Source organism: Mchenga conophoros, linkage group LG3 (genome assembly GCF_057382185.1).
Source record: "Mchenga conophoros isolate Kocher_MC1m ecotype Shallow Benthic linkage group LG3, M_conophoros_male_GT1.1, whole genome shotgun sequence".
Classification (NCBI taxonomy): Eukaryota; Metazoa; Chordata; class Actinopteri; order Cichliformes; family Cichlidae; genus Mchenga; species Mchenga conophoros.
Window position 1 is genome coordinate 15,589,108 of NC_140528.1, and position 137,773 is coordinate 15,726,880.

Below are 137,773 nucleotides of genomic sequence, written 5' to 3' on the forward strand. Positions count from 1 at the left end.
GTGGAACCATTGGCCATTTGCCATAGTGTAGCTGAGTCAAAACAGCCCAAGTGCTGAGAGGGAAAACATGATGATTTATGTAAAGTCATAACTGGCTGCAGCAGCTGAGCTTTGACCTGTGAGCTGCAGCTTAAGCTTCTTTTATGGTTCAGTGTTTAATGTTTAAACTGTTTATGGCTGCACACACGCCCGCAGTCAGGTTGTATACATATTGAAATATTATATAGAGTGTGGCAGCTGACCTTTGACCTGCGAGCTTCAGACTCATTGCTGGTGTGAGGTGTTTAATACTATTGAAGCTTGCAGACACACCCACATCCTCTGATTTGTTCTCAGGGTTGTTCAGTGTGTTGGAGTTGGAGCAGAAACCTGCTGCAGGTTAATTATTGATCAAACAATATCACACAAGGTGCAGCAGCTGATCTTTGACCTTTGAGCTTCAGACTCTTTGCTGGTGTGAAGTGTTTAATGTGACTTCAGCCTGCAGACACAGAGGACTGATGAAGCAGAAGATTGTCTCTGTTTCTACACAGACCTGGTCCAGACAGCAGAGCTGCAGAGGGAAGACGTTCATGGGAAGAAGCTGAGTAAGTGCAACGTCCTCTTTGACTCCTGGATCAGGAAGTGAAGCCGGTGAATATTTGGTGTTTAAATAAGGTTTCTGTCTTTGACTCAGTCTGCTGTCACTTTGTTTCAGAGAGAAAAAGAGATTTCAGATTAACTGCATTATATGCTGAGTAACTAAATGCTGCTAGTCTGTGGTGTCACTCCCAGCAGCATCACGTCATTTCTTTACTCTGACCTTTAACATCAGTTCACTTAGCTAGCAGAGCAGCTAGAGTTAGAGTATGAACTCTGTGTCAGCAGTCAGCTTGGTCCTGGTGGTCACCTGGTTTCATGTTTGCTGATGATCCAGATGTGTCCACATAATTATTTATTTCTGTAAATGTAAAGACTTTACAGATAAACAACAGCAGCCCTCTGGCTGGACTCTAACCTGTGAGTTTCCTGTGACTGAAACCACAACCTGACATTTTCCTTCTGAAGCAGCTGAATGGATGTTTGAGTTTACCTGCATACATGGTGCAAATAAAACCGCTTTGGATGGTTTGGAGGCGGAGCCCAAAGCAGGACAGGATTCTAATGTGATTGGTCACTTTGATGAGGTGGCTGGAACTCAGGTGGTCGAGCAGGTCATCTGCTAACCAGAAGGTTGGTGGTTTAATGCCAGTCTGCATGATGTCCTTGGGCAAGATACTAACCCCATGTTGCTCTCCGATGCAGACGCAGGTTCTGCAGCCTCTGCAGCCTCTGCACTGCTGTGCCATCAGTCTGTTGGACAGTATTTGATAACTTTCAGGGGAAAATGAAGGAACATGAACAACTGGTCAGAAACACTTATACTTTATACATCATGCTTTTCTTATGCAACATCCACACGTGAATCATGAAACTTTAATATTTAAAGGATCGTAGCTCTGATAATAAATTATCTGACTCTTGTTTTAATGGTAATAGTCAAAGTGTGATCGGTGAATTGTGAGCAGCAGAAAGGATGAAAGCACTAATGCTGGCACAAGGGGCCACAAGCCAGTGTACTCCAAGTGCCAGCCTGGGTAAATGGGGAGTGTTGCATTAGTAAGGGCCTTCTGAACTAAAGCTTTACCAAATAAAATGCGTGGATCATAATGAATAAGACTGTCATGCTATTGATGGCTGAAAGAAAAGGAAGAGGAGGAAGGAGGCATGTTAGGAGTAGGGATGGGTATCGTTTAGGTTTTATCCGATACCGGTGCCCAACCGGTACTTTTGAAACGGTGCCTGTGTTTAATCGGTGCTCGAATCAGTGCTTAAAGAATGGAGAACACAAACTTTGTCCAAAAACCTCTCATGTTTTTATTTTTAGCAGTCTCTTTTTTTCTGCAAAATGATAACCAAGTTAGCCTTTTCTGTTGATACAAGATACCTCCTTTGGTTGGAACCGGTGCTTAAAGAATGGAGAACACAAACTTTGTCCTGAAACCGCTCATGTTTAGTTGTTTTTTTTGGAAAAAGATAACAATGTTAGCTTTTTTTGCAGCTATAGGGCATATATGGTTTCACTCTATCAAACAAGAAGACAGCCGCATGTAACTACGACGGTGTTTGCTTGTTCACCTTGCGTTAATGTAATAACGTAGTTAGCCTACTCAGTGTAAATTACACACGAACAACATTAAGCTACTCACGCAGAGAAGAACGGCTGCTGCTGCCATCATCATCCGTCAACATTTCTGCAGCACTGGCAGGGCTAGGAGCCAGGACTCTCCTCTTCAGGTTCTTGGGGGATGTTGCTAACTCCGGGTCTGATAACAGGCACCACACCCGCAGTAGATGTGCTCGGTGTGAGGTCTCGCAGCAAGCTATCAGATACGGTGCATTTCTCGGCTTTTACAAAATGCTATACGTCGCCGGCTGTTTCATGGTAAATGGACTGATTCTTATATAGCGCTTTTCTACTCTCCCGGAGTACTCAAAGCGCTCTATAAAACATGTCACATTCACCCAATCACACCCATTCTCACAAGAACTTTATCTGTATTCAGTGTTTTCTAAGTGCATTCACACTCCGATGGATCCATCAGAGAGCAAGTTGGGGTTAGTATCTTGCCTAAGATACTTGACACACAGGTTGGAGGAGCCTGGGATCGAACCATCAACCTTCCAATCAGTAGGTGACCAGCTCTACCTCCTGCATCTGAACAAAGCAGAAGTGCACACCAAACTCAATGGATAGTCAAATGTAGAATCACAGAACAGAACTGCAGGCTGAGTTTGGATGTTTGTCTTTCACACCTCTCTGTGGCTCACACACACAGTGACGTCAGACACAGTCACACACACTGTTTCATCTGCTTTGTGCACAAATTCATTACTTTCTTCCTTCAATGATCTACATACTACGTGCTGCCCAGTAAATACTTTGCAATGTATTCAGTGGGCAGATATTGATTATATTGTTAAACAGGAGCCTGTTTAACAATATAATCAAGGAAATACGTTGCCAAAACAATAATATATGAGTTGAGAAAAAGGACAATTATTAATTTTGTCAACACAAAAACATTAGCTAAAGCAACTTATCTCCTAAACTTGAAATTATAAGTTATCCATCAGAACCTAAAAACATAAACGTAAAACGTAAAAAAACGGTTGCTTTGAGTTTTTAAGTTTTAGCAACGTTTTTTTTTTTTACAGTGTGTAGCATAAACATCAGGTCTGTTCTGAAAACTGGCTTTATTTTTTCAAAGTAAGGGAATATCTGTGGTCTGATACCGCGGGCTCATGGGCTAAGGACTTGGATTGACAAGTCAAGCGCAGATGATTGTGTTGTTTCTTATAAAGGCTTGTGTGTGTGTGCCTTCCTGTGTGTGTCCTTGTGTCAGTGGAACTGAATCAGTGTGTTAGAGAAAGTGCTCCTCTGCTGTGCCGTCATCGTGTGGATGCTTCTTTTAAAGTTGGAACTCATGTTTTGATGATATGCTTCATTTCATTGAACCTTTATTTCTAACCATGAAGTCCCTTTGAGGTTACAGCCTCTTGGTTAGGTTTAGGCTGTTATTGTGCTTCAGGCTGAAATATGAGGAGTAAGGAGGGTTAGCCCTCATGACCCTCACCATAACACATACGTCACAGGACAGTGTTTACCACAGAAACTCCATGAAATGATCAATGAGAACTTTAGAAACCCGTCAGTGTGATGCTTCCAGTACAACAGCACCTCTGAGTGTGTGTGTTTGCCTCTCAGACTAACTCCACCCTGACATCGAGAAGATGGAGGAAGAGGATGGAGCAGGATCTGCAGCATCCAGCTGTGTGTCTGTGAGGAGTGACCGGTCCAAAGAACAACCTCCATGGTTCAGTAATGAACCTGCAGCAACAATGTAAGAGAGCTGCTGACTCATTTATTCAGTGTAAATAATGATTTTTGATGCAATGGGAGAAGAAAAATGACAAAAACAGTTTTAAAAATAAGGATTAAAATATTACAAACTATGTTTGTGAGTTTCCTGATGTAGCACAAAAATATATGAACATAACTGTATATAGGACAGATATTTTACGGTTCTTTTAGGCAGCACCAAAAAACAAAAAGACTATTTTTAAGCTGTCTGAGGTAGTGAGTCAACATGTCACACTGGGTCAAAGGTCAGGGAGTAAAAGTGTGTTTTAAAGGAGGTTTAAAAGCAGCGAGTGAAGGAGCCTGTCGAGGTAAATCGTTCCATAACTGATCAAATTCAGTTGGTGGACCTCTGTGTGAAATCAAGCATCTGGTTCACAGAGAGGATAACCCTCACATGGGCTGTACAACATTATATAGGGAGACAAAAACAGAGATTATCGTAGCCATCGCTCTCTCGCATGGACGTGGCAGTCTTGCTGTCTGCTGCGAATCCTCCCCGTACCTCCGTGACCTCGTCTGGTATCTGCTCCCTCCTCTGTAAGAGACAGTAAAGGAAAACACGTCTCTGCCTAGTCCTGAAAATCTAATCTTATCATCCATTGTTCTTCTAGGGCCTCTTCTTCTTGTGGCCTCAGCTAACTGCTAATATTTAAATGGCTAACATTAACATGTGTGCCAGCCAGGTTCACATTTATGATGAACTATGATTAATTAACTGATGTTGAAACTGGAGCTTTACTGACCTCTGAAATTCCTCCTAAAGTGTTATTCAGTGTTGTGACAGTCAGCTGCTTCAGCTGATGCTGGGATGGGCTGTGGCAAAGAGAACAGAGAAAATCAAAATCAGTTTTTCTCTGAATTAAAAGCAAGGAAACAACAATATATTCTACATGGTGAAACTGATGGTTTCTGGTGTTTTTGGTCTGTTTTTCTGTATTCATGCAGATAAAGTGTAAACTCAGATGAATTATACCATCAAATGTTAAAGGAAAATATCAGGATGAGTGTCTGTGAGCTGAGAAGGATATGAAGCGAGCAGTTTATCCCAGAGCTGAAGCTGCTCTGTGTGCAGAGATGAGCTCAGATTCCTGCTGTGATTGATCAACAGTCACAGAAATGTAGACTTGTAGTTATTACTGCAGTATGGTCACAGCAGATACTGATAAACATGTATTATGAGGATGGATGATCAAGTTTCTCACTCTCTCCTTTAAATCTCAGTTTTTTCTTCTTCACAGTTTATCTGTTAATTTATTAATGAATAACACTGAAAGAGTTCCTGTTATATTTCCCCTTGAACATCAGCTTATTAGGGCGGCATTAGGAAATAGCCCCCCTCCAAAGAATGAATAAATGAATGATGATAATAATAAAATGATTCAAAAGCAGAACTCAGAGTGGTAGAATGGTCAAACATGGATCCACGGGTGGTTCAACTGCATTTGGTGACGTGACTAAAGCAAATCTTTCAAATAATCCCACCATCAACGGGATGTTGTCTCCTTTACTACGGTTACTTTACTTGGTCACCGTGTGAATTTCTTTGAAATGAACCAAATTCTTTTATTTGTTGGTTGTTGCATATTTAACCTCTACAGTCAGCAAAGGAGGCGATGAGGCCTCAACAATGTTGGGTTGTAGCTGTGCTTCAGGTTAGAGTGAGTGTCCATGGAATAAATGTAAGTCAGTGAACTGGAAACATGACTGTGTTCAAACTTTGTTTTCCTTTTTATAATGAGTCTAATCAAAGGTGGACAGAAGTATCTCCACTGTGACTTTTCTGTGTCACCATCAGAGCTTCTGCACAGTGTGGAGAAAGATCCAGAAGCAGAGCTGGACTGCAGACAGCCAGTCAGAGCAGCTGTGTACAAAGTAAGACTGAACATCTGTCTGCTGATGGACTCATTTCTGAAAACTGGACTTGTTGTGTTGTTCAGACATTGAAGAGTTTTCTTTCTCTTTAGTCTCATTGTTTTTCTTTCTTTCAGCAGATGTTGGTCTGCAGGAGGTTTTAGATGAACATAAGATCAGTCTGAGGAGGAGATGTGAACGTGTGACTGAAGGAAGTGATGAAACAGGAAGTAGAACCCTCCTCAACACCATCTACACTGAGCTCTACATCACAGAGGGACAGAGTGAAGAGGTTCATACCCAACATGAGGCGAGGCAGCTGGAGACAGCTTCCAAGATGGACGCCCTCCATGACGCTCCAATCAGGTGCCAGGACATCTTTAAAGCCTTACCTGACCAACAGAGACCCATCAGAGTGGTTCTGACCAACGGCGTGGCTGGTGTTGGAAAAACCTTCTCAGTGCAGAAGTTCACTCTGGACTGGGCAGAGGGCTTGGAGAACCAACATGTCAGTGTGGTGGTTCTGCTTTCATTCAGGGAGCTGAACCTGATCAGAGATGAGCAGTACAGTCTTCTGGAGCTGCTCCATGTTTTCCATCCAACATTACAGAAGGTCACAGCAGAGAAGCTGGCTGTCTCTCAGCTTTTGTTCATCTTTGATGGCCTGGATGAAAGCAGACTTTCATTGGATTTCACCAACAGGAAGCTGCTGTCTGATGTCACACATAAGTCATCAGTCAGCCAGCTGCTGACAAACCTCATCCAGGGGAATCTGCTTCCCTCGGCTCTCGTCTGGATAACTTCCCGACCTGCAGCAGCCAATCAGATCCCTCCTACATGTGTTGACAGGCTAACAGAAGTACGAGGCTTCACTGACGCCCAGAAGGAGGAGTACTTCAGGAGGAGATTCAGTGATGAAGAGCTGTCCAGCAGAATCATCTCCCACATGAAGACATCCAGGAGCCTCCACATCATGTGTAGTATCCCAGTCTTCTGCTGGATCACTGCTACAGTTCTGGAGCACATGTTGACTACAGAGCAGAGAGGAGAGCTGCCCAAGACCCTGACTGACATGTACTCACACTTCCTGCTGGTTCAGACAAAGAGGAAGAAGAACAAGTACCATGAGGGACATGAGACGAGTCCACAGGAGCTGATGGAGGCTGACAGGGAAGTTCTTCTGAAGCTGGGGAGGCTGGCGTTTGAACATCTGGAGAAAGGAAACATCATGTTCTACCAAGAAGACCTGGAGCAGTGTGGTCTGGATGTGACAGAGGCCTCGGTGTACTCAGGAGTTTGTACAGAGATCTTCAAAAGAGAGTGTGTGATCTTCCAGAAACCAGTCTACTGCTTTGTTCATCTGAGCATTCAGGAGTTTCTGGCTGCAGTCTACATGTTCCACTGTCACACCAACAGGAAGACAAAGGTGGTGGAGGACTTCCTTGAACCAAAATCTTTGACCAAGAGGATTTCCAGTGTTTCTGATAACACAGATCTCCAATCACTTGATGTATTTCTGAGGAGAGCCATGGAGAAATCCCTCCAGAGTAAAAATGGCCACCTGGACCTGTTTGTTCGCTTCCTTCATGGCCTCTGTCTGGAGTCCAACCAGAGACTCTTAGTAGGTCTGCTGTGTCAGACAGAGATCAGTCCAGGAACCATCCAGAGAGTCATCAACAACCTGAAGAAGATGAACTTTGATAAAATCTCTCCTGACAGAAGCATCAACATCTTCCACTGTCTGATGGAGATGAACGACCTCTCAGTACATCAGGAGATCCAAGAGTTCCTGAAGTCAGAGAACAGATCAAAGAAGGAACTCTCTGACATCCAGTGCTCAGCTCTGGCCTTCATGCTGCAGATGTCAGAGGAGGTTCTGGATGAGTTGGACCTGCAGAAGTACAACACATCAGTGCAGGGACGACAGAGACTGATTCCAGCTGTGAGGAACTGCAGAAAGGCTGGGTGAGTCCAGATGTGATCATTAACATCATTAATCAGTGTAGGTTGGTAGTTTAATGTTGAAAATAAAATCAGATTGTAACCACAAAGTGTTTGTGTCCGTACGCTGCAACCTTCCACACCATTCCTTTATTGTACAGACTCAGCAGCAGCTCCATGGATCCCAAATCCAAGAGTGGAGAACAGATTTGAAGTGTGTCACATCCATGCAGTCACAGCTGTTTCCACCATGTTTCCACTGATATTAATCCTGTTCAATGACACGTTTCATATCAGTGAATATGTTCTTTAGGACTTCCACTGACATGTTTAAGTGTCCTGCTGGAAATCACTCAAATCATCCATGAAATCCATGAAAAATCATTTTAGTGTTTCTAACTTCACCCTCTGTCCTCTCTCTCTCTCCATCCTCCTCACTGCTTCTTTCACTGATAATCACACAAACATCGTATTCAGCTACAAAATAACACAATAATATCATCTGATGATCATTATTATAAGAGCAGGATCCATATTTGATATCAGAGTAACACACTGCTTGGTTATGTGCAGTCATCATCAGTGACTGTGGGTCAAACAGAAGCTCTCTGATTGGTTGCTGACCTTGGTCACCTGTCCACTCTCTTTTTTTTTTTTCTTTTTTTTTTTTTGTCTCGTTTGGATCTATAGCCATCAGAATTGTTGTCTTGAGGCCAAGAAAGATGCCAAGCTGATTTATTTTACCAAGTGGATCATCATGGCCTTGCCATATTGGTCCATTTGATTGACCTTTATTATAATTATGAATTTATTTTATTTTCAGTTGCTATCTTTCTTGTCTAATATGTCTCAGTCTCAGGTTCTCAGTCATCCAGGTCTTTGCAAGCTCCTTTGACTTTGTCTAATAAACTTACGTCTTTCATTCTTTATACAGATTGAGTCTCTGTGGTTTATCAGAGATCAGCTGTGATTATCTGGCAGCAGCACTGAAGTTCAACCCCTCCCATCTGAGAGAGCTGGACCTGTACGACAACAAGGAGTGAAGCATCTGTGTGGTTTCCTGGAGAGTCCAGGATGTGGACTTGAAACTCTGAGGTCAGTCAGCATGTTTTAGTTGTGCTGAGATGAATATGATGTGAAAGTTGTGCTGACACTAAACTGCAGACATCAGGCTGATATTATACTGATCCACACTGAGGATCTTCATGGTAAAGTCTGTTTTCTTCTTCTCTGGTTTAGTCCATTGACTGCAGCAGAACAATGTTCACATTTCAAACCTTCAAAGAAGAAGAAAAATCCTCCACTGGATAATTCACTGTGAAACTCTCCAACTCTTCATTCCACCTTAAAGTCTGTCTGACACTGAAATCCAAAGCAAAATGTGCGTTTGCTTTACAGACAGCAGTCCAACACAAACATACACACATCATCCAAAACACAGTCCAACATCCAAATCTCCTCCACTGCCAGCATGAATGATGGGAAAGAGAAGGAGGAACACTCTGACATTCAGGGTTAGAATGAGTTTCATGAAGCAGACTGTGAAGATCAAAGCTGCATTAGAAAGCTTACATGAATGAATGAGTGGACAGAAGTGGACAGAGATCATCTGAAGCACTTCAAAGGCTTTAAATCAGCACATTTCTCTTTATTCTTTATCAACTCTGTTAGTTTCTCTCAGTTTTCTGTGGAATGAAGCTAACAGCAGGCTAATAAGATGCTGACCAATAGGTTTCTATTAAAGGTTGTAATTTGTATATGAAAAAGTGCTTTGGCTCAGCAGGGATCAGCTTACAGGTAGAATACAGCTGCTGGATGGGATTAGCATGTCATAGCTATCTACCAAACTGCTAACTGGGGGATTTCAGGCCATCTATGGATCATTTTTGCTAACTGTTTATTCAGCTTAGGCTCACAGGGCTGCAGCCTGTGCCCTAGCTGTCATAGGCAAGAGGCGTGGTCCACCTGCACAGGTGAGCAGTCCATCACAGGGCCAACAGAGAGACACAGAGAAGCACTCTCTCACATCCACACCTACAGCCAATTTAGAAGCATCAATGAACCTAAGCAGCATTTCATTGGACTGTGGGAGAACATCCAACCTCCACAGAAAGGCCAACAAGCTTCAACCTACGACCTTCTTGCTTTAAGGCACTAGTGCGAACCACTTTTCCACATTTCAGCCCAAATCCTAAATCTTCCTCTTTCTGACTCCAGGCCAGGTCCACTAACACTTTCTCATCAGACACTGCCACCTAGTGGAGGAAGTCTTAGTTCCATTTGAAGCTTCAGATTACAGTTAGTTCCTTTACAAAGAGGTGGAGGTGGTGGGGCCACAGCACCATCATCACTGACTTCTAGGGATGGGTATCGTTTAGGTTTTATCCGATACCGGTGCCAACCCGGTACTTTTGAAACGGTGCCGGTGCTTAAACGGTGCTCAAACCGGTGCTTAAAGAATGGGGAAAAAAGACAAACTCTGTCCAAAAACCTCTCATGTTTAGCTGTTTTCCACTTTTTCTTTTGTCATTTTAGCCTTTTTGGCCAGGGTGAAGGGAGTATCTGTCATCAAAGAAGAAGACAGCTGCATGTAACTACGACGATGTTTGCTAGTTCACCTTACATGCATTAATTTAATAACGTGGTTAGCCTACTCAACGTAAATTACACACAAACAACATTAAGCTACTCACGCAGAGAAGAACGGCTGCTGCTGCCATCATCATCCGTCATCATTTCTGCTCCACTGGCAGGGCTAGGGGCCAGGACTCTCCTCTTCGGGTTCTTGGGGGATGTTGCTAACTCAGATAACTGTCAGATAACAGGCACCACACCCGCAGTAGATGCGCTCGGTCTTGCAGCAAGCTATCAAATACGGTGCATTTCTCGGCTTTTAAAAAAACCCTATGCGTCACCAGGTGTTTCATCAGATTTGAGGTGTTACCTCCTTTGCACAGTATCACCTTAAAGCACTTGTTGCAGGCTGCTGAGTTTGCATCTCTTGCTGTGAAGTACAGCCAGACTTTGACCGCTTCGTCTTGGGCATTTTTAATCTGTAGCTCTGCTCTAAAAGAACGTACGTACCTGGGCATACCTGTTTTCAAAGTAATCACCATTTTTCCCAGAAAGAAATGTAAGTAGAAATCGATGATCTATGTGAGAACATGAGCCTTTAAAAAGTCCCAGTGGGTGCAGTCAAAGCAGTCCCTCAGTCCCAGTATAGAGTCTTTGGTCCAGACTGGAACAACTGTGTGCCCAGTTTGAGCTCTCTTCAGTCCTGTGACCTGACAGACCCAGAGGGGCCATGACATCACATTTAGAAGCTCCCCTAATGGACCCACAACACATGTCCAACATTTAGTCTGTCTTGTTGGACCAACTGGAAGAAATGATTCAAGGACTTAGTCACAGAACAGAGATTCAAATCTCCAAAATCCAACTGGCTGCATCAGGACATATAGTCTGAAACTCTGCACAGTTTCCTGTTTGAAGCTGCTTCCTGTTGGCTTCAGCTGTTTGGAGTTTCCATTTTCTAAACTTCTACATTCTGAACCTTCTTCAGCTCTGAACAGATGATGAAACACTGAATGATTTCAAGCTCACACTTTGTCTAATAAACTTACATCTTTCATTCTTTATACAGATTAAGTTTCTGTGGTTTGTCAGAGATCAGCTGTGATTATCTGGCAACAGCACTGAAGTCCAACCCCTCCCATCTGAGAGAGCTGGTCCTGTTGGGAAACAACCTGAAGGATCCAGATGTGAAGCAGCTGTCTGATCTTCAGCAGAGTCCAGACTACAGACTGGAGACTCTGCTGTAAGTAGAGTGATGGAGTGAGTGGGTGGTGCTGACAGCTGATGAAGAGTCTCTGGAAACACTAGTTTATCTCCTCTGCTCTTCCTTCTTCTCTCTGCAGGTGGAGGTGATGATGGTAAACAGGACGGTGTGTGTGCTGAGAGAGGAGGAACTGTGTCCTGATGATCCAGAGAGGTTGAAGCAGCAGCAGCTTGTGTGTAGAGACGCTCTGACTGGGCCATGTTACTGGGAGGTGGAGAGGAGAGCTTCATCCAGCAGTGACTGACAGAGGAATGAGAAGAAGTGCAGATGACTGTCAGTGCTGCAGAGTGAACTGCTCTGAGAACAGCTCCACTGTCAGACACAATGTAGAGTCCAGCATCATCCCTGTGTGTCCCTCTGGATCTGACAGAGGATCATCAGTGTATCTGGACTGCTCTGCTGCTGCTCTGTCCTTCTACAGTCTCTGCACAGTCTCTGTCTGACTCTGGCTTCAGACCCTCCTAGATCAAACTCACCTGGAAAGACTTTCAAACATCACTCAATAGATTTGAATACAGAATATATTAAATATATACTGTAGATGTACTGTAGAGTTGCAGTTTGTCACTTGTAAATACAGTCTGTGAGCAGCTGTGAGCTGAAAGATCTTTCTAGAAACACGAAATGTTTTCACTCTTCTGTTGCTTTTTCATATATTTCCACAACATTAATATTGATCCCACCTGTCTCACCTGTTTCATGCTTTTATACATAATAACAGGACACGTGTGATCTGAGTGCTTCTGTGGTTGCTGTGCTGCACGTCTTCATTTAGATAACAGAGACATCTAGTGGTTCAGAGGGAGAACTGCAGGAGGTGGAGCTGTGTTTTAGCATGGAAAACTTTTTATCTTTTAGGCGCAGATACAAATATGACAAGTATCAGTGTGAGATACAAAAGGTCACATCAGTCAGCAGAGGGAACAGTGATCACACAGCAATGTAAGAATAGAAACATAACAGTGAATCTGGACATGTATACAGATGGAAGCAAACAAACAGGATGTAACACTACATTAAAGCCACAAATGGGAAGAAAACAAAGCCAAAGGAAAATATATTTGATCTCAGGAATCCAAATCAGATGCTTTAGAGCAGGGGTCGGCAACCCTGGAGGAGCAGAGACCCGAGGCGGTCGCCGGTTCGAGTGTCAGGTGACCTGAACTTCAGGTAAGAAGTTATGACCTGCAGTCTATCTGCGTCAGATATAAACCAAGTTTAGGTGGAGTTTATTTTCCTTGTGCTGACTCTTTACAGTCAGTTACAATAACTCGTACTGCGTACTAGCTAGCATGACGGAGTTTCTATACAGCTGGGTGGTGCTATGATGTTACTGATAGTGAACTTTTTTTTTTTAGTAGAGTTTCCAACCGTCCTGTAAAAAACAGAATCATCTCGTATTCAGAGAAAATATTACGCGTTTCGTGTTGAGCTGAGAAGGAACACAGTTTGTCCCGGTGTTCTGTCAAAATGTCCTACCGTAGCGTAAATTTATGGTCTTGTCTTTCAATCCGTGCACCTTATCAGAATATGTTACCTTACGTGGTTAATGGCTCCGTCGTATAGGTGGACGTTCAGATAGCCAAAACACTTCAAAACTTTGAGTTATTTTGCTAGGACATTAATAACATGCTTCCTGCTTGGATTTATATAGGTAACATGTTCAGATGGCCAAATCACACTATTAAAACATGCTTCCTGCATACAATCATCTAATGTTGACAAAGAATGCAAAGAGACATGGAGGGGAAAAGGCAGCTGTTTTTATTTGAAGTTGTTCCTTACATTTTTTGCATTTATATTCTTTGTTGCTCTCTTTATATTTTTTACATGCAAAATGTTCCCATCTTTGGCAAGATTCACACTGCACCTGGAAAGGAAAAATAAAACACTCATATTCTGTTTAGTGAATACTATTACTCAACATTTTAATCATGATTGGCAAGTAATGATACTAAGACTTATGTGTTTCTTTTCTTTTGTTTTGCTTTACCATTTCAATCATGCTGCGGTCAGCGTTAGCATCTAACATGGAGCAAACAGTGCAGTTTTCCTCAGCGTTCCCTGAAACACATTCATAGTTAGGTTTTAATCAAACATTATTTATTGAATAATTAAAAAATAATAGTACATTTTTTCCCAAATATACTTCATGGAAAATTAGTCTAAATTAGACTTTGAGAAGGGTCTTATCTGAAAGTGTTTGAAGAGCACTATTTGTACTGTGCTGTTTGAAAAGCACTATTTAAATTGGAAGTACGCACTCTAACGTGATAAGGACTTTACTGGACTTACCTCGATTTTCAAATAAGTGCAAGCTATCTGCATTCGCTCCAGCACAACTGCCTCTGTAGTGGTTGACACCTCACTGACCTCTCCAAGATCAAGGTAGTGTTCTGCAAACTGTGAGATTGATCATAATTAGAATGTAAAGTCTTAATTAGGTAAAGGATAGGATAATTATAAGCCACAAGGCTTCAGCCTATTCCTTTTTCAGTTACTGTATGATTAAGTACTTCTATGTAAAATGATCATCTTTGTTGTTGTTGACCGAAATAACTTTCACTTCACTTAAATTCACTTAAAGTCTTAATTCTAGCTAACAAGAAATGGAATCATTTGAATACGGGTTACCTTTAACAGTAAAACTCCACAACTGCTGGAATCCTGTTGCTTGTTGTGTTGCATAGTCTGTAACTGCCACTCCATGGTGTCTTCATGCCCTCTCATCCTCAGAAAATTCCTAGTTGAACAAAAATGTTTGTAATGAAACAGTATTTTTTTTTTTATTATCTAAGAATAATACCTCAGTATCATACATACCTCCAGTTGCGCAGAATTTTCCTGTCATAAACACCTTCATTCCCATGGGGTCTATGAGCAGTATTTTCTGTGCAGAAATGTTGACAATCTAAAGAAAAAGTTAAATTAAAAATTACAATTGTTTGTGCCACTGAAAACTTATTTAAAAATAACACTTTGTGCAAGAAACTGCTTCACAACAAATTACGCAAATTAATAACAAAATGAACACATACCACAAGAATCCAGTGTGTACCAAAGTTCACAGGGCACAGCCACGTCTTCAACTGGGAACTTCATCTGTGGGATTGGAAGTGCAGAGTAATTTGGATTTACTTAGGTACCATGCGTCTCAGGGTGTTTTCAAATATAGTCTTCTTTAAAGGAACCGAACTCTTTCCTCAGCAACAGAAAGGAGTCAACTGTTTGGACCACTTCTGAGCTTTCAACATACCAGTTGAGGCATCTGAACTGCCCAGAAAACAACGAGCTTGCAACTACTGAACAGAGCAGGTGTGCAGCATTCTGCACAAGTATACAAAAATGTTATAGAACAGTAAATAGGTTTTTTTTTTTTAATTTCAAAATTAGTAGGTAAATGACATTTCTTACTTACCTTTCGTCTCTCAATAACACGGTGCAGATATGCATCAATGACCTGTTTTGAAAAATCTGAGTTTATACAACAACAGCAACAATTTTTGAAGTAACTGCTTGAGTGCTGTACACAAAAACATCTAAAGGAATAGAATTGCTGATAAAGGTTCTTTCTGCATATACTGGAACTGGGTATTATGATGTCACAACATCTGTGTTGTGGTTGATAACATTTTTTCCTGTTGAAGTGAATGGGTGAAACCTTATCAGAGTTTTGCAATATAACCCCCCCCCCCCCCCACCTACCCGCACATTTTAAACTATTAATGGTCTCTGCACTGCAAATGCTTCAGAAGGAGCAGAACCTCGAAATCAGAATCAATAATAATAAGTTCTCTTACCTCATCAGAAACCACCGTGACCCCTGCAGTGTTCGAAAAGAGGAATCAAATAACTTTTATGTTCCAACAACTGACTCCAGGCGCCCAGTATCCTTTGCACGCCATAGCCTCTTTACTAAAAGAAAAATATGATAAGTTAGCTCAGGCATGCATGAGATTTCTAGTGGATACGCTTGGTAAAGGCCGACGGGCCACAACAGGAAAAAGTCAATACAATAGGCATGCATTTACACGCAGAGAAATAGGAAAGGTACAGCGGGTGGGCAAAATAGAAAATTACTGACAGGCAGATCCATTTCCAGACTTCCACAAGCTCAGTGCACGTTGCATGTTTCTTTATATCCAATATGAGTTGAAGACTGCAAAATGCAAACAAAGTCATGCAACAGTCAATCAAGTTGCAACGCCAAACTGGCAACAAATGACCAATGGGTCAAAAAGAGTTGTTCACTATGCCACCTTCCTTTTCTAAGCTTTGTTTCCGGGAGGGAAGTTCTTGTTCATGTGTTTCTGGTCCTGGAACACAATTAAACTCCTTGTGGGAGCAACAACTTTTGTCAGCCGTTTTGGGTGCATAATGAATAACAGAGGGTCTGGTATCCTCTGGACTTTGCTGGCACTGAGGGTTAGCAGTAGGATGGCAGGGGATCATCTTCAGGTCTGTGGTGCTTCCTTTTGTAAGTCTTGGGACTTTGCCATATTTTCCTCTACAGTTTTTTTTAACTTGCTCTTGTAGAAGATACAAAGTCACCGTAACTCGACTCCTCAGGGAGAATGATGGAGGACAGCTAAAATTTTCACATTTTAAATCACAATTAAAATCATAATGGCAAATAATGCATTTGAAACATGAACTGAAAATCCGAACTATAATAACTCATGTTTAAAAGTAAATATACTATTATAAAGCTTTGATCACAGAAAGCCACAAAGATTGACTCCTATCATTTTGTGTATAGTCACTTTTTACTCTTGATACACTTCCATAGGTGAACACATACTGAAAGGTCTCCTCAACATTTATTACTTTACATAAAGATACAAACATAAAGTAGTAACTAGTCACTTACTTTATCTTTAAAATGTGTCTTGCGTATAGAAGTTAAGCAGAGAAGATTAAAGCTGCAGCTAATATCAGTATGCACACTTTCCAATTAAGATTACATTTAATTCATGCATTATCACAGTTTTTGCATAAATAGAATTCCTTAATAACACTTACTGGGACTTCAACAGGAAGAATACGTAGCTCAGGTGGTGGAGCAGGTCAGCCACTAAACAGAAGGTCGGTGGTTTGATCCCAGGCTGCCTCCTGGCTGCATGCCAAATGTCCTTGGGCAAGATACTAACCCCGTGTCTGCCTACTGGTGGTGGTCAGAGGGCACGGTGGCGCCACTGTCCGGCAGCCTCGCCTCTGTCAGTGCGCCCCAGGGCGGCTGTGGCTACACTGTAGCTGCCATCACCAGTGTGTGAATGTGTGTGTGAATGGGTGAATGACTGAATGTAGTGTAAAGCGCTTTGGGGTCCTTAGGGACTGAGTAAAGCGCTATACAAATGCAGGCCATTTACCATTTCTCTCCCATACATTAAACGGAATGGTGTGTATTTGGTTGTGGTGTGGACCTTGGACCTCAAAGAAAACAGTGTAGCATCCAGATACACATCCCAGTCATTCTGTTGACTGTTGACTAATTTTCTCAGGGCTCTACATGTGGACATTAAAAAAAAAAAAAAACACAATAGTGACAGTGTCTTAAAAGCATCCATCGTAGTGTGAATGTGAGTGAATGTTAGAAGCACTAAAAACCTTAAAGAAAGCGCTTGTGTGAATGGGTTCGATTGGGTGAATGCACAAGTTGTACAAAGTGCTTTGAGTGCTCAATGAGAGTAGAAAAGCACCATATAAGAACCAGTCCATTTACCATCTGAGCCTTCGTAGAAAGTAAAGCTGGCTCAGACCCTTTTTGTAGGCAGCGTCCATGTTGGCAGACCACTCCAACTTGTGATCCAGATGAACTCCCAGATACTTAAAGGATGTGACTATTTCAACATCATTCCCACCAGTGCAGACAGAGGAGGGATCTGTTTCTGCCAAAGTCCACCACCAGCACCTTTGTTTTGGCCACATTCAGTTTCAGGTGATTCTCCTCACACCACCTCATGAACCGACCAATCACTCCTCTGTATTCCTCTTCACTTCCCATTCCCTCTTTAATCCAGGATCTCAACCAGTTTGTTATGTTCTCACATTTTTAGGTTCTGGTGCCTTCAGGACTGCTTCAACTTTGTCCTCGGTTTTGTGGAGCCCATGTCTGTCGATCTTGTGTCCACAATACTCAATGGCATCCTTGAAGAACTCACATTTGTTTTTGTTTGCTCTCAATCGATGTTTTTCTAGCCTGGCCAGGGGCCCGTTCTTCGTACCTCGCTAAGTAAGTTAGCTGGATTAGATTGTTGACGATTTCGCGTGATCCTGGATCGTTCGGTTCCCCGAAGCTCATCCGGGACTTGCTGTCATAGCAACAGAGCCTTAAGCGTAAACCTGCTCGGGAGCAGGTTTACTTTATGTAAACAGGATTAGATCGCGGGCACGCAGGTATGTCCGCTTCATTTATACGAAAGCAACAGCGATATTCCACCACTGTTTCACCATAAATAAATAATATCAATGTAACTGAAGATAATGCAGCACTTGATCCTTTTATTGATTTCACACAGATACATACAGGTCATTTCCTAAAAAAGGGAAATGTACTATTAACATTCTATTACATGTATGTGATTATTACAGATGTAATTCATATTTCAGAGTAGTAATTGTAAATTACTTCGTGTAATCAAGATGAGAGACCACGGCTATAAAAGCGAAGGTGGATTTGGGAAGCCTGTCGCAGCCATGTCCTGTCCGTATACGCGAGCAGCCCATTGCGGAAGGTGCAAGATTGATAAGGAGAGTTTTCAGAATTCAGCGTATATTGCGGGACAGACAGGATCCTTTAGCTCAGCGCGACAGTGTGCTCAGAGAGATATCGATTTTCCCGTGAGGGTATTATTTAGGCCTACTTAACCAACTTGTTGACGAGGGGGTGCAGGACCACCACCTGTCTTTGTTTGCTCTGCCCTTTTCTTGGTTGCTGTTATAAACAAACAAACAGATTATTCCAGGGTCTCTTTCCAAGAGACGAAAAGCAATATAAGTGATAAATATTACCATTCTGTAGAATATTCTTATATTTCACTTTTACTTGTTCCCATGTTCTAGTGGGTCCTGTTGTGGCTCTAATGTGAAAGGGGATATAATATAACATATTATAATATAATATAATGTAATATAATATTGGATAATATAGTGTGATATGATAAATCTACCCTACCGCCTACTGGTGTTGGCCAGAGGGGCCGATGGCGCAATATGGCAGCCTGGCTTCTGTCAGTCTGCCCCAGGGCAGCTGTGGCTACAACCGTAGCTGCCTCCACCAGTGTGTGAATGTGAGAGTGACTGAATAGTGGCATTGTCATGCGCTTTGGGTGCCTTGAAAAGCGCTATATCAATCCACTCCATTATTATTGTTATTATTAAATTACTTACGAGTTTAATTTGTCAGCAACTTTCTGCCAGCCCTCTCTCCTTGCTTTTGCAGCCTTTGCAGTGTTCCCTTGCGTTCTGATTAAACTCTGAAACTCCTGAAATCCCTCACTCAGGAGTTCTTGCTCTGCTGCCGAAAAATACCGAGCGCGCTCCTTCGACATTTTCGCCGACCAATCAGAGGGTTGCCGATCAATGTTTCCACTATCGATGCGTAGCCCCTTTTACGACACCCAGTGATCTCACATTACTTCATCCAGCTGTACTAATCGTCAACAGCAGGTGTGTTCGGAGAACCGGATTAGCGAGCTCACGGTTAGCGCGATGATTTGGTCTTGGATGTGTCATTTGATGTTGGATGTAATAAGCCACGTACGAAGAACGGGCCCCAGGACTGCTGTTAGGTTAGCCAGATGAGTCTCCTCATCAACACCAGTGACAATTATGTCATCCAGAAAACACTGTGTTCCTGGAATGCCTTGTAGGACCTGATCCATGGCACGTTGCCATACTGCTGGGACACTGGCGATACCAAATACCAGTCTGTTGTACTGATATAGGCCTTTGTGAGTGTTTATCTCCAGATATTTCCTGGATGTCTCTTCTACTTCCAACTGGAGATAAGCCTGGGCAAGGTCAATTTTTGAAAAGTGTTTGCCACCTGCGACTGCTGTGAATATGACTTCTATCTGTGGAAGTGGGTACTGATCTATGCGGAGAACTGGGTTCACTGAAACCTTAAAATCACCACAGATCTGCACTCTGTCACTTGCTTTCTTGCTTACTGACACTATTGGTGTAGCCCAATCTGACCATTCCACCTTGGTGAGTATTCCTTCCTCTTCCAAGCGTTGGAGCTCTGCTTCGACTTTGGGGCGTAAAGCATAAGGTACAGGACGTGCCTTGTGTAATCTTGGTTTTGCATTGTCCTCCAGTATGATCTGTGCTTTAATATTTTTCAGGGTGCTGATTCCATCTTTGAACACCTGGGCATGGTTATTAAGTATCTGTTTCAGTCTTTCATCCACAGAATGTGCACTCAGGCCTCGTTCCAGTCTCATTGACTTTATTTCTTTCCAGTTGAGGTGGATGTGTTTCAACCAGTCACGCCCAAATAATGGCACACCTCCATTTTTTCAGAACATAAAGTTCCAGGTTGCGTTTCTTTTTCTCATATTCCACATTCACTTTTAGTTTTCCCAGAGGAGTTATTCTTTCACCTGTGTATGTTTTCAGTTTCACTGAGGTGTGTTTCAGTTTCAGATTGGGGAATTTGTCTCTGTAATCTTCATATAAGATCAGTGAGAGGGCAGACCCAGTGTCCAGTTCCATCTGTAACTCAACCTCTTTTATTTTTGGTGTGAGCCATATTGCATCATTGTCTTTCTCTTGCATTGTGTACAGCTCCAGGCATGCCAAATCCTCCTAAGAATCATTTGAGTCTTTCTCAGTTACTTCATGCAGCTTTCCTTCTGTTTTCCACATTTAGTTTTTCTTTTAGGCTGCGCAACAAGTTGTATGCTTTCACTCCCATCACACTCAGTAACACAGCAACTTTCCTCTCATCCTCTATTTTGTTAGCCAGAAAATATTGTTCAGCTCTCTCCACATATGTTGTTCAATCCTCTGTGCCATTATCAAAAACGTCCATTTGTCCAACGCCACCTGACATTTTCTCAGTATTTTCACAAGTATCCTTAACTTAATAGAACTGATGTTACTCACGTCCTCTCTGCAGCGCACTAGCCAGGCGAGTGAGTTAGTATCCACACGGATGAATAGTTGTTTTTGCCGTAACCTTTTCCGTGTCTTTTGGCCACTTTCACAAGGATTTCTCCCTCCTGTCGTCCAGTGCACATCGGAGATCCGTTTTAATCCTCGTCACCAGTTTGTTATGTTCTCTCTTATAACTTAACTGGTAAAGTAACAACACATGTTTGGTTGTTAGTAACTTACTTTATTAACCATGTTGTGGAAAGGCACAGGCATATCAATGCGCACAAACGCCACACTTTACACAGAAAGTAGTACCACAAAAATATAAACTGATTTTACTAAATACATAACAGTTTATTTTTAAGGAGGTCAAAGTCAACAGCTTTCAGGCCATTTTTAGTGTATTGGATCAAATGTTTCTTTTTCATGTAGTGAGGTTTATTTCTCCAGATAAAATTAAAGTTTATTTGATTAATAGCTCTTGTTCATTTATCTGGAATGACATTAGTGTGCGTTGGATTGATACATCTTGGTAAACTTTCCATTTCTGTTAGATAAATTCTCCCTAAATTGATAAATTGCTCTAAAGCTGTCATGTTGTGATGTGTGCAGGCAGGCAGAAGTGGTGGATCCAAAATGCAGAACTCTTGGAGACGGGATTTAAACTGAAAACGCAGCTTTATTGCTGGACAAACTCTTCATAAAATAAAACTCACAAAAAGCAATGCAAAAACAAGACGCTGAGGACCGGACATAACAAACACACAGCAAGTTGAGGGTACGACGCGACAGAGAGCACAGGAAAACACTGGGCCTATATACACAGGGAAGTAATCAGGGAAAGAAACAGGAGGGAGACACAGCTGGGAGGGTTTGGGCTAACGAGACATGGGGAGCAAAGCAAGACACACTGACATGACACAACCCTTCACAATAAAACAGGAAACAAGAAACAGACGCAGACTTGACACTGAACCTATACTAAACACGAGACACAACCTAAGAAGTAATCCCTCACTAAGAATAACAGAAACATAGAATACCAATAAACCAAGCATAACAAAAGCATCGGGATACAAACCATAATACAATGTGAGCAGGGCAGACGGAACAATTGACGGAAAAAGTGTGGACTTTATACCAGTTTTTAAATTGTGTTGATGGGCCACGTAAAACCAGAGTTATGATAAAAAATATCTGCAATGTTTGGTTTTCTTCCTGAATACTATCGTTGTTTATATTTACTGCGGGAAACGGTAAAAACGGCATTTTATAGGGAAACACTCGCTCGAAAACACTCTCCGCCTGTGAGCAAAAACAAAACCAAAAGTCCCCACCCTTTCCTATTGGTGGAAAAATGTACCATGTCGACCAATCAAAACATGGCATTAGTTGTTGAGGGAGGGGGTAAGTTTTAGGAGTAAAAAACAATGAGGTGCGTCAGAACAATGAGGCGACTGCTGAATGTTACAGGTGTTACAGCAGTGATACATCTCCTGTTGTCAGGCCTGCAGGTATCAGGCTGTTGTTCTCCTTTATCTCATAGTGGACAGAAATTCTTTTTTTGCAGTGGCACAAATAATTTGTGTGGCATCAAATTTGATACAGAACAGTTGATTGTTAAATTGAGTTAGGGCACTAGAAATCGGGCCACCATCTGGGACGGATACTGGTTAATTGATCGCAAAAAAGTTGGACTTTATCCGCTAGGCAGTTAATATTAAATTTGTCAAAATTGTGTAGGTGCTAAGCTGTCAGGCCTGAGTGTGCTTGTGGTTCCTGGTCCTAAATCTAGTCGTCCAAAAGTTCTAAACGACTTCAACAACAACAACAACAATCTTTATTTATAGAGCACATTTAAAAGCCTTGGGCATACCAAAGTGCTTTACATAAAACAATAAAAAATAAAACAGTTCACACATTAACATCAAATTCATAAAAGTAACGGATTATGTTCACAGATAAAAGCCACCAATAAGAGTAAACTGCAGCACATAGGTTATAGCAAGGTAAGACTGTACCACCATGATAAAAGACACCAATAATGGAAAGATAGCAGAGAATTTAATACAATAGGTCACTGCAAACAAGCCAGCATTTAACTGGTAGAAAAGGCAAGTTTAAAAAGATATGTTTTTAGCCGTGATTTAAAAGAATGAATAGAATCAGACGCCCGGATGCCAATCGGGAGATTGTTCCACAGCTCCGGTGCAACTAGAGCAAACGATCGATCACCTCTAGATTTCAGTCGAGATCTGGGCTGAACCAACAGTAACTGTGAGGATGACCTTAAAGCCCTAGCAGGAGCATATGGGTTTAAAAGTTCCTTAAGATAGCTTGGTGCAGTGTTATTGGTAATTTTAAAAGTAAACAACAAAATTTTAAATTGAATACGATATTTGACAGGCAACCAGTGCAGATCAGCAAGGACAGGAGTAATGTGGGCAAACTTCTTGGTTTTAGTTAGAATGCGTGCTGCAGCATTCTGAACTGTCTGTAATCTATGTAAAAGGGTAGAGTGGAGACCACAATAAAGTGAATTACAGTAATCTAGCCTTGACGTTACAAAGGCGTGGATGAGCTTTTCTAGGTCTTTATACGGGATATAGTGCCTGGCCTTAGAAATAAGGCGAAGCTGGTAAAAACTGGATCTGACAACAGCAGACACTTGTTTATCAAGTGTTTATCAGGCCTGCTGCCCTCACCTCAGTCTTTGAAAAAATCATCAGAAATGTGATTATGGAAGACACTGAACTTCAACTTGATTCAATGCAGATTGCACATAAGCCCAATAGAGGAGTGGAGGATGCGCTTTTGATTCTACTTAACCTGATTGTCAAACACGTAGAGAGTAAAGGACTTCAGTTCATCGATTTCTCTTCTGCTTTCAATAACACAGCCCCAGATTTGAATCAAAAGACTTTTAGAACAGTTTGAAATCCGGACAAACCTGAGCAAGTGCAGTCATATAAATATCTTGGGGTCATTGAGTCTGTTTTATCATGAGAATGATGCAGGACAAAGTCTTATAAAAGCAGCTTTGTCCCTGCTACCATCACTAAACTTAATAACTAATAACTGTTTTCCTGATTTGATTCATCTCGTGTAATTTCCAAATATGTGTCTGTCAGGTTTAAATCGATGTGTGTGTTTGTGAAGGGATGACAAATGCTATTATTTTTCTGTAAAGCAAAATTACCTAAAAGTAAAGTAACCTTGATATGTCAGGATGTAGATGTCCCACCCAAAAATGTCATCCAGCCCTGAAACATCGGTACTGTTCAAGGCACCATTGCTGTCCACACGTCCATCAGAGTGTTAGAGGTGGCTGCCACGGATGCTGCAGTCTGCTCTCTGTTTCCATGAAACAACCACACTTGAAATGATCATTAAAGCTACCTGTACTAAAGGAAGCTGAGAACATGGAAGACGTGGGACTGACTATGGCTGTGTCCCAATTCAGGGTCTGCACGCTTGAAGTACACGCACTACGCGTACTACGTACGGTGCGTACTATAAGTACGAGAAGTGCAGAAGTGAGAGGCTTGTGAAATGGGACGGTATACGCTTCGTCGCGCTGTTCAGGTTGCCTAGCAACCATGATACTAACTGCGAGACACGTTACATACAGCTTTATTTGACAGAAATGAAGGAGAAAAATGTTTTGTTGGTCATTCATTTTTGTCATGACATCACTTTGATTAGTTGAGTATCTGGGGCTGAGACCACGGGACTGTAAAATGTGATTGTTGGGCTTCATTTCTGTGCTGAACAGTCATTTAAGATTAGTTAGTAAATAACAATTAGTTAATGTTGTTCATGAGACTAAAGTCATCTCACTGTGGTAATGTAAATATAATATGGCCAATATTATAGTATTGTCAGATTATTATGATATATATATATATATATATATATATATATATATATATATATATATCCAGTCCAGTCCGAACGACATTCCAATGTCGTTCGGACTGGAGAAGTGTAGTCGGATGGTAACAAAGAGAGGGAAGGTAGTCAGAACTGAGGGGATTGAACTACCAGAAGGCAACATTGCAGACATAGAGGACAGTTACAAGTACCTGGGGATCCTGCAGGCGAATGGGAACCATGAAGAGGCCGCTAGAAAAGCTGCAACCACCAAGTACCTGCAGAGGGTCAGGCAAGTCCTGAGGAGTCAGCTGAATGGTAAGAACAAGATCCGGGCCATCAACACGTACGCCCTGCCCGTGATCAGGTACCCTGCTGGGGTAATAGGCTGGCCAAGGGAGGAGATAGAAGCCACTGACACAAAGACAAGAAAGCTCCTTACCATGCATGGAGGGTTTCACCCCAAGTCCAGCACCCTGAAGCTGTACGCTAAGCGGAAGGAAGGGGGCCGGGGACTGGTGAGTGTCAGCACCACAGTCCAGGATGAGACAACGAACATCCAAGAATACATTGGGAAGATGGCCCCAACTGACCGAGTGCTCAGTGAATACCTCAGGCAGCAGAAACCCAAGAAAGAGGAGGGAGATGAGGAACCATCATGGAAGAACAGGTCCCTGCACGGTATGTACCACCGGCAGATAGAGGAGGTGGCTGATATCCAGAAATCCTACCAGTGGCTGGACAAAGCTGGACTGAAAGACAGCACAGAGGCACTAATCATGGCAGCACAAGAACAAGCTCTGAGTACAAGATCCATAGAGGCTGGGGTCTATCACACCAGGCAAGACCCCAGGTGCAGGCTGTGTAAAGATGCCCCAGAGACAATCCAGCACATAACAGCAGGGTGCAAGATGCTAGCAGGCAAGCAATACATGGAACGCCATAACCAGGTGGCCGGCATAGTGTACAGGAACATCTGTGCCGAGTATAACCTGGAAGTCCCGAGGTCAAAATGGGAGATGCCCCCAAGGGTGGTGGAGAATGACCGAGCTAAGATCCTGTGGGACTTCCAGATACAGACGGACAAAATGGTGGTGGCTAACCAACCGGATATAGTGGTGGTAGACAAACAGAAGAAGACGGCCGTAGTGATCGATGTAGCGGTTCCGAATGACAGAAATATCAGGAAGAAGGAACACGAGAAGCTGGAGAAATACCAAGGGCTCAGAGAAGAGCTCGAGAGGATGTGGAGGGTGAAAGTAACGGTGGTCCCCGTGGTAATCGGAGCACTAGGTGCGGTGACTCCCAAGCTAGGCAAGTGGCTCCAGCAGATCCCGGGAATAACATCGGAGATCTCTGTCCAGAAGAGCGCAGTCCTGGGAACAGCTAAGATACTGCGCAGGACCCTCAAGCTCCCAGGCCTCTGGTAGAGGACCCGAGCTTGAAGGATAAACCGCCGCAGGGGCGTGCTGGATGTTTTTATATATATATATATATATATATATATATATATATATATATATATATATATATATATATATATATATATATATATATATATATATATATACATATATATATATATATATATATAATTGACTTTAATTATTAAACATTTGCATATAAATAAGTGACGTCATATTCAGTACTTTTGACAGTTCACTCTACATTTAATTTGTTTTTGATTGAAATTGAATATTACTTAAACTCTCTTAAATTAACTTCCAATAAAAAAGGTTTATCATTGATTGAAATTCATTCAGAAATGTTTAACGAATGAGCTGTCACAACTTTCAAGTACAAAGTTGTTATGAAGTCTGTCACATTCCCCCCCTTTTTCTTTCTTTTTTCTTTTTTATCCTTTATTTATTTATCCTTCTTATTTCACTGTACTGTATATTGGTACTCTTATTTGCCTTATATGTCTACTGTACAAACTGAACTGGAATGACTGACTGTTCGCTTTATAATTTCAATAAAGTTTGGGAAGAAAAAACAAACCTCTTCGGCCGCTCCCTTCTCATCATGTTTCTAGGATGGAGCCGTTTGGAATAATGCCGCCCTCTGCTGGACAGATATCGTATTGTCCCTGAGTCCTTCTGATCCTCAGCACTTTCTATCAGGAGACAACGCACCCAGGTCCCATTTGACGTTGTTCACTTGGTGTTCTGAAGCCCAGTACGGACCTTAACACGGGCTCCATGTGGACATATTAGATTAACTGTTTTTTAAGACCAGTTTCTTAAATTACATGACGGTGTGATTTTTATTTTGTGCTTTTAGTGCAGAGAGAGTCTCTGTGGAGGTTGGATGTTCTCCCCGTGTTTGTGTGGGTCCTCTCAGGGGACTCTGGCTTCCTCCCACAGTTCACAGACATTCAGGTAGTGGGGTTAGGTTAACTGGTGAATAAGTGTGAGCGTGAACGGTCGTCTGTCTCCTCACCCTGTGTTAGCTGGGATCCACTCCAGCTCGTACATGCCCGTCAGGCACCATCCTCATACCTGTTCTGGTAAATCCAGTCCTGGAAGACACAGCTCACCTGGAATCTGTGTTCATGTTATAAAATGTTACATTTCATTAGAAGTTGGTTGTATTCCAGTTTTATGTTGCAGTTTTCACTTTTGAAAGGGAAGGTTAGTCCAGCTCAGTCAGATGCTGAATGCTCTCTTTCAGTACGTTGTTGTATTAAACGATGACTCAGCAGACGACACATTGTAGCCATGTTAAAAATCATGCAACAGACCCTTGGTCACGATGTCATTGTGGGGATGTCTAAAGGCTGGGTTCCTTCTAATAACCGTAACAAGTGTTTATGGCGCTCCTTGAGATGCTGGGTAAAAGTTCAGCCTCTGCAACCTCGACGTGTTTGAAGTTATCGACAGGCTGCGAGGTCCACTTCAAAGGTGTTCTATGTTAGATGTTGGTCAGGTTAATCAAAATGGAAACTGTTGAACGTTTCAGAAGTTTACACATTAACCAACATGGTCCAGCACTAAACATCGTAAAGCCTTTAGTTTATGGAGAGAGGATGCTGCCATCAAATTCAAAATGGGCTAATATTTTTCTTTAAATGTTTCATTTTCTCACTTTGTTTAAAATACTGGTTTATAGGATTTGCAAATGATTGCATTCTGTTCTTAATCATATTTAACACAGCGGATCAAATGTAGGGAAGTGGGTGTTATATTCAGATTGTGGGATACATTTAGGAAATGTAAAACTTTTGATGTTAATGTTGTTTATTTGCAGGGTTTAAAAATAAATGTGTTTATTGTTTGAAACTCATACTTGGCCTTCTACTCTTCATGGCTGCTTAACGAAGCTAACAGGGTGGACAGTCTGAGGAGCTGGGAAAGAAAAGCGTCTGAACTGCTTTAAGTTTCTTGAAGATGTTTTATTCAAGAAGTTTCTTCAGTTTTTGTTTTTTAATAAACACCATATACACATTTAAGTTCAGGTTTTAGCAGATATAACACGTTACAGTTAGCACGTAAGAGATTTGGGAGGAAATTCTTTACAAAAACATAATTCACAAGACACTTATTTGTGACATACGTATCTATTGACATATAAAAGACAATTGAACAAAGGCTAACTAACATCTGGGCAATAAAACAGAATGGAATAGAGAATATTAGTATTTATACATATATAAAACTCTCTGTGACGACCTTTACCATGTTTTTGCAGGTGGAATGAGAGACATGAATGAAGTGCAATATGCAGTAAATGGAACAATGTGCATTGATGTTACAGATCGTGAAAAGTAGTGAAGTGAATTTGTTCATAACAAGCAAAAATCAAATATGTTTGAAACTGACCACTAAATGCTAACCAGAGGTGTCAAAAGTGCACATTCTTACTAAAGTTTAGATACCTCGGGGGTCTGACCGTTGTTGTAGCACTAATAAAGTGCCAACGTAATCAGTGTAAGCAAACTAGATGATTCCTACAATTATATAATTATTAACAGCAAATTTAGACATGAAAGACTCTGTACCAACCTTTACGATCCACTTGCAAGGTTTCCACAGTCGATGATCCATGCAGGAACGTATTTCCACCTACCATGGAGGTCACGTGTTTCCGGTTACTGTGGAGCTCCCCAGTGGCTGCAGCCAGACCCTTCTAGGTTAGTGTGGAGGTCGCAATATTAGCACCATTAGCAGGGCACTGTGTGTTGCAAATGTTGGTAAATCAGTTTGTGCACATAACTGAAATGTTCCCCTCTCGATGTTTAGCACTTTGACAAAGGAGCAAAGAGAAATTCCCACGTCTTCCACACAGTGTTCTCTGTGTGAACACAGACAGTGTTTCTTGTACCCAGTTTGTAGGAGCTGGGATTGGACTCCACCACAGCAGCCTCTGTGTGGGATAGATGCAGTGCTCTGTAGTATAAAGCACTCTGTCAGGAAGCTGGACTCTCCAAACCAGCAGTCATCGTCTAACATCTGCCTTCTTCAGCTGTAACCGTGTGTTTCTCTTGTAAACTTGGCTCTGATCATATGTGCTGTAATATTCCAGCTTTGCTTCCCGATCGTGCTGCACAGTCTGCACATGCTGGCCGGCTCCCCCAAGCTGAGAGCAGTGGGACTGCGCCTCATGACCGCTCTGTGGAAAAAACAGGTTTGCAATAATAACGCATTACTATAAATGTCATATTCATGTGTTCAAAGCTTCTGTTTGTCTTTGATTGTGTGCTGCTTTGGTCATGTCTGTAAGGACCGGGTCTACCCAGAGCTGCAGCGTCTAATGAGCCAGCAGGACAGCAGGGTGGTGCTGGGGAGGGGCGCCCAGTGGGAGCAGATCCTGGCCAGGGCCGCCTGTGTCAGGGACATCTGCAGAGAGAGGTGGGTCCTCCCATACTTACAGAAACAGTGGGCACTTCCTACATTCACTGGTTCATTCATTCAGTGGACTTTGCATGCACAGTGCAGACAGTGTGAGCTTCCAACACCAGGATTCTTCATCTTCCCTTCTAATGAGTAATAATCACTGACTGGACTCTTCATAGATGTTTCTGCTCAGCAAGCTGATGAAAGTTCAGAAACATAGAAATATTTGTTTTTTCAGTCACATCACATCAACTTTGCTTGTTAAGATAAATGAATGCACTTTGTAGCTTTGCAGTGAATGAAGCCTCAGCTCGACGCTCCACTGAGTCCCTGTTTCTCCAAAAATCAGCAGGAGTCCAGTTTTAAATATTTCCGTACAAATGTCCAGAGCAGCTACACGTGCCTGAATCCAGAAGGATCAAAGTCTTACAAAGTTCAGTTCAAACAGAGAGACTGAGAGGCAGCTAACTTCCTGTCTCTGCCAGACTATCAAAATAAAAGCATACATTTGAAGCAAAAGAAATCCAACTATGTCAGTCTGTAAGCATTGCTTCCCATATAATACAACTCTAAGCAAGTGAGCCATAACTTTATAGTTTTAACCTTTAACCCAAAAACTATGTTGATCATATAAACTCCACAAACTGCATCCAGGCTCCTGCACACGTCCTTTACATGTTAGCTGTTAGCTAATGCTTGTCAGTTTTTGTGAACTGGCCTTTATGTGTGTTGATGAAATAAAACGATGATTTTATTTGATTATTTCCTTTGTTCTAACCAGCTGGTGCACACTGTCCATCCTCCCGGGGCCTGTTACACCTGCTAACATGTACATGCAGCTTTTTTAGCAGCATTAGTGAAAACCTGGGAAACCCTCTGGATGGATGCTACAGTACAAATTTAGCAAATCATTGAGCTGTTTTGTTGTTTTCACAAATGCTTACGTTTGCTTTTATTGTAAAACATTTGCCTCCATAAGAGTTTGCAATGATAAGAAGCTGTGTTTGGCATTTACTTACTTACACGTGTCCTGGCACTTTTAATGCTTTTTTCTTAAATAAAAATGGTAACAAAATTAGAAGAAACACATTTCCCACTTTGTTCACGCTGATGTGTGTGTTAACCAGGCCTTACCAGCATGCAGGGGACATGGTGGCTGCCATTTCACTCACTTTAAAACAGTGCAACAGACCAGACCTGGCAACCCCGGCTGCTCTCGTCCTGCAGGGACTACAGGAGCTGTGTCGAGCAGAGGTACCTCGCCTGTCTCCATTTGTCTCTTTAAATTCAGGAATCATCATTTTTCTGGATCATAACTTTTGAATCTTTTCCAAAGTTCTGGTCTTAAAACAAATCTTTCTTTCTCAGGTGGTGGATATTATCTCAGCATGGAGAACTGTTTGGTCTGAGCTCAGCTGTCACTCACAGCCAGAGGTGGTTCAAGCCATCGCTGAGCTTTTGGCTCTGGTGCCTCAGCTCACAGTTAAATCAGAGCAGTACGAGGTGCGTCGTAACGTTCATGTTGCTCTGTGTTGAGGAGCTAACAGAGCGACACAGGAACTCCACCAGGTTGTGTTTTTCTCTGTGGTTCTGTCTGTAAACAGGACTCTCACCAGCTGTTTGTATATTCTAACCTCACTGTAGAGTCACATCTCTACATCACTGTGTTTGGTAGCTAAAGTTAGCACATCAATGTAAAGTTGGGTAGAAGCACAAAGTACAGACGTGTGAGGGTCCAGTCCTCAGAGTCCTGCTGTGGTCGGACTTCACAGTAACTAATAAATGGATCAGCGAGTGTGAGCATCTTTTTAAAAACAGAAGGTTTGGTCATTTGTTGCTCTGGAGGATTCAACACAGTGCAGCAGTGGCCGTCCCAGCAGATGAATCCGAGACCATGCAGTGCTGCTTGTTGGAAAGCTTTCCTCCTCTCTAACAATGATATGGCAGTACAGCTTAGGTTTGCAAAGTTGCATCTAAACAAACACAAGACCAAAGGCCAAAACCAAACATGGCGTATTAGCACAGGACGCCTGATAGGGATGCTTTTGGGTTGCAGCCACAGGACCTGCGCAGCACCTTGCAGTCACTGAGTCAGACACAAATTTCTCTGTTGTGTGAACTTAAGCTTAGTGAAAATCGGTGAATGTAAATTGAAACCAACGGCTAAACCTCCTTAGGAAACTCAACTCCTTTGGAGTCAGCACACCCATCATGATGACTTTTTACTACGCCTTCCTGGAAAGCATCATGACCTTCTCCATCACCTGCTGGTCCCACTCTCTCAGCCTTCATACAGGAACAGACTGCAGCATCAGTGTGCTCTAAAATCATTGGCCTGCCTGTCAGAACTCTGGCAGGTTTTCATCAACAGGCCCTTAGACAGGCAGCCAAAATCATCAACGACCCCTCTCACATTCTTCACCCTGCATTTCAATGGCTCCCCTCTGGGCGACGCCTCCGCTGCATTTCCTGCAGGACTGAGAGGAGGAGGAGCGCCACCTTTGTCCCCAAAGCAGCTCTGCTTTTTAACTCCAGCTGATAAGAACATTTCCCACACCAGAAACATAAACTACACTCTTATACTACCAACACTTTACTCACTTTTAGTCACTTACAGTTATTTATTCACCTTCAGTCACTTTAATTTTAAAACTGTGTAATTTTAAAACTGTATATTCTGTGTATTTATTATCTCACTTTTATTGTGCTTATCTTCAACGTCATGCTGCTCTGTTGTATGTTAATTGGCCCTTGGGGATAAATAAAGTCTCTCTGATTCTGATCTTGTTTTTTTTTTTTATATTGGTAGTTTGATAGGTTTCGTATTTGTTTTCTTTTACATCATATTAAAATGTATAAATATATAGATTTAAATATATTTGTGTATTCATGTCTGGATTGTGTTTGGTTTTCTTTTATTTATTTCTGCAGTGGTTGTTGTGTATTACTATTTAGATTGTCTTTTTCCATTATTGTAATTGTGTAAAGTTTGATTTGAATGAAAGTTACACTCAAATGCTTTCAGTGTTGCTGTGTTGAGTGTTTTCATGTTTAATGTTTGTATGGAAGACACAGAAAGACATTCAGCTAAAGAAATCTGTGCTAGAGTGACTTTAAAAAATAAATAAACAGAATGTAAATAATGATGTTTAGTATTTGAGATGGAAACTGTTTCTACAGGATCCTGATGGACACTCAAAGGTTTATAAAATGTTCTCATTAGTTGTTTGCAGCAGAAAATCAACCGATGTGAACCAAAACAACAAAAGTGTGTGAGACTACAGATTCTAGAATCAGAACTGCTGATTTCATTACTCTGAACTTTTAAAGGCAGGTTTTGTATCTGAGAGCAGGGACACTTGCTGTGTTCAGTGTGACTCGTCTCTGCAGAAGGTCAGGGCTCTGATAGTTGCAGTTAGCGGGTGACTTACTGGGCAGGTGGATCCTGAGTGTCTGTTGGAGTCAGGGTTCATTATGGTCCTGGTTGCTACTGGAAATAAAGAAACAAAAGGAGGGTGTGATGTTCAGGAAGTACAGACTGTAGCTCAGCAGGTAGAATTACTAACTGGAAGGTTGGAGGTTTGATCCCTGGCTGCTCCAGTCTGCACGCCACGGTATCCTTGGGCAAGATGTGGAACCCCGACTTCCTCTCCGATGCATCCATCATAGTGTCATTGTTAGAAAAAGAAGTGCTTGTGTGAATGAAGCACGCTGTATAAAATGCTTTGACTGCTCATACAGAAAAGCAGCTCATAAGAACCGGTTCATTTTCCAGATAATTCCACTATTAAGACAACAGACATTTGGGAGGATTTCTCTGAGAGTAACACTGAAAGTCTTGCTGCTCCTCCACAAAATGAACTTCAGATTAAAGACACAGCTCAGCTAAACACAACTCAAACTAATCTACACTATTTTTCTTTATTACGCAGCGTTTTTATAACTATTTCCAGATGTTTCTAAAGATGAAAACAGAATTAAACTCCAGCCTGATGCGTTTCTGAGGTTCCTGACTCTGACCGTCCCTCAAACGCCTCTCTGGGCGTTTCCTTCCGTCGCTTTTACTTTCGCTTTCGTGAATGTTGTGGCGCAGTTGATCGTCTCGAAGTTAAGGTAACGTTAGCAGTCTGTACTGTTTTCCTGGCTGACATCAGCTGTGTGCAGCTTAGTTTCAGCATAAATCTGCTTCGTTTTATGTGAGATCAGAGTCTGGGAACGAGACAGAAACAGTTGATGATCAGCAGCTGAACTCGATGTTACTGTGGATCCACTGACTGATGTCTGTAGGCAGCTTCTCCCGCCTCCATCAGTCTGTTGTGGAAGCCCATCATTATCATGGCATTTGATGGCTCACCTGGTCTTGCTCCACAATCGGTGTCCCCCTTATTCTCATGCAAAGCTCTGTAGTGCCTAAGCATGGATGAGGTGTTGTTGTTATATCCCAGCTCCCTGGCACATAGCAAACACTTCACCTTGTACAAAAGTAACGACAGCTCAACATAAATTGTATTGCACCATCAGTATCATGAAAATACATCTTCTGTAGAAATTTACATACCTTGTTGGGAGGAATAAGATCAAAATGTTCCCACACAGGGGAGGACATCCTCCTCTTCTTAGCTGGCTCCATTCTCTCCTGACTTTCTCTCTTCACTCTCATAAACCTCCAAACTGTCTCCAAACTCTCACTAACCGCAACTCTCCATCAAACACCTACATTTTTGAATGAAGTCTGAGGGGTTTATATCGCTGTCATATCTCGCGGCAAAGTTCGAACCACTTCATGAACCAGTCACGTGGTACAGCCGGGCTTCGGACGTCATCATTTTCAGCTCCTCCCATAAATGAAGCAAGCCTCGATACGCGCTTCGCGGAAACGCCCCCTCCATTACTCGACACACGCTCCGAAGCCTCGATACAGAACGTCCCATCACTAGCTGTAGCATTTGTAGCTGAGGGCTTCAGCTTCCGGGTAACAAGGAAATTACGTCATTCACGTAAATGACTGATTGACAGCACTAACTCTTAATTTTGAGTTAGTTTTTTCAAAATTCCAAGTTAATAAATCGAAATTACGAGAAAATAAGTCGAAATTTCGAGTTCTGGATCCTTCTTTTTTTAGTGACGCAAACGGGCTTCCAGTGTGTGGATGTTGTTTAACTGCTGACAGTGAGACAGGGCTGTCCTAAGAGTCGCTGCCAACACTTCATCTATAAAATGCATTTCTCTGCTCGTTCGCTATAGTCTGCTGTCGTATTTGTATGCAGGTTATTTTCAGTTTAACTGGTGATGTTCATTCGTGTATTGTAGGTGAATGCGTTGATGATTGATCATAAATTAATAAACTGGCCGTTTTTGTTCAATAATTCCTGTTTCATGTTCAAACCGTCAGACAGAAACTCTGCGTTTGTTTTTATGTTCTTCAGCCTGTTGTTCTTGAGGTAATCTGTGATGCGTTCAATGACCCTCCACATGCTCTGAGGCTCATTTGAAGAGAAACAGAACTTCATCTTTAGAGCATAAGTGGGTTTTTGCCCTCTTTATGCCCGCGGTCAGGCTCTGTTTATTGTAGTATAACACTCATAGGACACAGTGACCCGCTGCACACACACTGCACACACACTGCACACAATGACAGCTGCAGAGTTTGTGTCTGATGTATTAAGTATGAAACACTGTTGGGTTAAAATCTGGTCAGAATGAATCCAGGTGCAGGTGTGTCAGTTTAGGACCACTGGACTAACATCCAAGTGCTCACAATATAAAGTGTATTCTGTAGTAACATCCTGGTGTTGCAGCAACAGTCCCACATGGAAACGTCAACACTCAAACTCAAAATCTCTTTTTGTCAACAATAAAATGACAGCAGACCAATTTGATCAAAGTTGGTAAAAAGCTTCAGAAATTAGTAAAATATTAAAAAGTGTCTTGATGCTCAATCATCCAGTAAATCCCCAAAGAGTTGATTCTGTTCATCTGGACGTTTTCAGCAGCATGGATCAGTGTGAGGACAGAGAGGAGGGAGTCCCTCCCTCTAAAAGCACTCTGTGTGGGGAACATGAGAGCCAGACCAAAGCTCAGAGGTGAGATGACCATCTCTAACTGTCCATGACTCTTCTCCATGTCACAGCTCAGCACTCACATCACTGCTCCATCATTATTCACACTCATACCTCTGTGTGTGTTGTTTTAAAGCCCAGAGCTGTGGGGCGTACCAGGCTCAGCTGGACATAACCCTGAAACTAATCCAGAGCCTGGACCTGAACCCAGCTGTGTTTCCTTAAAGAGCAACAGGTCAAAGGATATTGGTGTAAACTTTAACAAAAGTCTGTTATGTGACAAAGAGTAAGTACATTATTTTTATGAGTTTGTTCATCATGTCTTTAATTTAATATTTCCAGTTTTTCCTTCCTGTCTCATGAAGCTGTTACATTTATTGTTTTTCTTTTAGGATCAATAAGAGGCCAGAATCTCCTGGACCTGAACCCAGCTGTGTTTCCTTAAAGAGCAACGTGTCGAAGGATTTTTATATAAACTTTAAAGGATGTTCTTCTGTTGCTGAGAGGTAATGTGTGTCTAGATGTTGTTCCTGACTCTGTATTTCTAAATAAATCCTCATGTTTAATATCAGCTCAGCTCTTTTTCACACATTTCTATGTTGGTATGTGAAGCGGTGTGTGTTGGAGTGTTTCCACAAACACAGCAGTCAGAGTGGAAAGAGTGGATGTTGTAGGAGGTGTTTGTGTAGTGAAGAGGCTGAGTGTCTGTAGGACTCCAGCTGCTCCAGCAGGTGTCTCCTTTGTGCTTTGCTTCAAACACAGTGTAGGGAGGAGCTTCCACTCAGGTGTTTCAGGTGTTGCTGGATGGAGGAGGACAAATAGTTTTTCCCTTCAGTGACACTTCAGCAGCTCAATGTTCTGGGGAGATGTTTGTCTTTATGAAGGTTTATGGATTCTTGTTCTTACTTTGGTTAAACTGAGCAATACATTTTCCATCTAACATTTAAAGTAAATTTCCAGGTGAATAAAAGATCTGCAGCTGCAGCCTCTGTGATGTTTCACAGTCTGAAAGTAACAAATTCAACCAGAGTTCAAACAAAGGCTTAATATACGTGTGTGTTTGATATAATGCCAACAAGTACAAATAGGTGTTCTTACAGGTCTTAATCACAGAGCTCTGATAAGTCTGGTGACTTTCACAGGCAGCAATTTTGCTGCCTTTTATTTTATATTGGCCTTTTTAAAGCCCTTCAAAGTCTCCCACATTCATACAGAGCTTTTAACACCAAACTCCTTTACAGTCCTTCTCCTCTCACACACGATCACACGACTGATTTGTCTGCAGCAGCTGTGTTACTGCTAGTATTTTATTATGTGTGTAATCTCCTCATATTGTTCCTGTGGTTTAGTTTGACTTCCTTCTGCAAACTCAGCTGCTCTGTTGCTGATACACGTCTCCATGAATATGATTGATCAGATGCTGCCAACACCATGTGTTTCATGTGAGCGCTCAGCTGAAACCCTGGGTTGACTTATCGAGTTAATAACAAGCTTCACATGACTGTGAATGCTAAAGTGAATCCAGATAAAGGAAAGAGACCCTGCTAATGTTGGACTCACTTCTTAGTGTAGATCCCAGGAGGAAGTTCAACATAGCCATTCTTTGTGCTAGCTCGACCAAACCTGAGACCACAGTGCAGGGTAATGATTATCATCTGTCTCTGTCAAGGACATTTAAAATCCACAAATAACAAACATAATTATATTTGATCATTGAAAATATGTTTTCACTTAAAAAAGCATGAGCACACTGGTGGATTACAGAAACATGAAAACTCGTTAACAGTAAAGTTAATTTAGGCGTAAACAAAGAGGCAAACATACTTAAGTAGAAGGACTGATGTTTGTGTTAAAATACCCTCTTAAAGATGAAATACTGATTCAACTTTCTCCAAAAGTTGATTCTGTTCATCTGGACGTAGCGTTTTGTGGGAGAAACATTTCGTCTCTCATCCAGGTGACTTCTTCAGTCTCAGCTGACTGCAGGTTTCAATCTTATAAACAGGACATTTGCATAATGACTGAAACCAGCCCACTGAAGGAACAAAGGGCTGGGAGGTCAGTTCCTTAATCTTAATTATGCAATTCTCATGACCATTGACCAAAACCCACTGATCAATGGTCATGAGTACCATTCAAAGAGATTTGGGGAATGGCTGCAATCACAGCATTGTAAGATGGTGACAGATGTACCCTTAGGCCCCCTCCTCCATTCAGAGATGGTCTTTCCCTTTTCACCTAAATGGCGTCTGTTAGGTTTGTAGCTTGAACCCATCCGCTGGAACGTTGAAGACAATATAATTACACTGCTAAGCAAGACACAAATAGGCAAAGTTCTTCATGTTACTCGTGCACGGGAGAGACCGGACAGAGCGCCGTTCCTTCGCTTGACCCCAGTAGCTCTCGTCCGTTCTCCCATACACTATCCTTTTATTGAGGTTACATGAATATACATAGGTTCATTAACATACGACGTCTACATACAAACAAAGAGTACCTTGCCTGTGTGTGTGTGTGTGTGTGTGTGTGTGTGTGTGTGTGTGTGTGTGTGTGTGTGTGTGTGGGGACTGCTGATCAAAGGGTCAAACATTCTTGGTCAGGAAGAGGGTAGCCTCCCCCTCACCCCAGATGGTTCATCCTAGATAACACGGTGAGGAAGTCCTGCAGTTCATCTAAACAAAGAGCACTTAGACTAGAACAGACGCAACTACGTTAATCCTACCATAAAATAATAAGACACGGTATGACCTCTCATGCTCCCAACGTGCTGTCTAATACACACAAAGTTTGCAGACTATCAAGGATCAAAACCTCTACCAATCTACAACTAATTACAAAACTCTAAGCATATATAAGTAAATATTTCTAAGCATAAATGACAATCAACAATACAAATCTAACATTTCCCCCCTTTTTGACCTTTATGCCTGAAAAGTTCCCAGGTATGAATACGTCATGTCTGACAGTTTCAATGCAAACCTTTTTATACTCAGCATATGTCAAATCACCCTAAATTACTGAAAAGGTACACAGTTCAACAAATGTATTAGCAGTTATCCCATTCCTCATTGAGCTCATCTCATGGCAAACTGCATCTTACGAGCAACCAAAGAAATTGTTAATTTAATAGTGAAACTAAAAAAGTAACATTTTGAAAAACATCTCAACTTGGTGGTGCTTCCTCCGGGTGTGCACATCACATGTCTTTCTGCAGAGTGGTTTAAGCTCTGCAGGGCGTCATGAATGTCTCTTCCAGTTGTTTCCATCACTGTCCATAGGACCAGAGTCCAAATGTATGTAGAATAGACATTCAAACATACCAGTTGGTTTTGTGGTTCGTCAACATGGGTCTCAGCTATTTCCAAGCTGCAGACCTCTCAGCACTCTAGTTTTATGGCCTCTTACCAGCCCCCATCACCTGACTTCAGACCTTCGTCTTGTGAGGGGGATATTTATGACTCCTTAATTGTCCACGCTCTGCAGAAAAAGCTCTCTGTGGAAAGGGTGCTGGGTTCCGTCATCTTACTGCTGTTATGATCCCAGCAGCCTTCAGAGTGTCATCGTATGCACAGTATAGTGGCACAGCATTAGGTGATGTTCATAGGAAACTGCTGTCATCACCACCATAGCTTCTGGTTCCTGTGCTTTCACAGAATCATGATGTCATCCTCGAACTCCTTCTGCGCTGTCGATGGAGCTTGGCACGCTCCCCTCATCCCACGAGTTTTCATGTTCCAACGCTGCTGAAGGTTTAAGGCAGAGCACGTCGTACACCTTAGTCGTCTTCCTCAGCGTCAATATTGAATCTTTCATTGTATTTAAAATCTTGCTGTGGGAAGTCTCCTCTTGATTTCCTGGAAGCTTAGTAGCACAGCTCTCTGTGTGATGTCTGCTGTGCTGAAGATGATCTCTGATCCTCCTGAAGCCTCTCTCCCATCTTGTGGACGATCCTCTCCTCTATTTTGCAGGCAGTTTCATGGTCCTTGCTGTGGCTCCAAGGTCTGATTTCATGATGGGCCCCAATCAGCTTGATCTTTGACCTCAACCACTGCCTGGTCCTGTCAGCTATGCGCTTCTCACTGGGCCTCTGAAGATTTCTCAGGAGATTACTGCTGCACCTGTATTTCCTTGCTAGGAAGACAAACTATTTGGAGAGTATGTCAACAATCATCAAACCACATTCTTTAGTTCAGTGAACTTCACTTATAGGCCATCAAAGCCTCATCTGAACATGGGTGCACCACTTGCATAGGTTTAATATTTGTAAATAAAACGGCTAATCACACAAATCACTGCAACAATAATAAAAAACATTGTTTAATGTTAATCCTTGGACCCCTCCTCTTGACGCATGGACACACCCATGCGTCAACTCACCAAACCTGGATTCCAGTCTTAAAGAAAAAGATTAGCTAGATCATATCCCAGGCAACATCAGGGCATCTCCTCCCCTGGAGCAGCACCACCCTGGACCCATAATCCTGCAATGAAAATGTTAGTGTGCTGTGCATATTAAGTTTGCTTAACACCTGGCTCTCCCAGGAGCCTGCATACACACCATCATGGCCTGGAAAACAAAATCTGGAAGTAAAATCAAACTCCATACCTTTAAACAATTGTATCATAAGGACAAGAAGCATTCAACATCAGCAAGACAAGTGTCATGTGCGGGTTTTCTCAAATCAGCAAACTACAATTATTTTCATAAGTCACCTCAGACATGGATCATCCCATGTACTCAGGCAACATTAATGTAATCGGTGACTGCTCTTAAGCAAAGTCACTCCACTTATATATTACTATGGGCTCAAAAGTGGCCAGCTAATGAGCCCATATCAAACTATCCCAGAAACACTGTATCTCTTATTTGTTTTACTCATGTCACTTGTCCGTTTCAGCTGAATCTTCCACAGCATTCTCAAAGAAACTAACATTAGCAATACACATTGACTGTAGTCAGACAGAGGTCAGACACAGGTCAACAGGTTCCAGAGGTGCCATAAAAACACCATAAAGTCAACCCTAGCTGTGGAAGAAGTAACACCAGTTCTCAACACAGGAAATTTCACACATGTTATTCACATTATCAAAGTAACCTTCACATTTTCCCATCAACACAATGCAACAGCATCACCACTCATAACCTGTAAACACAGTTTTCCTCACACATAAACCCAGAAATCCTGTAGTAGGAAAAAACATCAACCAGTTGTCCTGGTATAAATCGCATCATCAATTCACATGAAGAACTGGCATGCTGTAAGAAAAGAAAATGCAAATATTAGCGCTTGCGCAGGCGTATGCATACTTTGTCACAGATATCTCTGTGAGCAACTCAAGCCTATGAATAACACACCTGATAAATGCACAAACACAGAAAATGGCATTTAAAAGGTTAAATCATCATGCAACCTCGAGTGTTGCTGTCATCTTTCTGCTCCTGTAAAAGGAAACACATGGGTTCATCTGCACCTTTGTCAGGTGGGGGTTAGCTTCACACAATCATGTTCAGTCAGTCAGTCAGATATTTTAAAATTCTTACTCATTCACTCAGTGGTTCCTTCTTTTGCTAATTGTGGAAATTATCATCGCATTCGTTTCCACGCTCAGCAAAACGACGTTATTTCAAAAAGAAAAATAATTTAGACTGGATTTCCTCGTTGAATCCTTTTTGGGGGGGACTCTCATTTCCTAATTGTCCCAAATAAGTGGCTTTCTCCTGAACCCATTTTAAATGTGGAGAAACTCACTTGCAACAATTTTCTTGACAACGTGTAACGCTTTTAATTCCCGACTTGCAGATCTGCTCAAAGAAAAGAAATTCACAAGCAAAAATCAGTGCTTGTTCAAAAATGAAAAATAAAAAATAACAGAGATTATCAAACCAAACTCTCAGTGCACTGTGAAAGTATCAAAATAAAAAGGCCTTGTTAAGTCATGACACAAGCTCCTCATCTCAGGAGGGTAAATCATACCATTAGCATGGTTTATCATACCATCATACTAATCGGCAGGCTCAACTTCACAACAAAAGAAAAATCATCAGCTAGATTCACTCCAAATCAACCATCAGCTGCACAACACACAACATAACCCTAATGTCATATTAGCTATGAGTTTAATCACCCGGTCTGTGCTCTTCACTCATTTAAGCCACAGATCTATTTTATTCAATTTTTCCTTTTTCCCTTCATCATAAAACATGTGACATGCTGTCATGCACTTCACAAAACAGTCTGTTCTGACGTATTCAGAGTTGTGTATCTAAATACAGGATTCACTCGCACATCAAAGCAGGAAACTCAGTGTTTTAGAGTCTCTACTCAACACACAACAAACTCCAACACATCTCATTCACTCGTGCTAGAATTCAATCACCTTTCATTAATCTAAAACCGATCAACTAATTTGCATATCAGCTATTAACCCACTAAGTTGACAGGACGACAGAAAAGCATGTTCAAAATAGTATCACAAAAGACAATTTCCCTCATACAGTAAATTACTTATGCTGCCTCAATCAAGCAGGAAGCTTCTCCCAATTTACCATTTTAACACTAAATTTATTGTCTGATCACTGATTTATCAAACCAGGATTTTTTTTTTTTTTCCCACAAAAGTTAAATTGTTGTCCTGCAACTTGTAGAGTCAATTTTTTTCTTTAGGATAAATTCAGTATTTGATAACAAGTGTCTGCTAAATTGACACTATTGTAACACTGATGAAAGATAACAAGCTAATTTTCATTACATGTGTTTGTGTTATTAGGCAGGTCTAATGCATGTCTGTGGAGCTGCATCTCCAGCAGAGCATGTTCTTAAAGCTGCCTTTCCTACACATTTCTCTGCTATTATTTAATCATTTCTTAACTAATGTGCTATGAGTCTTCATGAGTCATTTTGTGTTTGGAATTGTTAGTAGGGTTAATGCATGTTCTGCTTGTGTGTGTGTGATTTTGTATATGTTTCTATTTTCGCAATGTTTCAGACTCCGTCTCAATTTTCCAACTTAAGCAGTCAGTTTTCTTTTCCCCAGGTTTGCTAACCCAAATTTTGATTTCCCACATTAAATAATTCCTATGTGTTCTCACCTAGTCTTCTCACTCTGTTGTCCTCTCACTCTTTTGTCCTCTCCCTCTTCAACAGTCCCGGCAGTTCTCCTTCAGCTTTGTCCTGTCTAGTAGCTGAAGTGCTGCTGCTGCCTTCTTGGGCGACTTCTTAGCAGCTGCTGCCGGTTTCTTGGCTTTGGCTGCGGCGGGCTTCTTGGCTTTGCTCTCAGTAGCCTTGTTCATCTTGAAGGATCCGGAGGTCCTGGTGCCCTTGGTCTGCACCAGAGTGCCCTTCGCCACCAGGCTCTTGATGGCGGTCTTGACACGGGCCTTGTTCTTGTCCACATCGTAGCCTCCGGCAGCCAGAGCCTTCTTGAGAGCGGCCACAGACAGGCCGTTGCGCTCCTTGGAAGCGGCCACGGCTTTCACAATCAGCTCGCCCATGCTGAGGCCGACCTTCTTGGGCTTGGAAGTCATCGTCTTCTTCTTCTTGGCCTGAACCTCGGCGCAGGGCGTGTTTATGATGGAGCCTTTCCCACCACAGCGCTGGCACGTTGAACGCATCATGAAGGGTCCATTTCTTTCATGTCGCTAGCCGCATGTGGCTTGCCCGAGTCACTCAGTCCTTTTTGAGCATTTCAACATGCTGCCGCCGCAGACCCTGGCCTCAGATCCAGCAAGTTTAGCGCGCTGATCTCCAAAAAAAGTCCCGAAGGCCAGAAAGACGTCAAATAAGTGTCTCGTGCTGAGAACTCAAACAAAAACTCCTCTTCACGCTGCCATCTTGCTCGCCCCTCCGTGAAATTCAACCAATCAGACAGGAAGATGGGTTTGCTTTCTTCTTCTGCTGCTGTTTATCCACATTGCTGCTGCTTTGCTGGGACTTTTTGTGCTCAGGACTTGCTGCTGTCTCTTTATCATGGAGCTGCATTCCTTATCTTCAGGGAGGAGTGAGCTCGCTTGTGAGGTTGAGAAACACATGGCACTGTAAATAAGTCAGCCAGAAACTTGGCCTGCATGTTTCCAATGATGTTAAACTATAACTTTCTTCCGACCGCTGCATGTGGAAAATTGATTCAGGTCTGCTTTTCACCTGAAAGTGACAAACTAAGACATTTCATTATTATCATCACTGCTTAATCAACACACATCTCTCTCTGTGTGTGTTTTTGTGAACAGTCTTTTCTTAAAAGCAGAAAATGAAATTGTAGTTGTTTTTGGCTGATCAACACAAAACCTTTTTCCTATGATTTTTCTTTTTCACTCTTTTTTTTTTCGTTACAATAGCTGGTGACCTGCAGAATCACCGCTCTCACTCACAATCAAAGGCAATTACTTTTACACAGCGCACAAAAACACTGTGATGTCAGACACATTCACACTCACTTTTTCATCTGCATAAATAAACCATATGGCTGGAGATATGTGCCATGGTGATCCATAAGCATGATCACCAGTTTATTTAATTATTTTTAATCCAACAAAACAAATAAACAAAAACATGATGCTGATGCTACACACACACACGAGTCAAGGTGCAGAAAAACTGCTCATGGAAACGCTGCACACTCTCTGTTTCCCTCTCTTTGAGTAGTTCTCAGACAGCTCTTGATCTGATAATGTGTAGCTTGCTCATCAGCTCAAAAAACAAAAACAAAACTGCAACGCGACATCACACAGTAGTTGCTCTGCCCACAGTGGCAAAGTCTTACACTTACATATTCAACACAGCTTCTCCATCATGTATTTTTAGATGTTTCATACAGGGTTCAGCATATTAGTTGTTTTCACAGGTGTGCTCTATATCTCAACAATGGCTCATAACAAGACGACACTCTTTCACACAGGTCAAGTGCCTCTATGCACTTCATTAGTTTAAATATTTACCTATATCACTTCTCCTCACATGTCATTGTACTGAATTTAAGCAACCACAAGTTTAATGTAGGTTACTTTTAACAACTATCCACCTCAATGGTTTGGCACACAGGCTGTTAACATTTTGTGTCAGGAAGGGGTGGGGGGAAAGCCACCCACCAGAGCACAGCTGCTGATGTGGGCTGGCCTTTTCCACACACTCTTCAAGGCTGGTGTGTTTTCTGAAAACTTCTAACATTTGAATCTCTTCCATTTATAAGCCTGCGATTAACCGCACGGCTCAGGTCCGCGTGAAACCCGCGCGACCGCATTCGCGTGCACCCACGCAGCTGTGGAGCCTTCGCTCTCTCTCTTTTATACATAAATACTTTGTGCTGCCAGGAGCAAAGTCCAGCACAAACGTCTTTCTCCCTCTAACTCACTCTTGGTTGCTTAGAAACCCATGATAACAACAACAGTCGGTGTTACAGACCACGTGTTCTGCTCCGCACACACTCACACAACAACAACAACAACAAAAACGACGACGACGACAACAATGACAACAACACAAAATAGGCCTACTCCGGACTCACACCGGACCGCTCGGGACCCTGACCCAGTTGTGGGACGCTCACCCACTCGCGCGACAAAACCCAATGAAGGGACGCTCGGGACACACACCCAGGGCGATTTCAAAACCGGACACTCACCGGACGCTTGGGACCCTTGGGCGATTTAACCAAAACCTCTTTTTCGGGACACAAACCCAGTTATCGCTCCACAAAGCAGCGAACTTCTCAACGCCTCACACAGTGGCGGAGACTGCACAACGACACAGTTATAGAGTCGGCCTCTTTAAACTTACTTGGCGTTGCTTAGCGTGTAATATCAGCCTGAATCCCGCCGATCGCCATTCATCGAGGAGAAAGACAGACAGCGAATCCACAGGAACTTCCTGGCTGACGTCAGTCTTTCAGCGTGCCTCCCCCCCCTCGGTGAATGCGATCCCAGGGATCCGGCATCGAAGGACCAATTAATGTTAGGTTTGTAGCTTGAACCCATCCGCTGGAACGTTGAAGACAATATAATTACACTGCTAAGCAAGACACAAATAGGCAAAGTTCTTCATGTTACTCGTGCACGGGAGAGACCGGACAGAGCGCCGTTCCTTCGCTTGACCCCAGTAGCTCTCGTCCGTTCTCCCATACACTATCCTTTTATTGAGGTTACATGAATATACATAGGTTCATTAACATACGACGTCTACATACAAACAAAGAGTACCTTGCCTGTGTGTGTGTGTGTGTGTGTGTGTGTGTGTGTGTGTGTGTGTGTGTGTGTGTGTGTGTGTGTGGGGACTGCTGATCAAAGGGTCAAACATTCTTGGTCAGGAAGAGGGTAGCCTCCCCCTCACCCCAGATGGTTCATCCTAGATAACACGGTGAGGAAGTCCTGCAGTTCATCTAAACAAAGAGCACTTAGACTAGAACAGACGCAACTACGTTAATCCTACCATAAAATAATAAGACACGGTATGACCTCTCATGCTCCCAACGTGCTGTCTAATACACACAAAGTTTGCAGACTATCAAGGATCAAAACCTCTACCAATCTACAACTAATTACAAAACTCTAAGCATATATAAGTAAATATTTCTAAGCATAAATGACAATCAACAATACAAATCTAACAGCGTCCTTGACTCCGCACTCAAACCAGCGTTCCTCCCTGTCCAGGATGTTACATCCTCATCATTGAAAGAGTGTCCACTGGCCTGTAGGTGTAAATAGACTGCAGAGTCCTGGCCTGACGAGGTGGCTCTTCTGTGTTGTAGCCAGAGGTTGTTTGTTTTCCTCGATGTATAAATCCTGGCAATCGTCCTGCACTTAACAGCGTACACTATGTTACTCTGTTTGTGTCGGGGGACCCGATCCTTGGGGTGGACCAGTTTTTGGTGCAGCGTGTTTTGGGGTTTAAAAGCCACAGAGACCCGGTGTTTAGAAAAAATGCGTCTCAACTGCTCCGACACTCCTGACACATACGGGATAGCTACAGGTTTTCTCTTAGGCAGCGGTTGTCCTTCTCACCTGGATCGGCTGGAGCTTTCTTTAGGTGCCTTTGCAGCTTTGACAAAAGTCCAGCTGGGATACATTTACGCTACGTTCAGATGAACAGAATCAACTTTTGGAGATTTACTTTCCTGGATGATTGAGAATGCATCAAGACGTTCCTCCTAAAGTGTTATTCAGTGTTGTGACAGTCAGCTGCTTCAGCTGCTGCTGGGATGGGCTGTGGCAAAGAGAACAGAGAAAATCCAAATCAGAGTTTTTCTCTGAATTAAAAGCAAGGAAACAACAATATATTCTACATGGTGAAACTGATGGTTTATGGTGTTTTGCTCTGTTTTTCTGTATTTATGCAGATAAAGTGTAAACTCAGATGAATTATACCATCAAATGTTAAAGGAAAATATCAGGATGAGTGTCTGTGAGCTGAGAAGGACGTGAAGCGAGCAGTTTATCCCAGAGCTGAAGCTGCTCTGTGTGCAGAGATGAGCTCAGATTCCTGCTGTGATTGATCAACAGTCACAGAAATGTAGACTTGTAGTTATTACTGCAGTATGGTCACAGCAGATACTGATAAACATGTATTATGAGGATGGATGATCAAGTTTCTCACTCTCTCCTTTAAATCTCAGTTTTTTCTTCTTCACAGTTTATCTGTTAATTTATTAATGAATAACACTGAAAGAGTTTCTGTTATATTTCCCCTTGAACATCAGCTTCTTAGGGCGGCATTAGGAAATAGCCCCCCTCCAAAGAATGAATAAATGAATGATGATAATAATAAAATGATTAAAAAGCAGAGCTCAGAGTGGTAGAATGGTCAAACATGGATCCACGGGTGGTTCAACTGCATTTGGTGACCTGACTAAAGCAAATCTTTCAAATAATCCCACCATCAACGGGATGTTGTCTCCTTTACTACGGTTACTTTACTTGGTCACAGTGTGAATTTCTTTGAAATGAACCAAATTCTTTCATTTGTTGGTTGTTGCATATTTAACCTCTACAGTCAGGAAAGGAGGAGATGAGGTCTCAACAATGTTGGGTTGTAGCTGTGGTTCAGGTTAGAGTGAGTGTCCATGGAATAAATGTAAGTCAGTGAACTGGAAACATGACTGTGTTCAAACTTTGTTTTCCTTTTTATAATGAGTCTAATCAAAGGTGGACAGAAGTATCTCCACTTTGACTTTTCTGTGTCACCATCAGAGCTTCTGCACAGTGTGGAGAAAGATCCAGAAGCAGAGCTGGACTGCAGACAGCCAGTCAGAGCAGCTGTGTACAAAGTAAGACTGAACATCTGTCTGCTGATGGACTCATTTCTGAAAACTGGACTTGTTGTGTTGTTCAGACATTGAAGAGTTTTCTTTCTCTTTAGTCTCATTGTTTTTCTTTCTTTCAGCAGATGTTGGTCTGCAGGAGGTTTTAGATGAACATAAGATCAGTCTGAGGAGGAGATGTGAACGTGTGACTGAAGGAAGTGATGAAACAGGAAGTAGAACCCTCCTCAACACTATCTACACTGAGCTCTACATCACAGAGGGACAGAGTGAAGAGGTTCATACCCAACATGAGGTGAGGCAGCTGGAGACAGCTTCCAAGATGGACGCCCTCCATGACGCTCCAATCAGGTGCCAGGACATCTTTAAAGCCTTACCTGACCAACAGAGACCCATCAGAGTGGTTCTGACCAACGGCGTGGCTGGTGTTGGAAAAACCTTCTCAGTGCAGAAGTTCACTCTGGACTGGGCAGAGGGCTTGGAGAACCAACATGTCAGTGTGGTGGTTCTGCTTTCATTCAGGGAGCTGAACCTGATCAGAGATGAGCAGTACAGTCTTCTGGAGCTGCTCCATGTTTTCCATCCAACATTACAGAAGGTCACAGCAGAGAAGCTGGCTGTCTCTCAGGTTTTGTTCATCTTTGACGGCCTGGATGAAAGCAGACTTTCATTGGATTTCACCAACAGGAAGCTGCTGTCTGATGTCACACAAAAGTCATCAGTCAGCCAGCTGCTGACAAACCTCATCCAGGGGAATCTGCTTCCCTCGGCTCTCGTCTGGATAACTTCCCGACCTGCAGCAGCCAATCAGATCCCTCCTACATGTGTTGACAGGCTAACAGAAGTACGAGGCTTCACTGACGCCCAGAAGGAGGAGTACTTCAGGAGGAGATTCAGTGATGAAGAGCTGTCCAGCAGAATCATCTCCCACATGAAGACATCCAGGAGCCTCCACATCATGTGTAGTATCCCAGTCTTCTGCTGGGTCACTGCTACAGTTCTGGAGCACATGTTGACTACAGAGCAGAGAGGAGAGCTGCCCAAGACCCTGACTGACATGTACTCACACTTCCTGCTGGTTCAGACAAAGAGGAAGAAGAACAAGTACCATGAGGGACGTGAGACGAGTCCACAGGAGCTGACGGAGGCTGACAGGGAAGTTCTTCTGAAGCTGGGGAGGCTGGCGTTTGAACATCTGGAGAAAGGAAACATCATGTTCTACCAAGAAGACCTGGAGCAGTGTGGTCTGGATGTGACAGAGGCCTCGGTGTACTCAGGAGTTTGTACAGAGATCTTCAAAAGAGAGTGTGAGATCTTCCAGAAACCAGTCTACTGCTTTGTTCATCTGAGCATTCAGGAGTTTCTGGCTGCTGTCTACATGTTCCACTGTCACACCAGCAGGAAGACAGAGGTGCTGAAGATGTTTCTAAAATCAGAATCTTTCACCAAGATGATTTTCAATCTTTTTGATAACAAAGATCTCCAATCACTTGATGTATTTCTGAGGAGAGTCATGGAGAAATCCCTCCAGAGTAAAAATGGCCACCTGGACCTCTTTGTTCGCTTCCTTCATGGCCTCTGTCTGGAGTCCAACCAGAGACTCTTAGTAGGTCTGCTGGGTCAGACAGAGATCAGTCATGGAACCATCCAGAGAGTCATCAACAACCTGAAGAAGATGAACAGTGATGAAATCTCTCCTGACAGAAGCATCAACATCTTCCACTGTCTGATGGAGATGAACGACCTCTCAGTACATCAGGAGATCCAAGAGTTCCTGAAGTCAGAGAACAGATCAAAGAAGGAACTCTCTGAGATCCAGTGCTCAGCTCTGGCCTTCATGCTGCAGATGTCAGAGGAGGTTCTGGATGAGTTGAACCTTCAGAAGTACAACACATCAGAGCAGGGACGACTGAGACTGATTCCAGCTGTGAGGAACTGCAGAAAGGCTGGGTGAGTCCAGATGTGATCATTAACATCATTGATCAGTGTAGGTTAGTAGTTTAATGTTGAAAATAAAATCAGATTGTAACCACAAAGTGTTTGTGTCCGTACGCTGCAACCTTCCACACCATTCCTTTATTGTACAGACTCAGCAGCAGCTCCATGGATCCCAAATCCAAGAGTGGAGAACAGATTTGAAGTGTGTCACATCCATGCAGTCACAGCTGTTTCCACCATGTTTCCACTGATATTAATCCTGTTCAATGACACGTTTCATATCAGTGAATATGTTCTTTAGGACGTCCACTGACATGTTTAAGTGTCCTGCTGGAAATCACTCAAATCATCCATGAAATCCATGAAAAATCATTTTAGTGTTTCTAACTTCACCCTCTGTCCTCTCTCTCTCTCCATCCTCCTCACTGCTTCTTTCACTGATAATCACACAAACATCGTATTCAGCTACAAAATAACACAATAACATCATCTGATGATCATTATTATAAGAGCAGGATCCATATTTGATATCAGAGTAACACACTGCTTGGTTATGTGCAGTCATCATCAGTGACTGTGGGTCAAACAGAAGCTCTCTGATTGGTTGCTGACCTTGGTCACCTGTCCACTCTCACCTGTTTGTGTTTGCTCTCTCTTTGCTGTCTCCATCCTCTCTCTCCTTTCTCTCCCTCTCTGTCTTTGTACGTCACTCAGGTCCAATGGAAACAGTGACATTTACAAACCATTCAAAGACAAACTGATCCATGTCAGGTTATAACAATATTCAAAGTGAATACAGGCTGCTGCTGTACACAGACAGGTAACATCATTTTGACTTGCTGTCACCTGGATCTGGACTCATAAACACTGAAGCCCTGAACAGGAATACAAATCATTTTCTGCCAACTAGCGACACACCAGCAGATAATGGCTCAGAAAGCTAAAATGAGCCAATCATTTCTGTGTTTAGTTCCCCTGAAATCAGATCTGATATCAGCAGCTCTGAGTTCATTCATCATTATTGTCCAGTGATGAGATTTCTGCTCCGTTTGGTAACAGTCAGCAGGTTTTTCCTGCGTGTGGACGTGAACAGTCGTACCTGACAGCAGGTAGCAAACAGCGATCATCTTTCCAGCTGGAACTCTTCACTGAGCTGAACTCATTCAAAATGTTCTGGAGTCAAAACAGGAAACAGTCCAAATGTGTGTCTTCACCCTGACTCTGGATCAGATCTCAGTGACAGACCGTGGACATTATGGAAGCCTAAATGTGACACCATCTTCCTCCGTCCATCTGCAGATTAAAGCCAAACAAAGATTCTCATTAAAAGTCTGCAGGTCTGAGAGAGACTCAATCGTTGTGTCATGTCAAACACAGTAAGAGGAGCTGAAGCACAGATGTGAAGAGCAGATTCATCAGATTATGACCTCACTCTGTTTTGTCTTCATATACATTCAGTCTGTGTTTATAATGCAGATTTTCTGCTTTTATAATAACACATTTTATATTTTCTATCATCACAGACTGACTCACTGTGGACTCTCAGAGTCTCACTGTGAAGTTGTGGCCTCAGCTCTGAAGTCCAACCCCTCCCATCTGACAGAGCTGGACATGAGTAACAACTACAAGCTGCAGGATTCAGCAGTGAAGCTTCTGTGTGCTGGACTGGAGAGTCCAAACTGTCGACTGGAGACTCTGAGGTGAGTTCACTGACTGCGGCTGTTGTTGTTTTTCTATATTTCAGGTCTTTGATTGATGTTTGAAACTTTCTTTAGTTCCTAAATGTTCAGGATGTGTCTGAAGACAAATGTGAAGAAGTTTGAGTGCTTTCAGAAATGTTGTCTTTCCAAACGACTGAACAACAGTTTTTCCTTTTGGCTCCAAACAGAAGTGACAGACTTGAGCAGGGTTCATTTAAAGGCTGACAGAAGTGGAGTGGTGACGGGGAGATGTTTGACAGGACAGTGTTTCAGCCTCCACAGGTTCATGTTGTGCTCCATCAGTCAGTGAAGATGAAGTCAGTTCTGATGAGGCTGTAGAGTGTGTGAGGGATGTGAATGAGGATGATGAAGATCTGATGATAGCAGATAAAAACAGGATGCAGAGACTTTGAGCCATACAGGGCACACAGTGTGTGTACAGAACAGCTGAAATCATTATGGAGGCCTCACTGGAATATGGAAGCATCACAGTACAGCTTCAGTGAAGCATTAAAGTCTCTGATATGAGATGAGAAATGAAGCAGGCAGAGCTTTTTCATGAGTGGAAATCCACGATGACTGTGAGCTGCTGCTACAGCCTTCAGATTAGCCAGCAGCTCATCCTGCTCAACATGGACCTTTGGTCAGAGTGTGTGCTGGATAATCCGGCCCAGGATTAGGCCAAACTGACATGGGATGAAATTTCTGTCACATAATTGAGCTCAGTGTAGTTTCATTTCTGCACAATTTAACAACAACCGAAACTTTGTTCTGTCTTTTCTATGTTATACTGTAGACTTTCTTTGGTACTTTGTCCAAAAGAAGCAGCTTTTACTTTGAAGGGGAGGCGTCTCAGTTTCCTCTTCAGGTTGGATGATGGAAGCAAATTAGTGTGTGATGTTCTTTCAGTGTTGCACTTTGTAGACGCTCCCTGAGCACTGGTCTCACAGCCAGCTGCACATAGAGACCAGTGTTGTTAGTCCAGGTCAGAAGATGACTTGTTGGAATGAAAATGAGCTTGTAGTTTGTCTGCTTTAATAATGTGACTGGAAAAAGGTGTTGGACTTCAAATATGTCCATTTCTTTCACACTTCACCTTTAAAAGTGAAGCCTTGTGGTTCCTGGAAGGAAAAACAGGACTTTTTCAAGTCTTTGTCCTGTTTTTATGAGAAATGTACGACTTTAATGTGAAACGTTCAGAGTTTTTTTCTCTTGTTGTGTTTGTTTGAAGATGCTTCCTGTTGGCTTCAGCTGTTTGGAGTTTCCATTTTCTAAACTTCTACATTCTGAACCTTCTTCAGCTCTGAACAGATGATGAAACACTGAATGATTTCAAGCTCACACTTTGTCTAATAAACTTACATCTTTCATTCTTTATACAGATTGTGGGGCTGTGATTTGTCAAAGATCAGCTGTGATTATCTGGCAGCAGCACTGAAGCCCAACCCCTCCCATCTGAGACGTCTGGACCTGAGTAACAACAACAAGCTGCAGGATTCAGGAGTGAAGCATCTGTGTGGTTTCCTGGAGAGTCCAGGATGTGGACTTGAAACTCTGAGGTCAGTCAGCATGTTTTAGTTGTGCTGAGATGAATATGATGTGAAAGTTGTGCTGACACTAAACTGCAGACATCAGGCTGATATTATACTGATCCACACTGAGGATCTTCATGGTAAAGTCTGTTTTCTTCTTCTCTGGTTTAGTCCATTGACTGCAGCAGAACAATGTTCACATTTCAAACAGTGATACTCAACGTATGGCCCGCGGCCCACACGCGGCCTGCCCACCTTTCCTTATTCAGAGAGAGGGGACCCTGATTAACTGTGTAGTGTTCTTCCTCACAGTTCTAAGTATCAGACACAACAATGAATAATCCACAGCTGACTGTCTTTAGCAGGTCAAAGGTCACGGCACACAGCAGACAGTGGGAAATATTATAATTCTGATCATTTATCAGCACATATCCATATGTATAAAAACAAAGCTGACACTGTGAGACTTGATCAGAGGTGTGATCATCACAGCAGAGGCCTTTGTGTCAAAGTCACTGAGGATCAAACAGAAACACATGAAGCAGATTTTCCTGTTCTGGCTTTTTATAGCAGATAACCTTCAAAATATTCTGCAGTCCATCAAAAACTGAAGCAAACCATGAATCAACATGTGAACATGAGCTGATGCTGCTGAAGGGAAGCAAAGTTACAGAGGTTTGATTACAGACACAGCTGAGAGTTTGTAATCTGTCATCATTTTAAAAGGTTTAAATTTCTTCAGTATTGAACAGCAGAAATGAGGCTTTGTTTTCGGAGGCCGACAGCAGTGAACACAACAGCAGACTGGTGCGTAATAAGCAGTGAATAATGCAGGAAACAGATCTTTGAAGGTAAACTGTTCTTGAAGTACACTGAGAGAGAGAGAGCTGTGCAGGAAGTAAAGGTCAAAGTCAGAGAGAATTCATGACGATGTTCATCAAACGTAAAGCGTAGTTTGGATCTTCTTCTGCTGCTGGTTCACTCAGTTTTGGTTGGAGACAGATGAAACCTGCAGCTTCAGGATCTGTGAGCTGTCCACTTTCAGCCCCGACGGCGTGTCCGTGTACGTGCCGTCGAGTGAACGATCCACGCTCTGTGTTTCCATCTTTGTGTGTTTAGCTGCTCTCATTTACTGTTTTAGCTGTTCGGTTGTTGTTGAAATAATTTTGGGAGCTTTAACCTGAGATTCTGGCAAAATACATTTATATTAAAAATCGATTCAGGATTGAATGAATCAACATCGCTTTATTCAAATTAAAACCATTTAAATAGGAAAATCCATTTTTTTACACCCGCCTCTAATGCTGGGTAATGTCAGCTGGTCCATGTGCAGCTGGCTGTGAGGCTCAGGGAGCGTCTACAAAGTGCAACACTGAAAGAACATCATCCATAAATATTGAGTAATAACTGGACTCTCATACAGCGAGACTCAAATGCCTTTAAACATCAGCTTATCCTGCTGATCCAAGTCCAACACTGAGTTTGTAAAAACATGTTTGTCAATCATTTTGTTTGGTTTCTGAGGAAAATGATTCAGTAACTTGCTGCTAACACACAATATTTCATCATATTTCCTCATAACCCTCTTTTGTCTGACCATTTGAATCCCATTTGAATTTGCAACAAAGTAGAGTTGGGCGAGAGAACGATAACGATATGTATTGCGAAATAACTTTTTCTCGATACAAAAGTTAAACTATTGCGATAGACCTCATCTCTCTTGTCCACTTAAAAAAAAAAAAGAACAGCCAATCCAAAATAAGTAGCACAGAGCCGAACCAATCACAGCCGCAGCGTCACTTCACGTGACTTGTTACGTACAGCACAAGTGCTAAGCCGTACATGTGTATTTGTTTGGGAAGCAGCCAGCTGCCGTGCCGCCCGGGTAATGGAAGAAATGAGTGTGCTGAGAGTGTGACCGAAGGTTACCGAAGAGAAAACAGATGATGGTTCGAATGCCGGAGAGATTGTCATACGGAAGAGCCATAGAAGTTCCGTAGTGTGAAGGTATTTCGGCTATTTCAAGTCTGACAAAAAACAGAGTAGCGCGCACTGTAAATTTGTTTCGAACGCAAGTCTGGAAATACAATAAACCGGTGCATGCTCAATCTCCGACTGAGAGCGCTAATTCGTCATTCGGCTTTTGTCAGACTAAAGTAACTGTTAAAACTGTTTGAAAAGCTCAGCTATACAACAAGGAGAGATTGAAAATTTCCTTTTAGTTCTCAGTTTATATGATATTGACGAAAGTTAGTCAATTTTGTCTGTTCTTCTGTAAAACAAACTAAGATTTATTTTTAGAATTAATATTTTGTTTCTAAGTGGAATTGACAATTTAGTAGTCTGTTTTGTTTGTTCTATTTTGAAACTTAAACGCTTTAGCGGCTGCCTTTTGTGTAGTTTGCAATATTTGCCTTTATTTATCTGAAAAAGTCTCATGTTCCTTAAGTACATCTACCCCGTTGAACTTATTTTGGGAAATAAATATGCAAACCAAAACAAGCTGCTGATTATTTCACATTTTACTTGTGAGCAATGGCACATTTAAATCTTACAAATATAATTATTTGGCTTATATCGTGATATATATCGTTGTCGCCTGAAATGAAATAAAAAAACATATCGCGATACAAAAAAATCTTATATCGCCCAGCTCTACAATAAAGGATCCACAGAGTTTGGTGACAATAATGACAGTAGATGTTTGTGTGAAAGTGCTGGAAGCAAATTAGCGTGTGATGTTCTTTCAGTGTTGCACTTTGTAGACGCTCCCTGAGCACTGGTCTCACAGCCAGCTGCACATAGAGACCAGTGGTGTTAGTCCAAGTCAGAAGATGACTTGTTGGAATGAAAATGAGCTTGTAGTTTGTCTGCTTTAATAATGTGACTGGAAAAAGGTGTTGGACTTCAAATATGTCCATTTCTTTCACACTTCACCTTTAAAAGTGAAGCCTTGTGGTTCCTGGAAGGAAAAACAGGACTTTTTCAAGTCTTTGTCCTGTTTTTATGAGAAATGTACGACTTTAATGTGAAACATTCAGAGTTTTTTCTCTTGTTGTGTTTGTTTGAAGCTGCTTCCTGTTGGCTTCAGCTGTTTGGAGTTTCCATTTTCTAAACTTCTACATTCTGAACCTTCTTCAGCTCTGAACAGATGATGAAACACTGAATGATTTCAAGCTCACACTTTGTCTAATAAACTTACATCTTTCATTCTTTATACAGATTGTGGGGCTGTGGTTTGTCAGAGATCAGCTGTGATTATCTGGCAGCAGCACTGAAGTCCAACCCCTCCCATCTGAGACAGCTGGACCTGACCTACAACAAGCTGCAGGATTCAGGAGTGAAGCATCTGTGTGGTTTCCTGGAGAGTCCAGGATGTGGACTTGAAACTCTGAGGTCAGTCAGCATGTTTTAGTTGTGCTGAGATGAATATGATGTGAAAGTTGTGCTGACACTAAACTGCAGACATCAGGCTGATATTATACTGATCCACACTGAGGATCTTCATGGTAAAGTCTGTTTTCTTCTTCTCTGGTTTAGTCCATTGACTGCAGCAGAACAATGTTCACATTTCAAACAGTGAGACTCAACGTATGGCCCGCGGCCCACACGCGGCCTGCCCACCTTTCCTGATTCAGAGAGAGGGGACCCTGATTAACTGTGTAGTGTTCTTCCTCACAGTTCTAAGTATCAGACACAACAATGAATAATCCACAGCTGACTGTCTTTAGCAGGTCAAAGGTCACGGCACACAGCAGACAGTGGGAAATATTATAACTCTGATCATTTATCAGCACATATCCATATGTATAAAAACAAAGCTGACACTGTGAGACTTGATCAGAGGTGTGATCATCACAGCAGAGGCCTTTGTGTCAAAGTCACTGAGGATCAAACAGAAACACATGAAGCAGATTTTCCTGTTCTGGCTTTTTATAGCAGATAACCTTCAAAATATTCTGCAGTCCATCAAAAACTGAAGCAAACCATGAATCAACATGTGAACATGAGCTGATGCTGCTGAAGTGAAGCAAAGTTACAGAGGTTTGATTACAGACACAGCTGAGAGTTTGTAATCTGTCATCATTTTAAAAGGTTTAAATTTCTTCAGTATTGAACAGCAGAAATGAGGCTTTGTTTTCGGAGGCCGACAGCAGTGAACACAACAGCAGACTGGTGCGTAATAAGCAGTGAATAATGCAGGAAACAGATTTTTGAAGGTAAACTGTTCTTGAAGTACACTGAGAGAGAGAGAGCTGTGCAGGAAGTAAAGGTCAAAGTCAGAGAGAATTCATGACGATGTTCATCAAACGTAAAGCGTAGTTTGGATCTTCTTCTGCTGCTGGTTCACTCAGTTTTGGTTGGAGACAGATGAAACCTGCAGCTTCAGGATCTGTGAGCTGTCCACTTTCAGCCCCGACGGCGTGTCCGTGTACGTGCCGTCGAGTGAACGATCCACACTCTGTGTTTCCATCTTTGTGTGTTTAGCTGCTCTCATTTACTGTTTTATCTGTTCGGTTGTTGTTGAAATACTTTTGGGAGCTTTAACCTGAGATTCTGGCAAAATACATTTATATTAAAAATCGATTCAGGATTGAATGAATCAACATCGCTTTATTCAAATTAAAACCATTTAAATAGGAAAATCCATTTTTTTACACCCGCCTCTAATGCTGGGTAATGTCAGCTGGTCCATGTGCAGCTGGCTGTGAGGCTCAGGGAGCGTCTACAAAGTGCAACACTGAAAGAACATCATCCATAAATATTGAGTAATAACCGGACTCTCATACAGCGAGACTCAAATGCCTTTAAACATCAGCTTATCCTGCTGATCCAAGTCCAACACTGAGTTTGTAAAAACATGTTTATCAATCATTTTGTTTGGTTTCTGAGGAAAATGATTCAGTAACTTGCTGCTAATACACAACATTTCATCATATTTCCTCATAACCCTCTTTTGTCTGACCATTTGATCCCATTTGAATTTGCAATAAAGGATCCACAGAGTTTGGTGACAATAATGACAGTAGATGTTTGTGTGAAAGTGCTGGAAGCAAATGAGTGTGTGATGTTGTTTCAGTGTTGCACTTTGTAGACGCTCCCTGAGCACTGGTCTCACAGCCAGCTGCACATAGAGACCAGTGTTGTTAGTCCAGGTCAGAAGATGACTTGTTGGAATGAAAATGAGCTTGTAGTTTGTCTGCTTTAATAATGTGACTGGAAAAAGGTGTTGGATGTCAAATATGTCCATTTCTTTCACACTTCACCTTTAAAAGTGAAGCCTTGTGGTTCCTGGAAGGAAAAACACGACTTTTTCAAGTCTTTGTCCTGTTTTTATGAGAAATGTACGACTTTAATGTGAAACATTCAGAGTTTTTTCTCTTGTTGTGTTTGTTTGAAGCTGCTTCCTGTTGGCTTCAGCTGTTTGGAGTTTCCATTTTCTAAACTTCTACATTCTGAACCTTCTTCAGCTCTGAACAGATGATGAAACACTGAATGATTTCAAGCTCACACTTTTTCTAATAAACTTACATCTTTCATTCTTTACACAGATTGGAGAGCTGTGGTTTGTCAAAGATCAGCTGTGATTATCTGGCAGCAGCACTGAAGTCCAACCCCTCCCATCTGAGACAGCTGGACCTGTACGGAAACAACCTGAAGGATCCAGATGTGAAGCAGCTGTCTGATCTTCAGCAGAGTCCAGACTACAGACTGGAGACTCTGAGGTCTGTACAGTGATGGAGTGAGTGGGTGGTGCTGTCAGCAGTATTGTACTAAACACAGTCAGTATGAAACAAAGATCCAGTGTTTCCTGTAAAGCTGCAGCTTCTCAGTGAAGCTGTGAGAGGAGAATGGTGACAGGCTTCAGGATTGGACACAAACACTTCCTGTTTCTGCCTTTTTGTCACCTATATGGTCACCATGGTAACGGCTGACACGCTCTGATCAAACACTGTCAACAGCCAATCAGCTCTCTGAACAAAGCAGCACGCGGACCAATGACTGCATTCATTTCCAAGTTTAAAGCAGTGAAGAACACAGTCTGTAGGTGAGGAAGAATTTAGTGAGAGCAGATGTTTGGATGGAATTCCTCCAGTTAACAGCTGGAACCGTCCATCTGGATTGTTGGGCTTGTTGTTGGGGTTCCTACAGAGCTCAGAGTGGACACACCAAGGTTCTTCTAATGAATGAAAGTCCAAACTCAAACTAGGAGGGAAAAACATTTTCATCAACTTCAATAAAAATCCAAAGGTTAGAAAAAGTGAAGCAACAATGAGTCCTAGTACAGTCCCAGCACTGAAGTCCCTGCTGCTCTTTATACTGGATGTGCTGCATCACTGACTGACAGCTGATGAAGAGTCTCTGGAAACACTCGTTTATCTCCTCTGCTCTTCCTTCTTCTCTCTGCAGGTGGAGCTGATGATGGTAAACAGGACGGTGTGTGTGCTGAGAGAGGAGGAGCTGTGTCCTGATGATCCAGAGAGGTTGAAGCAGCAGCAGCTTGTGTGTAGAGACGCTCTGACTGGGCCATGTTACTGGGAGGTGGAGAGGAGAGCTTCATCCAGCAGTGACTGACAGAGGAATGAGAAGAAGTGCAGATGACTGTCAGTGCTGCAGAGTGAACTGCTCTGAGAACAGCTCCACTGTCAGACACAATGTAGAGTCCAGCATCATCCCTGTGTGTCCCTCTGGATCTGACAGAGGATCATCAGTGTATCTGGACTGCTCTGCTGCTGCTCTGTCCTTCTACAGTCTCTGCACAGTCTCTGTCTGACTCTGGCTTCAGACCCTCCTGGATCAAACTCACCTGGAAAGACTTTCAAACATCACTCAATAGATTTGAATACAGAATATATTTGATATATACTGTAGATGTACTGTAGAGTTGCAGTTTGTCACTTGTAAATACAGTCTGTGAGCAGCTGTGAGCTGAAAGATCTTTCTAGAAACACGAAATGTTTTCACTCTTTTGTTTCTTTTTCATATATTTCCACAACATTAATATTGATCCCACCTGTCTCACCTGTTTCATGCTTTTATACATAATAACAGGACACATGTGATCTGAGCGCTGCTGTGGTTGCTGTGCTACACGTCTTCATTTAGATAACAGAGACATCTAGTGGTTCAGAGGGAGAACTGCAGGAGGTGGAGCTGTGTTTTAGCATGGAAAACTTTTTATCTTTTAGGCGCAGATACAAATATGACAAGTATCAGTGTAAGATACAAAAGGTCACATCAGTCAGCAGAGGGAACAGTGATCACACAGCAATGTAAGAATAGAAACATAACAGTGAATCTGGACATGTATACAGAGGGAAGCAAACAAACAGGATGTAACACTACATTAAAGCCACAAATGGGAAGAAAACAAAGCCAAAGGAAAATATATTTGATCTCACCAAGTTTAGGTGGAGTTTATTTTCCTTGTGCTGACTTTTTACAGTCAGTTATAATAACTCCCACTCAGAGGAGACCAGAGATTACATTAACATGTGTATCTCTGTAGTAACAAACATGACATATTGGCCCAGTTTATTTTTCTTATCATTGTTGTGAGGAGACCATAAATAGCATTTGTATTTTCTGTTGTACAGTTCATTTGCTGTTATGGATAAAAAGTCTTTCTTTGTTTCAAAATAGCTGATAACTATTCGCTGATAGCTGCAAACATCTGCAAACAAATATAATCCTATGAAGTGGTTCTATAAAGTGTGTAATTTATTGCTAATGCAATCATATGGCACATTGACTTCTGAGGAAATTTTAGATGCACTCATCATCAGAAAGGTTGCCGACCTAAACCAGGGGGTTTAGAGCATCATAGAGTTTTTGTGGTTTGTTTTCTTTAAGTCATTTCACAGATTTTGTCTATAATTTCAATTCCTTGAATAAAACAACAAATTTAGGGGATTATTTTGTAATCCGACTTTATGTATGAAAGATTTGACTAAACATAAAACAATCTTCCAACTCAGTCGTCATTCTTATCTTGTGAAATCAAACCAAATGTTCTGTTGTCTCTAAATCAGGGATTGATGAAATCTTTGGTTGCATCCATTTATGAACATGTTCTCATTCATATTAAATCGTAGTCTAAGTCCTTCTTTAGAGGGATAAATGTCATTCATTATCTTCAAATGTGTTTCTGTTGTTTTGGGGGGAAGTTTGAAGTCCATTGTTCAAAGTCTGTTAATGAAACTTTATGAAGTTTATGTAGGATGTTTTTCCTATTTTGTATTTGTTTGAATTATGATGTATTTCTGACTCTTGCTGCCATGATGCCAGGTCTCTCTTGAAAACAACATTTTTAATCTCAATTAAATTTTCACCTGGAGAAATAAAGATGATAATAATAATTTTGTCTTCAGGGAATCATTTCTCTGTAAAACAGCTTCTTCTGAAACTCTTGTTACATTTCTTGTTTATTGTTTGCTGGTTTTAGAAAAATGTCATCGTCTCTGTGTGAACTTAAACTCTACATGTGGTGTCAGCTATAAACGAGCTCTAGAGTCTAATAACGATGCTTTTATTATTGTCTGGTATCCAACCTAACCCTGGGCCTCTGGCTGAATGTGAAACACCAGCAGATGTTAAAAACTGTCTGGGTTACACGTGCATCACGTCGTGTGCTTCCTAACATGGATATGATTGGAATCTGGGCCTGTTCAAGCGGTGCTGGTATCATTGTTGTTTCTGAGACTTTCCACATCTTTACTGGATAAAAACGTAGCAACTGATGGATTTAACATTTAGCACTCAGACTGTCCCAGAAAAGGCGGAGGTCTGGAAGTTTATGTGAAGGTCTGTCTTGCTGCTCAAGTCTTGTTCTCTCCATCTGCACCTCAGCCATTTGAAATCTTGGCCTTAACTATTGATCTGTTTGGAAATCAGACTGTTGTTGGCTGCTATCAGCCTCCACCTGCTTCCCCCAGCACATCACCGTCTCTGGTTCAACTTTTATCTGAGCTGCATTTTAATGACGTCTTTCAGATGGATGATTTTCATTGGGACTGGCTTTCTTCTGTGTCTGATGAGTTTAAGGCACGCTGCTTGTTTTTAAAACTGACTCAAATTATTTAAAGCCTCACACGCCTTGATCCTAAACACCCAGATAAATCTGCTCTTATTGACCTTTTTTAACTAATATGCTGCGTAAGTTTTCCACATCTGCAGTTTTTGCCAACGACCTGAGTGATCACTGCATAGTTGGTGCTGTGAGAAACACTAAAATCTCACGCTCCGAGCCCGCATCAGTTTGAACTGGGGTCGTATTAAACAGGCTGACAATGTCAGTTTGGGAACATTTACAGGAGAGTTGTGTCTACTTTGTGGACAGACACGCCCCTTTTTGCCAGGTCAGGGTGAAAGGTCAAGATCCAATGTAACTATTTTTTACTTTAACGACTGACAGTCCAAACGACCGTAGGAGGTTTTGGCAAACTATAAAGTGTCTCTGCCAGCTGTGACTTCTCAGAGCTTCCTCCTCACTTAAATATCGACTCCACTCCTGTGTCACACAAAACTGAAATGTTGCTTTAACAAACACTTTGTTGCTTCTTGTTCTTTGTTCAGCACAGTATCTGATGGTAAACCTCTTGCACACAACTCTGCTCGTAGTTCCTGCTTACTGATAGCTTTTCCTTCACACCTGTCACAGTAGAAGAGGTTTGTAAGGCTTTGAACAGCCCCAACACCAGAAACTCGTCCTCACAATCGTTCTCCTTCCTTCTTGCACTTGGCTGCAAATATCATAGCTGAGCCAGTGTCTTATATTTTTAATCTTTCTCTACAACAGAAGGCTTTACCACAGATGTGGAAGTGAGCCTCTGTACTCCCCCACTGAAAGCTGGTGATTCTTCAACAGTTAGTAATTACAGGCCAATTTCCAAACTCTGTGTCTTATCTAAGGTTCTTCAAAGGCTGGTAAATAATCAACTTCAAAGTTATCTGGATGAAAATAGGATTTTATCTCCCTTCCAGTCTGGTTTTAGGAAACTGCACAGTACTGGTACTGCTTGGATAAAAGTTCTCAAAGACGTCTATGAAGCGCTGGATGCAAAGAACTACTGTGCAGCTCTTTTTATTGATCTATCAAAGTCTTTGACACTGTTGACCACAACAAAAAATCTTCTGGCACAACTTCACCTACTTCCAAGCTGCGTGGAGAGGATGAGGATCTAACAGCACAGGAACTCCAGCAACACTCAGCAGCAGCTGCTCCCAGTCCCTTGGTTTATGAGCTGAGCTGCTGACCACAGCATTTTATGTCATAGATTACTGGAAATAGGCCTTTCAGACCGAGCAGCTGGCTGCTTCTCTGATGTTCTTTTGGACATCAGCAGTGTGTTCAGCTCAATGGTCTCTCTTCCAGCTTTTTAAATGTGACTAAACGAGTGCACAGGGTTCTGTCCTGGGCTACTTATGTCAACGGTGTGGCACAAAATCTAGATGCATCTGTTCATTTTATACCATCAACATAGTTTTCAAACCATTACAGCAGCTGTTGATAGTATTCAGTCTCAGCTGGCTCAGACTGGCTTTAAATGTAGAAAAAACCAAAGTCATGTTGTTCACAAACAGAAAGAGGGTCCGGCTTTATTTCCTTCTCCTGTATCTGCTCAAAGTATTTCTATTGAAACTGTGGCCTCGTACACATACCTCGGTATTGTGGTTGATGACAGTCGTTCCTATAAGCCACACATTGAACATCTAATAAAGACACTGAGGCTGAAGTTGGGCTTCTCTTCCAGGAACAGATCATGTTTCACAGGAAAAAGCTTGTTGCTGCCACCTTTTTTTTTACCTGCCCTGGATTACAGTGACATGATTTATATGAATGACTCTGCTCGCTCTCTTCATCTGTTGGATTTTGTCCATCATGGGGCATTAAGATTTATAACTGTCTGTAAACCTTTAACACATCACTGTACTCTGTGTTCTCTGGTTAACTGGTCCTCATTGGTCTTACACAGGATGGTCCATTAGTATCATTTTATCCATCAATCTGTTTCTGGGTTACTGCCTCCTATTCATCAGAGTACATGTTAGGCAAACAGTTTAGTCACAGCCTGCAGTCTCAGGACATCATTACATCCACTGTTCCATCAGTTCATGCAGAGCTTGGGAAGAAGGCGTTCTCCTTTTCTGCTCCGTCTTCATGGAAAACATAACCGAAGGATTTAAGGCTCTCAGTTGATTTCACTTGCAGACTTCAAAAGACGTACACATGTTTTTGTGAAAGCATCTCTGGGAACTTGTTCTCGTTTTTAATGTGACTGAGTACATTACACAAACTTTTCTTTTATTGTTGTAATTTTAATATGTTTGTCTGGAACAGGTCTCTCTTGTAAATGAGACACTGAGTCTCAATGAGCCGACCTGTATAAATAAAGCTTCACTTACAAAGTCCTTTGTTTAAAAGTTCCTTCAGCTGCCAGTGGGACGTGCTGTGGCTCTATCGGTTGCTGAGCCTTTATATTGTTAGTTAGAAACTACAAATATAATGGCTCACTGTATTTCAGAATCAGAGAAACTTTATTAATCCAGGAGGGAAACTGAGTTGTCATAGCAGCAAATATACAAGAAACAACAAGCACTCATATAAAGTGAGTGTAGAAACAGTTATGATAGATAAATATTCAGATAAATAATATCAATATATAATATAAATAATCTATAATCCAGTTTTGAGTTCCCTCCCCAGACGCCTTAACGCCCACTCAGATCCTGGGCCATCTGACCTCAGGAAATCACATGATAGGGTGGGGCCAGGTTTCACAATGAGCTCACCCGAAACCCTGGCTGATTAGGACCCCCACCCGCTTTCACACCTTGGCTCATATGATTACATAGAGGATCATCAGGGGGTCCTTTGTCCCTCTTTGGGGGGAAACTCCCACTGGGTTTAAATCTGGGACTCCCCACCAACTGACCTTAGAACTGAAGAAGCTTCTCAGATGAGAGGTGAAACGTCTTCAAGCAACTCAAAGAAGTCCAGACGCTTTTCTTTGCAAGCTCCTTAGTCTACAATGACCTGGATGACTGAGAACCGTCACAGACAACTCAGTCCCATATTTTAGGTTATTCTGAATAAATCGTTCATGCCCTCTCTTTGGAAAGAAGCTGTTGTGGTTCCTGGTCCTAAATCTAGTCGTCCAAAAGTTCTAAACGACTTCAGGCCTGCTGCCCTCACCTCAGTCTTTGAAAAAATCATCAGAAATGTGATTATGGAAGACACTGAACTTCAGCTTGATTCAATGCAGATTGCACATAAGCCCAATAGAGGAGTGGAGGACGCGCTTTTGATTCTACTTCACCTGATTGTCAAACACGTAGAGAGTAAAGGACTTCAGTTCATCGATCTCTCTGCTGGTTTCAATAACACAGCCCCAGATTTGAATCAAAGACTTTTAGAACAGTTTGAAATCCGGACAAACCTGAGCAAGTGCAGTCATATAAATATCTTGATGACAAATGCTATTATTTTTCTGTAAAGCAAATTTACCTAAAAGTAAAGTAACCTTGATATGTCAGGATGTAGATGCCCCACCCAAAAACGTCATCCAGCCCTGAAACATCGGTACTGCTCAAAGCAGCATTGCTGTCCACACGTCCATCAGAGTGTTTCTTTGGACTTCATGGTGTTGCTGCTCCCAGTATTCTCTGAGACAACCTCTGAGGCCGTCACAGAGCAGCTGTATTTGTACTGACATTACATTACACACAGGTGCACTCTATTTAGTCATTAGCACTCATCAGGCAATGTCTATGGGCAACTGACTGCACTCAGACCAAAGGGGGCTGAATAATAATGCACATAACAATTCTCTTCACTCTGCTGACAAGAGATTCAACCCCCACTATGAGCACCTTCTAAAGAGCACCATTGAGAGTATCCTCACCAACTGCATCACTGTGTGGTATGACTCCTGCACTGGGTCCTGCAGGAAAAATATGACAACGGGTAGTCTACTGATCTACTGCGCCTGCCTCATTCGAAAGGTCCTCTTCATTACAGGTGACTCCACTCATCTCTTCAACAGCGTCTTCAGTTTGCTGCCATCAGGAAGGATACTGAAGAGACCTTTTGACCTTTACATTTTCGTTAATATCTTTAAAACAGAAGCAGCACAAACGACAATTTTAGCAGCACAAACAAGCACAAACGTAGCACAGTTGATTGACACCAGTTTTGTTTGATTTAATTAATGTGGGGGGGCTGGTTGACCTCTGGGGACCTATAGAAATTTTCTTGAATATCTTTAAAATGATAGCAGCACAAACAAAAATTTTTGCAGCACAAACGTAGCATAAACCTCAAGTCACTACTGCGCAGACTCTGGCTCCAAATTTGCAAGATGGCAGCCTCCACAAGCGGGATATTTTGGCTTCATTTTTGCACAATGGGAGGAGGTGGTGTCGCCTCGTCCATCTTTTCTATAGTCAATGATTTACTCCAATAATAACCCCGTCACGGCGAAACATGAAGCACAATCTAACTGGAGAACCGGGGACCCTCTCCCCCGACGTGTTTTTCTCCCTAATTCAAAGCTTTCTTTTAATGACATCGTTAACATTTCTCAACAAAAACACATGAACGTGTCACTGATAATTCAACAATAAAATCGCTTCATGTTGTGGCCATCACACAGTGTTTTCCAAGTTGATTCACGATCTGAAAGTGCGCAGATTTAACGTACATAAACCCTATTCTCGCAATTTACTCAATATTTACAACTGTAATCTCTTAATTGATTTTTTTTTCTAAATATGGTGTAATACTGCCTATTATTATATTATTTATTTCTTTGGTCACAAATTATTTTTGTAATCATTTCACCAAAACAGACCTGAAATAATCCCTACATGTTCCATTTTCATTTGCAGAAATGACAAAGCCAAAAACCAAACCATGCCCTTCCTGTCAGGCTGCAAACACCTGCAACAGGAAGACATGCAGTGGATGCCTGGGCAGCCTGAACGTAAAGGAGGGATTGGAAAAAACCCCAGAACAGTTTAAAAACAGCAACTGGGCTGCCTCTGTTAAAAACAACAGAAATGCGAGCAGGGTGGTTAATTCAGCCCAGTTGTCAGTAAGTTTAAAAGTTCTGATCTAATAAGTGGTTGGTCTGCTAGACAATTCTTTATTAATCACAGTTGTCAATGTTTTCTTGTATATCATGAAGTAAGAAACTAACAAGACATGTATATACACATAAAATATTAATTTATAAAAGAGCATAAATAAAAAAGTTATTCACATCAGAATAACATCATCACACTAAAGACATCAAACTAGAAAAAACTTCAACTATTTTAATTTAAGCTACTTCTGATTTTTAATTTAATCAGCTATTAATTGAGAGACAAAACATTTCAAGATGGATTTGATCATACATTTACAGGTTTGGTCACCATAAATACTTTTTAACTATCTACAACAATAAAACACCAAAGATGTGAAACTTAAAGGTTTGTTATACATCCGTTTGCTTAAATGAAAGACTGGCTGCATGTTTTTGTTTGTTGTTCTTGCAGGTTTCAAAACTACACGCCCTGGGCTAACAGCCAATTCTGTTTCTTGGACAGTTTGACCGTGATCACTCAGATCGAACCAGCGGAAGGTGCTGCACGTGACATCCTCATGAAGATGAGGAAGCTTTATGAACACCTTCTGAGAAGTAAGATATGCTTTGTCCATTATCTGTAACCAGGTGTCCTTATCAGGTAGCCTATCCTAGCTGTCTTTGGTGATACTCATGGTACACCCTAGATAAGTTCACCACGAGGTACATAGAGACAAACAAGATGGTGAAGAGGAGGATAGTTCAGAGTCACCAGCTATTCTATTCAACTCTACTCTATTCTGTTCTATTCTATTACACTCTACTCTGTTCTGTTCTATTCTATTCTATTATTCAGCCAAGGTTCAGACCAGTAACCTTCTTGCTGTGAGGTGACAGCTGCCCTACATGTCCTGTGGCTAACATGAAAATAGTGTTATATCTGCCTTATTACCTCCCCATGTGGCGTTCACATCACAAAAGCTAGCCATCGTGAACCTCTGGTGTTACCTGACTTAACAATTTTGTATATGTGTGTGTGTGTGCGTGTGTGTGTGTGTGTGTGTGTGTGTGTGTGTGTATGTGTGTGTGTGTGTGTGTGTGTATTATGGTGAATATTTAATGAATATATCATGAATATTTACTATTTAAAATTTTGAAAAATTACAAGTTTCACCTCCTGCTAAAAGTTCTCCACCAGCAGCTGGACCATCCTCTGCTGACAGTGTGGATGCTGGACCAGTCCCAGACCCAGAGGCTCTAAACCAGGAATTTATTCTTCATTTAGAGCCTGAACCAACATCTTCATCTGTCAGCCTCCTGCATCCTCCTCTTCATCTCTGCTTCCTCCTGCATCCTCCTCTTCATCTCTGCTTCCTCCTTCATCCTCCTCTTCATCTCTGCTTCCTCCTGCATCCTCCTCTTTGTCTCTGCTTCCTCCTGCATCCTCCTCTTCGTCTCTGCTTCCTCCTGCATCCTCCTCTTCGTCTCTGCTTCCTCCTGCATCCTCCTCTTCATCTCTGCTTCCTCCTGCATCCTCCTCTTCATCTCTATTTCCTCCTGCATCCTCCTCTTCATCTCTGCTTCCTCCTGCATCCTCCTCTTCATCTCTGCTTCCTCCTGCATCCTCCTCTTCATCTCTATTTCCTCCTGCATCCTCCTCTTCATCTCTGCTTCCTCCTGCATCCTCCTCTTCATCTCTGCTTCCTCCTGCATCCTCCTCTTCGTCTCTGCTTCCTCCTTCATCCTCTTCGTCTGTTCTTCCTCCTGCATCCTCCTCTTCATCTCTGCTTCCTCCTGCATCCTCCTCTTCATCTCTGCTTCCTCCTGCATCCTCCTCTTCATCTCTGCTTCCTCCTGCATCCTCTTCGTCTGTTCTTCCTCCTGCATCCTCCTCTTCATCTCTGCTTCCTCCTGCATCCTCCTCTTCATCTCTGCTTCCTCCTGCATCCTCCTCTTCGTCTGTTCTTCCTCCTGCATCCTCCTCTTCATCTCTGCTTCCTCCTGTATCCTCCTCTTCGTCTGTTCTTCCTCCTGCATCCTCCTCTTCATCTCTGCTTCCTCCTGCATCCTCCTCTTCATCTCTGCTTCCTCCTGCATCCTCCTCTTCATCTCTGCTTCCTCCTGCATCCTCCTCTTCATCTCTGCTTCCTCCTGCATCCTCCTCTTCGTCTCTGCTTCCTCCTGCATCCTCCTCTTCATCTCTGCTTCCTCCTGCATCCTCTTTGTCTGTTCTTCCTCCTGCATCCTCCTCTTCATCTCTGCTTCCTCCTGCATCCTCTTCTTCATCTCTGCTTCCTCCTGCATCCTCCTCTTCATCTCTGCTTACACCTGCATCCTCCTCTTCATCTCTGCTTCCTCCTGCATCCTCTTCGTCTGTTCTTCCTCCTGCATCCTCCTCTTCATCTCTGCTTCCTCCTGTATCTTCCTCTTCATCTCTGCTTCCTCCTGCATCCTCCTCTTCATCTCTGCTTCCTCCTGCATCCTCCTCTTCATCTCTGCTTCCTCCTGCATCCTCCTCTTCATCTCTGCTTCCTCCTGCATCCTCCTCTTCGTCTGTTCTTCCTCCTGCATCCTCTTTGTCTGTTCTTCCTCCTGCATCCTCCTCTTCATCTCTGCTTCCTCCTGCATCCTCTTCTTCATCTCTGCTTCCTCCTGCATCCTCCTCTTCATCTCTGCTTACACCTGCATCCTCCTCTTCATCTCTGCTTCCTCCTGCATCCTCCTCTTCATCTCTGCTTCCTCCTTCATCCTCCTCTTCATCTCTGCTTCCTCCTGCATCCTCTTTGTCTGTTCTTCCTCCTGCATCCTCCTCTTCATCTCTGCTTCCTCCTGTTTCTTCCTCTTCATCTCTGCTTCCTCCTGCATCCTCCTCTTCATCTCTGCTTCCTCCTGCATCCTCCTCCTCATCTCTGCTTCCTCCTGCATCCTCCTCTTCATCTCTGCTTCCTCCTGCATCCTCTTTGTCTGTTCTTCCTCCTGCATCCTCCTCTTCGTCTCTGCTTCCTCCTGCATCCTCCTCTTCGTCTCTGCTTCCTCCTGCATCCTCCTCTTCATCTCTGCTTCCTCCTGCATCCTCCTCTTCATCTCTGCTTCCTCCTGCATCCTCCTCTTCGTCTCTGCTTCCTCCTGCATCCTCCTCTTCGTCTCTGCTTCCTCCTGCATCCTCCTCTTCGTCTCTGCTTCCTCCTGCATCCTCCTCTTCGTCTCTGCTTCCTCCTGCATCCTCTTTGTCTGTTCTTCCTCCTGTATCCTCCTCTTCGTCTGTTCTTCCTCCTGCATCCTCCTCTTCATCTCTGCTTCCTCCTGCATCCTCCTCTTCATCTCTGCTTCCTCCTGCATCTTCCTCTCCATCTCCACTTCCTGCATCTCCCTCAATTTCTACGGCGTACACCTCGGATGTCCCAACCAAAAAAAGGAAAAGGAAAGGTTAGTCGTTATGTTATTGTAAATGTACGAAACACATGACAGGTTCGTTAAGTTTGATAAGATTTCTTTTTTCATTTTGTTTCATTCTTTCATTTCCTCCAGTTTTACAGACCTCATGTAAATATTTCCTTTGTTATTTTTCAGAATGCTGAAAACACCGTACACAGAAGATTTTCAAATATGAAGAGATAGTAGACAGGAGAGTTGTAAATGTAAGTAATTTAGCCTGCTGCTGTGCAGATTTGTTTGCATCTTTGGACTTCCCGGATTTGAACTGTGCCTGACTGACTATCCATAAGCTTTTGTATTTGATGAATCTACACTAATTCAGCCACTGAGTCTGGATTTCGCTCCAAATAGGACATTAAATAGGAACATACCACCTGATACGACCTGGTCGTGCTGCCTTCCTGATGTTTACGTTCTTTAAAGTCCTCCTGACATCATGCTCAGAAGGAGTGATTGATGTGGAGGTGCTCCTTCCCATTCAGTAACATCTGCTTCTGTTAGTTTTGCTTGTGAGCCACAATGTAAGCAGTGTTGCTTTGCTGACATGCACTCGATGCTGGCAGTACAAGCATTGTAGTGGTTCTTATGTTTTTGTAAACTAATTGTATAATATATTGAGCCATTCAATAGTACACAAATGTTTGTAGGCTCCTTTTTGTATGCAACTTGCATGTCTTTCTTAACTAAATGTTTGTTTATATCATGTTTTTCAGGAAAAAGAAGAAGTTAAAGTCAAGTGGAAGCCCTGCTCAACATGGTATGTAGTAACAACTTTGTTGGACGGGAACAGACATTCATACTGTTGATAAATAGTTATCACCTCAATTTGAATTCATGTATTTGGACTAAAGTAAATTGGGAGCTTTTAGCTGTCAAGCTGCTCTTCTGTGAGGAGCTTGATAGCTGTCCACCTCCAAAGTTTTGGAGGTGGACATGGTCAACACTTTTAAGAGTAGGCATAAGACTTTACTTCTTAATAGAGCTTATAGTTAGGGCTGGTTCAGGTCAGCCCTTAGTTATGCTGTCATAGGACCAGACTGCTGGGGGTTAGTGTCCCCCCCTCTGTCTGTCTCTTTCAGGTTATGCAGGCTCAGTATTGGTTGAAGATGCAGTCACGTCTCCTTTTACTAAAAACTCTCCCCCTCTCCCTCACCACCATCTGTAAACACACATGTCTCAGTAATGCAGTTCATGCATGTTACTAACTAAACTTCTTCCCTGGAGTTTCTGTGCTCTCTCATCCAGCAGGTTCTGAAGGATCGTGGCTGCTGCTGTGGTCCTGCTTGACGTCTGCTTCATATATTATTACTCTCTGACTTGATTTGATTCATTTATATTACAATGAAGGTGTATAAAGCATGGCATGAATATAGAACATATTTCGTCCTAAAAAATTGTCATATGTCACAACCTAAATGATCCTATTTTGTGTGTGTGGTAGTTGTTTGTTGTGTTTTTCTCCTGACAGTGGCAAAGTGTGGGATGACACATGGGAACCTGCGCAGTTTTACACACAGTAAACCAGGCACCACAGGTGGCAGAGATCGCACAGTTCACAGTTTGTAGTTCAGCATAAAAGTTCAAAATAAAATATTTACTGTACAATTCTAACCAGTGTCAGTCTCTGTTTCACTCTCTAACTGTGGCTTAAGTACATAAAACACTCATGAATCTGATCAATCAATAATATCTTCCCAGCACTCGATATCTCATAGTTTTACATATCAGCCAACATTATTGTCTACATGCTCATAAATATAGAAGTGACTTGGCTATTGTAACATATTGCAAGTTAAAGCAATACTGCACTGCACGTAAAGTAAGTAACATCTCGTATGAGGTGATTAGGGTCAGCAGTGCTGTGTATGGGAGCCTAAAGCAAAGCTAACTGCACCAGTACCAGCTTCAGAACATGTTGTATATTATACGTTTCTACCTGTTTGTAATATGTCATCTGTCATGTTTAGATGCAGTGTGTCAGGGTTCCTGGGTCGTTGACCCAGTGATTTCAGTTTGTTCATGTTCAGTTTAGTTCGCCACATTAATGTTCTCACTTCCTGTTTTTTCCCGTGTCAGCTTGTCTCCCGTGTCATTAGTCAGATTATGTTCAGCCCTGTACTCACCTGTTTCCAATCATTGTCATCATTCAACCTGTGTATTTAAGTTCCTCGGTTTCACCAGTTCTCTGTCGTGTCATTGATGTTGATGTTCATGTCGTCCCTCCGTCTGTATGTTCAGTTAATCAGCCAGCCATTCTTCCAGTCTTTCAGCCAGTCACTCCATCGTTCCTGCTTTGTTCATTCACCCTCCAATAAATCCTCTTCATTTCTGCACCGTGAGTCCAGCGTTTGGGTCATATCTTCCACGCCTCCACACACAACCTCTGACACAGTGACAATTGCACATTTGGAGTCGTGGTCATATGTGGTTTTTATATACAGGGTATTATTTTTTTCTTTTAATTGTCATTTTTTTCTATTATTCTTGTTTGTTTGCACATCATTATTGTGTGCATATTGCATATGTAACATTACTTTTATTGTTAATATTATTAATAGATACCAAAGATACAATTTGATTAAGGGTTTTCCTGTCAAAATGTCAATAAAAATGCAATTACACGCGTAAACAATAGGATCAAAATACACTTTTAAAAAGTCTGTTGATCAAATACTGATTTTCAAAACATTCTAGAGGAAAATAGAGATAAAATAATCTGAATACTCACAGTGATCTTGGATGATGATGGAGGCTTGAATGGATTATTCTGTTTCAGTCAATAGTGATAGGTTTTGTATTGTTGATTGTCATTTATGCTTAGAAACATTTACTCATATATGCTTAGAAGTGTATAATCATTTGTAGATTGAAAGAATGTTTCATCTTAAAGGAGGTCTGTATTAACTCTGTGTAGAAGGAAGTGAATTCATTCCTCTAGAGTGTCCTTGGTATAAATCACATACTCCCTAGGAGAGTTTATCTTTGATTTATGGTATAGCAAGCATACGTATATCTGTTTAAGTATAAGAGCCTTTTGTTTAGATAAATCTGCTAGACTTCTAGGCACCAGCTTTAGGGAGTCTTCACAGGGTCACATCTTGACCTCACACAGATCTCTCTCACACACACACACACGCATCCACCACACACACACAGGCAAGGTACTCTATGTGTGAATGTAGACGTCATATGTTAATGAACTTATGCATATTCATGTAACCTCAATAAAAGAACAGTGGTACGGGAGAATGGACAAGAGCAACTGGGGCCAGACGAGAGAACGGCGTCTGTCCGGTTTCCTCCCGTGCACGAGAAACATGAAGAACGTTGCCTACTTCGTGTCTTGCTTTGCGGTGTAATTATATTGTCTTCAACGTTCCAGCGGATAGGTACAAGCTACAAACCTATCAAATAGGTTCATATCTATGACAGTAATTTGATACGTTTAACAGGTTGGTTCAGGCCTGGCAATACAGCAAATATTCACAAACTTTTGTTTTTGAGGAATGTTGATCTTTTTTGGGATGAAGCTATCTCAACATGACACAGCCCTTTAACCTCATCTGTATGTCTATCATGTGGCTGTGGTACTGGGTTTTGGTTTGATGCATATGCAGGTTACAGCTGGGGAATGGCAGTATGTTGTGGATTGATTTGACATGTTCAACCACTGTTACACCAAACTCTCTCACTTATAACATGATCAAGGCCTCTTACCCAGTGTCATGGATTTTCTGTAGTTTTGGGGACACAGGGCCAAAGTCTGAGGCAGTAAGTCAGATCGAAGAAGGCCACGATTCTTTTTTTTTTTTTTTTTTTTTTTTTTTTTTTTTAAATGACATCAGAAACAGCAGTATGCGACATTACGTGATGGCAGAGCTTCAGTTCATCCTTTGTCATTTTTTTTTTTTTTTTTTTAAATAAATAGGACAGGGGGAATGAATGAGAGAGAGAGGGGGAGAGAAAGAAAGAAAACCCAAGGGGAGAAGAGACGGTGAGAAGGGGGGGGAAGAGAGACAAAAAAAAAAAAAACTCCTGGGTCACCTGTATGGAGAAAAAACAAACAAACAAACAAACAAACAAACAAACAAACAAACAGAGGAGACAGCAAACAACAAAGAGCAACATAATAATAGAGAAAACAAAGCACCATCACAATAAACTAGCTAGTCATAGATATCAGTATTTACTAAGTAATAAACGATATTGTGCAGCACGCAAGATAGACAGCGCACAGTGTGCTTTGAGGCAGCAGCCAAGAAAGCTTTAGTCCGCGTCTGTGAATACCCATGTGTGCATACCTGTGTGGATCAGCATGCTTGCATTCCAAAGGTTTCTCCATGTAATGATCTGCTAGGGAGTGTGGGGGGGCCACAGCCCCGTCCTCCAGGGTGTGAAGCGGGTATGGAGGAGATCAAAACTCCAGACATCCAGAGGCCCCCAGAACACAAGAGACCAAGGAAGACCAACAGAGGGGCAGCCGCGCCACTGTTCCAGTAAGAGCTGAGGAGAGTCCCAGATGAGGGCTCACTCAGCAGCCGCGGAGCAGAAGCCAGGGGGGTTGCAGTGACGCGCCCGTGAGCTCCGCCGGCCCCCAGCTGCGCCTGAGTGACCGAGCCCTAGGCCGAGAGGCCGGGGGCACCCCACCTCCAAAGGGGCCCGAGCGAGCCCCAGGCCCCAGGCCCCGACAAGCGGCCGCCAAGGAGTGAGCCGGTGTGTACCCGGACGCCCACCCCCAGACACAAAGAACCACCAACACACCGACACCTGAGGGAGTCCGCCACCGGCAGGGGAAGTGGTGGTGGGTGGAGATAGGCCTCCAAACCTTGGAGGGCCTGAGGTGTCCCCAGAGAGGTGGCGTCTGATACCCAACCTGACATATAGACACAGACATACAGGCACACACAGACACAAACATCCATTCCCACCCTCATGCTCTCATATGCACTCACTCCACACTCAACCAACGTGGAGACAGACATAAAGAGACGCTGTACACACAATCACACTCCCCAAGCGTACTCTACAAACCGGGTCTAGGTACCCTTGCCCCTGGAGGGGGGAATTGCACCCAGACCCAGGTGGTGTTACCCTTTTCCCTGCGGTGGGGAGAGGCAGACCACCCCGACTCCGCAGCAGCAGGGAGGCCCCACACCCCAGACCGCAGTCGGACGGCCAACTCCTCCTACTAGCCCCCCCGCTCCAGCAGGCCGCAGAGAATGGGGGTGGGAGAAGACTCCAAACCTCCCTCCACCCGCTCATTGTAGTGTTGATGCATATGTGTTCTAAGGTGCAATTAAAACCCAGGAGGGCATGGAGCTACCTGCCAAGGAGCAGCAGGTAAGCGCATGGTCCCTCCTGCTAGCCCTCAATGACTAAGTGTATTTAAAATTGAGAGGTGGGCAACGACGTCAGGGGTGAGGTATACACCCTGATGGTGATTTGGACTCCGTGATTGTGCCCACCCCCAAGATCCTATATGTATGTGTAATGAGAGTGTGAATAATGTGAATGTCTAAGTTGTGGGATAAAATTGAGGCAGAGGCAGCCAGAAGGGGACAGGGGGGGGGGGTAGCCTCCTCTGCACCCTGGTGACATACCCCCACTCCAAGGCCCTGCATGTGTGGGTGGTTGTGGAGGAGCGGGAAGAGGGAGGCAGCTGGAGATGGGGAGGGAAGGAAGGGAGGGGCAGGTAACCCCTCCCTGGGGCCAGCTCCCCCGCTGACCCCAGTAGGCACTCCCACCCTCCGCGACCCGCCAGGGAAGGGGGGCCCAGGCCCATCAGACCGGGGCCCAGTGCAGTAGCGCCCCCCGGCTCCACAGAGCCCTGGACAGTCCACCCAACCCCACCACAGAGAAAACTGCACCCACCCCACCAACCACACATCTTCCAGACTACATAAGACGGTAAACGCCCAGGCTGAGATCTTCCTCCACCTCTCCTGTATCTCCCCCTCCTGCAGAGAGTTCCTGAGAGAAGAAAGCTCCTGCCAGATGTGACCATCCCCCCCACCAGTTGAAGAGCCCCCCAGGCGGCTCGATGCACCGGCGGCACCCTGCTCCAGGGCCGGGCCCCCATGCACCCACCCGCCCACAACCCCGGCAACACACCAACCAGGACCCGAGCCCCCGAGGCCCGGCCCGGGCCCCCGCCCAGAGACGGAGCACCCCCAGAACCTCACGCCCATCCCGGACCCACCCAGGGGCAGCCAGGTTGCCAGGTCAGTAACCCACGTCCGTCAGCACAGACCCTCCCCTAGCCCCGCTGCACGCAGCCGCGAGGAAACAGTCACCTGAGAGCCAACAGAGCCCTCAACCGGACGTGACCGCTACCCCGGGTTGAGCCCCCCAAGGAAGATGCCTCCGGGGAACCCCCCGACGCCCTAAGCCTGTCCCTACCCCCTCACCAATCACAACAGTGAAGGCGGGACCAAACTATGACCCCCCACCCCCACTAGGTGATGGAGCTGATAAAAGGGGCCCAGAGCAATTGATCTGATGTGGTGGCAGAGGCTGTGTCAAGACTAATGTAATCTAATAGATAATTTCTATATTGGTTAGAATTAAGATTATTTTTATTTTTCCAGTTCATGAGGACTGTTTTCTTGGCTATGCATAGGGCAGTGAAGATCATATGGGCTATATTCTTTTCTGAAGTGACATTATCTAAGCTGCCCAACAAACACACTAAGGGGGAAGTTGGAATGTTACATTTCAGACATTTTGATAAGTCTTCACATATCTCGCGCCAAAACTTTTGCACTGGTGGACAGAACCAAAGAGCGTGGATGTAATTGTCTGGTGTATTGCCTTGACAGTGTGAGCAGTTGTTGGAAGATGTAAAGCCCATCTTAAACATCCGATGACCTGTATAGTGCACTCTATGAAGTATTTTGTATTGTATTAATTGCAGACTGGGATTTTTAATTAATTTAAAAGTTTTTAAGCAAATCTGAGACCAGAAGTTTTGGTCTAGGTTGACTGATAAATCTGCTTCCCACTTTGCAGTAGGAAGGGATATTGATTCATCTAATTTAGAAAGTGTTCTGTATATTTTAGATAATAATTTGGGGGATTTAAGAGTAAGAAAATGTGCCGCACTTAGTGGTGTTTGTAATTCAACTTGACTGAGGTTAAATTTCTTTTTTACTATGGATTTAATTTGTTGATATTCTAAAAACCTTGTCTTGTTGATCCCATATTGTTCAACTAGTCTGTCAAATGGAATGAATTCTGTTCCCTCTAATATATGTTCTAAGTATTTAATTCCTTTACAACTCCATTCTGGGAAATTAATCATATTATTGTTTTGTAATATGTCAGGGTTATTCCAGATAGGTGTACGTTTGCATGGGATTAATGAAGACTCCGTTATTTTTAGAAACTCCCACCATGCTGTTAGAGAAAAGCTGATGTTGATACTTTTAAAGCATTCATGTCTTTTGATGTTTGAGCTAATAAATGGTAGGTCTGAAATCTCTAGATCCTTGCATAGTGCCTGTTCAACATCTAGCCAGGGCTCAACTAAGAAGGTATGTTTTAACCATTCTGAGATGAACTGAAGCCTGTTGGCTAAGAAGTATTGGTGAAAATTAGGCAGATCTAATCCTCCTCTATCCTTGGTTCTTTGTAGCGTTTTTAAGCTAATACGCGGGGGTTTATCTTTCCAAAGGAATTTGGAAATATATGAATCCAGAGATCTGAACCAATCTTGTGATGGTTTGTTAGGGATCATCAAAAATAAGTAATTTATTTTTGGCAAGATCATCATTTTTATAGTGGCGACCCTTCCCATGAGTGATATGGGTAAAGATTTCCATCTAGTCAGATCGCCTTCTACTTTCTTTAGAAGTGGGATGTGGTTTAGTTTAGTTAAGTCTGAAAGCTTAGGAGAGACATTAATACCTAAATATTTAATATTTCCGGATTGCAGTGGGGCAGAGGAAGAATTATGGAAGGAGCAGTTAATGGGGAGAACTGTAGATTTTGGCCAGTTAATTGAATAATCTGAAACTCTTGAAAACCAGTTTATTAAAGTAATTACCTCAGAGAGGTTGGTTTGTGTGTTTTGCAGAAAAAGCAACACATCATCCGCATAGAGACTGATTTTATGTTCTATGTTCTTACATTTTATGCCCTTAATTGTTGTAGCCTGTCTAAATGCTGCTGCTAGAGGTTCGATAAAAATTGCAAAAAGTGAGGGGGAGAGTGGGCATCCCTGTCTGGTGCCCCTCAGGAGACAGAAGCTGGAGGATGTCTGGTCATTTGTTCTGATACGAGCCGTTGGGGAATTGTATAATATTCTTATCCAGTTTATGAAAGAGTTTCCAAAACCAAATTTGTGTAAAGTTGCGAATAAAAATTTCCAATTAACTCTGTCAAATGCTTTTTCTGCATCTAGAGATAATATTATGGCTTCGATGTTTTTATCGTATGAGTAGTCTATTAAATTAAGTAATCTACGAGTGTTTGTTGAGGAGTGCCGACCTTTTATGAAACCAGTTTGGTCAGGATGAATTAAGAGGGGGGTCATTTTCTCTAATCTCTTTGAGAGAGCTTTGCAGATTATTTTAAGGTCTACATTTAAAAGAGAAATTGGACGATAGCTTGAGGGAAATAAAGGGTCTTTGCCTGGTTTTAGCAGGAGACTAATGTTGGCAGAATTCATATTTGGTGGTAGTCTGCCCTTTTCCTCGATTTCCTGCAACATGCTGTGGAATACTGGTGCCAAAATTGTCCAGAATTCTTTGTAGAATTCTGCAGGGAAGCCGTCTGGACCTGGAGCCTTATTATTGGGCATACTTATCAGGGCTTCCTGGAGTTCACTTGGCGTCAGTGGCGAATCCAATTCCATTGCTTGACTGTCTAGTAATTTTGGAAGAGTTACGTTGTCAAGAAACAGATCAATTTCAGAAGGCCACGATTCTAAAATGGGAGTTTACTCGTGTCATTGTGTATATCCAGGAATATGTGCCTGAGGATAGTTGTCATGAAGTCAATATTAAATCAAAGTATTCCTTAATGACCACAGCTGGCATGAGTTCTCCAAAGCTGCCTGCTGTCTCAGGATCTGTCTCCAAAAAGAACCAGGGAGCGCTAACATGTTATGTTCTAAACTGATGAAGAAAATGCACATTAAACATAGTATAAACTTACTATGTTAAGTAATGTGAAGAGGATGCCTTTAGCTCCTATTGGGTTGGTTCCTTGATCAGTGCAATACAGAATCATTCATCTGGTTTGATGTAATGTCCTTCAAACACGTCAAAATGAGGCTCTGTAGTCTGTGTGGCCTCCACATGCCTGTATGACCTCACTGCAACACCTGGGCATGCTCCTGATGAAGTGGCAGATGGTCTCCTGATGGATCTCCTCCCAGACTCCAGGACTAAAGCATCTGCCAACTCCTGGACAGTCTGTGGTGCAGTTGGCGGATGTAGTGAGACATGATGTCCCAGATGTCCTCAAATGGATTCAGGTCTGGGGAATGGGTGGGCCAGTCCACAGCATCAATGCCTTCGTCTTGCAGGTGTCACGGCGGGGTGCGCCGATGTGTGAGGAAGCAGGACCCAAAAGCAGATGATGGACGAGGAGTTGTAAGTTGTAACAGAAAAGTGATCCTTTATTAATGACGGCACAGGAAACCAAAGCAAACTGACAAAAACAGTAAGAAACAAAAACACTAAGAGGGACTGAGACCAAAAAACTATAACTATAACTGTGGTGGAAAATAACAGGCAAAGACTATGACTACCGTAGAATAACAGACGAAAACCATGACTGTGACTGAGGTCAAATAAACAGACGAACCGACAATGACAAGCAGAAAACAGAAGGCTTAAATACCCACATGAGGTGATCAGTGGAAGTGGAGACACATGGGGGAACAGCTGACAGACATAACCCTAATGACAGGACCAAGAAAGGAAAGCTAACTATAATGAACAAGGAACACAAGACACTGTCAAAATAAAACAGGAACACTAAAACTAAGCATGGCAACACAAACTTAACAGACCTAAATACATAATGATAAATACCAAAACCCCAAAACATAGAAAACCAAGGAACAATAAACAATAACAACCCAAACTAAAGACAGATAGGAACTGACACAAAAACTAATAACATATCAAAAATGAAACAAATACAAAAGAGAGGCTCAGAGCGCTGGGTCAGAGACCCAGCCTGTGACAGCAGGTACTGCTGACACACTCCAGCCACATGAGGTCTAGCGCTGTCTTGCATTAGGAGGAACCCGGGGCCACCCGCACCAGCATATAGTCTCACAAGGGGTCTGAGGATCTAATTTCAGCACCTAATGGCAGTCAGGCTACCTCTGCCGAGCACATGAGGGCTGTGCGGTCCCCCAAAGAAATGCCACCCACACCATTAGTCACCCACTGCCCAACCATCATGCTGGTGGATGTTTCAGGCAGCAGAAGGTTCTCCAATATGTCTCCAGACTCTGTCACAAGTACTTAGTGTGAACTTGCTTTCATCTGTGAGGAGCACAGGGCGCCAGTGGCAAAGTTGCCAATCTTGGTGTTCTCTGGCAAATGCCAAACATCCTGCACGGTGTTGGGCTGTAAGCACAACCCCCACCTGTGGACCTCGGGCCCTCATACCACCCTCATGGAGTCAGTATCTGACCGTTTCAACAGACGTGCATATTTGTGGCCTGCTGGAGGTCACTTTGCATGGCTCTGGCCTGTCTTTCCTACCCCACAGTACCTTTCCTTATCTTTTGTTTCCTACTCTTTTACTTAGTCTTTGATCACGGTTGTCTTTCTAGATAATTAATGTCATTTGTTCTGGGGCGAGTCACTGGCTCGGGTGCATTCTGGGACTGTCAGTTCACCAGTGTGCTGGCATGCTTCTTAACAAACACACCACTACAGCAAACATCTCAGTTGTACTTGTTGATTTCTTCAACAAAACACTGAACAAAAAATGTCCTTGTGAGTGTGCTGCCTGGTGCTTTTACATTTTGTGGTAATTTGAGCAGCCCAGAAAGCATCCCATGAATTAAATTATGTTATTGTATCTGAACATGTGCACTAGTCATTAAATTAGATGGGAAAGAATGATTCAGGGTAAACAACTGCACCAAGGGAATTACATTTTTCTTCTCAACATGTAAAATGTCTGTTGATAAGCAATTTCTGAAACAGACATTATAAAAATCACATTAAACAGATGTGATTAACTTTTTATTCTAGCAAACATAACATCAATGATGACACAATCAGTCTTCATCAGAAGTGCTCAAATCACTCTCAGCGGCATCGTCTGGAACGTCCTCCTCCTCCTCCGAGTCCATTTCCAGGAGTGGTTGGTGGCTGAGGATTCTCTTGTACACGTCCTTTACTTTGAGCGTTTCAGCTTTCAGTTCACTTTGTTTTTAAACCAGGCTATGGAGTCCTTTCTGTGCATCCTCCGACATGCCAACAAGGGAGGCTGTAAAAACAACAAAACTATTAAATATAAGTAAACAAACAAACAAACAAACCTCATAAACACAAGGAGTTAGGATCATGTGATTAAACTTTTTTTTAAGGGAGAAGGCAGTGTTAGCTAGCAACCCAAATATAGGTAAAAGATCCAGTAAGACTTTAGCATCTGCTATTATTTTCAATCAATTCATCACCAAATGTATAAATAAATAAAAGATGTGCTTGCAGTCTGAGGAGATTGTCCCCAAAACCACAGATCGCATTCGCAACACTGTCCAGTGATGCTGCATCTCCCTGCAAAGGATCATCTCCTCCTCTCTCAGGCGCCTCACAGCCATCACCTTCTCAAAGACCTTTCTCTTTGTCCGGAGGTCAGCAGCAGCTACAGTTTAACAGCATCAGATGGGAAAACATAGCAGCATATTATGATTCAAGAACAAAACATTCAACTGCTGCTCAGATACTGGGAGTTTGTTTAAAAAGGATATTTAGAAATCAAGAGCTTACGTTCACTTGTGCTCTGCCAGGGCCAAACGTCGCTCTGCATGAGGGCATCACTGGATACGATTTGCTTTGTTGGTTCAGCGAGCTTGTTGTAGTCGTCAACAGCAGCCGCCAAGCGTTTCTTCTCATTTAAGATGACCTTGTGAATTCTGTGTCGCCTCTTGTTGCTATCTGTAAATAATCATAAAAAAGGAACGCCTTCACATAATACATATTCATTTTAATCTACACTCATCAATTTGTTTGCTAGAACAAACCACATCCAGCTTAAACAAACCTGGATCTGATTTTATTCTGTTTATAAAGTAGCTGCACAAGCTGTACAAACTGAGCATCAAACGGTCCATTTCAAAGAAACTGTGACACCATTTTGTCTGTAAAGACTTTGTGTTCGCACTCTGATGATGACGACAAGCTCCTCTACTCGTGCCTGCAACGCTCCAAGGCTGCCATCAGTTTGATCCGTTTCTAAGTGAGAGGAATATTAATCAGAACACAGGATGAGTAACAGTCACCAAACTACAGTGGACTCTGTAATCACTGACTTGATGATATTCATTATAAGACAAGGAGTGGCCTTCATGTGCTGCATTATCATGAGATAACAAGTATGTTGGTGTTCAGCTTTATAAAACCAACTAGTACGACATCACTTCAACCCAGGTCCAATCCAATTTGATCAAACGCAACAACTCTGCCATCAATTCTGCTTTTACAAGGCTTATTTTTCATTGTTTGTTGTGTAAAATTATGATATTATTTTATGCCATGTTATACCCCTAATTAAAGATTGTGAATTATTATGTAGTTTTAGTTTGCATTATTCTCCTGAATTAGAAGAAGCTGATAACTATTGCATTAGTTGAACTGATTTGCATTACATTAAATTGCTGACTTGTTGTGAATGAATGATATTGTTTTATGATGCATTATATTGCTGAGTTATAAGAAATACTGTTCGCAGAAGGTTATTGTCTAATTTGTCTGAGTAGAAGAGAACAGAGTGTGCTGGAGTTTTCTGCCCCATTTCAGCAGGAGCAGATAAACAGGGAGCCAAGGTCGTAGCTTAGGCGCTGTGTGAGAGAGAGCATGTGAATGTTTAGGCTTTTTATGATAAGGTGGAGGCACCAGAGGTTATAAAAGTTTGAGCAATGCTCCACCATTTTTGAGATTTTGAGGCTGTCTGCATCAGTGTCCATCTCCCACGTGTGTGATCATTAAATCATCGTTTGACTCAACCCGGCCGGACCAGTGTTGTTATTGTGGTTTTTTCTCTTGTCTCCATCCCCAATATTTTGAACCTTAACAGCTTGGGGGCTCGTCCTGTGGTATTGGGGTGGAATTTAAAAGTTTGGACGGTCCGAGGTTGTCGAACGGACAGGCACGAGCCAGTGGTCTGATGTGAGTGGACAAAAGCCGGCTTATCTAAAGGTAAGGCACTACCTGTTGAATTATTTCCAAAATGTGCCAAATTGGATATGACTAAATTAAAGTCTACTCACTGAAATTACTGGTAGAGTGTCTGTTTTGATTTTGATGAGAATCACCGTGTGTTATGCAGTTAAAGTTGCTTAAGAATGTTTAATGAAGTTGAAGAAATATGAAAGTAATAATGTTGGGTTTGAGTCCCTGGATATTGAGCTGAAGGCTCAGGTAGTTTGGTAGGGAAATTAGGACAGAAACTGTTCCAGAAGTAACAGATACTGTTTAATAGTTTTACAAATTAGGACAGAAACTGTTCCCAGAAGTAACAGAGACTGTTTAATTGGTCGTAAAAAAGTTATCTTTCTTCGGTGGGACCCGTTATGGTAAAATTTTTCAAAATCGGTTAGGTTAAAATTATTATAGGACGGCACTGGAAGATGCTAAGAAGCACATAGCCCGGAGGTTACGCTCCCTCCTGGCCGTGGACGCGCGGTCTTGACCTGTCGGCGAACAGGGGTAGTTCAGTTTTGGTTTAACTGTGGGGTACAGGGCATCCCGAAATAAGCTAGGAGTTACCGAGACTCCTCATCGTTTAAAACGGTGTCATGTGCTTGTTTGGACAAAGTTAAATTGAGTTAGGGATTTAGAAGTTAGGTCAGAAACTGTTCCCAGAAGTAACAGATACTGTTTAATTGATTACAAAAAAGTGAAGCTTTCTTCGGTTGGACCCGTTATGATAAATTTGTCGAAATTGTTTAGGTTCTTTAGAAATCAGGCCATAGGCTGTTCTGGAGGAAACAGATACTGGTTAATTGATTACAAAAAAGTGAAGCTTTCTTCGGTTGGACCCGTTAACTTAAATTTGTCGAAATTTGTTAGGTGCTGAATCTGTCAGGCCTGTCAGTAATTGTAAATATAAGACGTCTTTGTAATATAAAATAGAAGAGTTTTGTCTGAGCTTTGTGTGACCCTGTGTGTGACGACAGCGCACTGCAGCGCTGCGAGCTATTTTTAGACGGTGTGTGAACATGCAAATGAGCTGTGACGCGCACAGAGGACTTTGCTTCCTGTTTAGCGTGTTTTTGAGTTTTATAATTTTGATTTGCAAACAATGATACATGCCTGTAAGTAAAACGCTGATTTTGCTGATTATGATACTACAAATAAGGTGTTGAATGACTAGGGTGTGAATGATGTTGGAGTTTAAAGCGGAAACTCAGAGAGGAGTGTGTTGGGAGACTGGCATGTAGTCTGCAGTGCAAAGGTGGGCGTCTTGCCTGCTAGTCTATTTAACAGTAATGAAAATGATATTAAATAAATCTCTCAGTGTGATGATACAGGTGGCTATGGGGCTGGACCAACTGCCCCCACAAGCACGGCGGCCGAAGCAAAATTATAGTAATGGACACAAAATCAGCAAGAATCAGCAGCTGTGGAAAAGACAGCAGCTAGCAGAGAATTAAAGGAGAAATTAAGAGAAGTTTTACACATAAAATTGCGGCCAACAGACTTGTGGAGGTTGGGAAGGCGCCTGGAGCATCACAACAAGAAGGTGAAACAAAAACACACACAAGCAGAGAAATGTGAGAGAGAGGCACGTGCTAGAGAAATGCCTCGTTTGAGAAAAAACGTTAAATTAGCCCATGTACAAACGCACATACACGCAATGAAGAAACAGCTTACACCCATGAACACGTGAAGATTTTCCAGCAAGTTTAAAGCAGTGAAACTTAACATACACCCGCCGTTACACAATAAAGTTTATCCACTACTAACAAATAAACCCTCTGGGTTGCAGGACAACAACTTAACTTCAAAAAAAAAAAAAAAAAAATCACAACCAGTGATAACACGACAAATTTAGTGGTTAATAAAAGTCAAATTGTGACATGTTTTCTTCTGATTGATTAATACAAGTGATTACTGAATGAAAGAAAATTCCATTTTTGTGCTTTAAACATGATCTTAAGAATTTTAACATGTACCTGTGTTGTCCTGTCAGCTTGGTGGGTTATGAGAGGATTATATGGTGAAAAAAAAAAAAAAACAAAAAAAAGGGGGAGAGAAGGCTGACACAGGGCCTGGTCCCGTTGTTTTTCCCCTCTCTGAGTAACACAGCCAATACAACATGATTTTCCTGTTCGTTTGTTTTTGTTTTGTTTTGTTTTTTCTCTTTATGCTTGATTACAGGCTGCTTTGTCGGCCCGGAAAAGCCGAGGCTGACCCTGGACTCCTGCTCTCCCCTCTACCATCTTTGCTCTCTCCTCTACCATCTTTGATGTGACCCTGACTAAATGCTAAAGCAGCTGAACCCGCAACAACAACTTGAAAATGTCAACAGTGCTGCAGGAAAATGATCTCATGCAGCAGAGACGGAGAGCGGTAATCCAAGGCCCGTTTCACTACACGGGGTGATTTCTGTCAGCGTCTTTTCTTTCTGAGAAGATTGAGAAAGGCCCGGCTCCCACCACCGATTCTGACCACCTTATATAAAGGAACTATTGAGAGCATCCTGAGCAGCTATATCACTGTCTGGTTCGGGAACAGCACCATGCCGGACAGACAAGCACTACAGAGGGTTGCGCAATCAGCTGAGCGCACCATCCGCTCCGAGCACCCTGACCTGCACTCAATCTACAGCAGGCGGTGCTGGACCAAGGCCAGGAAGATGGTGAAGGACCTCAGCCATCCCAACAACAGACTGTTCTCTCTGTTGCTGTGTACGTGACAAATAAACATCTGGATTTGGAAAACGAGGCACTCGCAAAGCCACCAGCATTGTGCCTGATTGGACACACCCCTCTCACACACTCTTTACATTCTTGCCATATGGAAAAAGACAGCTTCAGCTGACAGAGCTGTGACGAGACGCCCATTAAGCCCAGATGAAAAGTGAGGCCGAGCAAAACCATGCTGACCTTAACCACTCTGCATTAAAACTGTGCAGGACAGTGACGGACCAACAATGACCATCGGGCAGCAAAAAGGGCGTGCCAGGGACAGGAGGAGTAACTGAGGTCACCTCAGAATGGACAAAACACCAGGAGAAAATAAGCTGAAGGCACAGGTGTCGGGGCTCGGCCAGGAGCTGACCTCTGAGAAGAGCCGAACAGCAGAGCCGCAAAAGGCCGTGGAGCAAAGCAAGGAAAACATCAATGGACTTAAATCTAATTTCTACGGAAAAGACTCTGAGGTTTCTGCCCTCAATAAGACCTCGAGGCATCAGAGCAGAAACTGAGCATGGCCCAGGAGGAGCTAGCTGAAAATCGAACCCATCAGGCTTGGAGTCCTAGACACCGGATTTGAAATCAGGCCGGAGCATCCTGGAGCTAGATGAGCAGTGTGATTTGTCCGGTCTGCTATGGAGCGAACGTTAGGGGGATGGCTTCCTGTCGCCTCTGCCGTCCTCCGATCGCTCAGCGTCCTGGGCTGCCCAGCTCTGGACTGAACGCTCGGGCCGAGACACCCAAACAACCATGGACTCCATTCCCGTGGAATGGGACCACGACTACGACCTCAGCCGTGGGCTTGAGAGTGCAAGAAGGGATCCCAGAGAGCCTTGAGGCCTGTGTAAAACTAACAGAACAAAGATTGAGGTCTTCCACTGGGGAGGTGGAAGCTGCAGACTCTCCTATACACCTTCTGGATGTCAGCCGTTCCACCTGCAAACAAACGGACAGCAGTCGTACTTCTGCAAGCAACAAACGGACATCCAGACAATTGAGCTGCGTATCAAAACCCTGAAGGAAGACCGAAGCAAAAGGGTCAAGTTAAGGAGGAGCGAAATAAGGAGAAGATGCTGGACACTGGAGAAAAGGACTGCCTCAATTGGGGCCAGAACCAGTATGGACAGAACTCTGAGCAGCAGCACCAATGGATGCAAACAGACTGAAAAGGAGGAGGGCAGGACCCAGGGCACGCTTCAGGCCGTGGTTTACCCAGAACACTACAACAGGAAAGTGATGAACACAAACACCCACACAAACACACACATCTACATGCACCGACTCAGAGTGAAAAGAAACATACATATGAACATATGCACTCGTTGATTGAGGGAGGAATGACACACATACACACACAAATTAAAATGTTGATTCAATGAACTGAGAAGTGATCCACACACACACACACACGCTGATGCAATGAAGAATGCTTTACTAACAAATGCTGCACACAAACATCCAAATACGGAGTTGGTTACAACAGCAAGAACTGATTGATTATTTATTGCTTAAATGTATTTCATGCCACGCAGAGGGCATTTGTGTAGATTTAGAGGACATGGTCTGAAGCACTTTGATAATGAAAACAATGTCTGTGCGTGATGTCTGTTTATGGCTCAAAGCCTCCACTGAATTGTTTACTGTGCTTCACACAGTCTAACAAGGAGCAGTGGTACAGAGCGAAAATGATGAATGAATGGTGTGAGTTTTATTTCGAAGAGATTATGAAAAGGTTGTGTTGATTCAACTTAGTTGTTTACGTTTTTGCCAAGGTAAAGAGTTGGTGTGTAACTAGTGTCCACTATTGAGTCAAGTAAATCCAACATGTTTTGTTGGTGCAAAAAGGAGTTTTGGTTGATCTTTGGGTTTTGTTTGACACTAGGTTGATTCTATCAGTGAGGTTTGGATTGTTCTCTTTCTCTAAGAGAGAGAAAGATGGTTTGAACTTTGGACATGTTTGCAATGGGCCCCAGTATCTGTTATTATATGAGTGTTTAATTGGTTACGTCTGTGTTTGCTTTTGTTACAGTGCACTGAGATAAGAACATCTGAGAGGTGTGATCCACCGGTGGTGATATTTTGGTATTTTGTGAGTTCCTGATTTAATAAATCAGCTCTTTAATCCAGGCCTGAGAGATTGAACTTTAAAGCGCTATAAAATATTCTTATTGAAAACAGTCGCAAAGTATTTTTTCTCCATGATTATAATGAGCTTGGGAGAAAATTGACTTATATGGGACACTGATCCTGAAGCCTAAAAGGATTGCAGCGAGTCAATCCAGTCCAAAGAAGGAAAAACAAACAAGGAGCTGTTTCCTTTAAAATGATGACGTCATCTTGCTGGTGATGGAGCCTCGAATAGGCTGCGCGTGAGACTCCATTATCAGCAACTTTTGGTATGAATGTGTGTGGATGTATGCATATGACTGACGACTAAAAGTCATGGACTGACGACTAAAAGTTTAACTGACTTGATACTGAGACAAAAACGGTGCTGACTTTAGGATTATTGAATGTCCACAGACAATTCACCCAGCCTGTAAAAGATGGGTGGATGTTTTGTTTTGCTTTGTTTTGTCTGCAAGAACAGAAGAATGACAGAGACTAAAGAGCTGTAGCTTCACAGCAGTGTGAACTGCAGACTGAACCCTTTGGTTGCTAATTTTGAGCTACTGATGTTTGCATTAAGGAAATTGTGTTTTAGTAGCTGTGTTTTAATTAAGGTATTACATTATATTGTTGGGAATATTAAATGCTAAAGTGAAGAAAAGGTTTGATCCCACTCATGACTGAGCATGTTATTATTAACCATAGTGGGTCACTATAGAGAGTCAATTAATTTTAGAAAAAAAAAAAAAAAAACAAACAAACAAAAAACCCTCCACCGAGGTCTATGAATAAGAGGGGAATGATAGACAGCCACACTCAAAATGGAGATATGTAATGATAAACACTGGTCCCCGTCTTTTGGGCGCTCTCTTGAAGTAGTCAACAATTTAAAAGTAAGATAAAATAACAGGGGCATGTGCTGAGGGGTGGTGCTGCACAAGAACAAGAGTAAAATAAAGAAAATATTGTTTTTAGAAGTGCAAATTAAAATGTACCATTACACTCAGAGGATCAATATGAAGCTTAATATTTGTTAATTTTGAATGAAGTACATGACTGGTGACTGTTCTGTCCTGAGCTTTTGTTTTTACAGCACCCGCTTGATCACACCAACAGTTTCTCGCCACCGAAGAGGGGTACTTGAAAAAAATAAAGAACGGGGAGGAATATCATCAAAACTGGAAACAGGTAATCCCCAAAGGGGGTGATAATGCCATAACTTTCACTATGGTCAAATTCTCAAAATTTGACCCTCAAAAATTCTTCAAACATTTAGACACAAAGTGGAGATTTAGATAAATATAATGTCGTAAACCACATAAGCATGAAGTATTTGATTCAATAAGATGGTGAAGTAACAAGCAGCAAAAGGTTGATCATGTTAATGGTGTTTATTCAAGGGTGCAGAGGAGATTATTATTATTAAAGACAACAAATGAAATAACGAAAAGTAGAAGTGGAAAAAATTTGCGTTAACGGTAATAAAATCAAAAAAAAAAAGAAATACTAACTAAAATTGTACTGAATGTTCACAAAACTAACTAAAATTAACTAGATTTATAGCAAAATGTGTTTGGTTGCATTGATGTGTGCGTGCCCTGCTATAGTGAAATTAAGGTAGTACGTTAGTCGAGTCGTCTGTGTTGCTGCTCCGTTCACGCGCAGAATCAGGTCAGGCAAAGTCGGGAGACAGCGCCAGAATAGAATTGAGGATGATTTTAATATGACTGTTTTATAGACATAACAAGAGTCTTGTAGTGGAGAGGGACGTAATGTCCTCCTGAGACCCAGAGAATAAGAAAAAACAGGGAGAAAATATTTTCGTTTTTTCTTTTTTCTTTTTTTTCTTTTTTCTTTTAAATGAATCAAGTGTTATTAAAATAACAATCTCATAAGATGAAGATCAGGGACCAACCCAGAAGTCACTGACACTTCACTAACTGTAAACTATTGGTTTAGGAATAAGTGATGGCACTGAACTTTCTATTTCACAAAAGTCAATTTATTTAGGATATCTGAGTAAGTACTGATTTTATTTGGAGACACAAAGGAACATTTGGCACTTCCCTCATCTCACATCTGTTTCATTGTTGTACCCAATCATTCTACAACTGAAATGCCTTGGACTGCTAACCATTTCAGGCAAGTGGAGTGAACCATATTTTGCTAGACTCTCATCAGATGGGGGCTTCCTTTTATTGATCTTTGGAGAGAAGTCTTCATTACTGGTATTATTCAGGTCTTGTTCACATGTTTGTCCCAGGTTTCTCAGCCAAGAGGAGCTTAAACCCCAGATACTGTGAGTTCTTTTCACACGTTGAGATCACTGATAACTCTCAGCAACGACGTGATCTCGTAGAAACAATTAGGTGTTATGGATTCAACTATAATTGCGACACTTATTTTTTTACTTTACTGGAAAACATTTCTGCATTTTACCCATATTTTATTTTTAACTCAAAATCAAAATTCCAGATTCTACTACAGGTTGGTTTTGCACCAGATAGGACGACAGATTTCAGGTGGCCCTGTGTCTTTCTCTATTACATCTGCCACTGCATCTCGATAATCTTTGTGTGGCTTTTAGTGGGTCCTGACCCTCTCATATTTTGAAAAATCTATGTTTGAATCTCCCTTAATAATTGTGTTAAGAATTCTCTCCGCCTTTGTCAAAAGTTGGGTATTAGGAAAAAGTGAAATAAATATAAATATAAAGTCCCAATGTGTAGAGCACACATTAATAAATTAGTCATGTTCCCTGTGAAAGTAAATGAGCCTAATTCTTAAAGACCCCTGAAATTATTTACCAGATGTTTATTTTTTGAATAAAATAAAAATCTGAGTTTAACAAAACATTTTAATTGTAAATATCAAGCTTACCTTTCTTTCTTCCATAAAATGTGCTTGTGGGCACGCCAGCCATTTTGAAAAGGTGGGAAAAACAATTGGCAAGGCCACACCCCCACATATGGGATATAATTTTAAAGGTTCTGTTGTCCTCTCTAAGAAACATCAGGACTTAGAGGAGTGGCAAGTAGAGTATGAGAGCTACAAGCAAAAAACTAAATGTGTACTACAGTGCGCAAAAATGAATTACTGGGTCATCAGGGGGTCTTGAGGGACATTTATAAAACAAAAATCCCACAAACTTTAAAAGTGCACTTGAAAAGCTCACACAAGAAGGTTAACCTAGCTTACCTAGAAGACCTCATCAGGGGGAGCACGCTCCCCCTCGTTGAAGAGCTCACCCACTTAACTCGCATCCCAAGAAAATAGCTAACCCCAGATAAGGCAGCGTGATGTATCCCGAGATAACAGGACTGAGACATCTAAATAAAGGTGTGAAACAATCGCCTTCAAAAGGTTATCAATTGACTTCAACCAAAATTAGGAACACTCGGTGCGGCAAGAGTTAATAGTTATTAGTCTCAACACCCAAGGATAATTAGAAGAGCATGACTGATATGATGCAACTGAGATTTTGTTACACTTAACGTTTGCAAAACACAAATAGAACTAAATTGAAACTAAGGATTTTCAGAAAATAAAAACTAGACTAAACTAGCAAAGAATTGGTAAAAACTAATTACAACTGGCAAAAAATTGAAAATCTGGAGTCGAAACTAAATAAAAGATAAAACCTAATGAAAATGGCGAAACGTTTAAAACTCTGGTGCAGAGATTGGCAAATCTGACCAGGAACGTTATAAAATGGATTGTCAGAACAGTCAGCGTTAAAGCCACTTTTGACAGTCCATACTAGGATGGCATTGGACATCTTGGGGGTGGAAGGGGGGTTGGTGTGACCAAGGTGTGGTTTGGCTTGTCGTATGTATATTTGAGATCATATGGCTCTGGATGGACCAGTTACCAGGGCATGGAAGGAGGACAGACTCATTAAAGGAGGAGAAGGCATTTCCTGGGATTGGAGATCCTCTGGGTGAGTGGTTGATTAAAAGCATGCATAAAATAGAAGTTATCTGTTGTTATTGATTGGTAATAGATTGATAATTGGCCTCATTTACAGCTGTATTGACTTGTTGTGGACATAGTCGACTTCAGGTTTAAACACTCTCATTAACAGGTTGAAAATAGTGATATTAAAGGAAGAGTATGCAGCGCCACCCTGTCAGACGCCAGTGATGGTGGAGCTCACTGATGAATCAGGTGAGCTGGATTCATGGCTGATTCAAAACTAAGATCCCCCTGCTGTGGTCAGTAAGGGGAGAAAAGGGGGAAATAAAATCAAGAATTAAAGAGGCATTTATAAACGTTTAGGTGTCAAGTGAAACGGGACAAAAGGGGGTGTTATACTGTTATTTTCAATGTCAGCATTATTATTGTATGAGAATCATGCAACAAGCATTGCATCGATGATCATTTATTGAAGTTTTTGACCTTATACTAACATCTGTGTTCCTGTGATTGTTATAACCTCTGATGAATCTTCTATTTACAGGTGTTAGGATAATGATATAATTTTTCATTGCAAGTGTAACCATGATCATTTTTATACATATTGCAACTTGTTGCTCATTGTAGAGTTGTGCTCAAGTTAATAAGGGTTAAAAGCTACAGTCAGCGCGAATGTCTGACTGATCTATTGAGGGGAAAGGCTTCGAGCATAGAAGGCCGCACGCGCTTACAAAACACTGATATCATGTTATTTTTTGTGATCTTTTCTTAAATTATGTCTTTAAGGTTAGTTTAAATAGTGGCAGTTAATTAAACGAGATTCATTAAAATATTAAATACCTGAGTCAGAACGTTACACGCGGATCACCTTAAGAGTCTGGGAAACTTTGTAGCTGCCTAACTTTTTTGAATGTTCTAGCTCCGTTGATTTGACACATTGGAATGTGTCAAAAAAGGGGGGGAAGGTTGAGCTTTAACATCAAACAAGGATTATTTGAACATTTTATAACTTCATTTGACACTGGCAGAAAGATCTTAACTCTAAGTTCTTTAATGAGGCCATGGTGGGTCCTGTTGTTATACACGAGTGCATTATATTGAGACTCACCTTCAGCCCATTGCTGCAGCGTGTCGTCATCCACACCCAGCTCATTTCTGCTCGCATTCAGGCTCCACTTGTTCTCTAAAGATCCTTATGATCTAAGAATACATTAATAAATGTCATTCATATGGACATTTTTAGAGTACTGGTGTTTTCCCCCATTACCACACACATTAAAATGGGTGTTGAAAAAAATGACCTTTAGATCTCTCTGGCTCAAAGTGCGGCCCAGTTGTTCCACTTTCCTTTTGTTCCAGCCCAAAGCCAGGAGGCTCAGCATGTCTGTTCGCCCTGCATGCACAAGAGAAAAACAAAATAAATATCCACCCATCCAAATATGTATCCACACACACACACACGTATGAGTATATGGTTATGGCGTTAACATCATTTTAACAAGATTAACGCTGACAGCACTGATATATATGTGTATCTTACATCATTTGTGTGTCTCTGGATGTATTTCACAAACTCAGCAACTCCTCATCTTCTTCAATGAAGACACCTTCAAAGTTCCCCTGCTCTGAAGTGCTGAACGAACACAGTGACAGTTGTTTGAAAAGAAACATCAAAATTCAATTTTTGTACAAATCCATATTTGATTTATGTCCACAATGCATAACGTACCTTGCATTTTATTGAAAGCGATAAAGCTTGTGGTTTCCATCAACTGACACGGCGAGCATGTCTGGAGTGCAGGCAGGGCAGCTAAAGCATGGCTCCTTGCACATCCTGTCCACCTCACACTTTACAGCACTCCACTCCAAGAAACTTTTACTGAAGGCATCAGCTGATATTCGGCCAGTCTTTTAAGTAGAGGACAAACAACGGAATATTCAAGGACAGTCATCATAAACATTGATTTGCACAATTTCCTTAAACTTGACAAATTTAGAAACTCACCCTTCCAAAATGGGCTGTTCGTTCATCCAGCACTTTGACAAACGCCTTAAGTGACATCCCTGCTGCAGCTTCTTAATGTCATAGAAAGACTGAAAGACATCCATTGAAAACAGGGTGCAGAAATTTAAGGTGCCAGGCCAATATCCACCACCCAGGATGTCCTTAACTGAGGGGGACCACATTAGGTCAAAGCTGGTGCAGCTCACCACTGGCAGTGCAAGGTTATAACGGCCTTTAGGAAGGATAAGGAGAAATCCAGTCATGGCTCAACAAACACATTCATTTTTTTCATGTTGTGAAGATTTCATGTTGTTTTCAAAGCGGTCTGGTAAATCCAAATGACCTTTGACAGGTGCCCACATATACTGCGGGCCGAGGGTAATTCAAAACAATGTAGCAATGTACAATTTGCACTAAAACCTGCAAACACATCTATTGTGTATGTACTGTGTGACAAAAGAGCAACTTACCATTTATGGTTACAAGAGCCACAATTGCACTGGGTGAAACCTCAACGTTACCTGCTGGGCAGTCTCACACAGTCTGGCCTTTGCACAGGCAACAGCCGAACTAACAGTAAAACACACAATATATATAAAAAGAATTGGAAATTAAATGATACACAATAAATATACAATAACAGCACACACTCATAGTACATAGCAAGAAATGCATAGGACTTAAAAACCGTACCTATTGGCCTGTGAAACTCTGATGAAGGCTGCAAAAACCCTCCTGTTACTGCCTCTCTGCTGTGCAGGATAAAGCGTGTGTGAACTGCAATATCACAGTCAGCACAAAGGAATGGAAGAGACAGTCAGTCCAGACACCTCACAACTACTTGTTTGCCACACTGACACACACGGTGTGACTGTGGATCCAGAGTAGCTAACATATTTGTAGGAGCCATATGAGTTGTTTCCGTCTGTCTAAGTGAGTTGGTTTAAATGGACTCACTGTATTGGTGCATGGGTGTGGGGCGTGTCTCATGGGTGTGGTATAAGGTAAATGTGGTTGCACTCACTTGTTCACAGCACCTGATGTGATGAGCAGAAGGTAGGGTGAGCACGAGGGAAAACTTTCTGTTGACCGCAACTTGAGCGCAACTTGAGCACAATTTGAATGATTTGATATATTTGACTATAACTTGATGGTGTTTGTATATTTATGCACTAATTGCTGCCATAGACCAGTTTGGAATTTTGATATAGTAGCTGGTGCATTTATTTGTAAGTTGCAGTTATTTGCTTGTGCAGTCTGTGCGTTTGTTTGACAGTTGATGTGCTGATTTATAGTTTGGACAGTTGCATGTGGAAATAAAGAAGCAAATGATACAGAAGTGTTCTGTGCGTTAGTTGTTGCACGTCATCGGTGTCCTCATGTTTAGCCTGCCGCGGCCATTGGTTGGAGTAGCCGCAACAATATTGTCTATAAGACAAGGCCTGGCCTCTTTCCACTTTTGCAAGGACACCATGTTTCTGATCTCCCAGTGAGTAGCAGCTGCCTCAGACGATGTCTCACAAGTCATGGCTGCGTCCTCTTCTCCATCCTCCAACCACTGAAGGAGCTCCTGACGAAGCACCTCAGTTCCACACACTAACAGAAAAAAAAGAAAGAAACTCTTCCACAAAGTGAAAAACACTCTAGGCAGTATGTTTCTTAGGACTGCACAAAAGCCCTGCCTAACTCAACTATAACAACAAATATAAAAGCAAACTTTAAAAAAGGAATCACAAGATATAAAAGAAGGTAAAGTACCTTTTGTTGGGTTGACACTGGCAACATAACTAGGTTCTTCACGTGGCCATTGATGCTGATCTGCAGACACTGGGGGGGAAAAAGAGATCGAAGAATATTTACTTACTGAAATTCTTTGGTGAAAACAAGTTGTGAGATAAAATCAATGGTTGTGAGAATACTGACCACATGGCAACTAGTACTTCGACTGGATGATGGTCTTTGAGGAATAAAATCTCCGTGTCTGTCACGTTTTTTCCAGCGCACTGGTCTTGGTTGAGGTTCACTCTGTGCATCATTCTACGCAATTAACAAGAAAAAATGCAACACCTAAAATACAGTCCATGATTAAAGCAAAGATTATCAAACATCTTAAGTTAACCAACTTAATTTCACATAAACTTACATACACATATATAAAATGTAAAAATATATATATATATATATCAAATAATATAACGTTTACTACGTACAATAAATTAGACAAGTGTGTTCCTTCTTTAACAATTGTTTCCACTACATCACATTAAAAAAATGTTACCTGCATGTCTTGAAGGAGTTTGTCAGCAGCTTGACGCTCTTCCTCCAGCTCGGGATCCTCTGAATCACTCATTTTCAAACTAAAGAAGAAAGAGATTTTTGCAGAACTCAGTGACATAAACACATAACTAACGCAATTCAAATGATTTTCAGTCTTGACACTCTGGTTAATGTTAGCAATTAACGCTAGCATCATCAGTTTGTAAAGAGCTAGCAGAACTCTTAGCGCAAAAACTGCTTTACACACCATGTGAGGCCATTTTGCAACACACAAGTGCTTTAATGTTTGTAATAGATTTAATCCATCGTTGGATGAAATGGCTAATGCTGCAGTAGCCACGTGTAGTCGTTACCGTGCTCTACCCAGCAAGCATGCTGACGGTAGCTGTAGCCATTTTTAAATGACTTAAATCGTTTCCGAGATGAGTCATCTCTGTTTGTTTGAAGCTTTTATGAAAAACAAACTTTGAAACACACATCAAGCTATTATTCTAAATATATGACTACTTTGTAGTCATGTATTTTTTACATACCTGCATTAGAATTAATCAATTCCGCCTCCTTTTTCTTATTCTTATAAACGGGTCTCTCCGTTCTCTCCTTTGCTTACACATGTTGCGTCTGATTGGTTGGAGCCGAGGGCATCCAAAACTAACAGGAATGGTGAATAAAACTATAAATGTGTCTTACGTGTGAAATAAAAATAATAAACCCAACCAAGGATTATGTACATTAAATCTACGCACTCTCAGATCGTGAATCAATTTGGAAAACACTGTGTGATGGCCACAACATGAAGCGATTTTATTGTTGACTTATCAGTGACACTTTCATGTGTTTTTGTTGAGAAATGTTAACGATGTCATTCAAAGAAAGCTTTGGATTAGGGAGAAAAACACGTCGGGGGAGAGGGTCCCCGGTTCTCCAGTTAGATCGTGCTTCACGGCGTCATGTTTCGTCATGTTATTATTGGAGTAAATGGATGGCTGGAGCCTCTGCTCGAAGCGTGTCTTATCGCCGCGAGCGGGTTCATATTGGAATGAATTGACAACCCACAGCGTCTCATAAAAACGTGGAAGGGTACCTTTAGCGTCAGCATGAGAAGTTAAGGGACGTGAAAAATCGTCAGTATTTTACTCGTCGGGAGTGAGAACGGGTTGTTTATATACTTTCCTCAGACAGACACAAACATTTTCACACTTTTTTCTTTTGTTTAAACACTCTTAAAGTTCAAACCTTCGTAGAAACATAAGTCCAGTATTATACAATGAAACCGTGCAAAACGTTTCGTCGGCATTGTTGTGTTTGTCGGGGAGAAAACGTACAAACATACAGTACAGCACTTCAGAGTTACACTGCTAGCGATCGAAGATTTATATAAATTCGACAAACTAAACTCCTTCTGTACTGTACAGCAGCGGTCTCCAAGCTTTTTTGCACCACGGTCCAGTTTGATTTGTCAGACAATATTTTCACGGAGCGGCCTTTAAGGTGTCGCAGATAAATACAACAAAATAAAATGATAGAGACAAAGACAAAAACGGTGGTATTTTGTAAATCACTGTGTGATTGTATAACTTTATTAGCAGCGTCCTCCTGAAATGCACCAACAACATTGAGAGTAACATCCTCCTCTCTGCTTCTTAATGCTCTCTGGTCGCTATGGTAACGGTAAAATAGTTCTTTCAAAATAAGACACATGACCACAACACGGGAAAAGACCCAGGGAACCCGACTTAACGATTAAAAACCCTGAAAACCATACACTTCACACCCGAGCCTCAACTCTCGCGGCGCGGTACCAAACGGGCCCGGGTGTTGGTGACCGCTGCCGTGCAGAAGACAAAGCATTAGATTGATTGACAATGGTCTACAGCAATCAGAACGCACAACACAATGTGCTGTTAAAGAGAAAAAAATCAGCGAAACAGCAAGTCTGCGAAAGGTGAACCGCGTTACAGTGAGGGACCACTGTACAATAATTTCCAGTAGCACTGCTGATATATGAAATGGTGAGTTTTGAGGTTGTCTTCAAACAAGTGCATTGTACTAGAAAAGGGTGTTTGAAGGATTAAAAATGTAAAAAGTAATGACTATTTTATATTTCAGAAAAAAACTTTATGCAGAAAAAGTAGCAAAGAAACAAAAACATAACACATGGACACTTTTGGCCACAAACAAGCTGAAGGGATGGTGATTTTTTTCAATGAACCCAAATTGTTTAAAAAACACTTAGAATCAAATTTATTTATCAGCAGCATCAATAGTAACAAAAATACAATTTAGTTTTCGCTGTCAAAGTCGATTTAACTGAAGTGACGTGTTTCTGGTTACTGTCGAGGTCACGTGTTTCCGGTTAGTGTGGAGGTCGCAATATGGCGCTCCCCTGTGGCTGCAGCCAGATGCTCTTGTGCCATCAATGTTTTTTTATTAGTAAGATTAACATACAAACAAAATGCACCATATATTACACATTCAGAGAATAAACATTCCTTACATATTTGCAACTTTCATACATAGGAAAAAGAAAATATAAAGATGGGGTCACATAATTTAACAGATTATTAACTCACTAAATCAAAATCTTCCACAAAGGAAACAAAAAAGTAGCCTTTTTCTTTTTAACTAAAGTCAAAGATTTAACCAACAGGTTTAAGTCATTTTTCCAGTAAGCTAGTGTTGGTTTGGTCTTAAAAAAAAACGACATTTATGTATAAATTGCTTGCACAAGATTAATAACACATTAACACCATAATTAGCTTTCTTTTCTTTCAAAAACACTCCAAACATTATCATATTTAAGGTAAATTTGAATCCCACTGGAATAAAGCCAGGTATGAAAATCCAACCAAAATATTTGTATAAAATTGCACAAAAAGAATAGATGGTCCAAATCCTCCTCTTCTGTTTCACAAAATACACAATTACCAGTTTCTATTTTGAATCTATCACCAAGGAGTCTATTTGTTGGGTAAATTTTATTCAAGATTTTAAATTGGACTTCTTTCCCTTTAGGAGGGATAGGGAAGGTGATATAATCAGTTCTTATTTTTTCAATTTCTTCCCTTTGGAAATCTTGTAAATATCTAAGTAAATTTGGAGAATAAAGACTCCTTAATGAAGATCTTAGAAACTTATTATTGCATTTAACATCACAAAATCGAATACCATCTATATATAATTGCCTTAACTTGGGGGAGATGTCAGAATATATTATATCATTTACAACTATGTTTTTAAGTGACAATGGAATGGATTTTATGACCCGATTAAATTTACTTTTAGAACATTGGATATTAAACTCTTGGCAAAAATCTTGATGTCCTAGAACATGTCCTTCCTCATCTACAAAATGGGCAATTGCCCAAACACCTTTTGATAACCAATCTTGAATAAAAATAGATTTTCTGTTCATCAGTATATATCTATTGTTCCAAATTGGGCTTTTATGTGGAGTGAAATTATGTTTAAATAACATTTTCCAATAAAGAAGGACCTGTTTATGGAATTCAGAGAGTTTAACAGGTAGCTTAGTAATTTCAAAGTCACACTTTAGGAGAAAATCGATACCCCCCAATGTGTCAAAGACCTTACTTGGTATAAAAAACCAAATGGAGTGTGGATTATTTAGGAAGGATTTTAACCATTTAAGTTTCAAAACACCATTCATTATATCAAAGTAAATTGCGTTTCCACCACCTTCATTGTATGGTTTAACCAAATCATCTTTAGATATATAATGGCACTTATTGCTCCAAATAAAATTAAAATTCAAGCTATTAATTGTTTTAATAACTTTATTTGATATTGATAAAGAGTAAGGTGGATATATAAATCTAGATAAACTATCTATTTTGGTTAATAATATTCTTCCAAAAATGGTGATGTCTCTTTGTAACCACTTATTTAAGATTGTCTTACATTTGTCAACATTATCTGAAATATTTACTTTTTCTAAGACTTTGTGATCTTTTGAAATTATGATGCCCAAATATTCTACCTCCTTCTTCACCTTTATACCGTACAGTAATTGTGAATGACACTCCTTTAATGCCAATAGTTCACATTTATTTAAATTTAACTTTAAGCCTGAAGCCTTGTGCCATCAATGTGGATTGTCCAGACTGAGAGACCTCTTCCCTCTGACCCCTCCCCAAACCCTCAAACTCTCCTACCCACCTCGACATACAAACTCTGTGTGGCTTCACGTGTCCTGTTGATGTTTACATGATCGAAATAACTTGAACACAAACACAAACAAACAAAGAGGAAGACCGCACCGGAAGGAAAAACACTACAAGTCCCAGCATCCTCTGTGTTTAGGGAGCAGTAGTGAAAGTGAAAGCCTCCGTTGAGAGGAGGAGGAAGGTGGAGCTGAGGTAGGTGAGTGTTAACATGAATATGTTTCTTCTTATGACATAAAATAATTCCACACTGTTCGTGTCTGTGGGTGAAATGTGAGGCCGGTCGGCTCCTCTGAGCGCTGGTTTCCTGTAAGTAGAGAGGAAGTGAGTTTAGCTGAGCCTCCGTTTAGTGTGAGAGAGCAGGAGGAGAGTGAGAGCTGTGCTGAGGCAGGGTGAGTGTTAACACCGCTCTGACATTACTGTGTCTCTGTGGCGGGAACGACAGGCTCCGTCAGTGGAGGCAAAAATAATCAGACTTTGGTTTTTCAAAGGAAACAACTTTATGTCGGAAGTTCCCGCACGCTCATTGGATAACGATGTGTCAATCCCGAGCTATTAGCCAATGAGCGTGCGGATTCACAGCAAGCCCCGCCTTTATCACGGGTTTTAAAACTACAATGGCGTCAGAAACTCCGTGAGTGGAGTTCAGGGTGACGTTATGAAACTGTGACGTTTGAGCCACTTCCTGTTCTCAGTCCCAGCGTCCTGATCACCGAGGTTTCTGTTGCTCTGATATCTGATATTGATTATATTGGTAAACAGGCTGTAGCATAAGGCAAGGCAAGGCAAATTTATTTGTATAGCACAATTCAACAACAAGGTGATTCAAAGTGCTTTACAGAGACATTAGAAACAAAAACAGATAAAAAGCATGATTTAAAATTGATTAAAACAAGCAAACAAACAAACTAACTAAACACACACATTCACACCTGTTCGCGCGATCTGAACCCTTATCGTAAGGGGAGCTACCAGTCCTTCTGTGGACGAGCTACTTTCTATTTTAAATTCCCTGAATTTAAAATACTCTCTAGACCCAGTCTAGACCCAGCTGGGGAGCTACCCAGAGCTCTAAACCCACACCTGTTCGCGCGATCTGAACCCTTATCGTAAGGGGAGCTACCAGTCCTTCTGTGGACGAGCTACTTTCTATTTTAAATTCCCTGAATTTAAAATACTCTCTAGACCCAGTCTAGACCCAGCTGGGGAGCTACCCAGAGCTCTAAACCCACTTAACAAACAAACAAACAAACAAACAAACAAACAAACAAAACAGTATATAAAATCAAAACAGATAAAATCAGAACAGTAGATAAAATCAGTAGTTAATGTAAGTTTTGAAATTTAAGCTTAAAAGTGTGGATTTGGTGCTTTATTCAAATGCAGGTGAGAATAGGTGAGTCTTCAACCTGGATTTAAATAAACTGAGTGTTTCAGCTGATCTGAGGCTTTCTGGGAGTTTGTTCCAGATATAAGGAGCATAAAAGCTGAATGCAGCTTCTCCGTGTCTGGTTCTGACTCTGGGAACTGATAAAAGACCGGATCCAGATGACCTGAGGGATCTGGAAGGTTCATACTGGGTCAGGAGGTCACTGATGTATTTTGGTCCTAAACCATTCAGAGCTTTATAGACCAACATTAGAACTTTAAAGTCTATCCTTTGACGGACAGGCAGCCAGTGTAAAGACCTCAGAGCTGGACTGATGTGGTCCACTTTTTTGGTCTTAGTGAGGACTCGAGCAGCAGAGTTCTGAATGAGCTGTAGTTGTCTGACTGATTTTTTAGGTAGACCTGTAAAGATGCTGTTACAGTAATCAAGCCTACTAAAGATGAATGCATGGACTAGTTTTTCCAGGTCCTGTTGAGACATCAGATCTTTTATCCTTGAAATATTCTTGAGGTGATAGTAAGCTGACTTTGTTATTGTCTTAATGTGTTTTTCTAAGTTTAGGTCTGCATCCATCACTACACCCAAATTTCTCGCCTGGTTTGTGGTTTTTAGATGTATAGATTGAAGTTCTCTGGTGACCTGTAATCGTTTTTCTTTGGCGCCAAAGACTATTACCTCAGTTTTGTAAACATCAGGTCTGTTCTGAAAACTGGCTTTATTTTTTCAAAGTAAGGGAATATCTGTGGTCTGATACCGCGGGCTCATGGGCTAAGGACTTGGATTGACAAGTCAAGCGCAGATGATTGTGTTGTTTCTTATAAAGGCTTGTGTGTGTGTGCCTTCCTGTGTGTGTCCTTGTGTCAGTGGAACTGAATCAGTGTGTTAGAGAAAGTGCTCCTCTGCTGTGCCGTCATCGTGTGGATGCTTCTTTTAAAGTTGGAACTCATGTTTTGATGATATGCTTCATTTCATTGAACCTTTATTTCTAACCATGAAGTCCCTTTGAGGTTACAGCCTCTTGGTTAGGTTTAGGCTGTTATTGTGCTTCAGGCTGAAATATGAGGAGTAAGGAGGGTTAGCCCTCATGACCCTCACCATAACACATACGTCACAGGACAGTGTTTACCACAGAAACTCCATGAAATGATCAATGAGAACTTTAGAAACCCGTCAGTGTGATGCTTCCAGTACAACAGCACCTCTGAGTGTATGTGTTTGCCTCTCAGACTAACTCCACCCTGACATCAAGAAGATGGAGGAAGAGGATGGAGCAGGATCTGCAGCATCCAGCTGTGTGTCTGTGAGGAGTGACCGGTCCAAAGAAATACCTCCAGAGTTCAGTAATGAACCTGCAGCAGCAATGTAAGAGAGCTGCTGACTCATTTATTCAGTGTAAATAATGATTTTTGATGCAATGGGAGAAGAAAAATGACAAAAACAGTTTTAAAAATAAGGATTAAAATATTACAAACTATGTTTTTGAGTTTCCTGATGTAGTACAAAAATATATGAACATAACTGTATATAGGACAGATATTTTACGGTTCTTTTAGGCAGCACCAAAAAACAAAAAGACTATTTTTAAGCTGTCTGAGGTAGTGAGTCAACATGTCACACTGGGTCAAAGGTCAGGGAGTAAAAGTGTGTTTTAAAGGAGGTTTAAAAGCAGCGAGTGAAGGAGCCTGTCGAGGTAAATCGTTCCATAACTGATCAAATTCAGTTGGTGGACCTCTGTGTGAAATCAAGCATCTGGTTCACAGAGAGGATAACCCTCACATGGGCTGTACAACATTATATAGGGAGACAAAAACAGAGATTATCGTAGCCATCGCTCTCTCGCATGGACGTGGCAGTCTTGCTGTCTGCTGTGAATCCTCCCCGTACCTCCGTGACCTCGTCTGGTATCTGCTCCCTCCTCTGTAAGAGACAGTAAAGGAAAACACGTCTCTGCCTAGTCTTGAAAATCTAATCTTATCATCCATTGTTCTTCTAGGGCCTCTTCTTCTTGTGGCCTCAGCTAACTGCTAATATTTAAATGGCTAACATTAACATGTGTGCCATTAATGTCACGGTTTGGCATGGCAAACCGTGGGGGGTGTGGGGAAGGAGGACCCAGGCACGGTGCTCTAAGTACAAGCAGTGCGTTTATTTACAGTGTGTGGTACAAAACAACAATAAATCCCCGTGTTTTCCCCAGACTCCCGTGTCGTGTCCTCCTAGTGCTCTCTGCTCCCATGTCTGCACTCCCGGTGCTCGCTGCTCTTCAGGCCTTCCACGCTCCTCCCGCGGGAAACAATAGCGGCAGCTGTCAGGACACTAAACAATGGCAGGCATACACTTCACGACAAAACCTAAACTGGGTAACTAACGTGGAGTCCCAAGCAATGATCCCGCGCCAGTGGGAGCTCCAAGACTCTATTAAGTAGCTCCCCCGACGAGGCCTGATCAGCAACAGGTGTGTGGCTTCGGGTGTGGCCAGTCCCCTAGCAGGGCCACACCCCCCAGGCCTGACGGCACCTATAAACAAGTGCTCAGACACACAGCCACCCACACACACACATATATGTACAAGCATAGAGAAGGGGAAGCAACACCAAAAATACATAATAATATAACAGGTCCATGACTACCCAGGGGTCCTGGGTCGCCCAGTCCTACGACCCTGACAATTAAAGTACCAAAAGGTACTTTTAAAGTACCTTTTGGTACTTTAAAAGTACATTTTTTTTTCAAAAACTTACTCAAGTAAACATAACAGAGTAAATGTAACTCGTTACTACCCACCTCTGGACTTGACTGCAGTAGTTTGTAACCAAAGATCATCACACTGCCCCTCTGATAGTCTCCCCCCAACTACTCTTTCAAGGATTGTCAGGTTGGAGATCGGCCTATAATTAGCTAAGACAGCTGGGTCTAGGGATGCTTTTTAAGTAAAGGTTTAACTACAGCCAGCTAGGGATGGGTACCGTTTAGATTTGAAAACCTGCTAAATCAGAATCAGTTGCTGATGATGGCTTTTTTCTTTTACATTAATCACGTATAGTCTTAACTCAAAGTGAACATAGACTTGATTGAAGTAACTCAGATCAGCCAATTCAAAATGCTAATTCAATCAACTCTGAGTTCATGGCTAGACTCAGTTTGTTGGCCCTGCACCTTAAAACTATTCCCTGTTTGTCCCTCATGTTTTTTGGATATTGTTTTCACATCTTATGTCACGGCTAGCGGGGCGAGCCATGTTGAATTTAATAAAGGACCCAAGATGCCGACACTGCTGTGAAGTGAGTGAGCTTTATTGAAACGGTGAAGTGCAGTGGAGATGGCCTGTGCAGAAGCTAAGATAACCTCTACTGAAAAAACTAAAAAACTAACCTGAAACCTTAAACGGAGACACGGGGAGACAACACAGACGAACCAGCAACAAGCAGGAGAAAACAAAGGGCTCATATACACAAAAGAGCCATCAGGGAATGAGAAAAGGGAGACACAGCAGGATTAATTGGACATAACCAGACAAGGGGAAGCAAAAGTAGACACACTAACATAGGACATGACAAAATAAAACAGGAAGTGAACACAGAGACACAATACTAACACAGTACAGAGGGAACACAGAAACCAAAACCTCAGAACTAGAAAATCTTAATCAGAATGAAACTGTAACAAAAGACAATAACAATCAAAACAAAACTACTGAGTCCACAGACGCGGGACATACATCCGCTCAAACTGTGGTCATAAATATTTTGTACTTGTAAATCAGAGTGTGTAGTTGTGAACTGAGTTTTGTAACATTGTAAAACAAAATATCTGAAAAGTTTATGTTTTTGTGTTCATTGGTTTGTGTGTGTAAAAATGTAAAAATATTGTAATAAATGTAAGAAACATTAGAACTACTTTTGCTGACACAAAGTTTGGCGAGCACTGCAAGTTGGCACTTTAAACCAGTCACTGATATAAAGAGAGCACCTTGTTCCAGGGCATCTGAGCATGGAGGGAAAGCTTTATGCAGGAGATGGTAAGAGCTGTTGGGACTAAAGAAACTGAGCAGAAAACTACAGACATCTGGAAACTGAGTTGTTAATTCTCAGTGGGATCAGCAGGACTAGCAAAGCTTCACCATGACAGTCATCTGATTGACTGAACCCATCCAAACATCACTTCATGGACCTTTAGCTTGTGTCTGTGTGTGGACAGACATAACATGAGCTAATTATTCATTACTCCTCCACAGAGTGGACCAGCAGAGAGCAGAGGTTTCCACTGGTCAGTCTGCACAGCAACATCAAACACACCTGGGCCCTATTTCAGGAAGCCGGTTTAGTGGAAAAACTGAGTAAGTATACCCTGAGTTAACGAAAACTCTGGGTTTTCGGTTTCACAAAGCGAGTTCAGATGAAGCCTCAGTGAGTCACTATGACGACACACTCCGTGAAGCTAACCTGCCCCCTAGCAGGTTTACTACAACTAACCCTGACTGTCTCCGCCCCTTTGTCGGAAACCTGACAGTAGGAAGTGTCGGACATGGCGTGCCACTTCCTTGAAGAGCCAGTAGATCGTGAAGCCCAAATTCTCCGCAGAGCTCACCGCCGGGAGAGAGTGATCAGAGCGCGTTTGGACATTTTATCATTTCCTGATGATTTTCTGTGCGAACGTTACCGTTTCTCAGCACAATCTCTAAGTTATTTGGATAACATCCTCAGGCCATATATTACGCATGTGACACATCGCGGACATGCTCTCAGTTCATTACATATTATTTGTATTGCACTTCGGTTTTTTGCAAACGGGAGCTTTCTGTATAATATTGGTGACGCTGAGCACGTTTCCAAGGCTACCATCTGTCGGGCAGTCAGGAATGTTACAGTTGCACTGAAACGTCTCCTGTACTCGTTTGTGGTGTTCCCCGGTCATAGACCCACAAGATTTATCAAAGAGGGATGCCACAAAATTGCAGGTATCAGGATGACCAAAACTTAATTTATGATGTGGTGATACTTGGACTACTACTTAAATTGTACATTTATTTATTTATTTATTTATTTTGTTATTCTCTTTTTATTAAACAACCTATATAAACACAAATAATCCAAAATAAACATATAATCAAGAACAGACGTAAAAAAAAAAAAAACAGACGGGTGTACCCTCTAGTGTGTATGTACTCGCACACACATATTCACTCACACACCCATATTCTTAAGCATGCATACACATACCTACTTACTAGGGGTGCAACGATACTCGTATCGATATTGAACCGTTCGATACAGTGCTTTCGGTTCGGTAGGCATATGTATCGAACAATACAAAATAAATTTTTAATTTGTTTTATCAACTTTCCTTCTGACGATGCTGTCTGTGTTGAGCGCTCAGTGGATCTGCGCTCGACAGTGCAGCCTAGGCGGAGTAGTCGAACGCAGATTCACTGAGCGCAGGGCAAGCTAGCAGACAGAAGTTAAGCTCTCCTTGCAACATGGCAAATTGAACCTCCCCCATCCTCATTCAGATCTGGCGTTTGGAACTATTTTGGTTTTCATGTGACGTATGACCCTGAAGGTAAGCGCGTCATGGACTAAAGTAAAACAGTATGTTGGATGTGCCACGCAATGCTCAATTACATGGGTGGGAGCTAGTGTGTTAGCGCAGTTAGCTCGTTAAGGTGTTGGCCGTCTAGCCCCATGCACGGGGGATCCGCGGTAGCTCGTTAACGGAGATTTGCCATGTTGTGGCGTTAACGTCATTTCAACGAGATTTACGCTGACAGCACTAGTGGGAACACAACAAATATGACTGTACATTTAAACCGACATCATCCTAGTGCAAAGACAAGTGGAAGCAGACAAAAACAACAAGCACGCATGCTACAAACTTTACCCGAGTCATTTAGACAGCCGTTAGCACATGATTCTTTTTATGGGGACCTGATATGTTTAATATGCTGCTGAGAATATAGCCCAGAAGAAGCGTATAGTATAGCTTTTATTTTGGAAAGAGCCATTTCTCTGTAATAAACTCTCTTTTCCAAAGATGAGTGATTCCTCAATCAGATACAGGGCTCGCAAAATCGCCTGCCCGGGGCTAGCGATTTTTCCAGTCGGGCTACCAAAATCTATCTCTGCCCTGCCCGTCAGGCTATCGTAGGAAGGAAAAATCTATGTCAATGCTTTTGCATTCTTTCGGAAATGTAGCTGGGTAATTATGTCATTGGCATCGGTGAGCCACTGCCAATATGTGACATATTGAAATCGCGTTTGAATTTGCGCTTGTTTTTTGCGCTTGTTTTTTGCTTTCACTTTGCAATTGCGCGAACTGTGTATAGAGAGCGACAGCACTGATTGGTGAGTGATGATAATTTGCGCACCAATTCCTCTGACGTTGTCTTATCAATCGTTAGCTTACTATGCAAACATGACAAGTGAAATCTCCCGCAGCAAGCTTAAACATGTGAGAGGTTGATCGCGCAGAGAATCGCTGAGCGTTATGTGAGTGCGTGTGTAAAAGCTGCAGGATATATATTGTAGCGGGTCAGGGCTGTTCGGGGTTCTGTTTGTACAGTTATGTTTTGTTTATGTTGCCATAGTGACGGGTGACGCCCTCTCGCTGCGACGGTGTGTCCTTCCGGGGTCAGAGGGCACCCTGTGTGTTGTTGTTGTTGCTGTGCTGTTGCCGCGCTGAGCAGTTAGCTAGCGGCAGTGTTCTTCTGCAGATGTCAATAAACGGCTGTGCTCCCTGGCTAGCTCACGGGAAGCAAGACCAAACGATACCTCTGTCTCCTCCTTGTCTGAGCTCGCCACATTGGTGTCAGAAGTGGGATGATGGTGGCACCCCATGTTCTGACCCGAGTGACTTTTCCCCCGCCGGTCGTGACCGGCCGGTGCGCCAAAAGAAGGCACCTGGACATTTGCAGGACTTTGTGTGGGGTAATGGGGTCGTCGGGGACGACTGACCCCTTAGGTGGGGGCTATGTAGCGGGTCAGGGGTGTTCGGGGTTCTGTTTGTACAGTTATGTTTTGTTTATGTTGCCATAGTGACGGGTGACGCCCTCTCGCTGCGACGGTGTGTCCTTCCGGGGTCAGAGGGCGCCCTATGTGTTGTTGTTGTTGTTGCTGTGCTGTTGCCGCGCTGAGCAGTTAGCTAGTGGCAGTGTTCTTCTGCAGATGTCAATAAACTGCTGTGCTCCCTGGCTAGCTCACGGGAAGCAAGACCAAACGATACCTCCGTCTCCTCCTTGTCTGAGCTCGCCACAATATTTTAGTTCTGCTGAGCCAAATAAGACAGGTCATGGTGAAGAAGTGACAGCCAAAGAAAAGCTTACCACAAAACGGAAAAGTTATGACAAATCAGACTATAAGGCAAAAAGAAAGTGCAGCTTTATGGTTTCATGGACAAAAGAATTTCTGTGGCTGCAATATGACAAGCGAAATAACCAGGGCTGCACATAAGTGGTCCGCAGGTGCGCATTCGCTGTCAAAATAAAAAACGGGCACAAGATAAGAAGTTGCAACGCGTGTTTGCATACATAAGATTTTCAGGAGGAGGACAGACATTTGTTTAGAACTCTTAAAGATGTCAAAGAAGCAAGCTCCTTTAAGCAATTACTGTGATGTTCCTCCACCTCCAAAGAAATGTCAGAAGGAGTCCGAACCACAAAAGAAGCATGTATTCTCGGAAAAGTAGTTGCAGGAGGTGAGCTGGCTTCAAACAAATGATGAACGCACAGAGATGTGGTGCGGAATGTGCCGTGAAAATTTAATAAATGACAAATTAAAAAGGCATGAACATTTTTTTTGTATCGAAAAAATATCGAACCGTGACACCAAAGTATCGAACCGAACCGAACCGTGAATTTTGTGTATTGTTGCACCCCTACTACTTACATATGTGTTCACTTGTAGTCTCATACATACTAACATATACATATAAACACATAACGATTCAAAAATGTGGCATATATAGTTACAGAGATTCAAACAAGATCGGGTCTCCTTAACCGGATGTAGTGTTTCCATTTACCCCAAATTTCACTAATTATATCAAACTGGAGTCTTTTAATTAAGGTAATTCTTTCCATTTTAAACATCCCATGTACAGTCTCATGCCAATCACCCAGTGATGGAATTTTCGCACTAAGCCATTTCTTTGTACATTTATTTTCAGGGTTCCCAGGCGTGATTGGCTGTACAGATGGCACTCACATTCCAATCATTGCTCCTTCAGTAAATGAAGGAGACTATGTGAACAGGAAGTCTTTCCACAGCATTAATGTACAGGTACATAGTTCCCTATAGCATTTCAAACTAACAAATTATTTCATTATAGTAATGGATGCTAATTTGTGTTCTCTGCACTGTGAAGATCATATATGATGCTGCCAACATTATCACAAATGTGGAAGCCAAGTGGCCAGGCTCTGTCCATGACTCACAAATATTCCGTGAATGTACACTGAGCACAAAATTTGGACATGGTGAGTTGAGAATACTTTAAAATATATAAAGACCAATTGCTTCAGGGACATTTGAACTGAAGTGTATCCTTCTGTCTTAGGAGAGTTCACTGGCTACTTGCTTGGTGATAGGGGGTATCCATGTTTACCCTATTTGCTTACCCCTTACCCTGACCCTGAACCGGGCCCACAGCAGCGATATAATCTGGCTAATTGCAGGACAAGAGTCAGAATTGAAATGACTATCGGAATGCTTAAGGCCCGGTTCCAGTGCTTGCAAAGACTCAGGGTCACCCCAGAAAGGGCATGTGACATTATTGTGGCATGTGTGATTCTTCACAACATTGCCACAATTAGAGGAGAACACTGTCCTTCTGAACCAAACATCAGCAGTGATCCAAACCATGAACATCCTGACCCTCCCACAGACATACAAGATGGAAGCGCAGTCAGAGACACCATATGTCACAATCATTTCTTTTGACCCATCACCTCAACATGTTGAAAGAAGAATAAACAGATTTTTTGTTCAACTGGCTTTATTGGTCGCCTGTATTTCCTGTACACAAAGTATTAAAAGATGTAAACCTCATAAAGTGTCTCTGTTGCTTCCTCCTCTGTAACAGCTGTTAATGTTTCTTCATTATTTTCCTGTAGTAAAGAAATAGACAACATTGCTGTTCTACTGTAAACTCATATAATCTGTGGAGTATTACTCACAACTGCATGTTGGTCTGGCTCAACAGGAGGCTGCACCAGATGCAGTACACCACCACCATCAACTGATAGAATATGAGGTTTATACAGGTCACTCATAACTTACAAGGGACCAAATGGCAATTAACAAACATACCAATCACCTTACACTTCATTGTCATTATGCTCTCAAAGACAACCAAGACTGAGGGAAGGCAAAATCAGTCGGAAAATAACTTCACTACAAAATAATTCATTATGGTAAAGAGTTTATCAAATGAATGAGTAGCACTGCAAAGGTGACTGTGAAGAAAGGATGTATGCACATCATGTATTATTTTGAATTTACCCCTTATGTCGGCACTTGTGTCTTGCGGGGTTATTGACTCAGAGGATGTCCCCGCAGAGATGCCTTCAGCCACAGGGCGCCCACTGTTTTGGCTGAGGGCCAACTGCTCAGCCTCTGTGAGTGGTGGTGGTGGAGGACCCCCACCTGTTTTTCGGGCCTCCGCTTTTTTTCTGTTGGCTATAACGGGCCACATTTGAGCATACAGAGTAAGCAAATATGTACTTGTAATGTGCTCAGATAATTTCAATAAGTGCTTACAGAAAGAAAATTAATGTAGCCTCTAACTGCAATTGATTTACATGGGACAAACAGACCAAGCACTATGGCTCATAATACAATTACACCTTACCTGTTTGGACTATATTTTTATATTTCATTTTTACTTGCTGCCAGGAACGTTTGGGGCCTGTTGGGTTGCACCTGCGCTCACATCACATCACAAAATAAAATGTATAAAATAACAAATAAAATAACATATGATAAAATAACGTGTTAAATGGGTGGAAATCCCTAGATCAATGTTTATATTAACACTCACGCATTGACTCTGTCGGCTATGTTTTGCCATGCATGCTCCCTTTCTTTTGCAGCTGTGGCTGTGTTACTTTTTTCCGCGGAATTTGCATGTTATCAGCATATGCTGCCATCAGAATTTCGGCCTCAAGCGCTGTAAAATACATTGACCGCGCCTTCTTTCCCTCCGTCTCCATGGTGACTCGCTTGATCTGTGCTCCGCTTATCAGGGCTTTATGTATCCTCGTCCACGCGCTTCACTTGGGGTTAAAGCAACTCCGCGTTGACTGAACTAATTGTTATCAGCCTTTCTGAAACCGAATATTCCGAGTTGGACAGTTCGGGGTTACTCAACCCTGCGTATCGTTTTTCACTCTGAGTTTTCTAAACCGGCTTCCTGAAATAGGGCCCTGGACTCTGTGGTTATGGTTTGTAGTACTACGTTTACATTTGTTCTTTTCAGTCACCTCTATGCTGCACTTTGTAGACCAGAGGATTGTCAGTGTGTCCAACATAAATCAGAGTTTGGGCTCCATGATTTCAGTCAGATTGGTGTGACTGTAGCTCAGGAGGTGAGCTGGGCCCTGTTTCAGGAAGCCGGTTTAGTGGAAAAACTGAGTAAGTATACCCTGAGTTAACGAAAACTCTGGGTTTTCGGTTTCACAAAGCGAGTTCAGCTGCAGCCTGAGTGAGTCACTATGACGACACACGCCGTGAAGCTAACCTGCCCCCTAGCAGGTTTACCACAACTAACCCTGACTGTCTCCGCCCCTTTGTCGGAAACCTGACAGTAGGAAGTCTCAGACATGGCGTGTCCCTTCCTTGAAGAGCCAGTAGATATCGAAGCCCAAATTCTCCGCAGAGCTCTCCGCCGGGAGAGAGTGATTCGAGCGCGTCTGGACATCTTATCATTACCTGATGATTTCCTGTGCGAACGTTACCGTTTCTCAGCACAATCTATAATTTATTTGGATAACATCCTCAGGCCATATATTACGCATGTGACACATCGCGGACATGCTCTCAGTTCTGTACATATTATTTGTATTGCACTTCGGTTTTTTGCAAACGGGAGCTTTCTGTATAATATTGGTGACGCTGAGCACGTTTCCAAGGCTACCGTCTGTCGGGCAGTCAGGAATGTTACAGTTGCACTGAAACGTCTCCTGTACTCGTCTGTGGTGTTCCCCGGTCATAGACCCACAAGATTCATCAAAGAGGGATGCCACAAAATTGCAGGTATCAGGATGACCAAAACTTAATTTATGATGTGGTGATACTTGAACTACTACTTAAATTTTACATTTATTTTCACGGTTCCCAGGCGTGATTGGCTGTATAGATGGTACTCACATTCCAATTATTGCTCCTTCAGTAAATGAAGGAGACTATGTGAACAGGAAGTCTTTCCACAGCATTAATGTACAGGTACATAGTTCCCTGTAGCATTTCAAACTAACAAATTATTTCATCATAGTAATGGATGCTAATTTGTGTTCTCTGCACTGTGAAGATCATATATGATGCTGCCAACATTATCACAAATGTGGAAGCCAAGTGGCCAGGCTCTGTCCATGACTCACAAATATTCCGTGAATGTACACTGAGCACAAAATTTGGACATGGTGAGTTGAAAATACTTTAAAATATATAAAGACCAATTGCTTCAGGGACATTTGAACTGAAGTGTATCCTTCTGTCTTAGGAGAGTTCACTGGCTACTTGCTTGGTGATAGGGGGTATCCATGTTTACCCTATTTGCTTACCCCTTACCCTGACCCTGAACCGGGCCCACAGCAGCGATATAATCTGGCTAATTGCAGGACAAGAGCCAGAATTGAAATGACTATCGGAATGCTTAAGGCCCGGTTCCAGTGCCTGCAAAGACTCAGGGTCACCCCAGAAAGGGCATGTGACATTATTGTGGCATGTGTGATTCTTCACAACATTGCCACAATTAGAGGAGAACACTGTCCTTCTGAACCAAACATCAGCAGTGATCCAAACCATGAACATCCTGACCCTCCCACGGACATACAAGATGGAAGAGCAGTCAGAGACACCATATGTCACAATCATTTCCTTTGACCCATCACCTCAACATGTTGAAAGAAGAATAAACAGATTTTTTGTTCAACTGGCTTTATTGGTCGCCTGTATTTCCTGTACACAAAGTATTAAAAGATGTAAACCTCATAAAGTGTCTCTGTTGCTTCCTCCTCTGTAACAGCTGTCAATGTTTCTTCATTATTTTCCTGTAGTAAAGAAATAGACAACATTGCTGTTCTACTGTAAACTCATATAATCTGTGGAGTATTACTCACAACTGCATGTTGGTCTGGCTCAACAGGAGGCTGCACCAGATGCAGTACACCACCACCATCAACTGATAGAATATGAGGTTTATACAGGTCACTTATAACTTACAAGGGACCAAATGGCAATTAACAAACATACCAATCACCTTACACTTCATTGTCATTATGCTCTCAAAGACAACCAAGACTGAGGGAAGGCAAAATCAGTAGGAAAATAACTTCACTACAAAATAATCCATTATGGTAAAGAGTTTATCAAATGAATGAGCAGCACTGCAAAGGTGACTGTGAAGAAAGGATGTACGCACATCATGTATTATTTTGAATTTACCCCTTATGTAGGCACTTGTGTCTTGCGGGGTTATTGACTCAGAGGATGTCCCCGCAGAGATGCCTTCGGCCACAGGGCGCCCACTGTTTTGGCTGAGGGCCAACTGCTCAGCCTCTGTGAGTGGTGGTGGTGGAGGACCCCCACCTGTTTTTCGGGCCTCCGCTTTTTTTCTGTTGGCTATAACGGGCCACATTTGAGCATACAGAGTAAGCAAATATGTACTTGTAATGTGCTCAGATAATTTCAATAAGTGCTTACAGAAAGAAAATTAATGTAGCCTCTAACTGCAATTGATTTACATGGGACAAACAGACCAAGCACTATGGCTCATAATACAATTACACCTCACCTGTTTGGACTATATTTTTATATTTCATTTTTACTTGCTGCCAGGCACGTTTGGGGCCTGTTGGGTTGCACCTGCGCTCACATCACGTCACAAAATAAAATGTATAAAATAACAAATAAAATAACATATGATAAAATAACGTGTTAAATGGGTGGAAATCCCTAGATCAATGTTTATATTAACACTCACGCATTGACTCTGTCGGCTATGTTTTGCCATGCATGCTCCCTTTCTTTTGCAGCTGTGGCTGTGTTACTTTTTTCCGCGGAATTTGCATGTTATCGGCATATGCTGCCATCAGAATTTCGGCCTCAAGCGCTGTGAAATACATTGACCGCGCCTTCTTTCCCTCCGTCTCCATGGTGACTCGCTTAATCTGTGCTCCGCTTATCAGGGCTTTATGTATCCTCGTCCGCGCGCTTCACTTGGGGTTAAAGCAACTCCGCGTTGACTGAACTAATTGTTATCAGCCTTTCTGAAACGAAATATTCCGAGTTGGACAGTTCGGGGTTACTCAACCGTGAGTGTCGTTTTTCACTCTGAGTTTTCCAAACCGGCTTCCTGAAACAGGGCCCAGGTCAGCTACTAGTCAGAAGGTTTGTGAATCAAACCCTGGCTGGCAAATGTACTGGGTAACGTACTAAACCCAAGCTGCCCTCTGATGCATCCATCAGAGTGTGAAAGAAAGTATTAAAGCATAGAACAATGTTCTTGGTTGAATGAGGCATGTTGTATAAAATGCTTTGTGTGCACAGAGTATCAAAGAGAGCTATATAAGAACCAGCCCATTTACCACTGGGTTTTTCATATAGTCTTCTTGTCCAGCGGCTGGAGGACAACATCACCATGTTTGTGAAGAACGAGCTGAAGAAGATCCAGAAGGTTCTGAGTCCAGATCACCCAGAAACTTTAAAGAGCCAGATGGAGGATGAGGAGATATTTGAAGGTGAGGATGAAGATGAAAGAAAGAGCTGCAGAGAAGCATTTCTGAAGATCACACTCCACTTCTTGAGGAGACTTAAGCAGCATGAGATGGCTGACCATCTGCAGAGCAGTAAGAGAATTTCTCTAAAGACTAAATATTGATCTTTCCTAATAGCTCAAGAAATGGACCAATAGACATTCATCCTTTCAGGGTACTGAAAGGCTATGATATTTATTATATAACAGTTTTTTCTGAATTTCTTACCTTCAGAAATATTTGCTCCACTCTGTAAACGTGAACTTAAAGCCCAACTGAAGAAGAAGTTCCAGTTTGTGTTTGAGGGCATCGCTAAAGCAGGAAGCCCAACCCTTCTGAATCAGATCTACACAGAGCTCTACATCACAGAGGGAGGGACTGCAGAGGTCAATGATGAACATGAGGTCAGACAGATTGAAACAGCATCCAGGAAACCAGACAGACCAGAAACAACAATCAGACAAGAAGACATCTTTAAAGCCTCACCTGGAAGAGACGAACCAATCAGAACAGTGCTGACAAAGGGAGTGGCTGGCATTGGGAAAACAGTCTTAACACAGAAATACAGCCTGGACTGGGCTGAAGACAAAGCCAACCAGCACATCCAGTTCATATTTCCATTCACTTTCAGAGAGCTGAATGTGCTGAAAGAGGAAAAGTTCAGCTTGGTGGAACTTGTTCATCACTTCTTTAATCAAACTAACGAATCAGGAATCTTCAGGCTTGAAGACTTCCAGGTTGTGTTCATACTTGATGGTCTGGATGAGTGTCGACTTAATTTGGACTTCAACAAAACTAAAATCCTGACTGAAACCAGAAAGTCCACCTCATTGGATGAGCTGCTGACAAACCTCATCAGAGGGAACCTGCTCCCTTCTGCTCGCCTTTGGATAACAACACGACCTGCAGCAGCCAATCAGATCCCTCCTCAGTGTGTCGACATGGTGACAGAGGTCAGAGGGTTCACTGACCCACAGAAGGAGGAGTACTTCAGGAAGAGATTCAGAGATGAGAAGCAGGCCAGCAGGATCATCTCCCACATCAAGAAAGCTCGAAGCCTCCACATCATGTGTCACATCCCAGTCTTCTGCTGGATCACTGCTACAGTTCTGGAGGATGTGCTGGAAACCAGAGAGGGAGGAGAGCTGCCCAACACCCTGACTGAAATGTACATCCACTTCCTGGTGGTTCAGGCCAAAGTCAAGAGGATCAAATATGATGGAGGAGCTGAGACAGATCCACTCTGGAGTCCAGAGAGCAGGAAGATGATTGAGTCACTGGGAAAACTGGCTTTTGATCAGCTGCAGAAAGGAAACCTGATCTTCTATGAACCAGACCTGACAGAGTGTGGCATCGATATCAGAGCAGCCTCAGTGTACTCAGGAGTGTTCACACAGATCTTTAAAGAGGAGAAACAACTGTACCAGGACAAGGTGTTCTGCTTTGTTCATCTCAGTGTTCAGGAGTTTCTGGCTGCTCTTCATGTCCACCTGACCTTCATCAACTCTGGACTCAATCTGCTGGAAGTGCAACAAACAACTTGGAAGGTGTTTCAAACAAGAAAATCTTCAAAGAAATACTTCTACCATTGTGCTGTGGACAAGGCCTTACAGAGCCCCAATGGACACCTGGACTTGTTCCTTCGTTTTCTCTTGGGTCTGAAGACTAATCAAACTCGTTTGCAAGGCCTGATGACACAGACAGGAAGTAGCTCACAGACCAATCAAGAAGCAGTTCAGTACATCAAAGAGAAGCTCAGTGAGAATCTGTCTGCAGAGAAAAGCATCAATCTGTTTCACTGTCTGAATGAACTGAATGATCGTTCTCTAGTGGAGGAGATCCAACAGTCCCTGAGATCAGGACGTCTCTCCACAGATAAACTGTCTCCTGCTCAGTGGTCAGCTCTGGTCTTCATCTTACTGTCATCAGAAAAAGATCTGGATGTGTTTGACCTGCAGAAATACTCTGCTTCAGAGGAGGCTCTTCTGAGGCTGCTGCCAGTGGTCAAAGCCTCTAAAAAAGTTCTGTAAGTTATGAAGTTTTTATTGTTTAATTTGGTTGGTATGTTATGGAAAAACACACTGCCATCAACTTCTGTTTTGTTTTTGTCAAAATCACTGTAATATAATCACTGTACCTTTATATACATGCGACTTGTATTAATGCTGCTGCCCTCTTGTGGCTAAAGTGTAATTATGTTATTGTTATTAGGGAGGATTTGAGAGTAACATGCCAAGTGAGTCAGCACCTTCGCTTTAACTTAAAAAAATCCAAATTCTTACGTCATCAGTTATAGTTGCATGTATTCATTATCATAATTTAACCTTTAATATTGATGTCTTAAAATTATTTTGAGTAAAGTAGCAATATATTGCTAATGAATTATCCATTAATTTCCATCCATCCATCCATCTTCATCTGCTTTATCCGAGGCCGGGTCGCGGGGGCAGCAGCCTAAGCAAAGAGGCCCAGACCTCCCTCTCCCCAGCCACCTCCTCCAGCTTATCCGGGGGAACACCAAGGCGTTCCCAGGCCAGCCGAGAGATATAATCTCTCCAGCGTGTCCTGGGTCTGCCCCGGGGCCTCCTCCCGGTGGGACATGCCTGGAACACCTCACCCAGGAGGTGCCCAGGGGGCATCCTTGTCAGATGCCCCCTGGAACACCTCACCCAGGAGGTGCCCAGGGGTCATCCTTGTCAGATGCCCGAAACACCTCAGCTGGCTCCTTTCGATGTGGAGCAGCAGCTGCTCTACTCTGAGCCCCTCCCGGATGGCCGAACTTCTCACCCCATCTCTAAGGGAGAGGCCAGCCACCCTTCGGAGGAAACTCTTTTCTGCCGCTTGTATCCGCGATCTCGTTCTTTCGGTCACTACCCACAGCTCGTGGCCATAGGTGAGGGTAGTATGGTGGCCCCTAGAGACAAAGCACGTACAAACTCCAAAACACTTGCAAACTCCAAAACACGTGCAAACTCCAAAACACATGCAAACTCCAAAACACTTGCAAAATCCAAAACACTTGCAAATTCCAAAACACAACGGAAGTGTTCCAGGACGCTAGGGGCAGTGTTGAGCTCGATTTGCAAAATAAACGGCAAGTTTGTCTGTATGGGACGGTCTAGTTCAAATTCAATTCAATTTTATTTATATAGCGCCAAATCACAACAAAAGTCGCCTCAAGGCGCTTCATAGATACAGAGAAAAACCCAACAATCATATGACCCCCTATGAGCAAGCACTTTGGCAACAGTGGGAAGGAAAAACTCCCTTTTAACAGGAAGAAACCTCCGGCAGAACCAGGCTCAGGGAGGGGCGGCCATCTGCTGCGACCGGTTGGGGTGAGAGAAGGAAGACAGGGTAAAAGACATGCTGTGGAAGAGAGACAGAGATTAATAACAGATATGATTCAATGCAGAGAGGTCTATTAATACATAGTGAGTGAGACAGGTGACTGGAAAGGAAAAACTCAATGCATCATGGGAATCCCCTGGCAGCCTATGTCTATTGCAGCATAACTAAGGGAGGATTCAGGGTCACCTGGTCCAGCCCTAACTATATGCTTTAGCAAAAAGGAAAGTTTTAAGCCTAATCTTAAAAGTAGAGATAGTGTCTGTCTCCTGAATCCAAACTGGAAGCTGGTTCCACAGAAGAGGGGCCTGAAAACTAAAGGCTCTCCCTCCCATTCTACTTTTAAATACTCTAGGAACAACAAGTAGGCCTGCATGGTACTACAAGGTCATTAAGATAAGATGGGGCCTGATTATTTAAGACCTTGTATGTGAGGAGCAGGATTTTGAATTCAATTCTGGATTTAACAGGAAGCCAAAGAAGGGAAGCCAAAACAGGAGAAATATGCTCTCTCTTTCTAGTTTTCTAGTCCCTGTCAGTACTCTTGCTCCAGCATTTTGGATTAGCTGAAGGCTTTTCAGTGAGTTTTTTGGACATCCTGATAATAATGAATTACAGTAGTCCAGCCTGGAAGTAATAAATGCATGAAATAGTTTTTCAGCATCACTCTGAGACAGGATATTTCTAATTTTAGAGATGCTGCGCAGATGGAAGAAAGCAGTCTTACATATTTGTTTAATATGTGTGTTGAAGGACATATCCTGGTCAAAAATGACTCCAAGGTTCCTCACAGCGTTACTGGAGGCCAAGGTAATGCCATCCAGAGTAAGAATCTGGTTAGATACCATATTTCTAAGGTTTTCAGGGCCGAGTACAATAACCTCAGTTTGATCTGAATTAAGAAACAGAAAGTTAGCGGCCATCCAGGTCTGTATGTCTTTAAGACATTCCTGCAGTTTAACTAATTGGTGTGTGTTATCTGGCTTCATGGACAGATAGAGCTGGCTGTCATCTGCATAGCAGTGAAAATGTATGCTATGTCTTCTAATGATGCTGCCTAAGGGAAGCATCATTAGTCTCCGTCTCGCTTCCCAGCTTGCCTAGCAACCATGATACTAACCGCTGGAAACGTGTCATACAACTTTGTTTGACAGAAATGAGGGAGAACATATTTTGTTAATTTGTTTGTTTGTTTCTACAAGAGCTTTGTGTGATTTGATAAGTATCTGAGGCTGAGACCACAGGACAGTAAAACATGATTTTTGGGCTTCATTTCTGTACTGAACAGTCATTTAAGATTAGTTAGTAAATAAGAATTAGCTAATGTTGTTCATGAGACTAAAGTCATATCACTTTGGTAATGTAAATATAATATGGCCAATATTATAGTTATTATATTAATCATTATTAGCTATTACAGCAGTGAACATGAACTCTGTGCCAAATACTGAGCCTCAGTACAGATTCAAGTTGCAGTTATTTATATGTCCTATCACCTTAAATCTTCACTCAAAGACAATTATCTTTGACAGTGCATATATAGGTGTATCATATATAAGAGACAAATGTTGTTACTTCAGTATGTTGGCATTACTAAATTTGGCTCATTGCTTACATATATTTATAAAAAGAAAATGTACAAGCTGTGATAACTGTTTCTGATAAAATGAAGAGTAGACTGATATATTAAATATTCCTTTATTGGGTGAGAAAATCAGACCATGTCATAACTGCTTTAAGTCATACATAAACAGGCTGACTTCTGCTAAATGGGTCAAACTGGGCAGAAAGTATACAAACACATAACATCCTTATAAAATATGATGTAACACTATAGATCAACGTAGCTCAGAATATATAAAGCATATAAACAATTACAGCAATATGATGCAACAAACACAGCAGTGCTACTGATCCAAAATACTCAAAGCTTCATAGAACTGAAACAAACATTAATTTTTAGCTCCATTCTTGTCACGGCTGGCAGAGTGAGCCGTGTGGTGTGGAGGAAAAGGATGACCCAAAATGCAGCAGTGACTGATGATACGAGTGACGTTTAATTACAAAGGTGGCAGTGGCAAAAAACAGGCAACGAAGCGTGAGTAATGACAAACCTAAACTGGGAGAAACTAAAGAGCAAACCTGAAATCTTACAAAACGGAGAGCGGAGCAGAGAGACGCAGACTAAGGAACAGGATACCAAGAAACACAGACGAGCCGACAATGAACACAGACCGACACCCACTAAATATACACACACAAGGTAATCGGGTAATCACACACAGGAGGGAAGAACAGCTGAACCCAATACACATGAGGACCGGAGGAGACAAGCTGAAAACAATGACAACAGACACAGACTTTCAGAACAAAACAGGAAATCTAGAACCCGAACCGGACACAAGGGGGGAGGACACAGAACAACCAGAACAGAGGAAAATAATCACAAAACGCTGGGTCAACGACCCAGGACCATGACAATTCTGCTGCTGACACATACTTTAGGTTTCTGAACATTAAACTTGTTGCTGCCTTTCATAGTGTGTAACTTGAAGGCCCTGAGTACTTTCTCCCACACTGAAAACACTGGGAGGATAAAATTATTTGAACATTACCTAATAAGACTGATTCAGGACAGACAGTTATGTTAAACTTTTCTAGCAGTCCTTCACAAACAGGGAACAGTCTGTCTATTCTCTCCATCTGTCAGCTGCTGCTGGCTCTTCCTCCTCCTCTTCCTCACACGCTGCTGAGTTTGTCCTGGTGGATAATCAGCCTCACAGATGATGTGCAGCAGTGGGTCCCTCAGTCTGTCCTCACTCTGGACACTTGCAGTTGTCACACATGGAAATCAAATGTGTGATAGCTGCAGGATTCAAACACAAGTGTAACTTATAAACACATGTTCATACTTTTATTCCACAATCAGAGAGAAAGAAACAGAGAGAGAGTGCAGGACAGACAGACAGGTGACAGTCTCAGGTGTACACACTGCTACACAACAGCACCAGAGAAGGAGGATTTAGTTTGTGTTATTACGAAACAAGAAGAGTTCCAGATGGTACAGTGGACACATGTGTGACTCCTGTGACTAAAGCATCTTTCTTTCAGCTTAACGAGTGAACCGTCAGCTCGTTCAAACACACGTTAAAGTCCGTTTGGCTCGACACCACCGAACAGAGGCAGCAATATAACATAGCTAACATTAACAGTGCAGTGAATCCTGCTTGTGCTGTGATATTCAGGACTGCAAACCGAGCAGCATCACTGACTTTCAGCTTGTTGTGTTTGTGGATATATGACTGACTTTAATTATCCACAAAATCATCACATTCTCTGTAAGATTCAAGTCAACTATTGAACGGCGTATATTTTGAAGTAAAGGCTTTCAAACCAAGTTAGTACAAACATCGCTAATGTCACATAACTTTCCTGCCATGTGGCCAACAGTAATGTTTTAATGTTCTTCATTATAAAAACATTTGCGCATAAATAAGTGACATAATATTCAGTACTTACTTCTGAAAGTTTACTCTTCGGCAGCTCCGCTTCCGCCGTTTTTTTCGGCAAAATTATCCACACCACCACCGCGCTATGAAATCTGGGATATGTTGGGCCCATCCTTAAAATTCAGGGAAATTAAGGACGCATTTGAGGGCCGCATTTCAAGCAGCCTTTGAATTGGGACAGCCTTTGTCGTGTCACTGTGCCGTAATCGGCCTTAAAATGCGGCCTTTAAGGCTGCAGACCCTGAATTGGGATACAGCCCAAATCCGGTCATTGGTACTTCCTGGCTTGTGTAGTTACTAGGTAACTACTAGGTAGGTTTGCATGTGTTTTGGAGTTTGCATGTGTTTTGGAGTTTGCATGTGTTTTGGAGTTTGCATGTGTTTTGGAGTTTGCAAGTGTTTTGGAGTTTGCAAGTGTTTTGGAGATTGTACGTGCTTTGTCTCTAGGGGCCACCGTAGGGTAGGGACGTAGATCGACCAGTAAATTGAGAGCTTCGCTTTTACACTCAGCTCCCTCTTCACCACGACGGACCGGTGCAGCGTCTGCATTACTGCAGCTGCAGCCCCAATCAGATAATTTCATTTAAAATAATTCATTATTTATTTATGTACAATTCTAATTAGTTAATTACATATTTAATCAATTATTGGTTTGTTTTCTATTTTAATTATTTTACTGACACATTTAATGAATTATTTAATGATGTATTTATTTAATTCACGTTGCTACTCCTGGCCCTGCATCGCTGTTCATAAATACATTTTATTTGTCAGCTTCACCCATCAAAGTCAGGGGGCGGGGTTAATGTTGATCAAGTCAAAACCATTGCTTTGGTCTGGTGGGCGTTCTTTTAGTGGGCTTTTCTCAATACTAAGTAGGCCTACACACCAGGGTTTGGACATGTGTGGACCCAAACTATACTTAAACTTTACCCTTTTTTGTGTGTCACCAAATACACTTTTAATATTTTCTAGACAAGAATGTAGTGGCATAATCTTTAACCTCTTTTGGCTCCAAACAGAAGTGACAGACTTGAGCAGGGTTCATTTAAAGGCTGACAGAAGTGGAGTGGTGACGGGGAGATGTTTGACAGGACAGTGTTTCAGCCTCCACAGGTTCATGTTGTGCTCCATCAGTCAGTGAAGATGAAGTCAGTGCTGATGAGGCTGTAGAGTGTGTGAGGGATGTGAATGAGGATGATGAAGATCTGATGATAGCAGATAAAAACAGGCTGCAGAGACTTTGAGCCATACAGGGCACACAGTGTGTGTACAGAACAGCTGAAATCATTATGGAGGCCTCACTGGGATATGGAAGCATCACTGTACAGCTTCAGTGAAGCTTTAAAGTCTCTGATATGAGATGAGAAATGAAGCAGCCAGAGCTTTTTCATGAGTGGAAATCCACTGTGACTGTGAGCTGCTGCTACAGCCTCCAGATTAGCCAGCAGCTCATCCTGCTCAACATTTCCTCACCAACGTTAATGGAAGTGTGATGTTTTCAGCTGGAGTGATGGTCAGGGTGGCCTCCCTCTCCTCTTCTTCTCCTCTTCCTCTTTCATTTGTAAAGCCACTTCTGCTGCTTTCATTCATTTGGAAGTCCTGTAGCTGAGTTTGGGAGAGACTAACAGCCTCGGCAGCAGAGGGGAGAAAGGCTGTAACACCACCACTTTACTCTGTTCTACCTGTCACATCATTTTATCAGGAAACAAATATGCTCATGTTTTTACTATGTTTGTCTTGAAGATGTAAGAAGATCACATGGTGCTTTTATTATTGTGTTGGTTTGTTTCCTGTCTCTTGGATGGAGCCCAGCTGTGCGTGGCCCCTGGGCCTGTGGTCAGAGTGTGTGCTGGATAATCCGGCCCAGGATGAGGCCAAACTGACATGGGATGAAATGTCTGTCACATAATTGAGCTTAGTGTAGTTTCATTTCTGCACAATTTAAAAACAACCAAAACTTTGTTCTGTCTTTTCTATGTTATACTGTAGACTTTCTTTGATACTGTGTCCAAAAGGAGCAGCTTTTACTTTGAAGGGGAGGCGTCTCTGTTTCCACTTCAGGTTGGATGATGGAAGCAAATGAGTGTGTGATGTTCTTTCAGTGTTGCACTTTGTAGACGCTCCCTGAGCACTGGTCTCACAGCCAGCTGCACATAGAGACCAGTGTTGTTAGTCCAGGTCAGAAGATGACTTGTTGGAATGAAAATGAGCTTGTAGTTTGTCTGCTTTAATAATGTGACTGGAAAAAGGTGTTGGACTTCAAATATGTCCATTTCTTTCACACTTCACCTTTAAAAGTGAAGCCTTGTGGTTCCTGGAAGGAAAAACAGGACTTTTTCAAGTCTTTGTCCTGTTTTTATGATAAATGTATGACTTTAATGTGAAACATTCAGAGTTTTTTCTCTTGTTGTGTTTGTTTGAAGCTGCTTCCTGTTGGCTTCAGCTGTTTGGAGTTTCCATTTTCTAAACTTCTACATTCTGAACCTTCTTCAGCTCTGAACAGATGATGAAACACTGAATGATTTAAGGCTGACACTTTGTCTAATAAACTTACATCTTTCATTCTTTATACAGATTGATCGACTGTGGTTTGTCAAAGATCAGCTGTGATTATCTGGCAGCAGCACTGAAGTCCAACCCCTCCCATCTGAGACAGCTGGACCTGAGCTGCAACAACAACCTGCAGGATTCAGGAGTGAAGCATCTGTGTGGTTTCCTGGAGAGTCCAGGATGTGGACTTGAAACTCTGAGGTCAGTCAGCATGTTTTAGTTGTGCTGAGATGAATATGATGTGAAAGTTGTGCTGACACTAAACTGCAGACATCAGGCTGATATTATACTGATCCACACTGAGGATCTTCATGGTAAAGTCTGTTTTCTTCTTCTCTGGTTTAGTCCATTGACTGCAGCAGAACAATGTTCACATTTCAAACCTTCAAAGAAGAAGAAAAATCCTCCACTGGATAATTCACTGTGAAACTCTCAAACTCTTCATTCCACCTTAAAGTCTGTCTGACACTGAAATCCAAAGCAAAATGTGCGTTTGCTTTACAGACAGCAGTCCAACACAAACATACACACATCATCCAAAACACAGTCCAACATCCAAATCTCCTCCACTGCCAGCATGAATGATGGGAAAGAGAAGGAGGAACACTCTGACATTCAGGGTTAGAATGAGTTTCATGAAGCAGACTGTGAAGATCAAAGCTGCATTAGAAAGCTTACATGAATGAATGAGTGGACAGAAGTGGACAGAGATCATCTGAAGCACTTCAAAGGCTTTAAATCAGCACATTTCTCTTTATTCTTTATCAACTCTGTTAGTTTCTCTCAGTTTTCTGTGGAATGAAGCTAACAGCAGGCTAATAAGATGCTGACCAATAGGTTTCTATTAACCCTTTAAGACCTACCATAGAACCAAGTCCGCCAGAGCTTATAGTATATTTTTACATGCCGTGGAGCCATTTTTGGGAGCATTTCAAGTTGCTATACATCAATACAACCATTATAGCCCAAACTTTAATAATATGTCTGCATTAGGTGCATAGTAATTACATAAATTGCAAAAAAGTGCAATAAACTACAAAAAAATTGAAAATCGTTTTTGTTTTTTTAACATATATTTCTAGTTAGAGAAATTTAAGAGGCTTATCCCTCAAAACTATAAATACAAAAAAGTTGCACAAACTAGTTTCCCACCACAGGAAATTTATTTTAAGTGTCTTCATAGTTTTATTTCTGAAATACACCAATTTTCATACACTGCAGGAAAAACGAAAATAAATATTATACTGCAAATTTGCAAAATAACAGCATATGCATCAAAATAAACTATTTCTAGCAGTGCAATATGAGTCCTAAGCATCCCAGAAACGACACAGAAAGTCATCAACTCAAACATAACTTTTAAAAACACAAGTACAGGTTCATAAGGCCCCGATCGTAAAAAACTACATTTCCGCAAAATGACGTCACTTCTGGTTTCGGGCAGGTCATGGCGGACATGCGAAAGTTCATGCTGATGGACGTAGGAAGTGTTACAAACAGCTGATGGGATCGGCAAAGTGTGTTTCTGGAATATTATGTTTTTGTTGCTGCAAGTGCTTTTTATGCAGTTTTTGCAAAGCTATATGTGGAAGGAAACTGTGACCTAGGACAAGCTGATGGCATAAGATGTAAGTGCATCTCCTCCGGTTTCCTATGCAAAAAAAATTATTGCGCTAGCTTACGTGGTTGCAGAGCTACCGGGATTTAAAAATAGTTACGCAAAATGGAGCGTGTCCGCTCTGACCGGCTTTAATGGTTAAAGGTTGTAATTTGTATATGAAAAAGTGCTTTGGCTCAGCAGGGATCGTCTTAAAGGTAGAATACAGCTGCTGGATGGGATTAGCATGTCATAGCTATCTACCAAACTGCTAACTGGGGAATTTCAGGCCAACTATGGATCATTTTTGCTAACTGTTTATTCAGCTTAGGCTCACAGGGCTGCAGCCTGTGCCCTAGCTGTCATAGGGCAAGAGGCGTGGTCCACCTGTACAGGTGAGCAGTCCATCACAGGGCCAACAGAGAGAGACAGAGAAGCACTCTCTCACATCCACACCTACAGCCAATTTAGAAGCACCAATGAACCTAAGCAGCATTTCATTGGACTGTGGGAGAACATCCAACCTCCACAGAAAGGCCAACAAGCTTCAACCTACAACCTTCTTGCTTTAAGGCACTAGTGCTAACCACTTTTCCCCATTTCAGCCCAAATCCTGCATCTTCCTGTTTCTGACTCCAGGCCAGCTCCACTAACACTTTCTCATCAGACACTGCCACCTAGTGGAGGAAGTCTTAGTTCCATTTGAAGCTTCAGATGACAGTTAGTTCCTTTACAAAGAGGTGGAGGTGGTGGGGCCACAGCACCATCATCACCGAGTGCCATAGGACACTTAACCTTTGTTTCCATATGCTGGGAACTTCCTGTTGTTCCAAGGAGGACTGGAAAATGTGTGAAAATCTCCCAGTCAGTTCCTCACAGCACACTTCAATCATTTCCCTCCCACAGCATCAGGACCAGGGCTTTTTCTCTCTTTGGTCCCACTAAGAGATTTCCACACAAACACCTCATCAGTGGGACTCTCAGAGCTACCAGCCCTTTGCTACAATCACAAAGCTCTTCATTGAAATCAATGATATCAAAGCTGGAATCAAATGAGTCCAAGTCTTCTGCTGATTCAGCATCACATTCATCTTTGCTCCTTGTTCTGCATCCCCACCATGGACTTCATTCCTTTCCAAGCCAGCCTTGAGTGTCCTTTATTCAGCTCATCCTCTGCTTTACTTTTACACCTGATTTTAGCTGCTTTATCTCTCTTTCAACAAGTTTCTGTGCCTCAATCTTTTTCTTCTCTCCCTCATAACAAGACAGCTTCTTCTGCCTGAGAACATGTTGGAGTGATTTACTAATCCAGGGCTGCTTATTGGGGAAAATACTTCCTGTTTTCAAAGTAATCCCCATTTTTCCCAGAAAGAAATGTAAGTAGAAATCGATGATCTAAGTGGGAACATGATCCTTTAAAAAGTCCCAGTGGGTGCAGTCAAAGCAGTCCCTCAGTCCCAGTATAGAGTCTTTGGTCCAGACTGGAACAACTGTGTGCCCAGTTTGAGCTCTCTTCAGTACTGTGACCTGACAGACCCAGAGGGGCCATCACATCACATTTAGAAGCTCCCCTAATGGAGCCACAACACATGTCCAATACTTAGTCTGTCTTGTTGGACCAACTGGAAGAAATGATTCAAGGACTTAGTCACAGAACAGAGATTCAAATCTCCAAAATCCAACAGGCTGCATCAGGACATATAGTCTGAAACTCTGCACAGTTTCCTGTTTGAAGCTGCTTCCTGTTGGCTTCAGCTGTTTGGAGTTTCCATTTTCTAAACTTCTACATTCTGAACCTTCTTCAGCTCTGAACAGATGATGAAACACTGAATGATTTCAAGCTCACACTTTGTCTAATAAACTTACATCTTTCATTCTTTATGCAGATTGATCAACTGTGGTTTGTCAAAGATCAGCTGTGATTATCTGGCAGCAGCACTGAAGTCCAACCCCTCCCATCTGAGAGAGCTGGACCTGAGCTGGAACAACCTGAAGTATCCAGATGTGAAGCAGCTGTCTGATCTTCAGCAGAGTCCAGACTACAGACTGGAGTCTCTGAGGTCAGTAGAGTGATGGAGTGAGTGGGTGGTGCTGTCAGCAGTATTGTACTAAACACAGTCAGTATAAAACAAAGATCCAGTGTTTCCTGTAAAGCTGCAGCTTCTCAGTGAAGCTGTGAGAGGAGAATGGTGACAGGCTTCAGGATTGGACACAAACACTTCCTGTTTCTGACCTTTATGGTGACCATAGTAACAGCTGACACGCTCTGATCAAACGCTGTCAACAGCCAATCAGCTCTCTGAACAAAGCAGCATGCAGACCAATGACTGCATTCATTTCCAAGTTTAAAGCAGTGAAGAACACAGTCTGTAGGTGAGGAAGAATTTAGTGAGAGCAGATGTTTGGATGGAATTCCTCCAGTTAACAGCTGGAACCGTCCATCTGGATTGTTGGGCTTGTTGTTGGGGTTCCTACAGAGCTCAGAGTGGACACACCAAGGTTCTTCTAATGAATGAAAGTCCAAAATCAAACTAGGAGGGAAAAACATCTTCATCAACTTCAATAAAAATCCAAAGATTAGAAAAAGTGAAGCAACAATGAGTCCTAGTACAGTCCCAGCACTGAAGTCCCTGCTGCTCTTTATACTGGATGTGCTGCATCACTGACTGACAGCTGATGAAGAGTCTCTGGAAACACTCGTTTATCTCCTCTGCTCTTCCTTCTTCTCTCTGCAGGTGGAGCTGATGATGGTAAACAGGACGGTGTGTGTGCTGACAGAGGAGGAGCTGTGTCCTGATGATCCAGAGAGGTTGAAGCAGCAGCAGCTTGTGTGTAGAGACGCTCTGACTGGGCCATGTTACTGGGAGGTGGAGAGGAGAGCTTCATCCAGCAGTGACTGACAGAGGAATGAGAAGAAGTGCAGATGACTGTCAGTGCTGCAGAGTGAACTGCTCTGAGAACAGCTCCACTGTCAGACACAATGTAGAGTCCAGCATCATCCCTGTGTGTCCCTCTGGATCTGACAGAGGATCATCAGTGTATCTGGACTGCTCTGCTGCTGCTCTGTCCTTCTACAGTCTATGCACAGTCTCTGTCTGACTCTGGCTTCAGACCCTCCTGGATCAAACTCACCTGGAAAGACTTTCAAACATCACTCAATAGATTTGAATACAGAATATATTTGATATGTACTGTAGATGTACTGTAGAGTTGCAGTTTGTCACTTGTAAATACAGTCTGTGAGCAGCTGGAAAAAATGAAAAAAGAGGCCAAGTGTCTCACCTATAAAACAAAATTACTGTTTTCTGAATAGTCTCACAAAGATAAACATTTGCAGGGAATACCCTTTCCTTCAAAACAAACGTCACAGACTGTGTTTTTCTTTACTGATTGTATTTGAGTAGAAACTCAGATTAAAATGGCATCAGTGCTCATAAAATGATTTAACTGTAAAAGTAGGTGTAGTGGATCACTTTGCATACATCTAGATAAAAGTGCTGTAAGCAAAGACTACAGTGGTCATTGAGCAGCTGTTCTTATAATGTGAATCTGGGATAAAGGCACAGATTATTTGTTTGCCTTTGTTTCCTGGTTCTTTCTTTCTTATCCAAATGGAAAAAGAGAGCATAAAAGTACTGTTTACAAGCAGCTTATCTATCTCATTGTGCCCACTATCATAAAATCTTGGTTGACTGAACACTGAGCCATCTACCACTCGAAATTGAACCTGTGTGGGACAACAACAAAGTCCAGTATACTAAGTTTCAGTAATGTGCAGTTTTTTCTGTGGAAGATGTAAATCTAAATAGATGTCCTATTGTATGCATAATATACCACTGAACTTTATAAAACAACTTCTAAAAGCAAATTTTGATTTATTTTAGATTTTCTCAAATCCAAACAGTGCTAAAAGCATACACACAGTCAAATATTTTTCATACGAGGTGCTGAAGGTTCTGCAATGTTCTGTCAGTGCGCCCCAGTGCAGCTGTGGCTACAATGTAGCTTGCCATTACCAGTGTGTGAATGTGTGTGTGAATGTGTGAATGACTGAATGTAGTGTAAAGCTCTTTGGGGTCCTTGGGGACTAAGTAAAGCGCTGTACAAATACAGGCCATTTACTGTGCGTGTGTTTATGCTCAAGTGTATGAATAAATTAGTCAGTTTTAAACAGTTGCAATTTAAACAGTAGAAGAGTGGCACTATATTTATATATTTATAAAGAATTTCAAACAACAATTAATTGATGCTCAAAGCAGGTTTATTTAATTAATATCCAGATTTCCAATTAGTTCCCAATTCATTCAGCAGCAAATCACATCACCAGTCACTTCAAGGCTGTATGTATTATTGTAAGGTAGACCCTACAATAATACATACAGAGAACCCAACAATCATATGACCCCCTATGAGCAAGCACTTTGGCGACAGTGGGAAGGAAAAACTCCCTTTTTACAGGAAGAAATCTCCGGCAGAACCAGGCTCAGGTCGGGGCGGCCATCTGCTGCGACCGGTTGGGGTGAGAGACGGAAGACGTTTGTTGTAGGTCTGATTGAAGGACTGATGTGATGGTAAGTTGTCTGCTGCTCCGCTTTGAATATTGAGAGATTAGTTGATGGATTTCAAGCCAAATTGTGCCCAAGTTTAAGACCACATTCATTGGTTGTTTTTGTTGATGTTATTGTTTTGGGCTTTTTTTCCACAAGAATTTCTAGCTCCCCTAGAATTCTGGCCACCCAAACGATGATTGCTGCTGAGAGAGCACAAGGAGTTCTCCCCCTGTACTATACATGTCAGTGCAGGGGGTTCTCCTTGAGAGGCCAGGGTCGAAAAAGGGATGCTTCAGAACCTCCGAGGGTGTTATGCGCTGATTTGCATCCAAGGCCAACATTTCTTTGATTAGCCTTACAAATAATGTTTGGCCATTTTCCGGTCCTCGCCTAACTTTCAGCAGTTGTTCGAGGTCATCGAGACGCTTAAGTTTTATATATCGAGTTTCCTTGGATCGATAATCTGTCTCGTATTGAAATTGTTCTTGGGTCTTAAATGTCCAGCGCTGTTCGTTGTGGTTATCCTCAATGAAATAGCAGTCAGTGTACAAGCCAGACTCTAGAAGATGATCTGGTAGCTGACCCTGGGTTTCAATTATGAATTTCAAAACATCATAATCGTCTTCCCCAGGATAGAGAGGCGCCCCTGTAGCAAGCGCCACAGCTACCAGCCCTAGAGACCACATGTCGATTGCTTCATCATATGGAGTGCCAAGCATAATCTCAGGTGCACAATAACCAATTGTCCCCACACAGTCACCAGGAATCACTGCAGAGGTGTTACATGCGATGCCAAAGTCTATAAGTTTGACTCTGACTTGAGACTCACTGCGGTTCACAACCATGATGTTGACAGGTTTGAGGTCAGCATGCACTATTCCCACAGAACCCAGGTGGAATAGGGCATTTGCGAGCTGATGCAAAATTGGCCTGATTTCTCTCATTGGGAGACCTTGGTTATTCCGGTCCCCAATGTAGTCTGACAGGCTTTGGTCGAGGAGTTCGAAATTCAAGCAAATGCGCTCTCCATCGAGGAAATAGCCGTTCCATTCGACAATGTTGCACCTGTCTGGATCCAAGCGTCGTAGCTGCTCCAGGATGAAAATTTCCAGTTTTGCCTGGAGCAGAATTTCAGGGTCGCTCTTGTTGACTTTATTAGCAACAGTTTTGTTGTTTTTTTGTATCGCGACATTTCGTTACAACACCAAAGCTTCCTTCTCCAAGGAAAGCCTCCACTATGTGGTGATCTCCCAAAATGGTCCCTTTAGATATTCCAAGCTCATCTGAGCCGAAGGATGGGTTGGCTGACATGGTGTAATGTGTCTGTTTGCGCTGTGGATTGGTGAGAAACAAAACTGAACTTGTTTTGATTTCTCTCGTAAATTGCTCTCAAAACTTCTCGAAAGGGTTTTAGTTGCTGCAGGTCAACGTCCGTTAAGCATAAAGTAACAGGTGAGCGCTCCTATTTATGGGTTTTGGGATCAAAGCAAAGTTATGACGTCAGAAAGGATCAAAGCTGCTCATCCCAGAAATGTGTTTTCCTTACAAATAAGGCTCAATTTAAGGGGAAATAAACAGAATAAATAAATGAATAAAAAAAAGGGGTATTGCCAAAAAGCTTTGTTACAATAATAAAATAATTTAGCAAAAAAAAAAAAAAAAAAAAAGAAAGGATCAAAGCAAAGTTTCTAATTCTAATATGTGCGCATGCGCACATATGAGAAGCGATCGAAGGGATTCTAATATGTGCGCATGCGCACACGTGCTTGTTTGTGTAATATTGTTCACACTAAACTTGACCCTAATCAATTTAATATCAGTCAATCAAAGAAAATGTTAGTTTTGGAAAATGTTGAAAATGACATAACTGACAGTTAAAACCTTTTTTGTTCATGTATTTGTATTTGTATTGTCTTCGGGGTTTTTTTTGCATACCATGTCAAGCTTTTCTGTATATAGTCATGTCGTAGATTTCGGAGCAAACAAGAAATAGAATTGGATTTTAATATTGCAGTGCTTGGATTTCGGATTTGGTGCTTAAAACTTCTTGAAACTGTAACCGTATTTCATTCACCACAAATAACTATCTGATTGAATAGTTTTCTTATCAGATAGAGAAATAAAACGAGTCGCAAAGTCTAAAAGCAACATTTCTCTGCCTGGGCTGTACCTCTGCACGTTAGTCTGTTTCAATGTGTGACCCCCCACCAGAGGCGGAGCCAGACATTTGAAACACCCGGGGCTTAGCCCTAAAGGGTAGTATGCATGTGGGATTTTTTTTTTTTTTTTTTTTGGGGGGGGGGGGGGGTAGAAATGACTGAAAGATTAATAGGCTCTGTTTTGAGTTTTGTTCAAAAAAGAATGACTTCATATAGGGAAAAATATATATCACATATGCAGGACACCTTAAACTAGTTTTTTAATTAAGCAGCAAGGCAGAACAAGGTCGGGGTTGTATCAAGACACGAGGACTAAACCCCAATTCAACCAGACCCAGAACTGATCCGGAATTAAAACAGGACTACAACAGTTCAAAATCAGGGCTACTGAGGACTTAACCAAGACAGAATCAGAACTAGATGATAGCACTAAAAATCATCATAGACCTGCACTACACTTGTTTTTTTAATTCTACCAAAGTCCACTATTTAGATTGAGAAAAGTTTATATAATTATTTAGCCTTGTTGTGCAAACAAGCCTGCATAACTTAATAAATGTAGAATTTGAAAAATAGCAAACCTAAAAAGAAACACTAGGTACGAGATACACGAGGACCTATGATACGGTGATGCTTTTGGTAAACAACCATTTGACTAACATGTGTGTCTCACCTGCTCTTGTTCCACCTCTGTTCTGTCCTCATTCTGCATCTCCCTCTCTGCTCCTCTCTCTCCCTCTCTGCTCCTCTCTCTCTCCCTCTTTGTGCTGACAATCATCAAATATACAGTTGAAACCAGATATTTATGTACTCTTCAAATCAAAACACAAACACTTTTTTAATTGTAACATCAAATCAGACTAAATGTTTATTTTTTTAGATTGATAAATATAAAAAACATATTTGTTAACTTTAAGAGGAAAGAGAGAAATTGTCTGTATTTCTTAATTGCAAATGGAACCAAATTGTATTCAAACTGAGCCACACTTATGGAGCTCCACAGTTCTTTTCCTGGTGTTTTGGTTGACATCTCTTGATTTTTCCCATGTCACAGAAACAGGCTCTGTGTTTTGCCTTATATGCATCCACAGCTGTGCCACCAACTTACTCACATGGACTCTACCAACCTATCAGAAGCTTCTTAAGCTCAGAATGGAATCGTCTGGAGTTTTCTTATTAATTAACAATAAACTTAGTGTACATGTACTCCTAAATTTGATCAAAGTGTTAAAAAATAGACAGCTCTGTCTCTCTTTATTCTGACATTTAACTAATTCAAAAGATATTTCAATATTTATCTAAAACAAAAGTTTACTCTAAATTGATGTACAGTAAAAATGTTTTATGTTTTCTCCCTAAAGTGTAAATATCTGGTTACAAATGTGAATATCCTGCTGTGTACTGAAATCCCTCTTGTTTTGCATAGAAATATACTGAACAACATACAAAGCATAATATATAAAATAACATTTACCTGAGTTTTTTCTTTGAAAGAAGCCTCTAATGTCCATTCTTATATTTCAGTACATAACTGAAACCGATTTAGTTGAGGAGGGTAAGAACTGAAAATATGAAATAAACACACGTAAGCTAAGACTCTCTAAAATAGCATTTGTTCGGCTTTTCATTTCGCCATTTGTTGATTCACTTGAAGAGCAAGTAACGTAATTGTTAGGTATTTTAGTACCATGGGAGCATTTACTGGATATTGTTTTATAGTGACATTATAATAATAATAATAATAATACATTTTATTTAAATAGCGCCTTTCAAAGCACCCAAGGACACTGTACAACAGATAAAAACTGGAAATATACACAATGATAAGAATAGAAGATAAAAGTTAAAACATACAGAAATTTAAGAATAGGCAATTTTAAACAAATGAGTTTTAAGGGTGGACTTAAAAAGAGAGAATGAGCTAATATTTCTGAGGTCCGGGGGTAGGGAATTCCAAAGTCGAGGGGCAGAGCAACTAAAGGCCCTCCCTCCCATTGTGATCAGACGAGCAGAGGGAACAGAGAGAGAAAGAGAAGATGAAGATCTGAGGCAGCGGGATGGGAGCTTCATCTGTAATAAGTCAGAGAGGTACGGTGGAGAGAGAGAGTGAATAGCCTTGAATGTATACAGAATTATTTTAAAATGGATGCGAAATTTGACCGGGAGCCAGTGAAGTTGCTTCAGGATTGGGGAGATGTGGTGGGTAGAAGAAGTCCTAGTAATAATACGGGCAGCAGGGTTCTGGACACGTTGGAGCTTGTTGATAGATTTTTGTGTGAGGCCAAATAATAATGAGTTGCAGTAGTCAATTCTAGAGATAACAAGATTATGGATGAGAATGGCAGTGGCGTAAGGTGTGAGGAAGGGGCGGAGGCGATTAATGTTACGGAGTTGGAAATATGCTGCACGTGTAATATTATTGATATGCGAGTTAAAGGATAACTGGACGCAGGAAAACTCTGTCATTCAATAAGGCCCCTTTGTTTTAGTTATTTTTCTCTTTGACCCAAGAATTGATGTGTGAGAATCACAGGCTGGTACAAGGTTGAAATACCACAGAGATCACTCCCTCAGCTACATTAGTTTCTTAATCTTTTAGGAGACGCCTGTTGAAGGCAAAATGGTTTGTTTCAGATTTCACTAATGAAAGAACTCTTTGTTTTGTGCCTTGAAAATATGTCGCTGAGATAATCACAATTGTAGCTGAACTGATAAACTACACAAAGGATGCTTCTTCACCCAAGGGCAGGAAGACGCTGCCTTATCTTGGTCTGTACTGGTTTAAACTGATAAATCTGCTGTCTCATGAATTTTACCCTCTATATAAACTGTTGTACTTGTGAATAAAGTTGAGTCAATTTGGGAAGACAACCTGAAGCAGTCTCTGTTTTCTTGTTCTCCCAAGCTGCTCCCGAGCTCGTACTAACACGCTGAATGGCATGCTTGAATCTTACCTGAGAATATATTTGACTGTGTTACAGACTAAGGGACATTCTCTGCTGATAGGTGAAGGATCCCTGGAAGCAAATGAGGGATGGCTCAAGACTTTTGCACAGTGCTGTACATGTCATGTTCCCTGTTTTATAGCTCAGCTCAAACTGACACGTTCTCACTAACTGCTTCTCATTTTCTCCACAGTAAACTTTGACCACTTCCAGATACTGCGGGCCATCGGGAAAGGAAGCTTTGGAAAGGTAATGCAGCCTCCATTTTTCACGCCACTTGTATATTGTTTGCCCTTAATTACCCACCACGGTCGTCATCTCTAAAGAATCAGTGCAAGCGAAGCGAAATGTGCTGGGATTACACTTTAGTTCTCGTGTGCTGCTGTTATTTAATAACAGTTATAAATGCAGCTTATGCAATTATTTCTATAAAGTCAGTTAGAGGAGAGCCGATTTCTATTTCATCTCACTCAATCTAGGTGGGAATTTTGACCCCACGTCTCAATTTAATTACAGAGCACATTGAACGTCTGGATGAGACTTCAGTAATGAATTCAGGACTGTGTGTGTGTGTGAGATACACAATTGGGGCTGCAGAGATTGGAATAGTTTACCTTCATTTTAAATATCACTGCCCTGTGCACATTGTCGGCTTTAAAATTCAAACTTAAAGAGTTTGTAAGTAAACTGGCTGAGATGAGACAGATGATGCACCGGGTCCTCGTCTGAGTGCTGGCTTTCAGTTGTGCTGTCTCTCTTGCCCAGCCATGCACACACAGACACTGTG

General features: G+C 42.1%; 3 protein-coding genes, 2 long non-coding RNA genes and 2 pseudogenes across 6 annotated transcripts; 4 read left to right on the forward strand and 3 right to left on the reverse strand.

Annotated features, from left to right (window-relative positions):
- The first annotated feature begins 449 nt into the window (after positions 1-449).
- Positions 450-61,224, forward strand: LOC146577421 (NACHT, LRR and PYD domains-containing protein 12-like). Of its 2 annotated transcripts, XM_085254221.1 has the most exons (11): positions 450-587; positions 35,374-35,466; positions 35,579-35,728; positions 35,835-35,948; positions 47,624-47,700; positions 47,817-49,644; positions 51,156-51,332; positions 52,715-52,891; positions 56,087-56,260; positions 58,417-58,590; positions 59,276-61,224. In XM_085254221.1, exons 2-11 carry the CDS (start codon positions 35,378-35,380, stop codon positions 59,283-59,285), a joined length of 2,970 nt encoding a protein of 989 aa, XP_085110347.1. In that variant the 5' UTR covers positions 450-587; positions 35,374-35,377; the 3' UTR covers positions 59,286-61,224. The 2 variants fall into 2 exon arrangements, 1 of the variants encoding a protein (XP_085110347.1); XR_014889465.1 differs by lacking the exons at positions 35,374-35,466; positions 35,579-35,728; positions 35,835-35,948; ... (5 more) ...; positions 58,417-58,590; positions 59,276-61,224 and adding exons at positions 3,788-3,923; positions 5,739-5,815; positions 5,932-7,759; ... (1 more) ...; positions 11,379-11,552; positions 11,653-13,450.
- On the forward strand, positions 29,006-31,011 carry LOC146577422 (focadhesin-like). The gene is made up of 4 exons (XM_085254553.1): positions 29,006-29,174; positions 29,271-29,398; positions 30,511-30,637; positions 30,752-31,011. The coding sequence occupies exons 1-4, from the start codon at positions 29,106-29,108 to the stop codon at positions 30,917-30,919; spliced, it is 492 nt and encodes a 163-aa protein (XP_085110679.1). The 5' UTR covers positions 29,006-29,105; the 3' UTR covers positions 30,920-31,011.
- Positions 40,828-43,754, reverse strand: LOC146577423 (histone H1 pseudogene; annotated as a pseudogene).
- Positions 61,225-70,291: 9,067 nt separating the features above from the next.
- On the forward strand, positions 70,292-71,226 carry LOC146577424 (uncharacterized). Its single transcript, XR_014889518.1, has 3 exons — positions 70,292-70,359; positions 70,504-70,571; positions 71,082-71,226. It is a non-coding gene; the product is annotated as an uncharacterized LOC146577424 (long non-coding RNA).
- Positions 71,227-82,090: 10,864 nt separating this feature from the next.
- Positions 82,091-82,448, reverse strand: LOC146577425 (uncharacterized). The gene is made up of 2 exons (XR_014889517.1): positions 82,332-82,448; positions 82,091-82,206 (listed from the first exon to the last, which is right to left on the reverse strand). It is a non-coding gene; the product is annotated as an uncharacterized LOC146577425 (long non-coding RNA).
- Positions 82,449-116,195: 33,747 nt separating this feature from the next.
- LOC146577426 (protein NLRC3-like) lies at positions 116,196-130,586 on the forward strand. Its single transcript, XM_085254341.1, has 5 exons — positions 116,196-116,418; positions 116,560-118,351; positions 125,760-125,936; positions 129,219-129,392; positions 130,068-130,586. Exons 1-5 carry the CDS (start codon positions 116,211-116,213, stop codon positions 130,075-130,077), a joined length of 2,361 nt encoding a protein of 786 aa, XP_085110467.1. The 5' UTR covers positions 116,196-116,210; the 3' UTR covers positions 130,078-130,586.
- Positions 130,587-132,052: 1,466 nt separating this feature from the next.
- LOC146577427 (uncharacterized) overlaps positions 132,053-137,773 on the reverse strand; it is an 8,555-nt pseudogene continuing 2,834 nt past the window's right edge.

Coding starts and splice junctions, on each gene's coding strand:
- LOC146577422 (XM_085254553.1), top strand. CDS start 29,106: ATGCTGGCCGGCTCCCCCAAGCTGAGAGCAGTGGGACTGCGCCTCATG. Junction 29,399..30,510: donor AGGGACATCTGCAGAGAGAG/GTGGGTCCTCCC, acceptor TGTGTTAACCAG/GCCTTACCAGCATGCAGGGG. Junction 30,638..30,751: donor AGGAGCTGTGTCGAGCAGAG/GTACCTCGCCTG, acceptor TTTCTTTCTCAG/GTGGTGGATATTATCTCAGC.
- LOC146577421 (XM_085254221.1), top strand. CDS start 35,378: ATGGATCAGTGTGAGGACAGAGAGGAGGGAGTCCCTCCCTCTAAAAGC. Junction 49,645..51,155: donor AGGAACTGCAGAAAGGCTGG/GTGAGTCCAGAT, acceptor CTATCATCACAG/ACTGACTCACTGTGGACTCT. Junction 56,261..58,416: donor TGTGGACTTGAAACTCTGAG/GTCAGTCAGCAT, acceptor TTCTTTACACAG/ATTGGAGAGCTGTGGTTTGT.
- LOC146577426 (XM_085254341.1), top strand. CDS start 116,211: ATGTTTGTGAAGAACGAGCTGAAGAAGATCCAGAAGGTTCTGAGTCCA. Junction 116,419..116,559: donor GGCTGACCATCTGCAGAGCA/GTAAGAGAATTT, acceptor TCTTACCTTCAG/AAATATTTGCTCCACTCTGT. Junction 118,352..125,759: donor AAAGCCTCTAAAAAAGTTCT/GTAAGTTATGAA, acceptor TTCTTTATACAG/ATTGATCGACTGTGGTTTGT.